At 41.7% G+C, this 127,680-nt stretch overlaps 1 protein-coding gene across 5 annotated transcripts; it reads right to left on the reverse strand.

Moving 5' to 3' along the window:
- Positions 1-15,028: 15,028 nt before the first annotated feature.
- whrnb (whirlin b) lies at positions 15,029-121,266 on the reverse strand. 5 transcript variants are annotated; one of them, XM_047381222.1, is made up of 12 exons: positions 119,948-121,266; positions 72,226-72,402; positions 69,594-69,719; positions 53,453-53,718; positions 48,386-48,422; positions 38,714-38,899; positions 38,378-38,599; positions 35,627-35,701; positions 30,265-30,973; positions 28,121-28,296; positions 25,841-25,969; positions 15,029-19,988 (listed from the first exon to the last, which is right to left on the reverse strand). In XM_047381222.1, exons 1-12 carry the CDS (start codon positions 120,635-120,637, stop codon positions 19,812-19,814), a joined length of 2,970 nt encoding a protein of 989 aa, XP_047237178.1. In that variant the 5' UTR covers positions 120,638-121,266; the 3' UTR covers positions 15,029-19,811. The 5 variants fall into 5 exon arrangements, with proteins under 5 accessions (XP_047237178.1, XP_047237181.1, XP_047237177.1 ...); XM_047381225.1 differs by having other exon boundaries at positions 25,841-25,972; positions 38,408-38,599; positions 119,948-121,265; XM_047381221.1 differs by having other exon boundaries at positions 25,841-25,972; positions 119,948-121,265.
- Between the last annotated feature and the right edge of the window lie 6,414 nt (positions 121,267-127,680).

Below are 127,680 nucleotides of genomic sequence, written 5' to 3' on the forward strand. Positions count from 1 at the left end.
TTTTGGGATTTCCCTGGTTGCAGAAACATAATCCTGCTATTAATTGGGTGGAGGGCAGAGTAGAGAGATGGAGTAATCTCTGTCTCTAAAACTGCTTAAGAACTGCTGTCGCTCACTCTATCAAACAACTCAAACCTTCTGAGCCTGTTGATCTGTCCAAAGTTCCACCTGAATACCACAATCTCGCACCTGTGTTTAGCAAACAAGGGGCTCTTTCTTTACCTCTGCATCGCCCCTATGACTGCTCTATTGATCTCCTCCCAGGCGCTCCGCTACCATCCAGCAGACTCTTTAAACTCTCCGGACCCGAGAGAAAGGTCATGAAAGAGTACATTGAGGATTCTTTAGCATCTGGGATCATTCGTCCGTCTACCTCCCCTGTTGGCGCCGGATTCTTCTTCGTGCGTAAGAAGGACGGCACATAAAGACCCTGTATTGATTATAGAGGATTGAATCAAATCACTATTAAAAATAAATACCCACTACCACTTATTGATTCCATACATGAACAATTACATTCTGCCAAGATCTTCACTAAACTCGACCTGCGCAATGCTTACCATTTGGTCCGGATCCGAGAGGGTGATAAGTGGAAAACAGCTTTCAAAACCCCCCTAGGACATTTTGAGTATTTGGTTATGCCTTTCGGGTTGACTAATGCACCCGCTGTTTTCCAGGCTCTTATTAATGATGTTCTACGTGACTTTCTCAACCTCTTTGTTTTCGTTTATCTGGATGACATTTAGATTTTTTCCCAGGACATAGAACAACATCGCCAGCATGTCAGAACAGTTCTCCAGAGGCTTTTTGAGAATCAACTCTTTGTCAAAGCCGAAAAGTGCGAATTCAGTGTCACATCTGTGTCTTTTTTGGGTTTTATTTTTGAGGCAGGTAGGTACAGAACTGATCCCGAGAAAACCAAGGCAGTGGCAGAGTGGCCTACTCCAACTGATTGCAGGCAACTTCAAAGGTTCTTGGGATTTGCAAATTTTTATAGGAGATTTATAAGGAACTACAGTCAGGTCACTGCACCTCTCACTCAACTCACCTCCTCCCTGAAAACGTTCCATTGGACTCCTGAGGCAGAAAGGGCATTTGGGGAATTAAAGACTTTATTTTCTTCAGCACCCATATTGACCCATCCTGATCCATGTGCACAATTTATTGTAGAGGTTGATGCTTCTGACATTGGAGTAGGGGCTATTCTTTCTCAACGGTCTCCTCTGGATGATTAGGTACATCCATGTGCCTATTTTTCTCGTCGCTTGTCTCCAGCAGAGCAAAATTATGATGTGGGCAACCGTGAACTTTTAGCCATCAAGTTGACACTTGAGGAATGGCGGCATTGGTTAGAGGGTACTGAAATCCCTTTTGTCATTTGGACTGATCATAAGAAACTCTCCTACATTCAAAATGCCAAGAGACTTAACCCCAGACAAGCCCGTTGGTCTCTGTTTTTTGCTCGTTTTAATTTTTCAATCTCCTACAGACCCGGTTCCAAGAACATTAAGCCTGACGCTCTCTCTCGCCAGTTCTCTCATTCTGACCAACTCAAGACTGAAGCTTCCATCCTACCGGATTCTTGTATTGTGGGCGCCCTCACCTGGGCCATTGGAAAGGACATCAGGGAGGCACAGAGGTCCGAACCTGACCCAGGTACTGGCCCAGTGGGCAAGCTGTTCGTTCCCAACTCTGTCGTCAATAAAGTTCTGGATTGGGTGCACAACAATAAATTGACTTGTCATCCTGGGGTGACTCGTATGATCACATTTACCAAAAGGTATTTCTGGTGGCCGACTATGAACCTCAACATTAAAGATTTTGTTGCAACTTGTCCCACATGTGCTCGAAACAAGAACACTAATCAACCACCTGCTGGTCTTCTTCAACCTCTGCCCACCCCTAGCCGCCCCTGGTCCCACATTTCCGTTGATTTCATCACTGGTCTCCCGCCATCAGACGGTAACAGTCATCCTTACTGTTGTTGACAGATTCTCTAAAACAGCCCATTTTGTTCCTTTACCCAAGGGTCCGTCTGCATTGGAGACTGCCCAACTCATGGTTCTCCACGTTTTCCGCATCCATGGCATACCTTTGGACATTGTTTCTGACCGAGGCCCGCAGTTCATCTCGCAAGTTTGGAAGGAGTTTTGCAAAGCACTTGGTGCCTCCGTAAGTCTTTCGTCTGGATACCACCCCCAATCTAATGGACAGACAGAAAGATGCAACCAGGAACTTGAAGTCGCCTTGAGGTGCGTGATAAATGACAACCCCTCTTCTTGGTGCAAACATCTCACATGGATCGAATATGCTCACAACCCACATACTTCCTCTGCTACTGGTTTGTCCCCCTTTGAGGCTTCACTGGGCTATCTACCCCCGCTGTTTCCCAGTGTTGAATCTGACATCTTGGTCCCCTCTGTTCAGCATTATGTTTCCAGGTGTCGTAGGATCTGGCAACAGACCAGGAGGACCCTCCTACGCACCCTGGAACAAAATAAGAGGTTCGCTAACCGTCACCGTTCTGCTGCACCTGTCTACCGCATCAATCAGAGAGTCTGGCTTTTCACCAGGAATATTAAATTAAAAGATACCTCTAGAAAGTTGGCCCACCGTTTCATTGGCCCTTTTCTCATCGAGAGGATCATCAACCCATCTGCGGTGAGACTCAAACTACCATCTTCCATGCACATTCACCCTACTTTCCATGTTTCCCAGATCAAGCCAGTCTCGGAAAGCCCCCTGAGTCCTCCCACCAAGCCCCCTCCTCCTGCTCGACTCATTGATGACCACCCTGCATATACGGTCAATCGTATCCTGGATGTTCGGCGTAGGGGGCGTGGTTTTCAATATCTTGTGGATTGGGCAGGATATGGACCTGAAGAGAGAACCTGGGTTCCCCGTTCTCACATTCTGGACCCTGCTCTCATCACGTCCTTTTACAAACGCCATCCTGAAAAGTGTTCTGGATTGCCTGGAGGCAATCGTTGAGGGGAGGGTACTGTAGGATCTCTGCTCCTCCCCTTCTGGTTGGTTCTGGCAGCTCATTGTCTGCAGCTGCAACGCATTCTCCTAATGAGCTCATGGGCTTCGTAAGGTAGCTGCTGATACAGACCTTTGCTGGAACATAACCTCAGTTATGTGGACTCCTGTCTGTCTGCCTATCCGTCTGCCTGCCTGTCTGCCTGTCGACCTGCCTATCTGCCTACCTGCCTGCCAACATCTGGTAATACTCCCTCCTAAGGACTGCACTGTAAATATTCTCATCACCAGTACTCTCTCTCTCTCCTTGGATTCCTGGGTTTACCTCCTCCTCCTCTGGCTTCTGGACAACTCCAACTCAAGATTCCTTAAACAAAGTCTACAGTAGAAATAAACCTCATTTACCGTCTTATCCTGTGTGCTGAGTCTGTTTCATCCTCTGGTTTTGTTCTACTTCGACTATCTAAGCAATTCATGATAAGAATAAAGCAATAATTAGTCATTAACAAAAATAACCCTATTAAATAATCCTATTTTAAATTTTTTTTTTGACAGATTAGATAAACAGAATCTATGGCATCAATTTTCAAATCTTGTCGTCAAACCTCACCTTTATCTGCCTCATACCAGCGACCTCAAGGATTAATATTATAATTTTCTTCTAGCACAGGATGAATTCCTTACTACAGAGGACTTAATGAGTTCATTACCTCTATTAGAAAGATTGGATTAGGACCAGCTCTTACCAACTCCCAAGGATTATTAATGTCATTTGATTTGTTTTTCTGTTTGATTTTCTTTATCATTGTAATGTTTTTCCTCATGTACAGCACTTTGAGTGCCTTGTTGCTGAAAAGCGCTTTATAAATAAACTTGATTTGACGTGACTTATCAAGTTTGCATCCAGAATTGTCCAACATTTAGCTCCATCCATCTTTTTGTAAACTTTGACCAGCCTCTCTGTGCCTGCTGGAAAATAGCATTATACTGACATCACCATGTTTAATCATGTGGATGTGTGTTAAGGGTGTTGGTTCAACACTACCTCAAATAGGATTTTGCAGAAAGGGCAAAAGTTAATTTCTTGTGTTTCTTCTATAAACTTCCATCCATCCATTGTTTTCCGCTTATCTGGGGTAGGGCTTCGGGGACAGCAGCATAAGCAGAGAGACCCAGACTTCCCTCTCCCCAGCCACTTGGGCCAGCTCGTTCGGGGAAATCACAAGGCATTCTCAGGCCAGCCGAGAAACATAGTCCCTCCAGCATGTCCTGGGTCTTCCTCTGGGCCTCCTCCCGGTGGGACGTGCCCGGAACACCTCACTAGGGAGGTATCCAGGAGGCATCCTAACCAGATGCCCAAGCCGCCTCAATTGGCTCCTCTCGACGTGGAGAAGCAGCGGCTCTACTCTGAGTCCCTCCTGGATGACCAAGCTTCTAACCCTATCTCTAAGAGAGAGCCCAGACACCCTGCCAAGAAAACTCATTTCGGCCGCTCGTATCCGGGATTTCGTTCTTTCGGTCATGGCCCAAAGCTCATGACCATAGATGAGGGTAGGAACGTAGATCGACCAGCAAATCGAGAGCTTCGCTTTTTGACTCAGCTCTCTCTTCACACGACAGACCAGTAGAGCACCCGCATCACTGCTGATGCAGCACCAATCTGTCTGTCAATCTCCCGCTCCATTTTTCCCTCATTCGTGAACAAGACCGCAAGATACTTAAACTCCTCCACTTGAGGCAGGACCTCCCTGAAGGCACTCTACCCTTTTGTGGCTCCGCTTCACACTCGGCTGCGAACTGCTCAAGTGAGAGCTGTACAGGTCCTTCTCAAAATATTAGCATATTGTGATAAAGTTCATTATTTTCCATAATGTAATGATGAAAATTTAACATTCATATATTTTAGATTCATTGCACACTAACTGAAATATTTCAGGTCTTTTATTGTCTGAATACGGATGATTGTGGCATACAGCTCATGAAAACCCAAAATTCCTATCTCACAAAATTAGCATATTTCATCCGACCAATAAAAGAAAAGTGTTTTTAATACAAAAAACGTCAACCTTCAAATAATCATGTACATTTATGCACTCAATACTTGGTCGGGAATCCTTTGGCAGAAATGACTGCTTCAATGCGGCGTGGCATGGAGGCAATCAGCCTGTGGCACTGCTGAGGTCTTATGGAGGCCCAGGATGCTTCGATAGTGGCCTTTAGCTCATCCAGAGTGTTGGGTCTTGAGTCTCTCAACGTTCTCTTCACAATATCCCACAGATTCTCTATGGGGTTCAGGTCAGGAGAGTTGGCAGGCCAATTGAGCACAGTGATACCATGGTCAGTAAACCATTTACCAGTGGTTTTGGCACTGTGAGCAGGTGCCAGGTCGTGCTGAAAAATTAAATCTTCATCTCCATAAAGCTTTTCAGCAGATGGAAGCATGAAGTGCTCCAAAATCTCCTGATAGCTAGCTGCATTGACCCTGCCCTTGATAAAACACAGTGGACCAACACCAGCAGCTGACATGGCACCCCAGACCATCACTGACTGTGGGTACTTGACACTGGACTTCTGGCATTTTGGCAGTTCCTTCTCTCCAGTCTTCCTCCAGACTCTGCCACCTTGATTTCCGAATGACATGCAGAATTTGCTTTCATCCGAAAAAAGTACTTTGGACCACAACAGTCCAGTGCTGCTTCTCTGTAGCCCAGGTCAGGCGCTTCTGCCGCTGTTTCTGACTCAAAAGTGGCTTGACCTGGGGAATGTGGCACCTGTAGCCCATTTCCTGCACACGCCTGTGCATGATGGCTCTGGATGTTTCTACTCCAGACTCGGTCCACTGCTTCCGCAGGTCCCCCAAGGTCTGGAATCGGCCCTTCTCCACAATCTTCCTCAGGGTTCGGTCACCTCTTCTCGTTGTGCAGCGTTTTCTGCCACACTTTTTCCTTCCCACAGACTTCCCACTGAGGTGCCTTGATACAGCACTCTGGGAACAGCCTATTCGTTCAGAAATTTCTTTCTGTGTCTTACCCTCTTGCTTGAGGGTGTCAATAGAGGCCTTCTGGACAGCTGTCAGGTCGGCAGTCTTCCCCATGATTGGGGTTTTGAGCAATGAACCAGGCTGGGAGTTTTAAAGGCCTCAGGAATCTTTTGCAGGTGTTTAGAGTTAACTCGTTGATTCAGATGATTAGGTTCATAGCTCGTTTAGAGACCCTTTTAATGATATGCTAATTTTGTGAGATAGGAATTTTGGGTTTTCATGAGCTGTATGCCAAAATCATCCGTATTAAGACAATAAAAGACCTGAAATATTTCAGTTAGTGTGCAATGAATCTAAAATATATGAATGCTAAATTTTCATCATGACATTATGGAAAATAATGAACTTTATCACAATATGCTAATATTTTGAGAAGGACCTGTAGATCACAAGCTGATGAAGCCAATAGGAGCAACCTTGGTGGAGTCCAACCTTCACCAGAAACGAGTCCTACTTACTGCCGGCAATGCGGACCAAGCTCTGACACTGGTCGTACAGGAACCTAACAGTCCGTAGGAAAGGGCCTGGTACCCCTTACCCACAAGATTCCCCGAGGGACACGGACGAATGCCTTCTCCAAGTCCACAAAGCACATGTAGACTGATTGGGCGAACTCCCATGAACCCTCCAGGACCCTGCTGAAGGTGTAGAGCAGGTCCTGTGTTCCACGGCCAGGACGAAAACCACACTGATCTACCTGAATCCGAGGTTCGACTGTGCGACGGGCCCTCATCTCCAGAACCCCCGAATACACCTTATCAGGGACGCTTAATAGTGTGACTCCTCCATAGTTGGAACACACTCCATGGTGCCCCTGTTTGAATAGGGAGACCACCACCCTGGTCTGCCAATCCAGTGGAACTGCCCCCGATACTGCAGAGTCGCATTAACCATCACAAACCTACAACATCCAGAGCCTTAAGACTCTGCCAGGCATTCCCAGCAGACCCTCAAGATTCGTTTGGGTCTGCCAGGTCTGACCGGCATCCTCCCCCATCATCAGAGCCAGCTCACCACCTGGTAGTGGTCAGTGGAAAGCTCCGCTCCCCTCTTCACCCAAGTGTCCAAGACATGTGGCCGCAGTCCAGATGACACGACAACAAAGTCGATCATCAAATTGCGGCCTAGGGTGTCCCGGTTGCCAAGAGCACATATGTGCACCTTTATGCTTGAACATGGTGTTAGTTATGGACAATCCATGACGAGCACAGAAGTCCAATAACAAAGCAACACTTGAGTTTAGAACAGGAGGGCCATTCCTCCCAACCACACCCCTCCAGGTCTCACAGTCACTGCCAACATGAGCGTGGAAGTCCCCCAGCAGAACAAGGGAGTTCCCCCGGAGGAGTGCTCTCCAACACCTCCTCCAAGGACTCCAAAAAGGGTGGGTAGTCTGAACTGCCATTTGGTGCATAAGCATAAACAAAAGTCAGAACCCGTCCCCCCACTCATAGGCGGAGGGAGGCTACCCTCTCGTTCACCGGGGTGAACCCCAATGTACAGGCGGCAAGATGGGGGGCAACAAGTATGCCCTCCCCAGCTCAGCGCCTCTCACCAAGGTGGACACTCTTGGTTGGACACTCTTCCACTCTGCAGAGTGGAAGAGTGTCCAACCCCTCTAAAAGAGACTGAGAGGGGACACTCTTGGTGGACACTCTTGGTTGGAGAGTGTCCAACCCCTCTCAAGGAGACTGGTTCCAGAGCCACAGCCGTGGGTCGAGGTGAGCCCGACTATTTCTAGCAGGAACCTCTCTACCCCGCACACCAAGTTAGGCTCCTTTCCCACCAGAGAGGAGACATTCCATGTCCCAAGAGCCAGTTTCTGAAGCCGAGGATCAGACCGCCAAGGTCTCCGCATTCGGCCGCCACCCACACCACATTGCACCGACCCCTTTGGCCCCTCCCACGGGTGATGATCGCATCGGAAGGGGGACCCACTTTTCCTCTTTGGGCTGTGCCCGGCCGGGATCCATGGGTGAAAGCCTGGCCACCAGCCGCTCGCCAGCATGTCCCACCTCCAGGCCTGTCCAGAGAGGGGCCCCGGTGACCCGCGTCCAGGCGTGGGAACACTGTTTTCATTTATTGTAATCGTCATAAGGGCTCTGTGGGCTTTGCTTTGTCTGATCCCTCACCTAGGACCTGTTTGCCTTGGGTGAGCCTACCAGGGGCATAAAGCCCCTGACAACATAGCTCCTAGGATCATTGGGTCACTCAAACCCCTCCACCATGGTAAGCTGGCAGCCCAGGGAAGGGGAGACTATAAATATAATATAATATAGTTTAGAAATTATTTTATTTTATTGAGTTGCCCCTGTGCCAAAGGCATCATGCATTGTCCATGATTAAAAAAAGTTTTATCCTTAGAGATCCTTATGGAGAAAAGAGATTAACTTGATTTAAATGTGAATTGTACAAACATGAAGGTGCAGTTGCCTATGAAACCAGAAGAGAGAGCTCTTGCCAAAGTTGTGAGATCTACTGTAAGCATCTGACAAACGAGGCTCTTTCATTCTGAGAGCTTTGAGGCATGTGAACTATGGCTTGATGAAAAGCCTATTTATAGACTTGTTTCCTTCTACAGCTGCATGGATGATTTAATCTGCATGATAAAAATGTGAAAAAAGGAAGTGAGAAGCTTTTTGAATGTCCCAATAGTAAACCCAGGAAATACTAGATTTCACTGATTGTTCTGTATTCCGTATGAACACAGTTCAGAATGACAAACAGAGTGACATCTTAAAACCTGAATGTGAATATCATGCTGGCATAATATTCCTCTGCTGTCAGTCTGGTTGAGCTGATTCATTATGAACGTGCTTAAGGGCAGAGGTATAGAGGGAGTATAAGATGTTGTGAGTCATTTCAATGCTATGGAAACCAGTAGTTTCTAGAGACTGATCCACCTCTGCTGTAGCAGCCCATGTACAACAAAACACAGGCTTATATAACCAGATCACTGTGTCAAGTTCATACAGAAAGATTTCCATAATGCCCATTTGTTGGTACATTTTATCTCCATGTCTTTACCTGGGTCTTTAATTTGTTACTGTGTTTAATAAATGAGTTGTGTTCAAACTGAAGGAACAGCATCACTGCAACAGTCCTGTTTGTCACAGCAGGCAGCACTATAAACATCCTTCCTAACAACTCTATTGGCTGAGTGTTGACCTCTTTTCAGAATATGCTCTTTTATTAGGTGTACCTTGCTAACAGCGGGATAAACCCAATTTTGCCTTCCAAACTGTCGTAATTCTTCACAGCATATATTCAACAAGGTGTAAGAGACATTCCTCAGAGACTTTAGTATGATAGCAGCAGTAAGGTGCTGCAGAGTTGTCAGGTGTGCATCTATGAAATAAATCTGTTGGATTGAGACCTTGTGACTGTGGAGGCCGTTGGAGTCCAGTGAATTTATTTTCATGGTTCAAAAACCAGTTTTAGATTATTTGAGCTGTGTGCATTGGTGCATTAACCTGGAAGTAGCCATCAGAAGACGGGTATACTGGGATCATACTGAAAGAACAAATGAATACTCTTAGCCCCCGAATGGGGTAACACAAAAAGGATACAAAACTCAGATAAATAACATAAAAAACCGCAATATCAAAAAGATCAAAGCAGCATTTGCAAACAAGACTAAACACAATAAAAACTACTAACAAGCCAGCCAGCTTGGGTGACCAAATATCAAAAAACCGAATCTGGGACAAGGATGCTTATGATGGACATTGTAGGACACATTACCAACACTATGATGTCATAAATTTGAATTTAAGAAATATTTCACATTACATTCATCAATCTCTGCTTTGCCTGTGCAAAACAATGATTTAGCACAAGTTTAAACTTTACAAGCTTTTAATGTTTAACATTGGTAATCTCAGCTGCTGTTACCTTCTCATCTCTGGATTTGAAGAAAAATGAGTCCATAGATCAGCAGGTGGCTTTTTCAGCTGTGCATTTGTTGTGCGACTCACTTTACTTTGTCACTTCATATCGTGTTCCCCTCCATGTGAAACTGAAAAATAACTTTGTGGCAAACTTCACAAAAATCCTTGAGAGATCACCTTTCACTGGCCTCACCAGTTACAACCTGTTTCCCAGTCTTTGTTGTAGCTGCATTTTCTTTTCCATGACATAGTTTCCATTATATTTTGTATAGTCTACATCAGTAAGCTATACCAGAAAATCCTTTTCTTGTTCTGTTTTATTTACTAGCATTGTGGCGCGCAGGTTGGTCACGTGGGACACTGCTGCGTATTTTGATTGACAGCTGATTTCTGCTTTCTTTACATTTCAGAAAAGTTCCAATCAAATAGTTTTTTGACTTATCAGAGTTTGACCCAGTCAAATGCGGGACATTGTTTCTGTTTAAAGGACACCGGAACAGGAGTGAAAAATGTGGCACAGTCCCGCACAAATTGGGACATCTGGTCACCCTACCTCCACCCCTAACCTCTCTTCACCTCACCTTCTTGTAGTTGCCTTGCAATACTTCCTGATACATAGTAACATGTATAGCACTTTATCAAGTATTATGACTCCAAAGCACTTTACACTACAGTCAGTCATCCACACATTCATACACACATTCACACACTGACAGTAGCTGCATCTATTACAAATGTGCGCAAAACGTATATTCCGCTTCTGTTAAAAACGATATTCTGCCTATGTGGAAAAAACACATTTTTGCATTTGAGGTGTTTCCATTAAATAAGAAATGCAATTAAAATCGGGGGACAATCAGAGACTGTCTCTGACAGTCAGAAATGACATTTTGGGCTACGGGCCTTGCGGTAGTGAGGAGTTCCTGGCCTTCTTGGCGTCCCTGTCCTGGTTGCTGCATAGTGCCCTTCCCAGGGACTCCGTTATTCTGCTGGGGGACCTCAAAACCCACGAGAGAAACAACAGTGACACCTGTAGCGGCGTGATTGGGAGGAATGGCCTCCCCGACCTAAATCCAAGTGATTTTTCATTATTGGACTTCTGTGCTAGTCACAGATTGTCCATAGTGAACACCGTGTTTAAGCATAAGGGTGTTCATCAGTGCACTTGGCCAGTGCACCAGGGCACCCTAGGCAGGATGTCATTGATCGACTGTTGTCATGTCTTCAGACCTTCAGCCGCATGTTTTGGGAACTCGACTGAAGAGATGGGCTAAGATGTCCACTGATCACCACCTGGTGGTGAGTTGGATCTGCTGGAAGAGGAGAAAGCTGGGCAGACTTGGCAGGCCCAAGCATATAGTCAGGGTCTGCTGGGAATGTCTGGTGGAGCCCTCGGCCAGGGATGTATTCAACTCCCACCTCCGGGAGAGCTTTGACCAGAATCCGCGGGAGGTTGGAGACATAGAGTCTGAGTGAATCACCGCATCGATTGTCAATGCTGCCGCCCATAGCTGTGGCTGTAAAGTCTCCGGTGCCTGTCGCACCGGCAATCCCCAAACCCGGTGGTGGACACCGGCACTAAGGGATGCTGTCAAGCTGAAGAAGGAGTCCTATTGGTTGTGGTTGGCTTGTGGGACTCCTGAGGCAGTACCATGAGGCCAAGCGGGCTGCAGCCCGGGCTGTGGCAGAGGCAACAACTTGATCCTGGGAGGAGTTCGGTGAGGCCATGAAGAAGGACTACCAGTTGGCCTTGAAGCGATTCTGGTAAAACGCCTTAGGAGGGGGAAGCAGTGCTTCACCAACACTGTTTACAGTGGGGGTGGGGAGCTGCTGACCTCGACTGGGGACATTATTGGGCGGTGGAAGTACTTCGAGGATCTCCTCAATCCTGCCGTCACACATTCCCTGGTGGAAGCAGAAGCTGGGGACTCGGGGTTGGACTCTTTCATGACCCAAGATGAAGTCACCAAGGTGGTTAAAAAGTTCCACAGTGGCAGGGCTTTGGGGTTGATGAGACCCGCCCTGAGTACCTCAAGTCTCTGGATGTTGTGGGGCAGTCATGGTTGACACACCTCTTCAACATCTGGACTGGCAGACTGGGGTGGTGGCCCCCCTTCATAAGAAGGGTGACTGGAGGGTGTGTTCCAACAATTCCATTCGACTGTGAATGGTGCCGTTTGGGAGTTCCAAACGCTCCAGGAGTACGGAGTTGGGGCCCTTTTTTAGGGGCTATCTGGTCTCTGTAGAAGTGGAGCAGGAGTTTGGTCCGCATTACCAGCACTAATCCGGACCTGTTCCCGGTGTATGTTGGACTCCGGCAGGGCTGCCCTTTGTCACCGGTCCTGTTCATAACTTTTATGGACAGGATTTCTAGGCACAGCCAAGGGCCGGAGGGGGTCTGGTTTGGGGAACAGTGGATTTCATCTTTTCTTTTAACAGATGATTTGGTCTTGCTGGCCGCCTCTAGCAGGTACTTATAGCATGCACTGGGTCAGTTTGCAGCTGAGTGTGAAGCTGCTGGGATGAAGATAAGCTCCTCCAAGTTCGAGGCCATGGTACTCGACCGGAAAAAAATGGCTTGTCCTCTTCCGGTTTAATGGGAGTTCCTGGATTAATTGGAGGAGTTCAGTACCTTGGGGTCTTGTTCACGAGTGAGGGGAGAATGGATCGGGAGATTGACAGACGGATCGGTGCGGCTGCTGCAGTAATGGGGACGCTGTGCCAGTCCGTTGTGGTGAAGAGAGAGCTGAGCCGAAAAGCAAAGCTCTCGATTTACCGGTTGGTCTACGTTCCTACCCTCACCTATGGCCATGAACTTTGGGTCATGCCCGAAAGAACAAGATCCGGATACAAGCGGCTGAAATGAGCTTCCTCCTTAGGGTGGACGGGCACTCCCTTAGAGATAGGGTGAGGAGCTCAGCCATCCGGGAGGAGCTCGGAGTAGAGCTGCTGCTCCTCCACATCGGGAGGAGCCAGTTGAGGTGGCTCGGGCATCTATACCGGACTATGTCTCTTGGCTGGATTGGGAACGCCTTGGGCTACCCCCGGAGGAGCTGGAGGAGGTGTCTGTAAAAGTATGAGTACGAGTACGGTTACGAGTATGAATTAAAATCACATGTGAATATGTTGTTCACATCATCCTCCTACTACTTCCTATCTTCTTTGTCTACTCTACAAGTAATTTCGATACAGCCAAAAAATTACCTCATTGAAAAATGGGAGATTTTTTTTCGAAATTGGCCTGTTTCCATTTAGGGAATTTATTTTTGTAACTACAATTTGCGCAATTTGATGGTAAGGCAGCTAGTAGTTAGCTACATCGTAGCCACAGCTGCTCTGGGGCAGACTGACAGAACTGGGGCTGCCACACAATTGGCACTATCTACCGGGCCCTCTGACCACCAAGGACCACCAGGCAAGGAGGGTGAAGTGTCTTGCCCAAGGACACAACAACTGAGACAGATGGAGTAGGGGTTCAAACCGGCAACCACTACCCAGAGGAACTCCTACCACCTGAGCCACTGTCACATTCTGATACATGTCATCAGACAATTTCTGCATGTAACATGAATCTGAGTTGTACTTAAAGTCAATGGTGTAGCAGGTGAAGAGGATGAGCGATAGCACTGTTCCCTTTGGAGTTTTGAGTTAAATTTAGGTTAAAAAAAAAGGTTACTAGGATGCTGTTTTATGAATTTCTTGAACCTCATTGCAACATTCAGATGTTTAGCTTGTTAGTTTAAAAGGTATAATACGAATGAACCTACACCAGAATTTTTTCAGATTGCAGGGAAAGGTCAGATTTTTGGAGAGAAACAATATGGAAGTAAATATGTAAGTTTTCAAACAGGAATAATGCAGGATGTCTTCCACAATGAGGGGACCATCAGGGATGGACATGTTCAGCAGCAATTCTCAGGTAGGCTGTGGCGTCTAAACAATCCTCAGCTGGAGCTAAGGGGCCCAAAGTGTGCCTGGAAAATATCTTCAACACCATTACACCACCACCACCCACCTGAACTGTTGACACAAGGCAAGAAGACCATTCTCAGTAAATCAGCAGTTTCTGAAATACTAATTTCAGCCCATCTGGCACCATCAAGCATGTCACATTTAAATCCTCTATCTGATGCTCACTTTGGACTTTAGGAAGTCAACTATACCACATCCACATGTCTAAATGCAGTTGTTGACATTGGATTGGCTGACTCTCTGTGCTAACAAGCAATTGAACAGGTAGACCTAATAAAGTGGTCAGTGAGTGTAGTTTGAAAGCAAGGCGTTCAAACTTTCTGTTACAATATTCACACAATCTGAATACAATCAAGAGCTTATCATGAATGGAATTAGATGAGAAGTGATATGATTTTTTTCTCACTGTGAACTATGGATCTTAATGAGTTCCCTGTGTGAATCCTGACAAGTCATTTTGTAAGCATAAAAAGAAGCTGATTTATGTTGGCACTTTAAAATTATCCCCTAAAGCCCTTTTAGATATGGCATAATCAATATCAATGGCCTTATCAGCCTCTTAAGCTTATTCATGTTCCATTAGGCCATGGACATAACAATAAAGGGACAAGCACACAATTCTAACCACACTCTTCAGCTAGTACAGTCCACCACAAGTGTCTGCCTGATAAGGTATCGTCTCTTTGGTTGAAGCAGCCCTCTATACATGAAGGCCATGCATAAACAGGCTTGAATGGTATAGAAATGAAAGATCTATTAGTGTGAAATCCCTGTTCAAACCATGGTCAGAAAGAAGACAGATGCTGTCCTTTAGGATGGACAACTTAAAACTAAAATCTCTGTTCTTAGCAATGAGGTGCCATTGTTATCATGTTTTTAAGTGAAAAGACAACTCTGTTGTAGTTATCACTGACCAGCAGAACAGAAGAGAACAGAAAACCAAAGCCAATTATGCAACATAGAACGATTGTGAGATTTTAGGATACCAGAAACTTTATTGTGTCCTGATAAACTCTTTTTGTGCACTTTTACGCAAGGTAATTCAGTAATAACAAGGATCAGTTATTTGACCTTTGATTTGCATCAAACCGCTGCAGTGTGATGTCAAAGAGAAACATGCAGGGACTGGCACAGAGATGGTAAGTAATGGTTCAACAACATTTTTATTATTTTTTGTAAATACACTTTTATAAACCTACGTGTAGCCTTTTCTGTACTGTATATATAGTATATATCACTGTATATATATATATATATATATTACACATCATTGAAAGGGCACGTCAACCAAAGCAACACTTCAGATGTGAATCTGAATCTTGCCTAACTTAAAAACAATTTTTAAATAAAATTCAAAACGTTTTTTAGTAATCATCTCTATGTGACTGTAGCTGGACTACATCAAAAATATAATCACAAAAACAGACAAATCCTAAAATATAATTTAATACTATTTATTCTGATTTATTGTCACCTGGCTGGGTTGCATTTTAACGGGTTATTGCCACAGGCAGCTTGTGATGCAAAGAAGCCGCCGCCTGTATTTAAAAGTTGAACTCTTAAATATGTTTAACTTTGAAATACATATAACATTTCTGTTCTGACTCCTATGTTTATTGTCTTACTGTAAATTCAATGTATTTTTGCCCTGTAAACCTTCACCACCCTCTTCCATAATGCAGCAATTCTGGTGATTCAAACAGCTCTGAGAATGATCCTACAACCCATACGTACACGTCATACAAAACTGTTTCATTTACCAGCAAACAATTCTGGGTTTGTAAAATATATCTGAAACAAAGTTAAGTTATATTCTCATAATTAAAAACAAAATTAAATCGGATCAAGTGTTGTAAAAGATAATAATAATATACATTTAATGCCAATTTCAGACACAGTTGACTGGGAACAACCAACATCTCACAGCCATCTGTATTGGTTGACCTTATTGAAGGTCATCTGTAATTTTTTTTTTCCCTTTGCAACACAGTAAAACAGATGTCTTAATATCCTCCAGATGTAAGGATTCAATATGTTTGCCAGGGGGTTGAATGTTACACAAGGTTCTTTCAGTCTAATGAAATTCATTAAAGACATGGAGGTTTCAGGCCATAACATAAAATCCTAAACCTAAAAAAACAATAATAAAGTATTTTTTTCTTGGTACTCATTAAAATAGCCGAACATGTTAATAAAATGCTCTAGGAGACAACTTGTGGTAAATGTGTTCCTACATTTAATTGCAAATGTGTGAACTCCTAGAAGCGAACAGACATGAATGCTTATTATTATGCTAAGTTTTGCTTTCTTGAGTTCTCATTTCTCCTCTGACCTAGAAATCATTCACCTCTTACTCAGTGGAGGATCCTTCACTTTCCTAAATGCACATAAGCTTGAAGCTGTGATGACATGTTTCATTTATGTTGATTGGAATTGTTCAGCTGTTTTGACTATAGTCTGTTTTTGCTCATACTCTGTGACATTATATATATATGAGTTTAAGAGTTTTATTTCTTTTGCAAACTTGTTTTTTGGTCATGTCGGTTCCTGAGTTTAATACGATGTTTTCTGTGTTTACTGTATTTTTAGCAGCTGTTCATTATTTCACATTTGTATCCTACATGAAGGGACATGGGGAATTTTTGTTTTCCTTTGCGTCCCTATGCAATACTTTTTGCGTTCCCACGCAATTGTCTTTGCGTTATCTCGCAATATTTTGTGGGATAGTTTCCAAACCAGACAACTGCAAAAACTGAACAAACACACGTTTTTGAGATTTATTGAGTTTTACTTTGAAATCAGCCTTAAATAAAATGCTATGAAGCCTGCGAGGGGACATGGGGGGATTTTTTTATTTTGCACTCGCAACACTTTTTGCATTACCACGCAATACCTTTGTGTTCCCTCGCAAAAGTTGTGCAACTCACTATAAAAACAAAACCACTAATGGCGTGCAATAAAAAAAGTACACATCGTGCAGCAGCATTAAGCTAATAAAGTGTCACAAATGTGGCTTATTATCCAGAGTTCAGTAGTCTGACAGCTTGTGGATTATAACTGTCTTTAAGTGTGATTTAATATCCTTTTATTTAAGGCTTATTTCAAAATAAAACTCAATAAATCTCAAAAACTGGTCTGTTCCATTTTTCCAGTTGTCTGGTTTGGAAACTATCCCACAAAGTATTGCGAGATAACGCAAAGACAATTGTGTAGGAAAGCAAAGACTATTGCGTGAGAATGCAAAAAGTATTGCGTGGACACACACAAAAAAAAAAAAAAATCCCGCCATTTCCCTTTGCGGGCTCCGTAGTATTCACTGTCACTCATCTCAGTATAATTGTGTTGAGTATTACTTGTTAGAATGCTCTGTGTCATTTACAGAGTCTGAGTTGTTCCTTCATCCACCTTAAGTTGTATTGGCCAAATAAATGTTGGGACACATATTTCTTAAAGTCTGTGACATTCCCCAACAGTAAACCAGTGCAATATTATTTTAAAACTAGTAATACAAATATAAATCTCTACTATTTAAATAAGAAAATTATCAGAAATGGACGCAAAAAGCAGATTAAACAGCAATGGGACAAAGAATATCTCTGTTAATGTCACAACTGTCATGGGAAGCTGTTGCTACTTCCAGAGAACTTTGAAAATAAACAGCCAAGTGCTGCTATTAAAATATTGCTGATTAACTTCAAGTATGACTGTCTCTATAACTGCAGATTTGCTGGGAGGAGAGACATCAACAATGTTTTTAGAGGAGCTGCTGTTGCTGCCCATGCATTTGATAAAGGTTATATGGCCATATTCAAACAATGAAGTAAATCATTCTACAGGCAGAAATATCATTCAGAAGTGGAAGAAACTAAGTTAGGAATATCCCCAGTGTCAAATCTAGTGTCAGAATGTTCAATGCAAGGAGAAATTACAAAAACCCAAGAAATACTTAGACTATATAGGCCTCAGTTAGCACGTTAAAAGTTAAAGTTCATGGCAGAACAATGGGTAAAACAGTAAAAAAGTCTGGCTTATTTAAAAAGGGGGCTGCATGGTGACACAGCTGGTAGCACTATTGCCCTGCAAGAAGATCGTGGGTTCAAATCCCTGCCTGGGTTCTTTCTGCATGGAGTTTGCATGTTCTCCCTGTGCATGCATGGGTTCTCTCTGGGTACTCTGGCTTCCTCCCACAGTCCAAAAACACAAGTGTTAGGTAAATCAGTCTCTCTAAATTGCTCTTATGTATGAGTGTGTAGGTGCATGGTTGTTTGTCCTGTGTCACTATTTTGTCTTGTGATGGGCGATTGACGTATAGCTTGTTTAAAAGGTTTGCCAGGAGAAGTCTCTTGTCTTTAAAAAAAATGTCAATGTGATTTAAGACTTAAATGAACTATGTCCTCTAAACCAGTGAGACCAAATTAGAGATGTTTGGCTATAATGAAAAGCACCATTTTCAGTTCATAACTAAAATCAACATATCAGGCCAAGGACCTCATACCAGATTTCAAGGACAGAGGTGGAGAAGGCTGATAATAAGGGCTTGTTTTACAGCCTCTTGACAAGGACGCTTTGCAGTCATTGACTCATCTGAATTAGACCATTCACAGGACAATGGTCCTAATGGTCTCCAAATACTTTTGGAGAAATATTCTTTGGATTGATGAGGCAAACGTGGAACTTTGGAAAGGTTTGTGTCATGTTACATCTGGAACAAAACTTACACAACATTAAAAAAAGACCATCATACATGGTGTTGAAAGTCTGATGGACTGGGGTTGCTTTGCTGCTTTTGAAACTGGATGGCTTGCTGTAATTCATAGAACTATAAGTTCTAGTCTCCAGTAGAATAAGAATGGCAGATCATTAGTTTGCTCACATTTAGATAGCTTACGTTTCTCTTAATAAATGAAATCATCATTTGAAAATGTTATTTACTCAGGACACATTTTTCTGATATTAAATTTGTTTGATGAGTCTGAAAAATTTAAGTGTGACAAAAACCAAGAACTGAAGAAATCTGTGATGAGGAAAAGACTTTTCCAGACTTTCCCTGGCAACATACAAGAGTATTATTAAACTTCAGTTGAATGCAATTTGAATAAATGTTTTAAAAAGTGTACTTATAGTCACTAGAGCAATAATGATTTGTATTTCCACTGAACCTTTCCCCTTCTTAATGTTTTCAATCTGATTGTTGTTTTTTCAGTTGGAGCCAAATCACACTCATTACATTTCTTTCTGACATTTAGAAAAAAAAAAAAAAGAAGTGAAACATATTTGGCTGTCAACTGACTGCCCTAAGCTGGGTCTTTAAACAGAGTCAACAAAAGCCTTGCATTTCCAGTAGTCACCTTTTATTTAAAGTTGACAAACCTTTCCTGAGAGACTAAAACTTATATCAAATTAATGATCTCTATATAACTTTCATCACCTAATAAAGAAGCTAATTTCTTTTTTTGCTTTTTCCTTTGTTCTCCTTTAAATTGTATTCGGCTTTGTGGTATTTTCCTTAACTTGATTGTTAAGAAAATCTAAAATAATAAAACAACTGGGTGTGCATGATGTGATTTTATTCTGCAAACTAACAAACATGGCCCTAAGTTATTTTTTTGACATATTGTTTTTCCCCAGACTGCCCTAATGTTGAACAAACCACTCAAAGAGTTAAAACATTTCTTGTTATAAAACTAAAGTAATAACATTAGACCAAGGTCTGACGCAAAGAAATATTAATCTAAGTTCCTTTTGTTTAATTAGCATGTGGAAATCTCTATAGAAAGCAGTTAAATTCAGAAATCCAACACATCTTTGTGATATCTATAACCCTGAAATGAAATAAGGACAATTATTAGAGGGCGTTCATTGACAGTTCTCAATGGTGCATAACATTGTCATTTCAAACTAAAGTGTACAGAGTGATTGTCTTTCTACTAGAACCCTGGCTCAGCCACCAAGAAGTCAATGTGGTCCTTCTCTCTGGTCTTGAAGGCTTCAGCAATTATTCGGGCAGCCTCTTTGTGCTCCCTTCCTCTCAGGGAAATTCCGTTGACTTCCAGGATGACCTGACCAACCTTCAGCTGGCCACAGTTATGAGCTGAGCCTCCTTTCTGTCAATGTGGACACAAACAGATTGGCTACTGTTACAGTGCAGCTTGTGTAGTAGCAAAGAACTTAATACAGTCAGAGTATATTTTCAATAGCCCCCTCAACTGATTATATTTTCAAGTTGCTCCATTTATGTGTTAGCATCTGGCTGTAGTCTGTAGCCATGTTTATGAGGCCATAGAAGACAGTGAAACCAGTTATTATGGGAGTTGATTTTCAAAGGTCTTTCAGTGCAGCAGTCACAGCACATACAGGTCCTTCTCAAAATATTAGCATATTGTGATAAAGTTAATTATTTTCCATAATGTCATGATGAAAATTTAACATTTATATATTTTAGATTTATTGCACACTAACTGAAATATTTCAGGTCTTTTATTGTCTTAATACAGATGATTTTGGCATACAGCTCATGAAAACCCAAAATTCCTACCTCACAACATTAGCATATTTCATCCGACCAATAAAAGAAAAGTGTTTTTAATACAAAAAACGTCAACCTTCAAATAATCATGTACAGTTATGCACTCAATACTTGGTCGGGAATCCTTTGGCAGAAATGACTGCTTCAATGCGGCGTGGCATGGAGGCAATCAGCCTGTGGCACTGCTGAGGTCTTATGGAGGCCCAGGATGCTTCGATAGCGGCCTTTAGCTCATCCAGAGTGTTGGGTCTTGAGTCTCTCAACGTTCTCTTCACAATATCCCACAGATTCTCTATGGGGTTCAGGTCAGGAGAGTTGGCAGGCCAATTGAGCACAGTGATACCATGGTCAGTAAACCATTTACCAGTGGTTTTGGCACTGTGAGCAGGTGCCAGGTCGTGCTGAAAAATGAAATATTCATCTCCATAAAGCTTTTCAGCAGATGGAAGCATGAAGGGCTCCAAAATCTCCTGATAGCTAGCTGCATTGACCCTGCCCTTGATAAAACACAGTGGACCAACACCAGCAGCTGACATGGCACCCCAGACCATCACTGACTGTGGGTACTTGACACTGGACTTCTGGCATTTTGGCATTTCCTTCTCCCCAGTCTTCGTCCAGACTCTGGCACCTTGATTTCCGAATGACATGCAGAATTTGCTTTCATCCAAAAAAAGTACTTTGGACCACTGAGCAACAGTCCAGTGCTGCTTCTCTGTAGCCCAGGTCAGGTGCTTCTGCCGCTGTTTCTGGTTCAAAAGTGGCTTGACCTGGGGAATGCGGCACCTGTAGCCCATTTCCTGCACACGCCTGTGCACGGTGGCTCTGGATGTTTCTACTCCAGACTCAGTCCACTGCTTCCGCAGGACCCCCAAGGTCTGGAATCGGCCCTTCTCCACAATCTTCCTCAGTGTCCGGTCAACTCTTCTCGTTGTGCAGCGTTTTCTGCCACACTTTTTCCTTCCCACAGACTTCCCACTGAGGTGCCTTGATACAGCACTCTGTGAACAGCCTATTCGTTCAGAAATGTCTTTCTGTGTCTTACCCTCTTGCTTGAGGGTGTCAATAGTGGCCTTCTGGACAGCAGTCAGGTCGGCAGTCTTACCCATGATTGGGGTTTTGAGTGATGAACCAGGCTGGGAGTTTTAAAGGCCTCAGGAATCTTTTGCAGGTGTTTAGAGTTAACTTGTTGATTCAGATGATTAGGTTCATAGCTCGTTTAGAGACCCTTTTAATGATATGCTAATTTTGTGAGATAGGAATTTTGGGTTTTCATGAGCTGTATGCCAAAATCATCCGTATTAAGACAATAAAAGACCTGAAATATTTCAGTTAGTGTGGAATGAATCTAAAATATATGAATGTTAAATTTTCATCATGACATTATGGAAAATAATGAACTTTATCATAATATGTTAATATTTTGAGAAGGACCTGTAAATGCCTGAAGAGTATGGATTTAAATACTAAGTTGAATCACTGCATTTTTTTTTTGCCAGCATTCATCATTTCTTATATATTTTTGAAGTATTTCTGCTAAAAACCAGTTCTTTACAGCGTTCTAACCTTAGGAACGAATGGCAAAAAATTACTGCAAGTTATTCTTTGACCTTTTTGTAAAGCATCACCTGTTTTATTTACCATTCACAGAGCCTGAAAAGGAAAGCGTGAGGTACAATGTTAATTTAAGCAAGAGCCCCCCTGTACATTTACCAATGATTTTAAACTCTTAGGTTGAATCCCTTGTATCTTGTACTTGATTTGCTCTGAAACAAACCTCTTAAACATTCTTTCACCAGATCATTCTTTTTAATATATGCTTAGAATTCCCAAGAGAGTGTAACATGAGCAAGTAATAAACCAATCAGTCTCATAATCAGTTTCATACTTTATAAAAATCAGTCTGAAAGACAAATATGTTTCTTGCTACAAAGTGATCTCTATCAGAAAGTTCAAGAAATATCAGGAGATGTTTGTTTAGATGTCCGCCGGGCTTTTTAACCATACGAGCAGACAGAGATTTAAGGAGGAGCGGCAAATGTAAAGGAGGTGGACTGGCAGTACTTGTGAACAACAGATGGTGTAATCCAGGACATGTAACTGTGAAGTGTCATCTCTGCAGTCCAGATATTGAACTGTTAGCAGTAAGTTTTCGTCCATATTATTTACCCAGAGAGTTCAACAGTGTTATTTTGGCAACAGTTTACGTTCCACCTTCCGCTGTTGCCAGAACTGCATGTGATGCCATCAGCTCAGTTGTTGCTAAGCTACAGACACAAAACCACAATGCTTTTGTGGCAATTTCTGATGATTTTAACCATGTTTCACCCTCTGCTACACTTCCAACATTTCAACAATTTGTCAGCTGCTCTACCAGAGAAAACAAAACATTGGATTTCTTTTATGCAAATGTCAAGGACTCATACATCTCTACAGCAAGACCTCCTCTAGGCAAATCAGATCACAATCTTGTTTTTCTCTGCTTGAAATATAAGCCCCTTGTTCAGAGGCAACCTGTAATAAAGAGGACTGTGAGAAAATGGTCACATAATATTCTTCTTAAAATGAAGAATATTATGGAGAACCCTGAGCATCCTCTTCATGAGACTGTCCTACAACAACAGAGTGTCTTCAGTCAGAGGCTTCTTCAGATCTGCTGTAAGACGGAGCGCTACAAGGAGATCCTTCCTGCCCACAGCCATCAGCATCTACAACGACTCTTTGAGGAAACCTTCATAATATGAGCTATAACAACATTTAATTTCCCTTTGGGATTAATAAAGTATGTTTGAATTGAATTGAATTGAATTGTATATTTCTCAGGATTAAAATTTATTTAGGTTCACCCAAGGATAATTAAACTTAATTTAAAGATTTTAGGAAAAAAATATTTATAATATAACCACACAAAGGCTTCTCATTTGATATTATTAACTAAATAGCAAAAAGAAAAACAAATCTAGCTGAGAAAAACAATGCTAATCTGACAACAAACTGCTACTGGAATGTGTTGCAAGCATAAAATTCAAAGAGTGCTACACTGTTAGAAGTCTTACTGAGGATTGCTATGCTGATTCTTATAATCTCCTACTTATAGTGAGGCCACAACATCTTGAAAAAGTCTTACTATTGTATTTATAATGTCCAAAGTAGAGCAATTGCTGCTCTGTCATGGTTACAAACTATGGCCACTGTATTTTTGCTGATTTCTGCAAAGGCAATACTTTTTGAGAGCAAGGTAACTGAAGATGGCTCTAACTGTAATTTTGTTTTAATAATAACTACACAAATACTACGGTATACTACTACCACACTATTCAAAGTAGCCAGTAACAGTCATAGTTTGTGATTGAGCAGGACCATAATGCAGGCAGGAGGACGGGAGCCGCATGGTGAGTCGACATGATTTTAATAATAGTTGACAAAACTTACATACATAGGCAGGGTGACAGGCAAAATACTGAGAATTAGAACTAGGGAGGTAGCAGCTACGGCAACACATGCACAGGCAACCAATGCAGAGGATCTGGCGGAGAATAAAGAAAAGCAGAGAACTTAAATACTGAGGGAAGTGGAGTGTGAACCAATGAACTGGGAGAGGAGCTAATCAGGAAGAATAGAAAACAGCTGTAACCAGGAATGCAGGGAAACAGAGGGAGAGTGACCAATTAACACAAATGGGCAAGGAGAGCAGGGAGCCAACCAGAACACAAGAAAACAATGACCAGACTAAACACAAACAAGAGGAAACTAGATTTATCAGGATATATAACTAAACACATCTAACACCGGAACCCAGGAAGGAACAAAACTAAACACAAGTAACTGAAACTAAACAGAAGGAATCTAAACATGAATGAACAGAAAAAGAAATGGCTTAGCAGAGAAAGTAAACAAACACAAAAACCTAAAAGAGACAGATCCTGATAGTAACCATTTATTCCCTTAACCAATAAGTAGTTTATGAAGCCGTGAAAATGGAGGGAAACAAAACTGATGTGTCTAAGCAGGAGCATATAACTGCAATCTATAGAATGTTCCGCAAAGAGAATTATCACAATCTCTCTGCTTTGGCTCATCAGCACGTTTTAATCATTCATGATTTATCGTCATTGTCAGGATCTGTCTGTGTGCTTTTTCTGCTTTGGTTTTTTTCAGCAGATTCAGTTGGAGGGTGGAGCTGCGCTGCTGCCGTCACACACCTGTGAGTTATCAGGCTCGTTAACTTTTAGCTTTTATGGAGCAGGTTGCTGATCATTCGATGCCTAAGTGTCGTCCTGTGTGGTACCTCAAGCCCTCGCATCTCGATCCTGACTAAAAAACCTTTGTGTTAAACCTTTGTAACCTCAAGTTCTGATCCTTCCTCTAAGGTGCCTCCTGAGGCTAACTCCCTGAGACCTCCCCGGTGCAGCCTGGTCCAGCTTATCTCTGGAGCTCCACGTTTTCAAATTGCAGGCTGACTACGACCTACCTCAAGCACTCCACCTATCTAAACCTGTCCACCCTCCAACGAACTGCTTATCTCCTCCAAACTCAGAGCTGCCTGTTCGATCCTCACCTCCTCTCCCGGACTCCACGTCCGCTTGCAACCGTAAGCAATTCTCACTCTGACCATTTGTCCCCATTCTGAATCCAAGCTCACCTTTCTGCTTTCCCTCCTTAGAAGACGAACCGCTAGAGCTGCCGAAAGTTCCCGACACTTATTGTGGTCCTTCTTAATAAATGTCTTAAACCTTCCTAGTCTCCTGAGAGTTTTTCCATGTGGGTCAAAAAGCTCGGTAGAACAATGAGTCATATTGCTCACCCCCAACATTGCATCAGGCAGAAATATTAATTTGTGCTTCCTCTGGACTAGTAAGTGCTGATATGGACTGTTGTCATAAAGAAGTAGCCAAACTAAAGGGAAAGCTCTGAAGTTACCAGATTGTGGATACAAGGTAGAATGAGCTTCCTCTGTAGGGTGGCTGGACTCATACTTTAGGGAGAGGGTGAGGAGCTCCTTCATCTAGGGGCTGGTTTGACGAGAGCTGTTGCTCCTCATTAAAAATAGCAAAGGTGATTCAAGCATCTGATTCGACTTCTTGGCTCTACTTGATAGAATAACTTTGTGACATTTTGAGAGGCTGATAAGGAGTCATGTTGTTCACACAGCCACAGGAAAAAAAACACGTCTGGGGGCCTGTGACAGCTAGGAGGGTAGGGTAAGATTATATTATGGTGCCAAACTGATCTATGATTCTAAACTGCTTGGAATTTATGTTTGAAAAAAAAATATCAGCCTATAATAGAAATGTTTCCTAAAGAAGAGAGATAGGGAGTATTTTGTACTGCTAAATTATCCTAACTTTGTCTTTCTTATTAAACCAGAACATGCTGTTCAAAATGATGGCTTGAACTCCTAACTAGTACCAATTATTTTTGCTGTCTTACCTGAATAGTCACAATCCGTGGCAAAGGTTGTCGTGTATTCACTCCTCCCTCTATAGCAATGCCCAAGGTGTTGGCATTTTTCACCACTCGTACCAGGACAGTGTTGAGTGCTGAAATGGGTGAGCTTGTCTGCTGCGACACAAGGTGAAGAGAAGTCAGCAGGAGATATTCTGAGGTTATGGATCATGTGTTTACCATTGTTTATTAACAGCATTAAAAATCTGGTTGCATACTCCAGCAAATGAGAGCAGTGGATGCAATTCATTCTACTTTGATTATTTCAGGTTTTGGACTTCTCCTAACAGAGGTATTTCATCATTATGAAAGATCATTGTTATCAATTGTATAATTCATTAAAGCATTTTATCTGCTTGGTTTTGTTTGTGAAGGCTGAACATTTATAAATGTGTTTGCTGCTGAGTAGGGTTGGGCATCATTTGAATTTGAACAATTTGAGTTCCAAATCCTTTTTTGGATTCTGGTTCCTAGCGATTTGTGATTCCGATTCATTAAAGAAGCAGGGTCAAAAAGGTTTACATGATTTAAGCGGGCTGGTTAACCAGAGATTTTTTCTGGATGAAATCTTCTGAACGTCTCTATGAACCTTTTACTTTTTATGAATTTTACTATAGATTTCTCACAGGGCTATTTCAACCAGTATATATATGTCAAACCTATGGAATTGGAATATAAATGTTAGGAATATTCTTTTCACAGGGGTACTCTTTCAAAACAGAGCTTTATTTCTGAAAACTTCATGAAAACACATTTACACATATCCAGTGTCTGATGCTGCAGATACTTACATATGTTCCGGGTCATTTGTCTATAAAAACATACATAGTATAATGTCAGGTGGGTATTTGTGCTTGAGTTGACCCACCGTTATAAGTCGAGTATGACTCGTTAGTTGCCTCAATGTTGGTATTAGAGGCATTTTATTGTTTTATTACCTGATTCTGACTGCAGTGTGGTGGTAGGCTGAGTGTCGGAGCTGGAGAAAGAGGCAACGAAGGAAGGCCAGCGCAACGCATCAAAGACAGGGCTCTATGTTATTTCTACACCATGAATCCGGAGGTGTTTAACCATGTTGGTCATACAACCTCCTTTGCATGGTATAATCTAACTGCAAGTGTTGCACTGAACTGACTGGTCATTTCTTTTATTAAAATTAAGCCAAATGGGTTTCCCAGTTCTTGACCGGAAAAAATGGCTTGTCCTCTTCAAGTAGGAGGGGAGTTCCTGCCTCAAGTGGAGGAGTTTAAGTATCTCGGGGTCTTGTTCACGAGTGAGGGAAGAATGGAGCAGGAGATCGACAGACGGATCAGCGCGGCTGCTGCAGTAATGGGGGCGCTGTGCCGGTCCGTTGTGGTGAAGAGAGAGCTGAGCCGAAAAGCGAAGCTCTCGATTTACTGGTCGGTCTACGTTCCTACCCTCACCTATGGCCATGAACTTTGGGTCATGACCGAAAGAACGAGATCACGGATACAAGCGGCTGAAATAAGCTTCCTCCGTAGGGTGGCTGGGCACTCCCTTAGAGATAGGGTGAGGAGCTCGGCCATCCAGGAGGGGCTCGGAGTAGAGCCGCTGCTCCTCCACATCGGGAGGAGCCAGTTGAGGTGGCTCGGGCATCTATACCGGATGCCTCCTGGACGCCTTCCTCGGGAGGTGTTCCAGGCACGTCCCACCGGGAGGAGGCCCAGGGGACGGCCCAGGACACGCTGGAGGGACTATGTCTCTCGGCTGGCCTGGGAACAACTTGGGCTCCCCCTGGAGGAGCTGGAGGAGGGCGTCTCTGCTGAGTCTGCTGCCCCCGCGACCCGGTCCCGGATAAGCAGAAGACAACGAGTATGACAGGGTCAAAGTGCGCAAGCGACCCATGTTCCGAGGCCACAGTCCTGGACGCAGCCATATTGGTTCATATTGGTTCTTTGCTGCATGTGTTTTCTCTCTCCACCCACTTTCCCATCAGAAAAACTTAAAAAAAAAATAAAAATAAAGCCACACTTTCCATTGCCGCCACAGTGTGTGCATGGTTGCGCACACACTTCCTTCATTGGCGTTAGGCAGCTTCTTCTTCCGGTCAGGGGACTGGGTATTGAAACTAGGAATCGAAAATTAAAAGTTTCAACAAGTCCCCAAGAATCGGAATGCTCCAATCAAGTTTTGAGATTTGATGCCCAACCTTTCTGCTGAGTAAATAGAAAGAGCATTGAACCTGGGGACATGACAGCAAAAACGTCTGTAGGATCGGGAACATGCTTTGTAAGTCGGCCTTACTTGTCTTGTGGCCCCTGTAGGAGGCACGTGGGCCCCTTGCTGTTTCAGATGTCCCTGTTTATTCTTGCTTGGTCTTGGGCTGCCATCCTTACTAAGGCCTCCTGCATCTGCTATATCGACACCACTGTCCTCACTCAGAGTCTGACCACTGTCTGACAGCTGAGACAGGGTGGCACCTAGAGAAGGGACAATCAGGAGAGTAAAACACATGTTATGAGACTATATTATCAACAAATGTCAACATCTACAGATGTGCTGGGGAGTCCAAATAAGGTAGCTAAACATAGTTGCAGTGAGCATGTTCAATTCAATTCAATTCAGTTTATTTATATAGCGCCAATTCACAACACATGTTGTCTCAAGGCACTTCACAACAGTCAGGTTCATACATTCCTATTAATCCTAACAATTGAACAGTGCAGTCATGTTGAGGCCATTTGTTTTTTTCTGTCTACTCTGTCAAATAAATAACAGAAAATTTACATTTCTAATTTAGATATGAAATCAAAACTCCTTTTTGGAAACCTTCAGCTCTGCATTTTTAATATAAAAGTCATGCAGCTTTTTAATGTGGTTTTACAAGGCTTATATGTTGGATGTGGACTGGATTGATCTTTCATGTCATGCAACACTATTTTTCTGTCTCTATTCTACTACCTAAATCATAAAGATTAAAATGGCAAATCACTCGATGGTGTTCCCAGTTTATTTTTGTTTGTTTTTCAAGTCTATACCTACATAAAGGTAGCTGATGAAAACTGCATACTTACTGAAATAATGCAGTGTACCTAGCTACTGATATGGTCTATATGTTAAAGCAGATTACACAATTAATTATTTATGGAGTACCAGAAGGTCTGTGCTTGGGCCAATTCTCTTTATTACATACACTATGATACTGAACGTATTGGGACACCCACCTAATCACTAAATTCAAGTGTTCCAATCACTTTCATGGCGACAGGTGAATAATATTACAGCACTCAGCATATAGACATGCAGGGTGCTGCAACAAACATTTGGGAAAGAATTGGCCAATCTCAGTTGCTACATAAATTCCAGCGTGGCACCATGATAGAATGCCAACTGTGCAATAAGTTCAGTCAAGAACTTTCCTTGCTGCTAAATATTTCACAGTCAACTGTTAAATAAAATAAAATGGAAGTGATTGGGAATGCTACAAAGTTGTATTGCAAAGGCAATAGCTGCAGATTTCAAAACCTCATGTGGCTATAGATTGACTGAAGAAAAATACACAGAGAGATTCGTGGAATAGGTTCCATGGTCAAGCAGCAACATCCAAGCCCTTACATTACATTACATTAAGTGTTGGACATGAACAAGCTCTTATTGTCCAATATCAATAACTGACATCACAAATGTTTTCTGGAAGAATGGTCAAATATTCCTATACACACACACCAAAACCTTGTATATAGTCTTCTCAGATGAGTTGAAGTAGCATAAGGTGGGCCAAAGTCTTTGTATCAGAAATGGGACGTTATTAAAATTAAAGGTAAGTAACCCAGTACTTTTGCAAATACACATATTTCCAATTGGTGAAACTATTTGATTGCAAATTTGGTTAAATCCATGCCTTAAGCAATAACTTTCATCCCATAGGATGAACTACTTATATGATTCTCTCATCAGTGAAGCCACAAACTGAGCCACTGCTGCCACCAGCTCTGTATACTTTAAGTTTAACATGAAAAGTGCTCCTGGATTAGTGTGTTTTTTTCATGTGTGTCTGCTCTGTCATCTCAAACCCCCAGTCGGTCGTGGCAGATGGCCGCTCCCACTGAGCCTGGTTCTACTGGAGGTTTCTTTCTGTTAAAAAGGATCTGTTCTTTCTACCGTTGCCACATGCTCACTCAAAATGATTCATGGCTACAAAGTTAACAATTTTATACAATCAGCTGAGGTAGATAGATAGATAACCTTTTACCAGATTGAATTCTGAATGCAGAATTTGACTTTATCATGTTATGAATATTATAGAACTGGAATGTTTATAATTGAATATAATTCTGTCTACATAAATTGCTTGATGTGATTATTGCTTTGTAAAGGGCCTTGAGATGACATTTGTTATTACAATTTGGATTCAAAAAACTTTACTCACACTAGCACTAGTGATATACCTCTTTGCTGTTGCCTGGAGTCAGCAGATAGGCGGTTCATGTCTGTTATGATGATTTTATGGGTGAGGGCAGGTGAGCAGGGCCGGTCTGGACTACAGGATAGAGCAGTAGGTATCATGTGAGAGGGACATGGGGAGGGACACGGGGAAGGATGTGGTGATGGATGAGGTGATGGCACTGGAGATGCAGCTTTAGAAGAGGAGGCAGACTTCAAGAGAACAGCTGATTTTTCATAGGAGCTTGACCTAGAAGAGAGTTTGACCGCTGCCTCTGGTTTAACAGATATCGAGGAATCCCGATGGTGCAGGAAGCCTGGACAGGTGTGGTGTCCTGAACTGGGTCGGCTGTAATGGCCAGCATGCTGGTAAACATGCTGCGTAAAATGTGGATGGATGTCTTGCTCTGAGTCAGAGAGGTGAGGGGTGCTATGGCAGGTATGATGGAGAGCATTGTGAGTGGTGTGATGTTTTGTAGCAGCACAGGCATGTTGGGCAGATGTTAAGGAGGGCTGTTGGCAGATGGGGAGGGATTTAAATGACTTCTGGAGACATTCTTGAAGCAGGCGAGTGGGCCCAGGGAGGGGCACGCTGGAACTGGGCTGCAGCAGCTGGGCTGAAGGCTGCTGGCTGAGCTCTTTTTCCCTGGTTAGAATGTTTTGGGCCGGGATAGATGTAGCTCTGAAGGGTGGAGGAGAAGACTTCATTTCATCCTGTCATTGAAAAAGGTAATTATATTAAAAAACTTTAATAAAGAGTTCCCCAATTTGACAATCCATTTGTTGGACTCTTCTGATCCAGTGGGGCTTCGTGAGTTATCAAAATATTAGCTTCATCTAAACCTTCAACTTGCACATTAGACCAAATCCCAACCCAATTATTTAAGGAAGTGTTCCTTCTGATTACCAGCCCCATTCTAGATTTGATTAATCTATCTTTAGTAAATGGATATGTACCACAGGGTTTAAGGTAGCTGTAATTAAACCTTTATTTAAGAAACCTTCGCTTGATCCAGATGATTTAATAAATTACAGACCTATATCCAATCTTCCATTTTTATCTAAAATTCTTGAGAAAATAGTTGCTAATCAAGTGTGTGAGCATTTACACAGCAATGACCTGTTTGAAGAGTTTCAGTCAGGTTTCAGAGCTCATCATAGCACTGAAACAGCTCTGCTGAAAGTCACTAATGATATTCTTATGGCCTCAGATAAATAGACTTGTTTCTGTACTCGTTGTTTTAGATCTCAGTGCTGCATTTGATCCAGATAAATCATCTTCAAACTCCAGGGTTAACTGTGGTTAAATGTTCATATTTAATTTAGGTAAGCGTAGGGTATAGGTCTTCTCTAATATAGAAGTTTGTTTATTACTTGTGGAGTACCACAGGGTTCAGTACTTGGGCCAATTATCTTTACTATATATATGTCTCTACATGCTCGTCCAGGAGGAGTGAATGCTGCAAGTCACTGACTGGATATAATCTGCCGGGTTTCCTTAGATAGAAAACCTTTTAATCAATTTGAATAATAATCTAAATCTGACTGCACTGTTCAATGGTTAGGATTAATTGGAATGTATGTACTTGACTTGAAATCTGTATGTTTCGATTGAATTGGCTTTGCAAAGTACCGTGAGATAACGTATGTTGTGAATTGGCGCTATATAAATAAAACTGAATTGAATTGAATTTTTTGTGCTTTCAAGGTAGAAATGCTTGTGTGAGAAGGATTTCAGTGATTTTGGGTAAAATGACAAGATTGATAAAAATGAAAATGTTAACTTATTTTTGCATGACATTGAAGTGACATTTTGTAATGTTGGTGGACTGCAGCACTTTCTACTTTCTTATCAATATATTTGAAACATCTTCTAGTCACTGAAACTGTAATAGGAGAATATATTAGGACAGCTATTAACGCATCTTTTTTTTTTAAAGATGTGGTAATAACTGTCTAATTACAATTTAAAACTGCTTTTCAAAAAACTCAGTCACCTCACAAAAAAATCCTCTCAAACCAAGTGATGACCTAGAAGACCTCTTATAGAGGGCAGGAGGATGTGTTAATGTACAAGAGATTAGAAAGACATGATATAATTGACGGGCTTAAAAGTAAAAAGCAGAACTTTATAGTCAATGTAAAATGTAACCACCATAAAATGTGACTGTTTCTGAGTTGATGTTTATGAATCATTTTGTTTGGGAAACCAAAGAGTAGTCCAGATATGACGCAACCAGGACATGAACCAGAACAGCAGTGTTGTTTGGTGAGACAATTAATGTTATAGAGAAGAAAATTTGCTGAATGTATTGTGTTAGTGACGTGTTCGGTAAATGATAAAGTGCTGTCGAGGGACACTAAGACTCTTAACATGAGACAACAAAGAAATGTTGAGTTTTTAAGGTTAATTAACGCTGTCATGTTTAGTTAAGCTGCTTTTTGTGCCAATGAGAAGGACTGCTCTTTTGTTCCCTGTTAATTCAGGGAAACTGGCGAAAAAACACTACTTAATTTCTTGCAAGCAATTATAATGGGAGTCTGAGGTAAGGGTAGAGACACATATAGATGAAAAATACAGCTGGGTGTTATCCACAAAGATATAAAAATTAACACTATTTATAGAAGATGTAACCAAGGGGAAGGAGCTACATAATAAACAATAACGGCAACAAATAGGACAGAGGACAGAACCCTGGGGGGCTCCGTATGTGACTGGAAAGGGCTTGGAATCCAAGGATTTGATTTGGATAAACTGTTGTCAAAAGCTGCCCTCAAATCAAAGAGAATGAAAATCATCGGAAGCCTAGTATCCGGTGCAATAAGAAGATCATTATTAATTTTAACGATTACAGTGTCTGTACTAAGCAACCTAAATAAGATTTTTGATAAAATTGTTCTTTGGTCAAGCAATGAATATTCTGTGTCTAATACTAATACCTCTCTTTATGCTCTATATGTTTCTGAGGTGTAAAAGTTTATAAAGCAATTTAAAAATGGGCTTTAATTTGTAACACAGACAGAATTGATCATTCTTATCAGACTGCTTTGGTATCTGTTCACATGGATATTAGTTACCTTCTCTGTTGGGGTGCAGGTTATATGAATTGATGTGCGATCAGCTTTTTATGGGTTTAGCAGCTGAATGGCTTGTGGACTGTTTCCTCTATGAATAGGCCATGGACAACTGATGAGTTCTCCTTGGCCGAGTATTTACAGTTCCAAAATACATTATTAATTATTTTAAACATTTTTCTAAATGTCAATTTTCTCCAGATCAGACATATTATTTTTTATATTTTGTGCCCATTAAATACCAAACAAATTAAAAGACTATATATATTTAGCTATTAAATCCAATGGGTCAGTTCTGTAAAATATAAAACACTACAGATCATCTTTTCAGCTTGTTAAGTTGCAGTTCATTTGTATTTATTTATACATTTTGTAAAAATCATTTATATATAAATGTCCATAATTTGGAATGGTTTGGTTGTTCTAAAGGGTTTTGCCATATCTATTTACGTTTTGTGCTTATATTTCTTACGTGTTTTTCATGCTTTTTTGCATTTAGCTTTCTAGTTTATTCATGTGTTCTTTATGTTTTAAGTTATTCTTGTTAAAGTATTCCCAGTTGCTTTCATTCTCTGCTGCTGCCTCTGTAATCAGCATAAGTTATCTGACCTGCTCCATGCCAATCAGTCTCACTGTTTTCCCCTGTGCCATGCTCTTTTTAATCTTCTGTTTTGTTTACTCTGGAGAATACTGTTTGCCATGCCAAAGCTGTCCATGTCCTCGACTGGTTTGCCCATGCTGTATCTGTCCATGTCCTTGCATGCTTCATACCTTATTGTAAGTTTTTGCTTTTTATTTATTAAACCTTTGTTTTTTAACTCACTGTGCTGCTCCTGCCTTCCTGTCTGCATTTTGGGTCCAACTCCATGAAATCCCTGACAGTTGTTAGGATAAAATAACTTTGAATGATATAGTAAAGAACCTTGCATTTTGCCACCTATTTAAAAAGATATTCTCAGGAAATTATCAAACCATATTTATATTGCTGGTGAGGCAAACATTTGCCCTAAATGTCATTTGGTAAGAACATCTCTTTATTTGTAGTACTGTTTGGACTAGGTATGATTCATAATCTATGTAGATGGCCGATATTTCAAAATGAGAAAACATCAGCTTACTGAAGAACAATGCAAAAATAGGCAAGTGGCTAAAAAGCGTAACATCTGAAAGTCTCTAACTTCAATGTTCAAGTTTTGCAACCGATTCTAAGCCAGATTTAGTTGAGGACCTGGACACTTGTGCACTATTCTAACACATGAATCTCATTTATTGCATTGTAGCTCTGACTGCATGTTTAGGATTGTTATACTGCTGGAAGATGAAACTCAACCCAGGTCTCAAGTCTTTTGCAGCCTCTAACAGGTTTTCCTCATTAATTGCCCTAAATTTAGCTACATCCATCTTCTTTTCAACTCTGACTAGCTTCTGTTGCTGCTTAAGCATCAGCACCCAGCCACCGCCGTGTCCAGTGTTGAGATGATGTGGGTGATGTGTAGTGAAAGTTTCCATCACACACAGCATTTTGCTTGTAGGTCAAAAAGGTTTCGTTGACCAGGAAATTTTCTTCTACATGTTTGCTGTGTCTCCTACGTGGCTTGTTGTAAACTGCAAACAGAACATCTTATGGCATTCTTTCAGTTATGGCCTCTTTTATATTATGGCCAGGTTTTTGGACTGCAAGACTTAAAATCTTGTGAATAGATTCTCCAACCTAAGCTGTGGATCTCTGCAGCTCCTCCAGAGTTACCATAAGCGCTTAGTTACTTCTCTGATCAACGCTGTGGGCAATGTCTTGCAGTTGTACCATGCTCTTTATTTTTTCCTTGACCTGTCTGCTGTGCTCCTTGGTCTTCATGATGCTCTTTTTTCACTAATGTTCTCTAGCTGAAAATAAATAAATGGGACACATGGCAGATTTCTATGTGTAAGTTGTTTTAAAAACTATGTATTGTTTTCCTTCCATTTCACAGCCATGCACTACTTTGTTTTGATATTTCACAAAAGTCTGAATAAAATATTGCATTACATAATTGGAACTTATAGTTGTAATGGGACAAAAGGTGAAAAAGTGTACACACTTTTCTAAGACACTGTAAATACATTTCTAGCCCTCATCAACTGTTAACTTTGTACTGGTCACAAAATCAGCGATGCTGTAAGTAGATGGCTTTGACATATAAACATATACAATCCATATTGGACTACTGCTCCAATATAGAGAAACATGAACACATATTCAAAATTATGCTTGGTTCTTATAGCATCATGTAGATAAAGAAAAAAGTTTAATACCAGTGAAATGTTTCGGAAGGCATTTATGTTCTTCTCTTGTTCTTTGTCTACCCTGCCAGCAGTGGAAGCCTTAGCCTGAAAGAGAGAACCACAGTTGTACCGCATGTGTGTATGTGAAGGAAAGGCATATTGTCTAGATTAAACTGCTCAAGGCTGACGCCAGATGGATGAGCCTCGGACCACAGGACAACATAATGAGTCCTTGAACAAACTGTTAAATAATTTAAGGTTTTAGGTCTTTTTGATTCATTGCACCACAGCAGCAGTTTTCAAAGTGGACTTTAGGGGCTGAACATTCCTTCATACACGGGGTGTCCAGATGGCGTTTTAGGAACATGAAGTATACACACATTTTCTTGTATTTGTCATGATTCTGGGCTGTTTGTCTGCACCGAATCCATCTCTGCACTACCATGATTGCTTTCACTTACTCCTTCCCAGCAAGCCCCTTAGTTGTCTTGCCGCTCCACCTGTTCACCTGGCTTTATAAGCAGTAAGCTGACAGACAAACAGTGCCAGATTATTGAAAGCCACCGTGTGAGTAAATGTCCAGCGGTCCTTGCCTGCCCACCCGCCCGACCTTCATCTCGATCTCGTTTTTGCCCCTCAGATTTCTCTGCTCTGCCTTGCCCACATCGGATACATCCGTGGCTTCTGGATTCTGGACACGGACCTTGCTTCTGCCTCCTGACTACTGCTCTCTGCCTCTCCCTTGGGTCCTGTCACCTGCTACTGCTTCCCCGGCTCTGACCCAGTTTTCGCCCACTGACCAACGCACTCTCTCTGTTCACTGGGGTTACAAACCTGAAAGCCTGTGTAACGTTATCCTGCTGTCACCTAACCACCGCACTGAGGAGCAGAAATTCACCTTCTGTATTCTCCCACCTATTCTAAAAAGGTTAGTGGTTTTACGTTTATGTTTGTTATTGTTCTCAGTCTTGTGCTCAGCCACTAACATATCTGTCTGCCCTGAGAGGTTCCTGAGCCTGCCACTGGTGGTGGTTTCCTGCCGAACGTCAACCCAGAGCTTTAAATCTTTTGAATTTGATTTGTTGTGTCAGGCTGAAATTTCGAGTCCTCAGAACCTCCCATTACATTTTAGTCACTGGAAAACCAGAATCTGTTCTATAACTACCTTTATTCTGTTTTTCTTTTGTAGCATGGTTGTTTACAGAATTAATTAACAATAACAGTTTTAAATACAAAGGTTACCTGAAAATAAGAATGGCCTAAGTTAGGAGTTGTTTTATATGAATCAAGCGACAAGTCTAAAATTCTCCAATGGGGTTACTGTGAGAGAGTTCAACAGGCCCTGAGTCTAAAGGAAGTCCATCATAACCAGACTGGTTATGATGGAGCAGAATGAGGTCACTGTGGATTGATGTTGACTAAAAGTGATCATCAGTACTACATACTGCAGTCTCTGAAATGACCCAGAAAATTGTACTTTGTCAAAGGCTAATGCCAGGAAGCTAACACTGAAAAAAAAACAGATGAATCAAATTGGTATTGCTTTATTACGGCGACCGACATGGAAATGTCTGGGAACAGCCTAACCTCACAATAAACTGAGTTTTATTTCAGTCTCTACTGCCATTTGTGGCCAAATTTGTTTTACATGTTAAAAGTTATACTTCCTTTTTTGAAGATGAATGTTAATTTATCTTGCGCCCCATGTGCACTTTCAGTCCTGTAGTTTTTACATAAAATGAAATAATGAACAATTACCTTCTCAGATCAATATCAGGTGATATAATTAAGCAATATTGTTCAGATTGTTGAGGTTTGAAGACATTTCTTTCTGCTCACCTATTAAGGTCACACCCAGGGTTTGGGTCAGGATGAGGCCCAGACTTTGAAAAGGCCATTTCAGCACATTGGTTATGTTCCTTTTGAGTGATTTTGTTGTAGATTTGATGCTGTTTGTGGGATCATCATCCTGTTGTATGACACACGTTGGTTAGATGACCTCCTATTTGATCTGAGAAAGTCCCTAGAATCCCACCAGCCCAACAGACAGTTTGTAAATGACCTTATTACCCTTCCCAGATTGATGGTTGCTTCTCTAAGGTCACTGTAGATGTCTTTCTTTCCTTACATTGTGTTCTAAATTATCCAAAGCAATCTGCCAAAACATCTGCCTGCATAGTGGTGCTAGTAATACTAATGACCAGTTGATAATGCATCCATAAGCAGCACCTCATGGCCACTTACAGTCTTAATTGCCATATGTTTGCTATATAAGTACTTATATATAAGTAGTACAGTTATAACACATTTTAAGCACTAGGTTTGTAGTTTGAATTGCTTTGTTCTTTAATGATGTCCCAGTTTAATACATAGTGTATCATTAGTGACTGCAATGTAAATGTAAATGTCACTGACTTTGAATCTGCCAGTATGATTGGATTAAATGAACTATATATGAGATGGTATTTGGTGTGAATTGGTGTTTTATAAAAACCTGAATTGGATTCAGTTGTTTTTGATCACATCTACATTTGTATTTATCTTATTTTAAGAAGAGATGGACTATTAATATATCCTCAGAACTGCAAGGTACTGTTTCTTTTTACCATGAAAACATCCCATAAGATCTTGGTGCAAAACGATGGTTGGAAGTGCTGAAAAAATGTATTTATTTCAGAGCTTTTCTTACTCAACCAACTAATGCAGACCTCATCCAGACTGCTAACATGGATGCTATCAAAAACACAAGGATCACATCAAAATACTAAAAGTTGATTTTACATTGCCAGGTGTTATGAAGAGGGAAGTTACCACTGAACAGATGGGCTGTCCTGCATCATGTATCACAGGAGCTGCAAGGTTACAATGGCCTGATGGATGTAGAACTTTAAGACCTCCTTGCCAGGCCTGATGAGCCTCCCTTCGATGGTGCAACACCAGCCTGTCATATACCTCCAGATCCTGAGGAGCCACTAAACTCCTGACCTCAGACAACATAGACAACTGTGGATGGGGTAGGACGTGCAAGAAGAAAATAGATTTAGAGCATATTGAGAGAAAGCACTGTGAACAACTTCTGTCTTCTGTCAGGTCAGGAGTTGCTGCAAACTCATGTACCTTTGCGTGGGTGTTGAAAAGCTCAAAGAGAGCCATGGTCAATGGTTCCACATCAATGTGTCCTTGCTGATACTCCTGCAGGTAGTATGCCATGGTCTGCCTCTCCTGTTCTGTCAGCAGCATGTAGGCCTGTTGCTCTAGAGACACCTGAGCACCAGGTGGGCTAAGCCCTCTGTACCCTGCTGACTGGGAGAAAAAAATTATCATTAATTAGAGGTTTAAAATCAAGGACCAAAGGAGCCAAAATTGATATGTTGCCTGTCTGGAAAATAGCTTTTTCATACTGTATCAACCCTGCATTGTGCTTACCAGTAAAGATAGATGAAATATTAAAAAGTGTCATACAAGTGGAGAAGATATTTTAGCTGCGAGTGTGTGGTGAAGTAGAACCTACCCTTGAAGAGACTTTCCTTTCAGTGAAATCAGATGTCACAAAGCCAGGATTCATGTGTGGTTGGCTAATTAAAGACCACTTTAGCTCCCTGGTTAATTAAAATGACCCCACATTGCCCAAAGGTCTGCTTTTGATCAGCACCATGGAGACAAAACTAACCCCACTGTGATACTGATGAAGGAAGAGAAAAAGCTTTTGTTAAACTAACAAGCTGGTAACAATTAATTCAACAATGGGAATGACCAACATGAGGACAACATGATAGTTGTCTAATATTGAACTCCATGCTGTATTTGTTTTTTTTTTTTTTAGTAAAGCTCTGTAAGACACCAGTCTTTAAGAATTAAAAAACCCACTCTAAATCAAAAGTTAAAGACCTTCAGACATCCTTGCCTGGCTTGGTGCAAAAGAAAGTGTTGGGGTCATCCATTTTGGTCGGATAGACCGACTGGGCTGCGCAGTTCGACATGCCCAGCTCAGTATTCGCCACAGCAATGGACATTAGGACAACAAAGCTGACGTCATTGCAGCTATAAAAATCTGAGGAAACAAAGTTTTCGCCGCCATTTCCAGCGTGTCTCACGGGACGACGCAATGGAGGCGCATATCTGGAGACTTAAGCTCGCAGGCGAGTTAACTTTCCTCCACACGGCCATTCCTGGAAAAGCTTAAAAGCTGGAATTCTATCTGAAACAAGAAGGTCAGAAGAGTCATAAGACCCCACAAAGACACTCCGGCGCAGGTGAAAACCCACAGAGGTGTTGCCAAGGAGATGAGTCTTCCTCCTTGTTGATTCAGTCAACTGCAACGGTTCCTCCTATTTTCCCTGTTCTGGACGGAGAAGCTGATTTTAAATGATCACGGACGCGTGACACTCCAACAGCCCCACCCACCGTTTTTCTTTAGACCTACGACCAGGGGTGAAAGTGAGCCGGTACGGTCCGGTACTGCGTACCACTAAAGGATTCTGCAATACCGAGAAGAGGAAAGAACGGCTGTCTGCTATGAAGCCGTCATCCAGCACCAGTTACGGATGCAAAAACTCATGAGCACACAAAGAAGATCAGATCCACTACCAATAGGCAGTCTAAAACACAACTTAATCTGTTTATAAATATAGCTTTTTTCCCCTCATTCCAAATAGTTTCTGAACTGTTCTGCTATGCTGGAGCCTCATTGCTCTTGCTTTGCTTCTCTTCCCTCGGAGCTCGAGGCTTTTGTGAACGGCCAGCGTTTAAAATCAGCACCGCTACGTTTAATGTCTGTCTGCTCGCTGCTAAATACCCCAGTTAAAAGCAAAGATGGAGTAACTAGTTGTGTTTCATGTTATTTTGCTGAATGAAAGCATAGTACGGCTCGAAAACACCGTGTATGACCAGAGATTTCACATACACTACACGAGAGCGCATGCGCGTTTACCCCCAAAACGGAGCGGTTGCCAAGGAGATCGGTGCGTTCTATTTAATGGACTGGGAGATTTTACACAGGTGGTGCACACACATAAAGAACAGCCGCTTGCATTAGGACAGGACGAACAATAAATCACCATCTACAGACATTTAAATAAAAACCGTGAAAACAACCAAACTGTCAAATCTTTAATTTAAATGAAATCAAAACTTGACCACAATGCAGAGAACAATAACTTCTTTGTTCAAAAGAAAAGATGGAAACTGAAGATGAAAAGTTATGCATCAGAAAATGGTTTATCATTGTTTTATACATGGCAGTTCTTTAACAATTGAAATATATTTATATATATATTATACATTGTCAAGTGTCAATTCTAATTTCTGCCTTTTACAGAAAGCCTACATTAAAGTAAAACATTAATACGTTTTAATTAGTTGTAGTTTGGACTTTGCTGAGAGACAGAGAGAGATCTCAAGGGGGCCACAGATGAGAGTAAAAACACACACACACACACACACACACACACACACACACACACACACACATTGTCCTCATTATGAGCTACAACAACATTTAATTTCCCTTTGGGATTAATACAGTATTTTTGAATTGAATATATATATATATATACACTGCTCCAAAAAATAAAGGGAACACTTAAACAACATAATATAACTCCAAGTAAATCAAACTTCTGTGAAATCAAACTGTCCACTTAGGAAGCAACACTGATTGACAATCAGTTTTACATGTTGTACAAATGGAAAAGACAACAGGAGGAAATCTTTGGTGATTAGCAAGACACACTCAATAAATGAGTGGTTCTGAAGGTGGGGACCACGGACCACTTCTCAGTACCTAAACTTTTGAATGTTGGTGGTGCTTTCACACTCGTGGTGGCATGAGACGGACTCTACAACCCACACAAGTGGCTCAGGTAGTTCAGCTCATCCAGGATGGCACATCAATGTGAGCTGTGGCAAGAAGGTTTGCTGTGTCTGTCAGCGTAGTGTCCAGAGCCCGGAGAGGCTACCAAAAGACAGGCCAGTACACCAGGAGACGTGGAGGAGGCCGTAGGAGGGCAACAACTCTGCAGCAGGACCGCTACCTCTGCCTTTGTGCAAGGAGGAACAGGAGGAGCACTGCCAGAGCCCTGCAAGATGACCTCCAGCAGGTCACAAATGTGCATGTGTCTGCACAAACGGTTAGAAACCGACTCCATGAGGATGGTATGAGGACCCGACGTCCACAAATGGAGGTTGTGCTCACAGCCCAACACCGTGCAGGATGCTTGGCATTTGCCAGAGAACACCAGGATTGACAAATTTGCCCGTGGCACCCTGTGGTCTTCACAGATGAAAGCAGGTTCACACTGAACACATGTGACAGACGTGACAGAGTCTGGAGACACCATGGAGAACGATCTGCTGCCTGCAACATCCTTCAGCATGACTGGTTTGGCAGTGGGTCAGTAATGGTGTGGGGTGGCATTTCTTTGGAGGGCAGCATGTGCTCACCAGAGGTAGCCTGACTGCCATTAGGTACCGAGATGAGATCCTCAGACCCCTTGTGAGACCATATGCTGGTGCGGTTGGTCCTGGGTTCCTCTTAATGCAGGACAATGCTAGACCTCATGTGGCTGGAGTGTGTCAGCAGTTCCTGCAAGATGAAGACATTGAAGCTATGGACTGGCCCGCCCGTTCCCCAGACCTGAATCTGATTGAGCACATCTGGAACATCATGTCTCGCTCCATCCACCAACGTCACGTTGCACCACAGACTTTCCAGGAGTTGGCAGATGCTTTAGTCCAGGTCTGGGAGGAGTTCCCTCAGGAGTCTCATCAGGAGCATGCCCAGGTGTTGTAGGGAGGTCATACAGACACGTGGAGGTCACACACAATACTGAGCCTCATTTTGACTTGTTTTAAGGACATTACATCAAAGTTGGATCAGCCTGTAATGTGTTTTTCCACTTTAATTTTGTGTGTGACTCCAAATCCAGGCCTCCATTGGTTAATAAATTTGATTTCCATTAATGATTTTTGTGTGATTTTGTTGTCAGCACATTCAACTTTGTACAGAACAAAGTATTTAATGAGAATATTTCATTCATTCAGATCTAGGATGTGTTATTTGAGTGTTCCCTTAATTTTTTTGAGCAGTGTATGAGTTTGAGCCAGTTTTATATATATATATATATATATATATATATATATATATATATATATATATATATATATATATATGCATGCATATATGCCCCGAGTGCCTTCCCAACCCCCTCTCTAGCTCCATGCCTAAGTACCAGCAAGAATTTAAAACTACTTTCACTCCTGCCTATGACCCATCCTCAAGCTGGTGAAGAGAAGAAATCAACGTCAAAGTAATTTTGTTCATTTAATGTCAAATTGGACAGGTGTGTTTAGAGGTCTGGGCAGGGTGAGGCATAGTTTAAGGTGAATTAGAATTAGCAGTAGTTACTCCAACGTATTAACCTGTTGCATGCAATATTGATTGAAGTGTTTTATGCTGAGCTGTTTTGATTTGCTGTTCAAGTGCTGTGGAATCCCGATGAGCGAATGCGATCAGCAAGGGTTCATGTTTTTGTCCGGCTGATTCCAAATCAGCCAGGAGTTAGAAGTTGGACTTTTAAAAGTTTTTCATCCAAAGCAGCTGCGGTCTGGGCCTTGTGGTCAGTTTTATTACTGGAGTTTTTTTTCCACCAGAGTTTTATGACCCTTTGTTCAGATTTGGGGCAATCAGCTGTTAGTGGCTAAGGGGTGACGCCCTACCGTTCTACCAGCAGATCACTGCTATAGACGCATCAGTACACCAAGAAGGTTTCCCTGTACAGTGGTTTTGCTCCACTTTCCAAGTAAACCCAAATTGCACATTTTGTCTATAAAACCGCTGGTTTGATCTTCATAGACACTCAATGTGCATATGTTTTGTTTTATTATTAGTTAGATAATCATTTTACTCTTTTTGTAGAATAGTGCATGTTAGCTTGGTGAAGGTTTTTAGATCCGAATAGTAATTCTATCAGGGCTATATATTTTCAGTACATGTTCACATTAAGAGAAGTGTGATTCATCTGTCAACGTAAGGTCAAAGTTCCCCACCTTTCGGCGAAGCAGCTGATTAAACAGTGACATTTAGCATGGTTTTGGTTATTAATTATCAATTATTAATGATAATTAAATAATTCTAATTATTAAGCGCTTATGAGCCCATAATGACAACACCAGACTGCATTTATTTATTTTTTACTGCGTCCTGTCCGGCAGAGTAGCGCTCAGAGCACAGGAACCCCAGGAGAACCACCGCTGGGCCTACCGCAACCCCCCAGAGGAGAGCAGGGGAGAGTCCCAGGGGAACCACCCAGCAGCCACAGTGCAGAAACCCCAGGGAGCTGCAGCGACGAGCCCACAGGCCCCGCTGGCAGCCGTCTACGCCTGAACAGATCCAGCCATGGACCTAGAGACCCGAGACCCCGGGACATATCCCTCCCTAAGCACAGGCCTGACAGAGCCCAGGGGTGCAGGCCCCGTCAAGCAGGCACCAGGAGTGAGCCAGCACATACCAAAGCAACCAGCCCCGGACACAGAGAACCACAAGTACGCCAGCGGGCAGAGACACAAGCCACTGGCAGGTAGTATGGTGGGGTGGAAATAGGCCCCACATTTGATGGGGACTGCCAAAGCACCTGAATCCAGGTGATTAGCCTGGGCTGGTGCCTGAACTTTAATGACCACGCCCCGGAACCCAACCACCTGCCCCGACCCCAGTCCCAAACGACCCCCATCCTCTTCCAGAGAGGGGGCCATGCACAAAAGAGGGGTCTACATGGTCGAAACTAGTCCGCCAACCAGAGCCGGCACAGGATGAAATAGTCCCAGTCCCCCAATAAATTCCGATCCTAATCCCTCACCCCCAATGAACCCCAACATGAATTTCCCCACAGGGCCACCCATAACCAGGACACAAATAGCGAACACATGCCCCCGAACACAAACGCCTTGAATCCCTTCCCCACAGCACAGGGGCACACCACCACAGGTGAGCTTCATCCCCGAAAAGTCGACGAAGCCACACCCACACCGTGCAAGTTCCACACACAGGCCCGCTCCAAGCACCCCAGCTGCATTCTGCCCCCACCACACAGCGCGCCACGACGGCAAGGCAAGGCCAACGCTACCTCAGCCCTCGCCCACAGGGCAGACACCGTTGAGCACCGCGGCCACATCGGAACCCCTGACCACACAAACACACCACATCACTGTCACTGCAATGATAGCCCAAGGAGAAACATTATCCAGCTCAGCTCTACCACTGCCGCTCAGCCAGATCCAAATGCTAGTGAGCCCACATCCAAGAAGAGGATTTTGTCTGAGCCAAAGACACAACAGGTAGGGGGCCAAATATGGAGTGGGTGCTCTCCTGTGAACTCAGGACGCACTTTCTTCGAGTCCCGATTCCCTGGCGGTCTTTAGGCAGAGTTTTAGACAGTTAGAGTTTTACAGTCTTTTATGATTTGATAGATAGATGTTGTCCTTTGTAAAATGACCACTGTAACATGGTGGACAGCATTAACCGGGAAGAGGGCTGGCTAAAAGCAATTCAAAGATCTAGATAATGACTGATCACATTATTAGGTGAACTTTGCCAGGAATAGACAGAGGCACCTTCATGGAGCAAGACCTGAAGGGGGAACTTGTGAGCAAGTGCTTCGTTGTCAAGGTTGGAGATCAGCTAAGAGTTTAGCTTAGGTGCAGTGTGAGCCTTGTGATGGGTGAGGGTAGCAACCTATAGATGCTGACTCTGGATGTCACAATTTAACTCAAGAGGTATGGCATGTCACTTCACTGTGGGACAAGATCCAGAGTTTTTTTAATTTGAGCCTTCCACACATTGCTTGGGCTCTGGAACCCAGGTCCTGGAGAGGGACACTCTCCAACTGGTTGTTCTGACTGTTGTTTGTGTTGTAGTAGGACTTGTTGCTATGCCGTGATCTCCATACTAAACACCATGTTTGAGCACGGGGATAAGCCAAGGATGGATGGATGGATGGATGGATTCAATTTAATTCAATTCAGTTAAATTCAACTCAATTATTTTCAATTCAATTCAATACAATTCAGTTTTATTTATATAGCACCAATTTACAACACATGTCGTCTCAAGGCACTTTACAAAGTCAATTCAATCGAATCATACAGATTTTAAGTCAGGTGTATTCATTCCAATGAATCCTAACTATTAAACAATGCAGTCAAATTCAGTTTATTATTCAAATTGGTTCAAAGTTTTTCTATCTAAGGAAACCCAGTACAGTTTTATCTACCTGGGCCTCCTTCCACCGGGAGGCCTACAGCATGTGCTGGGGCGGTTCGCAGCCGGGTGTGAAGCGGCTGGGGCATCTATACCAGATGCCTCCTGGATGCCTTCCTCGGGAGGTGTTCCAGGTACGCCCCACCGAGAGGAGGCCCAGGACACGGCCCAGGACACGTTGGAGGGACTATGTCTCTCGGCTGGCCTGGGAACATCTTGGGCTCCCCCCGGAGCAGCTGGAGGACGTGTCTAGGGAGAGGGACGTCTGAGTGTCTGTGCTGAGTCTGCTGCCCCTGCGATCCGGTCCCGGATAAAGCGGAAGACGACGAGTACGAGTATGAGTACGAAACCCAGTAGATTGCATCGAGTCAGTGACTTGCAGCATGTAGAGACAGTGGACATTTGCTTGCATTGACTTTGCAGCAATCACTCTGAGCATGCATGTTACATATGGAACAATTAGATCTCTGATGTATGATGGAGCTAGATCATTAATGGGTTTTATAAGTGGGTAAGGAGAATATTAAATTCTATTCTGTATTTAACAGGGACCTAATGAAGGGAAGCTAAAATAGGAGAAATATGATCTCTCTTCTTAATTTTCATCAGAACTCTTGCTGCAGCATTTTGAATCAGCTGAAGGCTTTTAACTGCATTTTGTGGACATCCTGATAGTAACGAATTACAATAGTCCAGCCTTGAAGTAACAAATGCATGGACTAGTTTTTCAGCGTCACTCCTGGACAGGATATTTTCAATTTTGGGAATGTTCCGGAGGTGGAAGAAGGAAATCCTAGAAACCTGTTTAATATAGGATTTAAATGACATGTCCTGGTCAAAAATAACACCAAGGTTTTTTACTTTATTACCAGAGGTCAATTTAATGCCATCCAGGTTAAGTGATTGACTAAGCATTTTCTTTTTTAAAGACTCTGGTCCAAAGACGACAACTTCTGTCTTGTCTGAATTTAGAACCACAAAATTTAAAGTCATCCAAGTTTTTATATCTTCAAGACATGCTTGTAGTCTATCTAACTGGTTGGGTTTATCAGGATTTATGGATAAGTAAAACTGAGTGTCATCAGCATAACAGTGAAAATGTATCCTATGCTGCCTGATAATTTTACCTATTAGAAGCATATGTATATAGTAAAGAGAATTGGCCCAAGTACTGAACCCTGTGGTACTCTACAATTAACCCTGGAGTTTAAAGATGATTTATCATTTACATGAACAAACTGGAATCTGTCAGACAAATAAGATTTAAACCAGCCTAGCGCTGTTCCCCTGATACCTACAGCATATTCCAGCCTTTCTAAGAGAATATTGTGATCGACTGTATCAAATGCAGCACTGAGATCTAACAGAACCAGTACAGAAACAAGTCCATTATCTGAGGCCATAAGAAAATCATTAGTGACTTTCAGCGGAGCTGTTTCTGTGCTATGATGAGCTCTGAAACCTGACTGAAACTCTTCAAACAGGTCATTACTAAGTAAATGCTCACACATTTGATTAGCAACTATTTTCTCAAAAATGTTAGATAAAAATGGAGGATTGGATATAGGTTTGTAAGTTAGTAAATCATCTTGATCAAGCGAAGGTTTCCAAAGTAAAGGTTAAATTACAGCTACCTTATAAGCATGTGCTACATATCCATTTACTAAGTATAGATTAATCATATCTAGGATGGACCGACGGACGGACGGAGGGACGAACGGACGGACGGATGGATGGCTGTATGGATGCATGGATGATAGTTAAAAGCCTTTGCATAACAAGCTTTAGTGCAGAGATGTTCTTTTGCTAAAGTAAAACCTGACATTATAAATGACATTATAAAAGGCCATTAAAGAGAAAGCCTTTTGGTATGCTCAAGGTTAATGTTTGCATAACAGAACACAGAGATGTTGAGTGCGAAAAAGGATGGAGAGCAATCAGAGGGATTAAAAGCAACTTATCTATGACTTTCCTTGCTTGGAAAAAAAACCTATATTTTTATACGAGTTTAGAAATATAATTTTTCAATCAGTCTGCCAATGTCAGGTTACAAGACTGACTTCATGTGTACTGACATGATAGTAGAGAAAATGGGTTGTTTTGAAGCTGTTTAATCTATTTGCTTTAACCTCACACTTAAAACAAGTGAATTATTTGATAACTCCCACAAACATAACTGTGAACTGCAGAGAAATCCAACGTGCATGACCCTCATAACATAAAAGAAATAATTAAAAATAAAAAAATATACAGCAGCTCTCTTCCGCAGGGGAGTGTGCTGTTAGGGTAGAGAGCAGCTGATGCTGATTCCCGAGTGTATTGTGAGACTGTCGACGCTTTCACTTTTTGCTCAGGATCATCAAACTACATCTGTGTCCTGACCAAAGTCAGCAGATGTTTTTTTTTCCCAATTTTTGATTGTTTTTTGTTGGCAGATGAGCATTCAGATTGCATGATTGAGAACAACATCTCACTGAGAATTCAGTTAGAATGACTTTTGTAAAATAATGAACTAAAGCATGTTGCATTCTCACCTTTCCAAATACAGGCGTAGCTCTGGCAGAAGATGGTCTGCAAGTGGAAGAAATATCACATCTCATTACAGACATAGTTCATATAGAGAAACAATGTCAATAACTGTACAGCCAAACCTGGTGCAAAAATGAGTATAATCAGGCGTGAAGCTAAACATGACTTCCATTTTTCGCGAATTGAAGTAACATAAGAAATGTATACCAGCCAAGATGTTCTAATTTGGGCAGGGAAAAGAGGTGTAAAGCAGTTTGGAGGATGGAGGTGAATTAGAGGGGGGGTGGGTGGCTGTCTCATGATATTTCAACAGAGCTTTCAAAATCAAAAACAATAGTCCTCTAAATGTATTGCAGTGATTAAGTTGTGTCGTGGTGTGGTCCATTGAATATGTGAATAGTAGTAATTATTTTGTTGGCTTTAACAGAATGGAACAGAATAATTTATTTGTCCCACAACTGGGTGATTTAGAGTGTCAGCAGCAAAGTTACAGGCAATGGAAAACACGCAGATACATCTCAAAATTGTTAATTGACATAAAAATAAAGACTGTACAATAAATATTCAATAACAACACATGAAGCTGGACCTACCCACCACCAAGCTCGCGCCACCTATAAAAGACACCTGTTGGCATCCATTCTCCAAATATCCAACACACACACAGCGCCCCTGGCCCTGACAGGTTCAGTAGCAGGGTGCTGAAGAACTGTTGCAGTCAGCTAAGTAGACCTCTCACCAGACTGTTTCAGCAGCTTTTGGATTCTGTTCTGTCCCCTACTAATGGAAGAAGTTTTTCCTATCCCAAAAAAGACCCATCCAAAAGACCAACAGGATTACAGACCAGTGCCGCTGACTTTAGTTCAATGTAAACGCATAGAGAGATCTGTGTGTGACCAGCTAAAAAGGATGGTGTTGGATAAACTGACCCTGATCCAGATTGCCTATAAAGCAAGGCGTGGGATGGAAGATGAGAGCCAAATGATTTTACACATCATCACCAAACACCTGGACTTTCCACAGTCACACACAATTGATTTTATTTATGGACTTCTCTTCTGCTTTTAACACTGTAATTATCAAGATTTTACTAGCGCACCTTTTAGATCTTTAAGTTCATCAATCACTGATTTTATAGACTCAAGGCTTTTACGCACCAGACCACAACAAGTTATTTTACTCATACTTGTCTTCCACTTCATCTGGGACCGGGTCGCGGGGGCAGCAGACTCAGTAGAGACACCCAGACTTCAGTCCAACATGCACCGGGAACATGTCCGACCTAGTGCCGGCAATGCAGGCCGACTCTGTACTCCTGGAGCTCCCCCCCACAGGGCACCACGAGGGACACAGTTGAATGCCCTCTCCAGGTCCACAAAACACATGTGGACTGGTTGGGCAAAGTCCCATGAACCCTCGAGTACCCTGTAGAGGGTGTAGAGCTGGTCCAGTGTTTCACGGCCGGGGCGAAACCACACTGCTCCTCTGTGCCTGGAGGTGAGCCCGACTATTTCTTGTCGATATCTCTCGACATCCCGCACAAGCTCTTTCCCCCTAAGGGGTTGACGTTCAACATCCTTAAAGCTAGTCTAAGCATCTGGAGATCGGGTCACCGAGGTCTCCACCTTCGTCCGCTGCCCGATCCTCTTTGCACCGGTCCCTCATAGTTTCCCCTGCAGGTGGTGAGCCCACTGGGGGATGGCCTCGTGTCTCCTGTTCGGGCTTGGCCCGGCCGGATCCTGCGAGAAGCAAACCAGCTACCAGGCGCTTCGGACCAGTCTCGAGTATTTTTGCAAGAGTTCTCCTTTATCCCATCACCTGCACTGGGTTGAAGGGCAATCCAAAGACAGTGCTGGCCTTTCTGACGAGTTTATCCAATTGTTTCCTCTCAGTTGTAGATAAGCTGCTGCTCCAACATACTACACCATAGAAGATGGCTGATGCCACCACAGAGTCTAAATAGGTCTTCAAGAGCGCCCTCTGCACTCCAAAAGACCTTAGTCTCTCCAGCAGATAGAGTCTACTCTTATCCTTTCTGTAAAGTACAACATTGTTAAGCCCACTTTAATGACTGGGTTAATACCCAGGTACTTAGAAGTTTCTACGATTTTCAAATTGGATAAATATTCTGACCCAAACTGTCATATTTAAATGCAAGGAGATTGGTTAGGATGGAAAAAAACAAAATAAAAAATAACTTCAATCTTAGATAGGAGCAGATAAGGGATGGAATTGGAATGACTAAAGCATGGCATTGAGTTTCAAGTCTTGATTTGGCCTCCAGATCTCACTTCAGTGGAGCATCTCTGGGATGATATGGATACAGACATCTCACCACTTAATTTAATTAACGAATTCAATGAGCGACCTGATACTCAAGATCTGTTGATAAAACAACCTTCAAAGGTCAATAAGTTACTGTATATGCCTTAACCAGTTCTCAGCCAACGACTCTGCGTCTGTCTGGAAAGGGCTCAAGCAAATCACCAACTACAAGCCGAAAGCCCCCCACTCCATCAACGACCGACGCCTCACCAACGACCTGAACGAGTTCTACTGCCGCTTTGAAAGACAAAGGGACAGTCCTGCAACCATCTCCCACGACGCCCCCCAACAGCTGCAGCCACAATCCACCACCCCCACCTCCCCAACCTCAAGAGGGGCCTTGGCACCTCCAACCCCCACCCTGAAGTTCCCCCCCACCAGCCCCCTACCCACGCCGAGGACGGCTCTTTCCATCCAGGAGAGGGACGTCAACAAACTCTTCAGGAGACAGAACCCCCGGAAAGCTGCTGGTCCGGATTCTGTCTCACCAGCCAGCCTGAAGCACTGCGCTGATCAGCTGTCTCCAGTCTTCACAGACATTTTTAACACCTCACTGGAGACATGTCATGTGCCAGCCTGCTTCAAGTCCTCCACCATCGTTCGTCCCTGTTCCCAAGAAGCCAAGGACCACAGGGCTTAATGACTTCAGACCCGTCGCCCTGACCTCTGTGGTGATGAAGTCCTTTGAGCGCCTTGTGCTCTCACACCTAAAAGACATCACCGACCCCCTCCTTGACCCCCTGCAGTTTGCCTACAGAGCCAACAGGTCTGTAGATGATGCAGTCAACCTAGCCCTTCACTTCATCCTCCGGCACCTGGACTCCACAGGAACCTATGCCAGGATCCTGTTTGTGGATTTCAGCTCTGCCTTCAACACCATCGTCCCAGTTCTGCTACAGGAGAAGCTCTCCCAGCTGAGTGTACCCGACTCCACCTGCAGGTGGATCACTGACTTCCTGTCTGACAGGAAGCAGCGCGTGAGGCTGGGGAAGCACGTCTCTGACTCCCTGACCATCAGCACCGGTTCCCCCCAAGGCTGTGTTCTCTCTCCTCTGCTCTTCTCCCTGTACACCAACAGCTGCACCTCCAGTCACCAGTCTGTCAAGCTTCTGAAGTTTGCGGACGACACCACCCTGATCGGACTCATCTCTGATGGTGACGAGTCCGCATACAGATGGGAGGTGGACCATCTGTTGGACTGGTGCAGCCAGAACAGCCTTGAGCTCAACGCTCTAAAGACAGTGGAGATGGTTGTGAACTTCAGGCAGAACCCAGCCCCACCTGCCCCCATCACCCTCTGTGACTCCACAATTGACACTGTGGAATCTTTCCGCTTCCTGGGAACCATCATCTCCCAGGATCTCAAGTGGGAGCCAAACATCAGCTCCCTCATCAAGAAAGCCCAGCAGAGGATGTTCTTCCTGCGGCAGCTGAAGAAATTCAACCTGCCAAAGACTATGATGGTGCACTTCTACACAGCCATCATTGAGTCCATCCTCACCTCCTCCATCACCATCTGGTACGCCGCTGCTACAGCCAAGGATAAGGGCAGGCTGCAGCGTGTCATTCGGTCTGCTGAGAAGGTGATTGGCTGCAGTCTACTGTCGCTCCAGGAACTGTACACCTCCAGGACCCTGAAGCGGGCAGGGAAGATTCTGGCTGATCCCTCCCACCCCGGTCACAGACTCTTTGAGACTCTCCCCTCTGGCAGGAGGCTGCGGTCCATCCGGACCAAAACCTCACGCCACAAGAACAGTTTTTTCCCATCTGCCACCAGCCTGGTTAACAAAGCCCAGAAACCACCCTGACACTCTCCCTTTCACCCACACCCCCCCTTTTTTTGCTGACAGGACACCTGTAACCTGTAACTCTATGCGTTACATTAACGCTCAGCTTGGACTCCTGCTTACTTGCACTGCTTTACTTGCACAATGATCATCTGCACTGTTGTATTGCTCTTGCATCTTATACTGCTCTATATTTACTCTCACTCACTTAAAACTGTGCACTTATATTTATATTATATTGTAGATATGTTTGTACTGTTTAATTTGTACTGTATTGCACCGACTACACCAAAACAAATTCCTTGTATGTCCAAAAACGTACTTGGCAATAAAGCTTTTCTGATTCTGATTCTGATTCTGATTAAAGGGCCAGCGTTGTTTTTTATCAAAATGGACAAGGTCACAGTTAAGTGGATAATGATATTCTTATGGATAATTTGATGATTATTAAACCCAGAGAAACAATCTTTATCACTTTTAAAGTGATCCTTCACAATTAGTTATGGTTTTACACTATAGTAGGATACACTTTGTCATTTGTAAAACAAAAACAAAACCTACAGCATTTGACTCTGTTTGTAATGCAGAAACCAGTGAGCACATTTGAGGAATAAGGTTGATCCTTTTTCCACACATATTGATAATATTGAAAGCACATTGCTGTCATCTAATTGTTAATTATTCTAAAATATGCCTAATTTCAGAAATTAGCATTCTAAATACTTACATTTATATATATTGTATGCGCTATATTTAAATCAACAATCTCTACTTAATTTAGCATATGCCTGACAACAAGAGCACAAATACATTTTTAAATATAACTGTAAATACATTCAGGCAGTAAATTAGTAAACTATCTTGTTTGTCAAAATCCACTTAAGGTTTGAGAATCAGATTCTTTGTGTTATTGTGCTTTTGATTCAAGATTAGATTTCCTTCATAATTTAGTGCGCTTACCTTGTATTGTTGCCACTGGCTGTGATGCTTCCAGCACCGACACTGGGATTTGAGACAGAATTTATGGCAGCTGTTGCATTGGTCTCAGCTATGACCTGACCGCAGATCCATTTGGTCTCGTCCACAATTGTCCGTGCATGAGGCAGACGACCTACATCCCTCACTCTCATCAGTAGGTGGTGCCCTGACTTGAGAATGTTAACTGCCTCATCATGGGAGATGGTGACAAAGCTCTGACCATTCACCTCCAGGATTTGGTCACCCACCTGCAACAGACGCAATATAACTTTTATGTTCATTTTCATCGTGCAAATTATGCATGCAGTCACAGAAATTAGGATCACATACAATAAAATATACAATTTTCAATGATAAAAAATTATCATTGAAGAAATTCTGCTCCCTTATGTTGGAGACATCCATTGTGGTCATCCAGTTTGACATGCGCAGCTCAACAGACATCGATTATATGCCGAAAATAAAGATTTCGTTGCCATTTCCAGCGTGTCTCACGGGACGACGCAACGGAGGCGCATATCTGGAGAGACAAAAGCTCGCAGGCGAACCTTTGCTCCACAAGGCCTTTCCTGGAAGAGCTTGAAATCTGTCTGATACAAGAAGGTCAGAAGATTCATATACCGATCGAAGACCACGCCGACACCCGGCGCAGGTGAAAACCCACAGTGGTTTTATTTCCAAGGAGATGAGTTTTCTCCTTATTGATTCAGTCGACTAAACGGTTCTTCATATTTTCCCCTCATGGATGGATGAGAAGTTTACCGTTTTTTTTTCTTGATTTGATCAAGGACGCGTGATCCCCCCCCATTTTCTTCAGACTTGTCCCATCCTCAACTGGTGGAGAGAAGAAATCAACGTCAGCGTAATTTCGTTCTTTTTATATTAAATTGGATAGGTACATTTAGAAGTCTGGGCAAGATGAGGCATAGTTAAGGTGATGTAGAATCATCAGTATTTAATCCAAGGTATCAACTTGTTGCATGCAGTATTGATTGAAGTGTTTTATACTGAGCTGTGTTTTGATTTGCTGTGCAAGCTCTGCTGAATCGTTTGTTCATGTTTTGTCCGGCTGATCCGAAATCAGCCAGGAGTTAGAAGTTGGACTTTTAAAGTTTTTCATTCAAAGCAACTGGGCCTCACCTGACCACTCCTTTGTTCCAGTTTTATTACTGGAGTTTTTCCACTGGATTCCCACCTCAGAGTTTTATAACTCTTTGTTTGAGATTTGGGGCAATCAGTTGCTAGTGGCTAAAGGGGCGTGGACCCACCGTTTTACCAGCTGATCGCTGCAATCGAGACATCAGGACACCAGGAGGATTTCTCTTTCCATTTTACCCAAATTGCACATTTTGTCCATAAAACTGCTGGTTTGATCTTCATAGACACTCGATACGCATATATTTTTCTTTTATAATAATTTTTAGGTAGTCATTTTTATCACCTTTGTGTAGAATAGTGCTTGTTAGATAGGTGAAGGTTTTGGACCAGAATAATGGTATATCAGAATTATTTGGCTTTAATAAATCTTTATATATATAATTAAGAGAAGCGTTTGTGTTTATTTCGTGCAAGAGTGATTTATCAAAATAAGGTCGAAGTTCCCCCACCTTCGGTGAAGCGGTTGAATAAACAGTGACACTTTGTGGTTTTGGTTAATAATTTATCAATTATCAATGATGAATAGCTAATTGTAATTATTAAAGAGCTATGAGCCCATAATCACAACACCAGAGGACATCTCTGATTTCTATTCGTAAGTAATGATTTTTGGTTAAGAAATAAAAAACAAATTCAAATTATGATTTTAAATTATAATTCTTGATGAATATTAATTAATCAATAATCATAATTCTTACACTTATAAGCCTTTTTTTTAACATTATTCAGAGTGTAAACTTTAAGATATAGTTCAGACCTTTTTACCATATCAAAAAAACTGCTTGGGTTTGAATGGGTTTGCTTAATTCATGCGATGCTCTGTGGTGCCAGAGTAGAAGTAGAAGTAAGCATGCTTGTTAGTTGGGAGGATAAAACAATACTTACATCAGGCTGCAAACTTAATATAGTAGAAGCTTTTAGACACCCTGGCATTAGTCTAAATATGTACATTTGTCACAGTTTAAGCCAAGAGCTTCTAGAAAATGCCTCTTACAGAGCAGCTTTCATGCTCTGCACTGTAGGAACCACTCTGGTGTTCAGCAATGTCTAAAGGCTGGTAAATATTAAGGAAATGTATAAGTTCCCAGGGCACCACCTGCAAACCGGGAAATAACTAATAATAATTGAATCAGTCCTTAAATGTATGTTGGCCAGTTTGTGTCAATCTGTAATGATATGACACTTACAGTGCAGACAACTGAAGGTAAACATTCAAAAGCTTTTCAACCATCAACAACTTCAGAGTGTATATGAAATGATGACAAACCACTTTAAAAAAGTAGTATAGAATTTATTATAGAAAGGAACAGCGAAAACAACTGGTACTAAACTTAATAAACACTTTGTTACTAATAACATTTTGCAACACAATTGTAAATGACCACAACAAGTTATTTACAGAAGTTACATCTGGCTATGTGGTCTGTTTAACTGTGACACTGTTATGTTGTTTGGGCAAATATTTCTATTATTTTTGTATATTTTTCAGATTGTTTTTGTAGTTAAATCTTTTCCTTTGTCTTTTTTTTATATTTTTGGGTTTGGTTTTCTTAACCATATTTTTTGTAGTTCAGTTATGTATTTTTTAGGGCTATATATATATTCTTTTTGCTGGAACGCAGGCCTCTGTCAGCCTATAAATAGGCTGGGCTTTGGACGCACATTTTCTCTCACTGCTTGCTCTCGCCACCTAGCTGTGCCTCACTAGTGTGCTCTCCCAGCCGGTTGTTAGTACTGTTGACCCAGCAGCATGCCTTAGTCTGTTCTACGTTTTAGCTTTTGCTGCCTTAGCTTTTTGCTCTGGCTGTCCTGTTTTCTTTCATTTGGGTTTAGGTTCCCTTTTGATTTTCTTATTCCGGCGTTGGTAGTGGCTTTGACGGCCCTGTATAGGGTTGCCCTGCTGCTGCACCTGTTTTTTCTATTTATCCGGCTCACCAGGTCCACCTTTTGGTTATACTTTGGGTTATTGTTGGGGTTCTTGTTTTTTACGTTCACAGAAAGTATAAAAAAACATCTAAAGAAACAAAACTTAATTAATTAAAAGAGTAATTAATAAACCTAAATGTTTGAACCCAGGTCTTGTATCTATGTCTCTAAATATGTTGTGACCTTCTGGGCTGTACCAGACACCTTCCTGGAGGACGTAATCAGGTGAGCTATTGCTGTTAATAATTTCATGTTCTGTCTCTATAGATAATACTGTTGACCCTGACTTTATTTTTAACACAGTCTCTCTCCTAGAGAAAGCAACTTATGGAGCTAATGCTAAAACAAGCTACTCTGTACTCTGTTTTTCATTCCATTAATTTTACTATTAGCTCAGATCTTATCTGTTTAGCTGATTTTTTCTCTTAGATGAAGCCAATAAAAGACCAACTGCTGCCAATAATTCATGACGTTTTCTTTAACATAAAATTACTTCTTGATCAATGATTCTGTATTTTTTTGTGTGTATGCTCTTTCTTCTCAAACCCCAAGTTGATTGTGGCAGATGGCTCCTCACAGTAAGCCAGGTTATGCTGACCTCTGAGATAATGAAATCCAAACTTGTGGTGCTGATGAAAAGGAAACAGAGAGATCTGATGCTAATGGAAATGAACACATGCTATATCTTCTTGGAAAGCAAGAATGGACCTCACCCATGGATGGAGGTCTTTGTCCAAGGATCAAAAAAGTCGGTGAAGGGTCTGTCAGGTCCCCCCAACAAGTTGCTGATGTCCTGCTCCAGAGGTAGAAGAGAAGAAGGAGAACACTTTCCCAGTGAAAGCAGGTGAGAAGGACTAGGTAACAAACAGCTTCTTATATTGATCAAGGGAGTTGGAGGTCAGACTACTTAAGAAGGAAGTGCTTCACAATTAAAGTCAAATTTTCTTAGTAAGAGTTCCGATAAACTGAAACTAATGTTTCTCAGGCTTAAATGCACAATATTTTTGACAGGAATTGTCAGCAAGTGTACCGAATTTTGGCTAAACATACAACTTTCTGTGTAAAATAAGGAAAACACAAACCATTTAGCCCATATTTTGCAGTCCAATGGGTGAAATGTTCTGTGCAATTGCTTAGCAGAGATAGGCAAAGCTTTTTAGAAAATAAATATTTATTTATTTATTTAAGATTTGATTTCAGGGACGTGGAATGTCACCTCACTGTGGGGGGGAGGAGCCTGAGCTTGTGCGTAAGGTCGAGAGATATCGACTAGAAATTGTCGGGCTCACCTCCACGCACACCGTGGACTCTGGAACTCATCTCCTCTAGAGGGGCTGGATTCTCTTCTACTCTGGAGTGGCCCATGGGGAGAGGCGGCGGGCTGGGGTGGGTTTGCTTGTTGCCCCCAGCTCAGCTGTCTCGTGTTGGGGTTTACCCCAGTGGATGAGAGGGTTGCATCCCTGCGCCTTCGAGTTGGGGACAGGTCTCTGACTGTTGTTTCGGCCTATGGGCTGGATGGTAGTGCGGAGTACCCGGCCATATGACGTCCTATCGGCTGTGGTTGGCTTGTGGGACTCCTAGGTGGCTGACGGGTACCGTGAGGCCAAGCGTGCCGCGGCCCGGGCTGTGGCAGACGCAAAAACTCGGGCCTGGGAGGAGTTCGGTGAGGCCACGGAGAAGGGCTACTGGTTAGCCTCGAAGCGATTGTGGGAAACCATCCGGCGCCTCAGGAGGGGGAAGCAGTGCTCCACGGTGGCAGGGCTTCGGGGGTGGATGAGATCCACCTTGAGTACCTCAAGTCTCTGGATGTTGTTGGGCTGTCATGGTTGACACGTATCTTCAACATCGGGGACAGTGCCTCTGGACTTCATAAGAAGGGTGACCAGAGAGTGTGTTCCAACTAGAGGGGAATCACACTCCTCAGCCTCCCTGGTAAGGCCTATGCCAGGGTATTGGAGAGGAGAGTCCGGCCGATAATCGAACTGCGGCTTCAGGAGGAGCAGTGTGGTTTTTGTCCCGGTCGTGGAACACTGGACCAGCTCTATACCCTCTACAGGGTACTCGAGGGTTCATGGGAGTTTGCCCAACCGGTCCACATGTGTTTTGTGGACCTGGAGAAAACATTCGACTGTGTCCCCCATGGTCCCTTGTGGGGGGTGCTCCAGGAGTATGGAATCAGGGGCCCTTTATTAGGAGCCATCCGGTCTCTGTACAAGCGGATCAGGAGTTTGGGCCGCATTACCAGCACTAAGTCGGACCTGTACCCGGTGCATGTTGGACTCCGGCAGGGCTGCCCTTTGTCACCGGTCCTCTTCATAACTTTTATGGACAGGATTTCTAGACGCAGCCAAGGGCCAGAGGGGGTCTGGTTTGGGGACCAGTGGATTTTGTCTCTTCTCTTTGCAGATGACGTGGTCCTGCTGGCCCCCTCTAGCCAAGACCTACAGCATGCGCTGGGGCGGTTCGCAACCGAGTTTGAAGCGGCTAGGATGAAGATCAGCTCCTCCAAGTCCAAGACCGTGGTTCTTGACCGGAAAAAGGTGGCTTGTCCTCTTCAGGTTTGAGGGGAGTTCCTGGCTTAATTGGAGGAGTTCAAGTACCTTGGGCTCTTGTTCATGAGTGAGGGGAGAATGGATCGGGAGATCGACAGACAGATCAGTGTGGGTGCCGCAGTAATGGGGGCACTGTGCCAGTCTGTTGTGGTGAAGAGAGAGCTGAGCTGAAAAGTGAAGCTCTCGATTTAACAGTCGGTCTATGTACCAACCCTCATGGCCATGAATTTTGGGTCATGACCGAAAGAACTACATCCCGGATACAAACAGCTGAAATGAGCTTCCTGCGTAGGGTTGCCAGGCACTCTGAGATAGGGTGAGGAGCTCGGCCATCTGGGAGGGGCTCGGTGTAGAGCCGCTTCTCCTCCACATCGAGAGGAGCCAGTTGAGGTGGCTCGGGCATCTATATCAGATGCCTCCTGGACGCCTTCCTCGGGAGGTGTTCCAGGCACATCCCACCGAGAGGAGGCCCAGGGGACGGCCCAGGACACGCTGGAGGGACTATGTTTCTCGGCTGGCCTGGGAACACCTTGGGCTCCCCCCGGAGGAGCTGGAGGAGGTGTCTGGGGAGAAGGACGTGTGGGCGTCTCGGCTGAGACTGCTGCCCTCACGACCCGGTCCCGGATAAAGCGGAAGACGAAGAGTACGACGAGATTTGATTTCACTAGACATCAATTATCCATTTTTTCTGAGTAAAGAACCCTAGCTATTCATTGTCTTGAAAACCGAATGTTCATACCATTACACTAGGTATGTGATGTTGAGTTTGAAGTTACATCTGCATGTTAAGGGGATAATGTTGAAAGCCATTTCTATTTCAGTCAAGGATTATAGTGACATTTCATACAGCTGTGTTTCTGCAGGGCTAGTACTCATAAACCCAACGCTCATGGGAATTCTCACAGTCCAGATGGAAAACACACTCATACACTCAGACACACACACACATGGATTTCACCACTTGGAGATCCTGACAGTTTATAATTGTAATTGGGAAATTCAGGTTTACCTGCACCTGCAAATCAACAATAGTGGTCTAAACTTGGACTACTAAGGGCTGTTGTGTGTAGTTAAAGCTTTAAAATACTGGCTGCTTGGATGTCACCTTTTTAAATGAGCTTGCTATAATATAGCTTCAGGCTCCCAATCTGTGGAGCAGACAACTTTTTTATCATTTTAAATCGATTTGTACTTCACTTTTTATTCTAGTTGAGCAGGACATCTTGATATATATGTATTATATTTACATATGGTAGATGGTAAGTGGCCTGTACTTGTATAGCGGTTTATCAAGTCCCCATAGACCCCAAAGAGCTTCACACTAAATTCAGTCATCCACCCATTCATTCACACACATTCACACACTGACAGTCGTAAGCAAATAAGATAACACCAATATATACATTCACCGGCCACATTATTAGGAACACCTTGCTAGTACCGGGTTCGACTTCCTTTCGCCTTCAGAACTGCCTTAATCCTTCGTGGCATAGATTCAACAAGGTACTGGAAACATTTCTGCTGGAAGTAACTATCAGAAGATGGGTACACTGTGGTCATACAGGTCCTTCTCAAAATATTAGCATATTGTGATAACGTTCATTATTTTCCATAATGTCATGATGAAAATTTAACATTCATATATTTTAGATTCATTGCACACTAACTGAAATATTTCAGGTCTTTTATTGTCTTAATACGGATGATTTTGGCATACAGCTCATGAAAACCCAAAATTCCTATCTCACAAAATTAGCATATTTCATCCGACCAATAAAAGAAAAGTGTTTTTAATACAAAAAACGTCAACCTTCAAATAATCATGTACAGTTATGCACTCAATACTTGGTCGGGAATCCTTTTGCAGAAATGACTGCTTCAATGCGGCGTGGCATGGAGGCAATCAGCCTGTGGCACTGCTGAGGTCTTATGGAGGCCCAGGATGCTTTGATAGCGGCCTTTAGCTCATCCAGAGTGTTGGGTCTTGAGTCTCTCAACGTTCTCTTTACAATATCCCACAGATTCTCTATGGGGTTCAGGTCAGGAGAGTTGGCAGGCCAATTGAGCACAGTGATACCATGGTCGGTAAACCATTTACCAGTGGTTTTGGCACTGTGAGCAGGTGCCAGGTCGTGCTGAAAAATGAAATCTTCATCTCCATAAAGCTTTTCAGCAGATGGAAGCATGAAGTGCTCCAAAATCTCCTGATAGCTAGCTGCATTGACCCTGCCCTTGATTAAAACACAGTGGACCAACACCAGCAGCTGACACGGCACCCCAGACCATCACTGACTGTGGGTACTTGACACTGGACTTCTGGCATTTTGGCATTTCCTTCTCCCCAGTCTTCCTCCAGACTCTGGTACCTTGATTTCCGAATGACATGCAGAATTTGCTTTCATCTGAAAAAAGTACTTTGGACCACTGAGCAACAGTCCAGTGCTGCTTATCTGTAGCCCAGATCAGGCGCTTCTGCCGCTGTTTCTGGTTCAAAAGTGGCTTGACCTGGGGAATGCGGCACCTGTAGCCCATTTCCTGCACACGCCTGTGCACAGTGGCTCTGGATGTTTCTACTCCAGACTCAGTCCACTGCTTCCGCAGGTCCCCCAAGGTCTGGAATCGGCCCTTCTCCACAATCGTCCTCAGGGTCCGGTCACCTCTTCTCGTTGTGCAGCGTTTTCTGCCACACTTTTTCCTTCCCACAGACTTCCCACTGAGGTGCCTTGATACAGCACTCTGGGAACAGCCTATTCATTCAGAAATTTCTTTCTGTGTCTTACCCTCTTGCTTGAGGGTGTCAATAGTGGCCTTCTGGACAGCAGTCAGGTCGGCAGTCTTACCCATGATTGGGGTTTTGAGTGATGAACCAGGCTGGGAGTTTTAAAGGCCTCAGGAATCTTTTGCAGGTGTTTAGAGTTAACTCGTTGATTCAGATGATTAGGTTCATAGCTCGTTTAGAGACCCTGTTAATGATATGCTAATTTTGTGAGATAGGAATTTTGGGTTTTCATGAGCTGTATGCCAAAATCATCCGTATTAAGACAATAAAAGACCTGAAATATTTCAGTTAGTGTGCAATGAATCTAAAATATATGAATGTTAAATTTTCATTATTACATTATGGAAAATAATGAACTTTATCACAATATGCTAATATTTTGAGAAGGACCTGTAAAGGGATGGACATGGTCAGCAACAATACTCAGGTAGGCTGTGGCGTTGACACTATGCTCAATTGGTAGTAAGGGTCCTAAAGTGTGCCAAGAAAATATCCCCCACACCATTACACCACCACCAGCCTGAACCGTTGATACAAGGCAGGATGGATCCATGCTTTCATGTTGTTGATGCCAAATTCTGACCCTACCATCCGAATTTCGCAGCAGAAATCGAGACTCATCAGACCAGGCAACGTTTTTCCAATCATCTATTGCCCAATTTTGGTGAGCCTGAGCGAATGGTGGCCTCAGTTTGGGTTGGACAATGAAACTGAAACACCTGTCATTTTAGTGTGGGAGGTTTCATGGCTAAATTGGACCAGCCTGGTAGCCAGTCTTCATTGATTGCACATTGCACCAGTAAGAGCAGAGTGTGAATGTTCAATTAGCAGGGTAAGAGCATAAGAGCAGAGTTTTGCTCAAAATATTGAAATGCACACAACATTATGGGTGACATACCAAAGTTCAAAAGAGGACAAATTGTTGGTGCACGTCTTGCTGGCGCATCTGTGACCAAGACAGCAAGTCTTTGTGATGTATCAAGAGCCACGGTATCCAGGGTAATGTCAGCATACCACCAAGAAGGATGAACCACATCCAACAGGATTAACTGTGGACACAAGAGGAAGCTGTCTGAAAGGGATGTTCAGGTGCTAACCCGGATTGTATCCAAAAAAAATAAAACCACAGCTGCCCAAATCACAGCAGAATTAAATGTGCACCTCAACTCTCCTATTTCCACCAGAACTGTCCGTCAGGAGCTCCACAGGGTCAATATACACGGCCGGGCTGCTATAGCCAAACCTTTGGTCACTCATGCCAATGCCAAACGTCGGTTTCTATGGTGCAAGGAGCGCAAATCTTGGGCTGTGGACAATGTGAAACATGTATTGTTCTCTGATGAGTCCACCTTTACTGTTTTCCCCACATCCGGGAGAGTTACGGTGTGGAGAAGCCCCAAAGAAGCGTACCACCCAGACTGTTGCATGCCCAGAGTGAAGCATGGGGGTGGATCAGTGATGGTTTGGGCTGCCATATCATGGCATTCCCTTGGCCCAACACTTGTGCTAGATGGGCGCGTCACTGCCAAGGATTACCGAACTACTCTTGAGGACCATGTGCATCCAATGGTTCAAACATTGTATCCTGAAGGTGGTGCCGTGTATCAGGATGACAATGCACCAATACACACAGCAAGACTGGTGAAAGATTGGTTTGATGAACATGAAAGTGAAGTTGAACATCTCCCATGGCCTGCACAGTCACCAGATCTAAATATTATTGAGCCCCTTTGGGGTGTTTTGGAGGAGCGAGTCAGGAAACGTTTTCTTCCACCAGTATCACGTAGTGACCTGGCCACTATCCTGCAAGAAGAATGGCTTAAAATCCCTCTGACCACTGTGCAGGACTTGTGTATGTCATTCCCAAGATGAATTGACGCTGTATTGGCCGCAAAAGGAGTATGGTGTACCATACTAATAAATTACTGTGGTCTAAAACCAGGTGTTTCATTTTCATTGTCCAACCCCTGTATATTGCCTTTACCTCCAACTTTCGAACAGTGTCTTTAAATTTACAAGACTCCCCTCCATCGACTTGTTTCTTTCTTGCTGTTGGTTTACTCTGTCTGTGTGGTGAAAACCTGCCTACCTGGTGCCTTCTCAGCCAATCGGTGTCATGTATACCGCTATTTGTCCATGCCCCCTTCTGGCCTTCCCCTCCTCCCCACCTCCTGCTTTTTGCCTGAAGAGCTTTAAAAAACAATCACTGCAGCTGTGGGAGGCAGCAGCTGTCGTGGTGCGACATTTTGGTCTTTGCTTTTGGTTTTGTGTTTTTGTTTACCTTTTTAGCTAGATGTTTCTTATTTGTGTTTTGTCTTCATGTTTGTTGTGGTTTTCTGCTTTGGTTATCTTCTGCCCCCCAGTGTGCTCTCCTAGTTCCCTTGGCGTCGCTTTCCTGTTTTCTTAGAAGGGTTTCCTTATTATGATTATTATTATTTATCAGAGTTCTCTGGCACTCTCTTATTTATTAGTTTCTTTTTTTTTTTACTCCTCTCGTCATTTGTTTTCCCCTTTTAGTAATTACTTGGTTTAAGTTCCCTTTATTCTCCTGTTCTTCTTAGCTTTGTTCCCCTAGTTCATTCTTGTTCTCCAGCCTCTCCTCTATAGGTTAGCTTTAGTTATTGTTTACTTTTATTCTAGTCCTCGTTTCCTCTGCTTCATTCTTAGTTTAATTCTATCAGTGTTGGTTTGAGTTTGTTTACTTTTGTAGTAAGGGTTTCCTTATGGTTTCTGTTTTACTAAGTTCTTAGGTTCTTGTGTTCCCTCCAGTTTCTCAGTTTCCTTCAGTTCATGTTTATTCTTGATTCTTACGCTTTATTTTTATCTTGGTTTATAGTTTCATTTAGGTCTGCCTACTGTCTTGTCTTTAGTCCCTTTCCTCATGCTTTGGTTTTATTAGGTTCACCTGCTCCCTCTGCCTCCTTGTCTCACCTGTTCTTAGTTCCTTTGATTACCTGCCTTTGTTCTCCCTCTGCATATTAGTTGGTTTTGTTTCATTGCCCTTGGCTGGTTCCTCTCATCTCTCACCTTTGTTCGTTGCCCTTGTCCATGCTTTGAGTTCCGCATGTTCCTGCAGAAACTTTGTAAGTTTAGATTTCTGACTCTGGTTTACATCTGCATTGTATTTGTTTCCTTTTTTGATATTTTGAACAAACTAAAGACTGCTTGAAATGCTGCGCCCGAGCTCTTGACTGCACTTCGATCCACCCCAAAACTCCACTGTGACAGCAGGAGACTGTTCTCTCATTAAACCCTGCTTATTGAGTAGTAGTGACGCGTTGCGTTACATTGTAAACATCGTAACAGTGTTACAGAAATGAGAAAAGTAATTAGTTAGACTACTCCGGTAATGCAGTCACTAACGTCGTTATTTTGCAACGCTGCTACTCCCAACACTGGTATTAGGCCAAATTACAAAAATCCAAACCCAAATGAGCAATGCCTGTGTTATTACACCACTGAGGTTATTACCTCGGTAATAGAAGTCTGTAGGGTTTACTCACATTGTTTTAGAGAAATTCAGCATTTTTGTCCTGAGAGATACTTTTTTTTATTTAGGATTGCAGAAATGTCTATGCACAGCTTTCTTAAGCTTCTGTCCAGGTATTTTAATCAGGTGAGATTTTACTTTGCTATTGCAACACCTTGATTCTTTTCCTTGTCCAGTCATGCTGTTTTAATGCCAATGACCCCACTTCCTAAAACTAAGTGAGGCTTTAGCTTTCAGACAGATGGCCTCACATCTGACTGCAGAATATTTTAAAGTGCATGGGAGTCATGGGGTCAACATAATGTCTGCTAGGTGCTCAGGTTCAGTTCCTTGCAAAATGAGCAAAAATCATCAAGCCTCCACCACTGTGCTTGACAGATGTGTTTCTGCTCATAAGCTGTAATTCGTTTTCTCCAACAATCTTTCACACTGTAGCATCAGGGGCTTCAAATTGTTCAGAAAAATGTTTAAGCATTTACTAGATCAATGGGGAGCAACAGCTGTTTCTCTGAGATGTTTGATGCTGTCAAATCTTATTAACAAATCTTACAAAACTGTACACCCTGTAAACAAACTGGAAAAACCTTCTGCTTTTGGAGATCTGTTCAGTCCTCCTAATGATCAGTTAATCAATGAGTTTGATCAGTAGCAACTGGCTGGCACAATATTTGTTGCAAGAAATCATGTTTTCTCCAAAACAGTTTTAACCTGAACTCAGTTGCAGAAATCCACACACTAATGTTTCCATCATCTCTTAAAAAAATAAAGTTTGTGAAAAATTGGATGCACCTCAAAATACATATGTACAAAATATGTAAAATGCAAAAAAATTAAACCCTTCTAATATAAATTTTACGATGACTGTGGTGGGGTTGACACAAATAGTTGATACAACAAGGATGTGGTCCATGAGAAACTTCGTATTGTGTAAAGAAGGATATAGTCACACTGACAAGACAAAAATGGGTTAATTGATTTTGATGCAAATATTTCTTACTGGTGCGTATTTCAAAATATTAATTATTTCCATATTCTTAGACTGTACTTACTTTCTGAATTCCTGCAGACAGTGTTGTACATGAACGCATCAGTATATCACCAGTGTGTTTTGCATTCTCCAGTATTTACTGTTTTATTTCACAAATCTGTGCTCAACCATGTTGGGACCACAGCCATGGATTTCAACATTAAAACTCTGGTACAAACTTTTCTGCAACTTTCAAAATAAATTGCATTTAACCGACTTCCAGCACCACTTCAGAAGGGGAAAGGGGGGTAGCAGCGGACTTCCCATGATGCCACTGGCCGTATAAAACCCCCACCTTTCCAATGTTCCTTTCTCTACCATCCGGACTCCATGCGAGGCTGGCCGGTGAGACAGCGGGCTAATGTCTCTTTGCTGGCAAAAAGACATAAACTCTTCAAACTGGATCCAAGGGTGTCATAAGATCACGCGATCATATGCAAAGTTAAGTACGAGTGAACTACTGTTTGTGTACCCGGTGATTTCATTCATAAAGAGGGGAAATTAAGGTATAAGCATGGCTTTACTTTGTCTCTGAGACCTGCAGAAGCAAACTGTTCCAGAGAATCCCCTGCAGAGACGCTGTTTCTACAAGCCGAGTCTGAAAGGACGACAACAGGATCCGCATCACCATGGTCACGGTAATGTGCAGTTGGTTGGCGGACACAACGAGCCGTCTTTCATCCACAGCTACGGAGGTTAGCTGGAAGCTAATCCTTTGTTCACAGAGCGGCCTCACCTTCAACACCTTAAAGGTGTGTGTTTGATTCTGGTGCTAAGCTATCAGCTTCCTTTGTTAGCTTTCACTGCTAACAAGCTAAGAACAAGTGCTTGTCTGCTAGGGAATATTTAACAGAAAGGTTGTTAGTTTTCAAGCTAGTAAATAATAGTCCCTAAACATTATTTTACTAAATCTGATAAGTAAGTAAACACCATTAAGACCCATTTCTCCAGAAAGATTTGGCTCTTTTCCAAAATATTCCCTTAATAATATTTCTTTAAATATTATTTTAATAAACAAAGGCAGCTAATGAGACCCCGTTGAGAATTAGTCATCCAGAAGGTTGGTTTTATTCAGCAGATCATTCTTAAGATATTATTTTATTAAAATAATATTTAATCTGATCTTGCATTGTGAAAGGTTGTCTAAGTTAGTTCCAAGACTAACTTAACTTCATTTCCAGATTCTTCAAGATAATCCTTGGTTCTCAAACATAAACATTGCATGGTAATGTTGCATCACTCTTTTGGTCATAATTTCTAATCAACTTGTTTATATTGTACATAGTCCATTAGTCTTCGTTATTCTTTAATTCTGCTTGGTAGTTTAGTTGGATTGTTTTAGCAAAGTAAAGAGTTTGTTGATTGAAATATGTTTGACTTTGAGTTGACTTATTTTTGTTAATAAATTCTTGTATTTTAAGAAATTGTATGAATTCATTCCATGTATGTACAGAGTTTATGCTGTTCAATAATGTTAGAGCTCGTCTCACACCTTTCTATTTTGTCCTAAAACCATCGCCTTACTGGGCTGGTATTCACAGGACAACCCTTAACAGACCGAAATATTATTTTATAAAATATTCATATTAAATAATATTCTCAGATTCATAATCACAACAACCACAAACCATGAACAAAGGCTCAATACAACCTAACTTGGACCATGGTATTATAGAAAAAAAGGCCACATCCACATTGTCGGATTTTCAGAGGCAAATTGTTTGAACATGAATAAAATAAAACCTTTTTCTCTGAAAGTGTTTTCAACAATGCAGTAACTGATTATGTTTTCCATCCTTGTAATTACAATCTGTCATCAGAGTTAGTATTTTCTAAGGTCAGAAAACAGCATCTAATTGAATGGATTTGGAGATTTACATCCCTTTCTAGTGGAGATGGCTGAGTGTTTCACTTTTTAAAGTAATGAATGAGCAACCCCAGCTTCCATTATGTTACACGAGTATAAATGAGAAATTGAACTTTCAGCTTGGCCGATGTACATAGAGCTGTGATGATGGATCTGCTAATTTTCCAGCACTGCTGAGTCCAGGAATATTTACTAACATATTATCGAAGTGTGTTCAAGGTCACAGTGCTTCTATTATCAGTTCCACAAATGATCAACCAAACCTCTATTGTTCTTTTTTTTTTGCCACCAAAATACACAGAAAGGTCACCAAATAGTTTTTCCCAGACTTTTGATTTTATAGTTTTTTTCATGTGTCCCAATTAGTTTGAACTTTCTAGCTAGCTTACTGTTTATGTCTTCTCTCCATTATAGGACACAGTGTAATATCATGATGAAAGAAATATTGTTTACAGGTATGAAGGCTGGCTTCTGTTTTTTTTTTTTTTTTGCCCTAGGCTGGGCAGAAAGTAGCACAGAGTAAGAGTGGCTTGCTTGTTGAGGCAGATGGTGACCTGAAAGCACACAGCTAATTTTTAGCCTGGGTTAGCAAGGGTGTCATGGCAGTGAAGTCATCTGTCTCACTAAGATTGGAAGACAGTCTTCAGATGTTAAAAGCACCATCAGGTTAAGCAGTTTAATAGTAAGCAAGTGGTGAAAATCTCTATGGGTTTATCAGAATAAAGTACTGTAACAGATATTATTGGTGACAACAGGCAGAGGCAGAAATCTTCTCTCATTAAGTCCAAAACACCAGCTGCTGCCATAGAGCAAGGAGATCCTGGGTTCAAATCCCAGGCAAGTTGGACCCTTGGGGTTTGTATGTATTCCCATGCCTGCATACTCCAGCTTCACACACATTAGGTTATTAGACATTCTAAACTGCCCTTGGGTAAATTTGTGTGTTTGTGTGTCTCTGTGTTGGCCCTGTGCTGGACTGCATAACTGACCTTTTTCCATCTTTCACCCACTAACAGATGGAGGTAGACCATGAATGGTCTGTGTTGTAATTATTATGATTATACTATTTCATATTTAATTAAGTAATAATTTGGTCTTTCAAGTCTTGTCCTGTGAATACCAGCCCAATAAGGCGGTGATATTAGGACAACAGGCTGAGCAAATACAGTCAATACAGTAAGAGAGAAGTTAAGCAGAATGATATAGCCCCAACACTGGTTTAGATATTTGCAATCTTTTGCAACCACCCCAAATAATTGTTTTGCTTAAATTTACACCTTTAGATATTAAGCAGATATTGGGATATAAAATGAATGAGATGTACCTTTAGTTCACCAGCATGTGCAGCAGATCCAGGGTCCACTCCTGTGATGTAGATTCCCAGTCCGTACTCAGCCCCACCCCTTATCATTAGACCCAGAGAGCGACCATTGTCCATATTAAGGTTGACCTGTGGTAAAGACATCATATTTAGACTTTTCAGTATTGTCAATACTTTAACAGTTGAACTAACAATCACTGTGTAAGGTGTTTTGTGATGCAGATCTGTTTAAAGGTCTTGTCAAATAAACGGGTACTTCTCTGTGCTTCTTCTATTTTTAACACTTGTTTTCAGATCTAAGGTTTTTTATAGCATTACACAGAAAAATAATCATCTGCTTCTTTCTCAGTTCTTAAAATGAAATTGTTTTAAACTCAGTTGAACAGCACCACCTAATATATCATGTGATTATTAATTTAACAAAAACTGAACCAGAATTCAAGCACATTGCATAAAAGTAAAATTAAAAATTTACCTATGAGGTTTGAAATTAAACAAAGTATGAATATGTGTACATAACTGTTGAAGGATATGTGATGCTGTGGGCCTGTTTCTCTTCTAAAAGTCAACTGGGAACCCAGTTGAAGTGCAAGGCAACAAGAACTCTTGGAAATGACAGGGGATTTTTAAATATGAATCTGATGGTGCCTACCAGTGAGTTTAAAATGGATCATAATTGGGTCTTTCAGTAAGATAATGACCCAAAACAACACATACAATGTTCCCTAACCACAGAATCAACCAACATCCATGCCCATCTCAGTCCCTAGAATTAATACCTTTCGAAAACCTTTGGGGTGAACTGAAGACAAGGGAACATCAGACAGAACACAGAATTAGATGATCTAGTGAGATTGTGCAACCTGAAATGGTGGGACAGCCCTCTCCATGTGTGACCCAACCATGTGAACTGTTACAGTAGAGACTAAGAGACATCCTGTTGGCAAAAGCAGGGATGCACAAAAAATTGTGCAACCAGTCATTTTGTAAAACACAAAATACAACTTATCTAAAGGGGTCTGAATGAGTTTATCTTAGCACAGTAAAACATCCCTTATTTTAAGCCTTTTTATGCATCCATTCAAATATCTATAATCAGGAGATTGCACCAATATAAGTTATAATATAAACAGCAGCTTTATTATCACTGTATCAAAAAAATGGGTTCAGAAAGTCAGAGAGCCTTAATGATGTGTTTAGTTGACTGTGAGTGGAGGACAAAACCACCATGATTCAACATAATGAATAGTTTAAACTAGAGTGTAATTTTTGTTTTCTGGGTCAAAGCTACCATTGCTATTATACAGGGGTTGGACAATGAAACTGAAACACCTGGTTTTAGACCACAATAATTTATTAGTATGGTGTAGGGCCTCCTTTTGCGGCCAATACAGCGTCAATTCATCTTGGGAATGACATATACAAGTCCTGCACAGTTGTCAGAGGGATTTTAAGCCATTCTTCTTGCAGGATAGTGGCCAGGTCACTACGTGATACTGGTGGAGGAAAACGTTTCCTGACTCGCTCCTCCAAAACAACCCAAAGTGGCTCAATAATATTTAGATCTGGTGACTGTGCAGGCCATGGGAGATGTTCAACTTCACTTTCATGTTCATCAAACCAATCTTTCACCAGTCTTGCTGTGTGTATTGGTGCATTGTCATCCTGATACACGGCACCGCCTTCAGGATACAATGTTTGAACCATTGGATGCACATGGTCCTCAAGAATGGTTCGGTAGTCCTTGGCAGTGACGCGTCCATCTAGCACAAGTATTGGGCCAAGGGAATGCCATGATATGGCAGCCCAAACCATCACTGATCCACCCCCATGCTTCACTCTGGGCATACAACAGTCTGGGTGGTACGCTTCTTTGGGGCTTCTCCACACCGTAACTCTCTCGGATGTGGGGAAACAGTAAAGGTGGACTCATCAGAGAACAATACATGTTTCACATTGTCCACAGCCCAAGATTTGCGCTCCTTGCACCATTGAAACCGACGTTTGGCATTGGCATGAGTGACCAAAGGTTTGGCTATAGCAGCCCGGCCGATTATATTGACCCTGTGGAGCTCCTGACGGACAGTTCTGGTGGAAACAGGAGAGTTGAGGTGCACATTTAATTCTGCCGTGATTTGGGCAGCCGTGGTTTTATGTTTTTTGGATACAATCCAGGTTAGCACCCGAACATCCCTTTCAGACAGCTTCCTCTTGCGTCCACAGTTAATCCTGTTGGATGTGGTTCGTCCTTCTTGGTGGTATGCTGACATTACCCTGGATACCGTGGCTCTTGATACATCACAAAGACTTGCTGTCTTGGTCACAGATGCGTCAGCAAGACGTGCACCAACAATTTGTCCTCTTTTGAACTCTGGTATGTCACCCATAATGTTGTGTGCATTTCAATATTTTGAACAAAACTGTGCTCTTACCCTGCTAATTGAACCTTCACACTCTGCTCTTAATGGTGCAATGTGCAATCAATGAAGACTGGCTACCAGGCTGGTCCAATTTAGCCATGAAACCTCCCACACTAAAATGACAGGTGTTTCAGTTTCATTGTCCAACCCCTGTACATAACCCCATGATCTGCTGGAGCTTTAACTCATAAACAAACCACAAACATTGGTCTTACCGTCTTCTCCTCCATGCTGTGTCCTTGCCTCGGGTTGACCTCCTGGGTGTCAGGTGGTGGAGACACACTCCGGCCCTGAGGGTCCACCCAGCTGTACACTTGGTTGGTCATATACCCTCCTGGGATGCGACCCATTGAACACACTGACATGGTCAGTTTCTTGCATCCCTTTAGCACCTGCATCAGAAGACATCAGTGAGTTTTTAGATTCTCCAACAGTGTCAATATAGAAGGTAGCATTTATGCATTCAATATATTCTTCAAATAAACAGCCACTAAACACCAAGTGTTAGCTGACAGGTGAGTATTCACACAGAGACACACTGTCAAGGTTGCTTCTGAAATCCTGGATTAGAGTAGAGCAAGGACAAATCTGAAGTATCAGTAATTTTCTTCTGCATAAGCACAGTACTGAAGTAATTAGATCTGATTTTCATTTTGACAAAGCAGATTTGTTTGTCATTATGACCGACATTCATGAAGGATTTGATGTACAATAAAAGATCTCCCTAAATGTCATTTCTGTTCACCACCAGTGTTGATGGTTCTCTCCTTGCTACAGTGGTAAACCAAAAGATGAATTTACACTCTGGAATTTTGTCCCCTTATAGATATATTTTTTATGTTACACCTAAATATTTCAAATCATTAACCTAAGTCAAATATTAATTTCAGACAAATATAGCCTGGGGGAATATAAAAAAAACAGTGTATGACTGATGATTTTGTTTATTAAAAGAAAGAAAGCTATCCAAACCTAGTACTTTCCATCTAAACCCCAAAATCGATTTAGCCACTCTGGGGAGCAAAAATGCCATCAACCATTTGAAATAACCGATAATGAGTCTTTTACATTGCTGTGGGGGATATTATTTCAGCTCTTCTTTGCAATATTTTTTTAATTCAGCCACATTAGAGAGTTATGAGTATGAAAGGCCTGTGTAAGGGAACACCACAGCAGCACTAAATTTAGCAATTTGCTATAAGTCACTTTAGACAGCCACCACACAGAAAAGATGGCATATGTATACCGCTAATGCCAAACCCACCAATGAATATTTTGGAGACAGTTTGCCGCCATCTAATAGTCAAAATAATGCCAAATATGCCTAATTAGCTCATGAGCTCTAAATACCTACATTTATATCTGTTATATGTGCTATAAAAAAAAACTAGCTCAACCTCATTAAGAATCCATTTGACAGCAAACACAAAAATATTGTCAAATTCAAAAAATTTGATTACGCGTTCTGATGAGGCTTGTTTGTTAGATTAAACGTCTCTTTTGAAAATGCCAACCTTTAAGCAGGTATTAAACATACTTTCATTAAGCTCACATTTCTGTATTAAAAATGTTTTTTATGGGTCTAATGTAATATTCTAATCTTAAATGTCATGTTTTCATTAGTTGTAAGCAGAAAATCATCATAATTAACAGAGAGGCTTGAAAACATCAGTCAGTGTATAATTAATGTATATAATGTGATTCACTTTGTGAATTGGGTTACTGAAATGAGATGTGGTATTGTTTGTGTATTCTAGATCATTGCACAGCTACAATACCTTACTGTGCTTGATATAAAGGTCTCAAAATGATAGCTGGATATTCTTTTTAAACATTTTCTGCTACAGAGCAGAATTAATCAGGAAATCAGCCCCACCACCATGTTTGACTGTTGCTATGATTGTCTCTTTTTGAAATGTCTTAAGTTTTATACCAGTTTATAATGGGACTAACACAGATGTTTTTCTGGGTTCCTTTTCTGACATCCTGAATGTGTCGTTTATGCGCTCTTGAAATACTTTTGATTGGCCAGACACTGCTGGGAAGGTTCACAACTGTTCCATGTTTTGGAGAATACTGGTTCTCCCGGAGATTTACTGGAGTCTCCAAGCTTTAGAATGGCTTTGTAGCCCTTTCCGGACTGATACATTTCAGTCTCTTTGTTTCTCATCCTGTGTTTCCCTTTAGAGATCTCTTAGTCTGCTTCATGTTATCAGGCTGGTTCTTTGTAAGTGATTCACTCAAACAAGGCCAGGTTGGTTTTAAGAAATTAAATTATCATTCAAAATTCTAGAATCGTGCTGCTCAAGGTGGCAGCAGGTTGGAGTAGCTCGGTTACTTTTCATTCTGATTGATTCTTTTTTGAGAGCTCTTCCTCTTGTGGTGGATACAGTTGATTTTTTTTTTTGGAAGACTCTTCTCCGGTGTCGGATGCTGTGCAGCTGGGAGGATTCTTCCTAATACTTTCTATTTTTGGACATTTGTTATGATGCATTGCCATGACAACGGGGTTGTTTCTTACAACTGGGAGCAGCTGATTAATATCTCAAAAGCTCAAATATTACTTCAACTACAACTCCAAAATCCCTGATGAGTTGAAAAGGAGACACCGTGGATGCAGAGCAGGAGCAAAGAGAAGAGAGAGAAAGAGGAAGTTCAAACCATCTCTTCTGTCGATTATGATGGGCAATGTGAGATCATTGGGAAACAAGTTGGATGAACTCCAAGCCCTACAAAGGACCCAGCCAGAGTACCGGGCATGCAGTATTATGTGTTTTACTGAGACATGGCTGCAGGATCATATCCCCGACTCCAGCGTCTCTCTGCCGGGCTTTTTAACCATACGAGCAGACAGAGATTTAAAGAGGAGTGGCAAATGTAAAGGAGGTGGACTGGCAGTACTTGTGAACAACAGATGGTGTAATCCAGGACATGTTACTGTGAAGTGTCATCTCTGCAGTCCAGATATTGAACTGTTAGCCGTAAGTTTTCGTCCATATTATTTACCCAGAGTTCACCAGTGTTATTTTGGAAACAGCTTACGTTCCACCTTCCGCTGTTGCCAAAACTGCATGTGATGCCATCAGTTCAGTTGTTGCTAAGCTACAGACACAACACCTCAAAGCGTTTGTGGCAATTTCTGGTGATTTTAACCATGCTTCAGTCTCTGCTACACTTCCAACGTTTCAGCAGTTTTTTCTGCTGCTCTACTAGAGAAAACAAAACGTTGGATTTGTTTTATGCAAATGTCAAGGACTCATACATCTCTAAAGCAAGACCTCCTCTAGGCAAATCAGATCACAATCTTATTTTTCTCTGCTCGAAATATAAGCCCCTTGTTCAGAGGCAACCTGTAATAAAGAGGACTGTGAGAAAATGGTCACAGTAAGCTGAAGAAGCTCTACAAGGTTGCTTTGAGGCTACAGACTGGGATGCACTGTGCCAGCCATATGGAGAGGACATCAATGCCATGACTGAGTGTGTAACTGACTATATAAACTTCTGTGTGGATAACATCATCCCCACCAAAACCATGAGATGCTTCCCCAATAACAAACCTTGGATCACCAGTGACCTGAAGGACCTGCTTAACAAGAAAAAAAGAGCCTTCAGAGAGGGAGACAGAGAATTATTGAGGATTATACAGAAGCAACTTAAAGTCAAGATAAGAGACAGCAAGGAGGTGTACAAGAGGAAGCTGGAGAGCAAGCTCCAGCAAAACAATATCAGAGATGTGTGGACAGGAATGAAGAAGATCACAGGCTTCAAGCAGAAGGAAGATCAGACCGATGGAGGTCTGGACAGAGCCAATGAACTGAACTGAACCTTCAATAGGTTCAATTCAGAAACCAGCTTCGCATCCTACTCTCCTGCTCACAGCCAAACAGACATTCCACCCTCTTTTGACCCACAGGAACCACAGCTGTCCAGTAACACCTCAAATTTTTTATCTTCCACCTCAGCCTTAGACCCTTCTGCTTCTACATGTTCTTCAAGCAGAAGGAAGATCAGACTGATGGAGGTCTGGACAGAAACAAGCTCAGAATCCTCCTCTCCTGCTCACAGCCAAACAGACATCCCACCCTCCTCGGACCCACAGCTTTTCTGTCACACCTCAAATGTTTTATCTTCCACCTCTGCAATGGACCCTTCTGCTTCTACATGTTTGCCTTCAACCATACCAGAAGATGCTGATGCTCCCTTTGCCTCCTCCTTCCACCTGTGTGTCTCAAGAAGTCAGGTGAAGATGCAACTGGAGAAATTGAATCGGAATAAGGCTGCAGGTCCAGATTGTGTCAGCCCTAGAGTCCTGAAGGCCTGTGCAGAGCAGCTCTCTGGGATTCTGCAGCACCTCTTCAACCTTAGCCTGGCCCAGAAGAAGGTTCCGGTGTTGTGGAAGACCGAAGGGTTGTGAGTCTAACCAGGTAGTCAGCAGCACAGGAGCACCACAGGGGACTGTACTCTCACCATTCCTTTTCACTCTGTACACCTCAGACTTCCAGTACAAGACAGACTCCTGTCATCTGCAGAAATACTCGGATGATTCTGCAGTCGTGGGGTGGATCAGAGATGGTCAAGAAGCTGAGTACAGGAAGGTGGTGGACCGCTTTGTGGCATGGTGTGTGTTGGGATTATGATTATTGATTAATTAATATTTATCAATAATTATAACTGAAAATCATAATTTGACTAAAGTAATTTCTTAACCAAAAATCCTTATTTATAAATCGAAATCAGAGATGTCCTCTGGTGTTGTAATTGTGGCTCAAAGCCCTTGATAATTACAATTATTAAATAAAATGCTGCATGCACATACAATTTAGAACAAATTGGACTATAAGTGACGATTCTAAATCGCCTAAATTCCTACTCTATCCTGCCCCAGCTGTTTCTAATAATGAAACAAAATTTTAAAAAGAACAAAATTACTTGGTGGTGTCTCCTCTGGATCAGAAGAGAGGAGAGAGAAGGGGGGGAAGAGTTTCCACGCGTCCGTGGATAACTCAGAGTAGAACGGTCCATTTTACTTCTGGCTTCCTTGGCAGAAGAGCAGTATCACGGACCGTCAACAGTCCACTGGAACAAAAACAAGGGTGGCAATTCCGTCTCCTTGAAACCTCCGCGGGTTTTTTGGTTACATGCTAAATCCACGTCTTCAATCGGCAAAGTGAAATTTGTGGTCTTCTTATCCCAGAAACTTCTTTCATGAATTTCTTCTCGTTGGCCAACTGGGAGAATGAATGAAAGCCCACGTGTGAGTTTCTTCTCGAGAATGACGCTCCAGTTGCAAGGTAACCGCGTCTCGGTTCCAAACTGAAAAGCAATGGGGGTGATCTCAGAGTATGTTATATAGTCGACCGTAACATCAGAGCTGCGGCGCCACAGTCCTATCAGCCGCAGTGCCTGCTGGGATTTGAAGTAGCGGACTATCTTGGGGTACAAAATGGCCGATGACGCTGGAAGGCCTACAGGCGTCCAGCAACTTACAAAATGGTCCAATATTAAGCCAGACATGGAAACAATCATCTCATCTTGTACGTGACTAAAACAAAGGAGATAATTGTAGATTTTAAGAGAAACAGGAATGAGTCAAAAACTATTTCCATCATGGGACAAGATTTGGAGGTGGTGGAGGAGTATAAATACCTTGATGTCCACCTGGACAACAGACTGGAGTGGAGATACAACTGTGAAGCCATCTACAAGAAGGGACAGAAAAGACTGTACTTCTTGAGGAAGCTTAGGTCATTTGGTGTTTGCAGCAAGATGCTGCATATCTTTCATTGTACAACCCCCTATACGTAATTATTATTTTATTGTACAACCACACTAAATTAGGCAGCATAGTGACAGCTGTAGTTTATGACAAGAGAATAGAGTAAGAAAATGGTCAGAACAGATTTGTCTCATATTATTTTTATCAGTGTTAGGGAAACCAAAAATATTTTTACATACTGAATCAGCAACTACAAAAACACATTTCCACACGTTTTCCCAAATGTTCCAGTACATCAAATGGGCAAGTTCTTCATGCAGCACAAACGTAGAAATTAGAGGGACATAATGATCAAGTATTGCTCCATTAAAGTATTGTACAAAACGCTAAAGAACCTAAAAATCCCTATAACTTATTTAACATATTATGCAACAACAACAAATCAACAAGAGAGATTTAAACCAAAAAAAAAACATAATCAAATAAAACTCACATAAACAACATAAATCCATAAAACCTAAAGTTCTAAGTCAAACCAGAAACAACCAATGAGAACTAACTTGTCAGAAATACATTTTTGTTATTAATCCATCAACTTCATACCAGCGACATTGAGCACATTAACATATTTTTGGCAAGGGCACACACACCACGTTACACTGAAGGACAGCACGCAGAGTTATGTGTTGGATGTGTTGCAGTTCATCCAACAGAATGTGTCTGATGGACCATCTCAACATGTTTATGGGGTCACACAGTTCTTCAGTCCATCCACGATTACTGGCAGTAGTAAAGTAATCTTGAATATGCTAATTTATGGGCACAGCACTAGAGGAATGATGCTTTACTGTCTCACTGTTGAGAAACACTGAGCATATGAGTGGAGAGGGTGGAATGACCTGCCTGTAGTCCTGACCAACACAACTACAATAACTTCCAACAGATGATGACTGAAGAGTGGGATGCCATCCCACAGCAGTGTGTGACCAAGCTGATGACCATGAAAAGGACAAGGTGCCAGGCTGTTGTGGCTGTGCATGTCTCTCTCATGCACTACTGAGCCCCCTGCTTGTTCGGGTTAATAAATAGTTTAATTGCCAATACCTCATCCAATCCAATAAACAATCCAAAACATGAGTCTGCTGTTGTAGGAGAATTAGCTGTTTGACATTAGCAGAAAAAATTCAGCAAGTTCTTCATGGATGCAGTGCATATCTTGAAATATGGTGTTCAACCCCCAAATGCATTTTTATTAAACATGCTAGACAATATAAAAGGAAATGAACATGCTTCCCAACTTAAATATTGTGTTGGAAAGTGTTTTTGCCTTAAATACAAGGTGGCAAGATATGGTGACCATCCAAAAATCCAAGGTAGCTATCTAATTGTAAAAATGAAGAATTAGTATCAGGGACAATGCAGCTAAATATCATGCACAAAAAGTACTTCTGATTTTCAGCTCAAATAGTACATTGCAATTTCTTCCTTTGGATCTCCAGTTCCTGGCTTGGCTTTTAAAAGATACAGAGAATAAACAATTACATTATAAGCAAATGCAAAGACAACATAAAAGATGACTAACCTTATAAAAAACCCTAAAATGTTAAAATTGGGTGCAGTCCGGTTTCCTTGGTGGCTGAAAAGTTCAATTTTAGTCTCATCTGACCAGAGGACCCTTCTTCATACATTTGGGGAGTCGCCCATGTGCCTTTTGGCAAACTCAAAATATGCTTTCTTATTTTTAACACTAAGTAATGGCTTTTTTCTGGCTACTCTCCATTAAAGCCCAGCTCTATGGGGTGTACAGCTTATTGTCGTCCTATGGACAGATATTCCAGTCTCTTTTGTGAAACTCAGCAGCTCCTCCAGGGTTACCTTTGGTCTCTGTGCTGCCTCTCTAATTAATGCCCTCCTTGCCTGGTCTGTGAGTTCTGGTGGGCAACCCTCTTTTGGCAGGTTTGTTGTGCTACCATGTGCTTTCCATTTAAATAAAATGGATTTGATGGACCTCTGGAGGAACATCAAATATTTTAATATTTTTTTTAACCCCACCCTTACTATACTTCTGAATAACTTTGTCACTGACTTATTTGGAGAGCTCCTTGGTTTCCATGGTGTTATGCCTCCTACATAGTGGTGTTGCAGACTCTGGGGCCTTACAGAAAAGGTGTGTTTTATAATGATAGATCATGTGACACTTAGATGGCACACAGGCAGACTTCATTTCACTAATTATGTGACTTTTGAAGATTATTGGTTGCACCAGAACTTTTTAAGGGCTTCAAAGCAAAGTGGTGGATACATATGCACATGCAAATTGTCAGTTTTTCCTCTTTTTGAATTCTTTTTTATATATATTTTTCTTCATTTCACTTGACCAACTTAGACTATTTTGCCCAGATCCATCAGATAAATAAGATTAAAGATCATTTAAATTACAGGTTGGAATGTAACAAAATAGGTAAAAACCTAGGGATGAATACTTTTGCAAGGCAGTGTACTTCCAGTATGATAGCAGCAGCTAAAGCGATAATTATCATAAGTAGTGAGCTGTATTTTTAAAGCAGCTGGATTGCAATTTATCTGCAATGATAAAAATACTCCTACTTGTGGATTTTTTAAAAGTTTTTGGATTGCCAAATTTTTCTTTCCAAAGACATGACCGGTTCTTAAAAGGAAAATCAGCACTGCTGAAAGTGAACGCAACTAGAAGAAAAGATGACCAGCTAAATTTAGGCAGGTTTCAAAGTTTATGAACTGCCATACACTCACCGGCCACTTTATTAAGTGCACCTGTCCAACACAAATTTCTAATCAGCTAATCACATGGCAGCAACTCAATGCATTTAGGCATGTAGACATGAGAAAATATCCAGTGAGTGGCAGTTCTGTGGGCGCAAATGCCTTGCTGATACCAGAGGTCAGAGGAGAATGATCAGACTGGTTCGAGCTGATAGAAAGGCAACATTAACTCAAATAACCACTCGTTACAACCAAGGCATGCAGAAGAGCATCTCTGAACGCACAACATGTTGAACCTTGAGGCGGATGGGCTACAGCAGCAGATGACCACACCGGGTGCCACTCCTGTTAGCTATGAACAGGAAACTGAGGCTACAATTCACACAGGCTTACCAAAATTGGATAATAGAAGATTGGAAAAACGTTGCCTGGTCTGATGAGTCTCGATTTCTGCTGAGAGATTCAGAATTTGGCATCAACAACATGAAAGCATGGATCCATCCTGGCTTGTATCAATGGTTCAGGCTGGTGGTGGTGTGGGGGATATTTTCTTGGCACACTTTGGGCCCCTTAGTACCAATTGAGCATTGTGTCAATGCCACAGCCTACCTGAGTATTGTTGCTGACCATGTCCATCCCTTTATGACCACAGTGCACCCATCTTCTGATGGTTACTTCCAGCAGGATAACGCGCCATGTCATAAAGCACGAATCATCTCAGACTGGTTTCTTGAACATGACAACGAGTTCACTGTACTCATAGAGCACCTTTGGGATGTGGTGGAACGAGAGATTCACATCATGGATGTGCAGCCGACAAATCTACAGCATCTGTGTGATGCTATCATGTCAATATGGACCAAACTCTCTGAGGAATGTTTCCAGCACCTTGTTGAATCTATGCCGCAAATGATTGAAGCAGTTCTGAAGACAAAAGGGGGTCCAACCCGGCACTAGCATGGTGTACCTAATAAAGTGGCTGGTGAATGTATGTTCATAAGGATGGAGAATGATTTGAGATCCTGATCAGCAATTTCTTTTTTAAGTATGCACAGAGTAATGTTTAATCAGGTGATCAATTTCAATAGTATTTGCAAGTCAGTTTTTCCTTTTTCAGTCCTGTGTATCTCTTCGATAGGATTAGGTCATCAAATTAAATGTTTTGCATCAGCTTTCATACTGAATGTTGGAGATGGAATTCCTCTAAATGAGGTCAGTCTCTGGTCATCTATCTCCCTCATCCCTTATGTCCATGCTGGCGCACTGGCGCCTGTGTGAGTCACAGGCACAGTCAGCACTGTGGCCTCCAAGCCTATGGTAATTATTTTCTGCTCTAATGATACAACAAAATATCATGACAATAGATGCAAAAGGCAAAAAAGCAGCAGCAGTCTAAATAGCAAAGCCAAAAGGAACATGAGATCATTTGAGAAGAGAGGATGAAAACACGGAGTGATTCATTCTCAAACGTTTTATATAAAGTGAATTCACGAACGATGAGGACAACGTTCCTTGGAGTTGTTTGGTGTAAAAGTCTTACATAAAACAGAAAATAATCTGCCCAAGAATATTTGCATGGGTGAAATTATTGTCATTTGAATTGTCTTACAAAAGGTGTTTCAAGTTGAGAAATAACTGGTAATGAATGTAATTAATTGAATCTAGAGATGCACCACTTTATATATCTAATGCATACATAAGTTTGACATCATAAAGCACAGCCACTGTAGGAAACCAGGTCAAGTAACATTTTGATCTCTGTAGACTTATAGAAATACAATCCTATTTTGTTTTTTATCTTACCTCTGTCTTTGATACTGCTCGGCCACAGGAATTAATTACCAAGCTGTAAAATCTGCTGGAGATCTGGCTGACATCAGGAGATGATTGTGTCAGATTCTATTAGTCTTTCAGGTGCTGTCCCTGAGGATTCTGGTTTAAGAAAATTCTATTCCTACGATACATATTAATTTCTGATGATCTCTTACCAGATTTATGACATGTACCTATGAAGACCCAAAATTACTTTAAATGATCTAACATACAGAATTCAGTATTATCATTTAGAAATGTCAGTCAGTCATTTTCTATACTGCTTCTTCCATAGTGGGTCGTGGGGAAGCTGGTGCCTATCTCCAGCAGTCTATGGGCGAGAGGCGGGGTACACCCTGGACAGGTTGCCAGTCCATCGCAGGGCAACACACGCTCATTGAGACACCTAAGGGCAATTTAGAAAGACCAAATAACCTAACGGGCATGTCTTTGGACTGTGGGAAGAAGCCAGAGTACCCAATGTGAACCCACGCATGCACAGGGAGAACATGCAAACTCCATGCAGAAAGACCCCCCCCCCCCCGATGGGAATCAAACCCAGGACCTTCTTGCTGTAAGGCAACAGTGCTACCAACTGCACCACCGTGCAGCCCCATGTAGATATGTCTAAGTGATAATTATCTGAAAAGACATGATGTTTGATCATTTCCCGTGGCAGATTGATTTAAGACATTAGATAACAAAATTACTGTTTAGCTGCCCAGTCTAGTCTGAAGAACTTAGATGTTAGATCAGTCCTTAAGTATTGACTTTAAACAACTGGTCTAAAACAGTTTATTTCACTTAAGTAAGACATTTCCAGTGATGTTACAGTCAACTGCCACATGAGTCTGCTGCTGTTAAATTTCAAGCTGTGCCAAAGAGGATATACTTAAAGTGCCTTAGTTTCCTTAACCTGCACTCCGAGGTTTTTATCAGCTATAGCATCCCTTCAGTTCAAACAGAGCTCTGCAAAAAGGCATATATGGTTCCATCTGCCTGGAATATTTTACAGTAGGATCTGAAGGTGTCCACAGTTTCATTAAGTTACTTTAGATATTATGTAAGCGATGTTGGAATATAAAAAAAATATATATCGTTATAAAATTATTTTTCACTTTGTTCTGTGTGAAATTAAACATAAAAATGGAAACACAGAGGAAACATGCAGATTGTTTCAGGTATTTTAACCACGACTGTGCTGTGTGGTATAAACTGCCTTAATCTGATTATTTTCAGTTCATTTTTGTTTTCAACTTTAAATTGCTTTCTGCAACCATCCAAGGGGGCACAGCTCTTAGATGTGCAATATGCTGCAGAAGTGTGTTTTTTTGTTTCAACAGAAAACCACACTCCCTCTGCCTGATATGTTAAACTTAAAAGGATGTTTTATTTGTCATTACTGCTTTTTAGTCTCAAAAACATAAGTCTCAAACACTGAAAGTCTGGCCAAAAACGTAACAGAGGTGTGTTCATGTTTCTGGTCAATTTATTTTTTTCTTATTTTGTGGTGCATTAAAATGAGACAAAAAGGACATAAAATTAGTAAATTCCAAGTAAATACCATTTTAATCTTTCATTAAAATTACTCTGGCTCAGTGGGGAGAGTAGTTGTCTTACAATCTGAAAGTTGTGGGTTTGAAGCTAGCTTCCTCCTGTCAAATTCAAATTCAATTCAATTCAAAGATACTTTAATGATCCCCCGAGAGGAAATGTCAATGTCCCCCTGTGCAAGGCACTTAACATCAAGTTGCCTGCTGATCGGTGTATGAATGAATGCGATTCGTGTAGCGTAAAATGCTTTGAGTGGTCTGTAAGGCTGAAAAAGCGCTATACAAGTTCAGTCCATTTACCATTTATATATAATTATTACTTTACTGTTCAAATTTACTTTAACTTTACCTGAAATCAAAGTATAAATTCCTGTAAAATCTGTCCACTTGCTAGAAGTTTTCCACACTGATCAACCTGAAACGTTTCCTTCCTGTGTCCCAGTAAAAAACATGTAGCATGCACATTGTGTGTTGTCACACCGAGTAAAACATTGAACACCACTAAAGGACCTTTAAATATATGAACAAATTCTGTAATATGGTTGAAACTCATGAAAAACACCACCAACCTTTAAACTACATCTAATATTTGAGAGAACCTACCGTCATTACCATGGCAGTCATTATAGTTGCAGCCTGGTAAGGAATTGCTCCAAATCAGACTGGCTGACTTTTATGACTGTGGCTCCTCTCAGTCTGTGTGGCTCCAAATGTCATGACTCAGCTGCAGTCCTTGCAGTGACGCCTCAACCTTCCATATTAAGGGACAAACACTGCAGTCCCAGGAGATGGGTATAGTGCTTTAAGTGAACTATTGGCTCACTTAGCATGTACTGACACATAACACTAGAGCTGTTTTAGACCAATTGGATACAGAGAGCAACAGACTGCAAATGATAGTTTTTCTGTAAAACACATTTTTATAGAAACCATGAATGTCGTTAATGCCAAAGCATGGGACTGATAAACTGGAAGGTGTGTCTGACCTTACAGAAATACTTCCCTACATTTAACAATTGTAAACTCATCCAGAAAGGTAAAAAGAAGAAACAGTATCATCTGAATGGAAGCTTTTAGCAGCTTAACAGAAAGTCTTATTTTTTTCTTCAGTCTTTTCTATAAATATGTCAATGAAGGGAAAAACCTGTACTTCAGGGTAGCCATTCAGGTGTCTGTCAGTCAGGTAGATACACCCAGGCAAATTTGTTGTTAGCCCCAATAAATGTGAGGAAATTGGTCTAAATAAACTCAAATTGCTCCTCGCGGGACCTGGCCAAGCCCGAACGAGAGACGCAAGGCCATCCCCCAGTGGTCCCCCACCTGCAGGGGGAACCATGAGGGGCAAGTGCAAAGAGGATCAGGCACCGGATGAAGGTGGAGACCTCAGTGGTCCGGTGCTTAGGCTGGCTCTGGGGACGTGAAATGTCACCTCGCTGGTGGGGAAGGAGCCTGAGCTTGTGTGGGAGGTCGAGAGATATTGACTAAAAATAGTCAGGTCCCCTCCACACACAGCGTGGGCTCTGGAACCCATCTCCTCGAGAGAGGCTGGACTCTCTTCTACTCTGGAGTGGCCCACGGGGAGAGGTGGCGGGCTGGGGTGGGTTTGCTTGTTGCCCCCCAGCTCAGTCGTCTTGTGTTGGGGTTTACCCCAGTGGATGAGAGAGTCGCATCCCTGCGCCTTCGGGTTGGGGACAGGTCTGTGAGTGTCGTTTCGGCCTACGGGCCGAGCGGTAGTGCAGAGTACCCGGCCTTCTTGGCGTCCCTGATGGGGTGCTGCATAGTGCCCCTCCCGGGGACTCCATTATTCTGCTGGGGGACTTCAACACCCACGTGGGAAATGACAGTGACACCTGGAGAGGCGTTATCGGGAGGAATGGCCTCCCCGATCTGAATCCGAGTGGTGTTTCGTTATTGGACTTCTGTACTAATCACAGATTGTCCATAATGAACACCATGTTCAAGTAAAAGGGTGTTCATCAGTGCACCTGGCACCAGGACACCCTAGTCAGGAGGTCAATGATCGACTTTGTTGTCATGTCTTCAGATCTTCAGCTTCATGTTTTGGACACTCGGGTGAAGAGAGTGGCTGAGCTGTCCACTGATCACCACCTGGTGGTGAGTTGGATCCGCTGGAGGAGGAGAATGCCAGACAGACTTGGCAGACCAGGACACATAGTAAGGGTCAGCTGTAAATGTTTGGCGGAGCCCTCGGCCAGGGATGTATTCAACTCCCACCTCCGGCACAGCATTGACCTGATTCTGGGGGAGGTTGGAGACATAGAGTCCGAGTGGACCATGTTCTCCGCATCCATCGTCGATGCTTCTGCCTGTAGTTGTGGCCTTAAGGTCTGCGGTGCCTGTCGCGGTGGCAATCCCCCACCGGGTGGTGGACACCAACACTAAAAGATGCTGTCAAGCTGAAGAAGGAGCCCTATTAGTTGTGGTTGGCTTGTAGGACTCCTGAGGCGGCTGACGGGTATTGTGAGGCCAAGCGTGCCATGGCCTGGACTGTAGCATAGGCAAAAACTCAGGCCTGGGAGGAGTTCGGTGAGGCTATGGAGAAGAACTACCGGTTGGCCGCGAAGCGATTCTGGCAAACCATCCGGCACCTCAGGAGGGGGTAGCCGTGCTTTGCCAACACTGTTTACAATGGGTGCGGGGACCTGCTGACCTCAACTGGGTACATTATCGGGCAGTGGAAGGTAGTATTTCGAGGTTCTTCTCCATTCTGCCGTCACGCATTCCCTGGTGGAAGCAGAGGCTGGGGACTCGGGGTTGGACTCTTTCATCACCCAGGCTGAAGAGGTGGTTAAAATAGTCAATGGTGGCAGGGCTTCGGGGGTGGATGAGATCCGCCCTGAGTACCTCAAGTCTCTGGATGTTGTGGGGCTGTTATGGTTGACACACCTCTTCTTATCCAGGGCCGGGTCTGCTGCCCCAGCAACCCGGCCCTGGATGGAGCGGAAGATGACGATATGACAACTAACATGATCACATAAAAAATTTGAAAAATTCATGTACATTTACCTTGTATTAGTACATACACAGAGATGCTGTAATGGGCCCATGTTAACAATTAATTGTAATTCACAAAATCATTGGTTTATGTATGTATTTATCAATTTTACTTTACTTTACTTTACTTTATCAATACTTTACTTTTACAAACCACTGGCGACCAGACTGGACGAGGATCTGCATTTATCTTCCCACTAAGCACAATGAGCAGGATGTTAGGGGAATGCTGTCCTCCAAATCAAACGAACTACATTGAAGGATCAGTGAGCTTCATAATCAGCACTGATTTGATCTTAAAGTGGAGATTTATCTGTGTCTTGTTCTGTGCCCTACACCCACCTGCATCTAACATAAATCAAAGGCTCAGTCAGCTTCATGAAATTAATAAGTTCCCTCCTTTTCCTCTTTCTACTCAGGAAACCCCGAATCCTCGCGAGACTCACCTTCGACTGATTCCAATTTTCTGTGAAGAGTCATTTCATATTCCTAGACTTTTACGGGAAACAGTGATGTTTTCTGCTAAAGTATACTAGTGTTTAATCAGTTTCCTCGATCCTTCCCTTAAGACACTTCCAAAATATCCTCACTTGGGCAACAGTTAAATTTAATGTTGGTCAGTGTTCTATTGAGATATTTATCTCTTGATAAATGTCTCAATAGTACTCGTAATCGTCGTCTTCCGCTTATCCGGGACTGGGTCGCGGGGGCTGCAGACTCAGCAGAGACGCCCAGACGTCCCTCTCTCCAGACACCTCCTCCAGTTCCTCCAGGGGAGCCCAAGGCGTTCCCAGGCCAGCCGAGAGACATAGTCCCTCCAGCGTGTCCTGGGCCGTCCCCTGGGCCTCCTCCCGGTGGGATGTGCCTGGAACACCTCCCGAGGAAGGCATCCAGGAGGCATCCGGTATAGATGCCCGAGCCACCTCAACTGGCTCCTCTCGATGTGGAGGAGCAGCGGCTCTACTCCGAGCCCCTCCCAGATGGCCGAGCTCCTCACCCTATCTCTAAGGGAGTGCCCGGCCACCCTACGGAGGAAGCTCATTTCAGCCGCTTGTATCCGGGATCTCGTTCTTTCGGTCATGACCCAAAGTTCATGGCCATAGGTGAGGGTAGGAACGTAGACCGACCAGTAAATTGAGAGCTTTGCAATTCGGCTCAGCTCTCTCTTCACCACAATGGACCGGCACAGTGCCCCCATTACTGTGGCAGCCGCACCGATCCGACTGTCGATCTCCCGCTCCATTCTTCCCTCACTCGTGAACAAGACCCCGAGATACTTAAACTCCTCCACTTGAGGCAGGAACTCCCCTCCAACCTGAAGAGGACAAGCCACCCTTTTCCGGTCGAGTACCATGGCCTCGGACTTGGAGGAGCTGATCCTCATCCCAGCCGCTTCACACTCGGCTGCGAACCGCCCCAGCGCATGCTGTAGGTCTTGGCTAGAAGGGGCCAGCAGGACCACGTCATCCGCAAAAAGAAGAGACGAAATCCACTGGTCCCCAAACCAGACCCCCTCCGGCCCTTGGCTGCGTCTAGAAATCCTGTCCATAAAGGTTATGAACAGGACCGGGGACAAAGGGCAGCCCTGCCGGAGTCCAACATGCACTGGGAACAGGTCCGACTTAGTGCCGGCAATGCGGACCAAACTCCTGCTCCGCTCGTACAGGGACCGGATGGCCCCTAATAAAGGGCCCCCGATTCCATACTCATGGAGCACCCCCCACAGGGCATCCCGAGGGACACAGTCGAATGCCTTCTCCAGGTCCACAAAACACATGTGAACCGGTTGGGCAAACTCCCATGAACCCTCGAGCACACTGTAGAGGGTATAGAGCTCTCCTCTCCAATACCCTGGCGTAGGCCTTACCAGGGAGGCTGAGGAGTGTGATCCCCCTGTAGTTGGAACACACCCTCCGGTCCCCCTTCTAATAAAGGGGGACCACCACCCCAGTCTGCCAGTCCAGAGGCACTGTCCCCGACCGCCACGCAATGTTGAAGAGGCGTGTCAACCATGACAGCCCTACAACATCCAGAAACTTGAGGTACTCAGGGCGGATCTCATCCACCCCCGAAGCCTTGCCACCGCGGAGCTTTTTAACCACCTCGGTGACTTCAGCCTGGATGATGAAAGAGTCCAACCCCGAGTCCCCAGCCTCTGTTTCCACCACGGAATGCGTAATGGCAGGATTGAGGAGATCCTCGAAGTACTCCTTCCACCGCCCGATAATGTCCTCAGTCGAGGTCAGCAGTCTCCTGCCCCCACTATAAACAGTGTTGGCAAAGCACTGCTTCCCCCTCCCGAGGAGCCGGACGGTTTGCCAGAATCGCTTCGAGGCCAACCGGTAGTCCTTCTCCATGGCCTCACCGAACTCCTCCCAGGCCCGAGTTTTTGCCTCTGCCACAGCCCGGGCCGCAGCACACTTGGCCTCACGGTACCCGTCAGCCGCCTCAGGAGTCCCACAAGCCAACCACAGCCGATAGGACTCCTTCTTCAGCTTAACAGCATCCCTTACTGCTGGTGTCCACCACCGGGTTCTGGGATTGCCGCCACGACAGGCACCGCAGAGCTTACGGCCGCAGCTATGGGCAGCAGCATCGACAATAGATGCGGAGAACATGGTCCACTCGGACTCTATGTCTCCAACATCCCCCGGGATCTGGTCGAATCTCTCCCGGAGGTGGGAGTTGAATGCATCCCTGGCCGAGGGCTCCGCCAGGCGTTCCCAGCAGACCCTCACTATGCGCTTGGGCCTGCCAAGTCTGTCTGGCTTTCTCCTCTTCCAGCGGATCCAACTCACCACCAGGTGATGATCAGGGGACAGTTCAGCCCCTCTCTTCACCCGAGTGTCCAAAACATGCGGCCGAAGGTCTGATGATACGACAACAAAGTCGATCATCGACCTCCTGCCTAGGGTGTCCTGGTGCCAAGTGCACTGATGGACACCCTTATGTTTGAACATGGTGTTTGTTATGGACAATCTGTGACTAGCACAGAAGTCCAATAACAAAACACCACTCGGATTCAGATCGGGGAGGCCATTCCTCCCGATCACGCCTCTCCAGGTGTCACTGTCGTTCCCCATGTGGGCGTTGAAGTCCCCCAGCAGAATAATGGAGTCCCCGGGAGGGGCACTATCCAGCACCCCCGACAGGGACGCCAAGAAGGCCGGGTACTCTGCACTACCGCTCGGCCCGTAGGCTGAATAGTCTCAATAGTAGTAGTAGTAATAGTACTAATAGGGCACTTGAGTATCCAGGACAAGAAGCCAAAATTGCAAAGAAGTTCAATTCAGTTTTATTTATTTAGCGCCAATTCACAACACATACCATCTGAAGGCACTTAACAAAGTCAATTCAATCAAATCATACAGATTTTAAGTCAGGTTCATACATTCCAATTAATCCTAACTACCAAACAGTACAGTAGGATTCAGTTTATTACTCAAATTGGTTAAACGTTTTTCTATCTAAGGAAACCCAGCAGATTGCATCAAGTCAGTGACTTGCAGCAGTCACTCCTCCTGGATGAGCATGTAGAGACAGTGGAAATATAAATGCCTTATCATTAGTAGCTAAAGCTAAGATATATTTGGGATTTGCTGCTTATAGATTGATTATCATTAGGAGTTTTTAGTTATGCTTTTGAGAGTTAGAAAAATCCTTAAACAGTAGCTTCTAATGTGGTCACACAATGAGTGTTTATTATTCAAGGTTAAAACTTGCAGGTGTTTTCTGTCTGTATCGTGAGAAGCTGGCAGTATATTAGGGAGGCATGGTACTCCTCTCCCTGAAGATTCTTGAAGATGTGTGAGAAACAATTCTTTAATTAAATGATGAAATGTATCTCTGTTTCTTTGATACTGTGGCTGGGGAGACATCCACAGACAGAATGATTGTATATGTGTACTGCATAGCAGCGTGGGGTATAAAATGTAATGAGGCGCAGCTCCAGTGAGACAACACACAGATGTTTCCAGGTACCAGTGTAAGTGTGATGTCCCCTCTGAATTCAGATTGGTTTTAATAAACTTGTGGAAACGTACAACTGATCTCTGACTGAGGATTGTCCTTTGGGGTGTCAAATTAAAAGAGTCGGGGAGAGGTGAGGAGTAATGTACGGCCAGTAAAGTTTTCCTACCTCAACAAGACAGTGGACAGTCACTGGCATTGACTTTGCAGCAATCCCTCATGCTGAGCATGCATGTAGCAACAGTGGAGAGGGAAACTCCCTTTTAACATGAAATCACCTCCAGCAGAACCAGGCTCAGTGTGAGCGGCCATCTGCCATGACTGACTGGGGGTTTGAGAGAACAGAGCAGAGACAGTTGTGGAGAATAAAACAAGGCTCTCACTCTGAGACCTCCCCTAGACTAAAACACAGATTTTCCATAGCACCTGTTTTAGTCCATACTGAACCTTCACTTCAGCTCCTGGTTTAGGTGGATGCCTCTGGCTCTAGAGTACAACAGTTCTAATCCAAAAAGTTGTGTCCTAGATAATTTTCTCCCTACAAAATCCCCAGCTTCATTTGTCAAGTCTCCTAGCTTCACCTGTATATACTCCTCTGTTCTGCTCATTGGTTGCTGAATCATTATACTGTCATCACATCTGCTCTCCACTACTGTTTTTGCCAAGCTAAGCCAGATTCCTGCCCAAGCCTTTTTTATGTCCCTACTCTATGTTGATGTCCACCTCCTGCCTGCCTGTACATTTTTGTTCATTTACTAAACCTTTTAGTTTCACCGATCTGCTCCTGCCTGTCTGCATTTGGGTCCTACTCCTGAAACCACTCCGACAACTCTGTGTATTTTTGAGGGTTTTGGCCTAGAGGAGTGTTACTGAGCTCCTTGTTTTATTAACTTTTGATCCTGTACTCATATTTGACTTTAAGGAGGTTAGGGGCAGGCTGGATACTGTTGTGTCCCTGGGGTTTTTGTTGCCTATTATTATTTTCTGTTTGTCCCAGAGGGCTGAACTACACCTTAACCATTTCTCTTAGTCAAGCTGACTACATTTAAGCATCAGTGTCTTTCTGTGCCCTAGACTCTCCTGCCTGGATAAGGCCTCTGATGCAATTCGGACAGGAAAAAAGTTTTATCAGATCCCCGCTATAATATTCTAGTAGAAAATGTCTCGCTGATCCAAATTCACTATTCAAGCCCTCCATCTCTTTTCCAGCAAATGGTTGCTCTGCTGATTGAACTCAACAGGACAATAAATCTCTCTGTCCCCAGCTCTGTTTTCTACCTCAAGACTTGACAAATTCTGTCCATGCTGCTGGCCTACCTAGACATCAATAAGACCAGATCACTTTCTTCACATTAATCATCATTTATGTTAGAACCTAAACAAATCTATGGATCATTCTGTGGACAATTGCTGAACTACTTTTTTTCTGACAATTATTGTATTTGTAAATAAATTAGTTAACATTTGCAAAAACTTTGTGTTTGGGTCTCAAAACCAAAATTGCAAAACATGACAGCCAGATAATACAAATAATCAAAAAATATAGCTAATTAACACAGAAATGGGTCACCGGGTTCACAGTGAACCTTCTTCTATGGTCATCACTTCCTCATAACAAATCTTACAGAAACCTGTGGTGTGAACTAAAACGGGAGAGCATAAGAGAAGACCCAGAACACAGGACCATGGTCCTAGAGGGCTGCTGTTCTGCAACTTTTAGATGTGTCTCTGGTCCAATACACCTGAATTAAATGGCTGAATTACTTGAATTATTAGAATTCATTCTAATTTTTAGAATTGTCTCTTTTGAGATACAAGGTAGTTTTTCTTTTCTTTTATCTCATACTTTATACTGCAGTGATCAAAACGAACGGCAAACTATTTGTTTTTAAATTCCACCCTGTTCTATCCCTGCTACAAGTATTATGCTACTTACCGGGCAATAAAAATGACCCAGAAAAACTATAGGGAGCAATGGTAGTCTGCAACTAGAGCTTGTCTAACAAATGACAGAAAGTGCTGCACAACAAAGGAAGTCTCCGCAGGGGAGTCCATTCACTTTGTTCAGTTCTGGTTTCCAACAATAGATTGTAGGAGCTGCTTTTCTATTTTGGGCCCAATGTTTTTGCAGGCCCATCATCCACAGCCTGAGAGAGGCAAAGATCAGTGCTGGAACTGCCAGAGGCAAAGGACATTCAAGTGTGATTTAGGCTATTTATGCTTCCACATAGTGCTTGAGCTGGGTTAGAGTGGGCGGAAGAAGAGCTCTCTGTGGGTCTTGCGTAGGGCAGGATGGGTAGGTGGAAAGAGAGGAGAAGGGAGGGAATTGTTTCTATCATAAAAGTGGATGGGCATATTTTTATGCTGGAGGTGAGCTAACATGCGGGACAAAAGGCCAGTGTAGACGTCAGTGCTGGTCAGACTTTATAGAGGGCCCTCTAGAAGTGAGGATATGAATGTGACTGATGCTCTAAACTAGGGATTGCTCTGTTAATGTCATTTTTGACTGTTCTCTAATAGGAAAAAAAAACAACAGTACAAAAAAATTTCCAAATCATATACAAGTGCAGTGGGTAGATTAGTTTACCATCAGCCTTTGGATTTTTATAGCTAAGAGCTTATTCCCTTATCAAAAACCTGTGTAGCCCACAGGTTCCACATTTGAGTCATGAAACCTCAGTGTATTTTGGCCAGTCCCAGTGTATGAGCAAATGGGTGTGGTTAATAGTTTCAGTCGCCCACAGAATTTAGGACGTGAAAACGGAAAAACTGTGGGACTTACAGGTCCTTCTCAAAATATTAGCATATTGTGATAAAGTTCATTATTTTCCATAATGTCATGATGAAAATTTAACATTCATATATTTTAGATTCATTGCACACTAACTGAAATATTTCAGGTCTTTTATTGTCTTAATACGGATGATTTTGGCATACAGCTCATGAAAACCCAAAATTCCTATCTCACAAAATTAGCATATCATTAAAAGGGTCTCTAAACGAGCTATGAACCTAATCATCTGAATCAACGAGTTAACTCTAAACACCTGCAAAAGATTCCTGAGGCCTTTAAAACTCCCAGCCTGGTTCATCACTGAAAACCCCAATCATGGGTAAGACTGCCGACCTGACTGCTGTCCAGAGGTCCACTATTGACACCCTCAAGCAAGAGGGTAAGACACAGAAAGACATTTCTGAACGAATAGGCTGTTCCCAGAGTGCTGTATCAAGGCACCTCAGTGGGAAGTCTGTGGGAAGGAAAAAGTGTGGCAGAAAACGCTGCACAACGAGAAGAGGTGACCGGACCCTGAGGAAGATTGTGGAGAAGGGCCTGATTCCAGACCTTGGGGGACCTGCGGAAGCAGTGGACTGAGTCTGGAGTAGAAACATCCAGAGCCACCGTGCACAGGCGTGTGCAGGAAATGGGCTACAGGTGCCACATTCCCCAGGTCAAGCCACTTTTGAACCAGAAACAGCGGCAGAAGCGCCTGATCTGGGCTACAGAGAAGCAGCACTGGACTGTTGCTCAGTGGTCCAAAGTACTTTTTTTGGATGAAAGCAAATTCTGCATGTCATTCAGGAAATCAAGGTGCCAGAGTCTGGAGGAAGACTGGGGAGAAGGAAATGCCAAAATGCCAGAAGTCCAGTGTCAAGTACCCACAGTCAGTGATGGTCTGGGGTGCCGTGTCAGCTGCTGGTGTTGGTCCACTGTGTTTTATCAAGGGCAGGGTCAATGCAGCTAGCTATCAGGAGATTTTGGAGCACTTCATGCTTCCATCTGCTGAAAAGCTTTATAGAGATGAAGATTTCATTTTTCAGCACAACCTGGCACCTGCTCACAGTGCCAAAACCACTGGTAAATGGTTTACTGACCATGGTATCACTGTGTTCAATTGGCCTGCCAACTCTCCTGACCTGAACCCCATAGAGAATCTGTGGGATATTGTGAAGAGAACGTTGAGAGACTCAAGACCCAACACTCTGGATGAGCTAAAGGCCGCTATCGAAGCATCCTGGGCCTCCATAAGACCTCAGCAGTGCCACAGGCTGATTGCCTCCATGCCACGCCGCTTTGAAGCAGTCATTTCTGCAAAAGGATTCCCGACCAAGTATTGAGTGCATAACTGTACATGATTATTTGAAGGTTGACGTTTTTTGTATTAAAATCACTTTTCTTTTATTGGTCAAATGAAATATGCTAATTTTGTGAGATAGGAATTTTGGGTTTTCATGAGCTGTATGCCAAAATCATCCGTATTAAGACAATAAAAGACCTGAAATATTTCAGTTAGTGTGCAATGAATCTAAAATATATGAATATTAAATTTTCATCATTACATTATGGAAAATAATGAACGTTATCACAATATGCTAATATTTTGAGAAGGACCTGTATTTCCAATATTAAATGGACACTGCCACAACAGAGGTTGGTTGGTATTCTAAAAGACACAAAGACTGAAATAAAGTTCCTCATAAATTTCTGGATATATTGTGTATCTTAATAGAATATTTGCAAAAAACACGGATTAAAATGATGTCACAGTTTTGGGGCATTCCTCCAGCTCATCCATGGGAGCCCTGTCTCTACTCTAGTGACCCAATGCTGTTATAGTGTCTCAGGGTGGCCTGTGTCTCAATACACCCTTCTCAGATCAGAATGAAGACTTGCTTTATCAGAGGACAACTGAACAATGACAATGATCCAAAGCATACTAGTAAATCCAGCAAGAACTGTCTGGTTAAAAAAAAAAAATTCCAGACCTACTCAAACCCCAGATCCTGATCTTATTGTGATGCATAGGGTGAACCTAAACGAGTGTTCCATTTATCATCATTCATATAGGCTGTATACATACACTCTTACTGATATCTGGTTAAATATCAGTAAGGGTGTATGGGTCCCTGAAAAGGTTGCACCTTTACTGAATGCTTTTTGTAGCCACCAAAAACCTTCTGGCATCATTGTGACTGGATGTTTGAGAAGTCCTCTGAGCATTCATTTAAAGTGGTTGGGTTTGTACCACAGAACCAGCTTCAAATTAGACAATGGAATTTAGCAAAAAAAATTGTTAAGAGGTTAATTATGAACATAAATCTTTTAGTCAGTTTCAATCTACATGAATCGAACAGTAGCTGTATTGGCAGTAGCAGTAGCTGTATTGGAATGCATATGGAATGCATATGCTCAACAATGGTATGTCTATCTATGCATTTGTGCAGCAACATCTGCTGTAACAAAATGGATCCCTAAATCCCCTGTATCCCCTGTAGAAGTGGAAAATTCAGCTTTTAAACATTAAAGCATAACAGGCATGTAAAAGGACTGTAAAACAAAAGGCGAGTTCTAATATACCGATGTATGATGATTAGTGATTTCACAGTTGCAGTCAGACATCTGTTTGCCTTTCACAAATTACTGTTTTGTCTTTTGCAATTCCTGATAATAAGTTGCTATAAACATAAAAAGGCAACAAAGAATTTGTTTTATACTGATCTGTTGCTTTTAGCCATCTTGTAATTCTATACCACAGAATGTTCACCTAATAGCACAGCTGCTTGGTTCAAAATAACGAAGGATTAGAATTTTTTTGGTACATTTTATGAATACTTCAGTGGTTTACATAATTATTAGCAAGTTGCATATTTGGAGGGGAAACATTTTTTTTCTTTGGTATAATTAACAGACACACTTACACACCTGAAAGAAATTGTGTCATGTTTTAGCTGGATAGCTGGATGAGAAGTAAAATGTGTCCTGAGATGGATCAGTCCCCTTGATATTTCTTACCTATAATCCAAATTAAATAGGTATAACCATTCCATGTTTTCTATTTTCCAAGTAAAAAAAGAAATAAATAGAACACTATATTAAATTGATTTCAGTTTATGCAGTATAACATTCAATATCCCACTTACAATTCAAACTAAATGTTAAAATGTTTGCATCAATTCTGTTTTTGGATAAAATAGGTATTAGTTTTAGGCCATATCACCTTCCTAAGAAGTGTACAGTTGTGTGTGCGCGCATGTGTGTGTGTCTGTGTGTGTGTGTGCACGTGTTTGTTTAGGATTTTATTGAATTAAATTGACCATCAGCTCAAAACTACCTGCTGCTTTCTTTTCCTTGATTATTTATCACAGTTACTCAGGAAGGGCCTTCTACTTCTTAGTTGTCACTTTCTGTTTTTATCTAAGAGAGAAAACCTAAATGCATGATCTGCACGCTCTCGATGGGCATGCAGAAATTTCAGTATTTGTTTTTGCTAAAATGTTAAAGCTTAAATTAAGAAAATCAGGATGAAATTTGAGGCTTTTTGACTTTGCACTTCTAATCCATTATAAGTTACAAAATAATAAAACTATAATAAATTCATTTTATTCTGCTGACTGCAGCAGTTCAGAGCTGACGTCAGCCAGTGTTCATAGTGTGTTCAGCTGATGGTGAGGGGGCAGCACTGTGGACAAAGTTGTTTAAAAACTAAAAAGGGATAAAGATGGAAAATTTGTCATTATATCAATGCAAAGGACTACAATTTTATGAAATATTTGTAATGATAGACATTTCACAATCAGTGTCAGAGACAACCAGAGAACAGAATGATGTCAAGATTTAAGAAAAAGGGTGTTATTTTTATCTTTTATTATACATTAATGCTGATTTTTTTTTTGTCATTTAAAATCACTTGAATCCAGTCCAATTTAAACCAGGTCGAATTTAAACCAGGTCAGAAATGTCACCAGCAGAACACACAGTGGAAGCTTGCTGAGTAGACAGAATGTAGATCTCCTCCAGTCTAAACATAGATTACTGCGTACTGTTTCCTAGAGTTAAACAGTGGCATAGTAACCAACAGTAATATGGTTTCCATCCTCAAGTACCTTTCAGAATGGAGAAGTGGACTTTAAACTGTATGCTATTAACATGTAGTGAGTCCTTGCAGGGGCATCAGAATTAAAGGGACACATGAAACAAAAATCCATTCTATGAACACAAGTGCATAGGTATATATCTTTACATGTAAACACACCCACAGACCATGTAGCATGGCTACAGAACCCATCAGGCTGCTCGTCCACATCAGGGAGCTGATACCCATCGGCCTCTCCCACACACTGATGCTTGTTATCTGAAATATGTGCTTTACAAAATGGAGGACTGTGCTCAAGGACACTTGACAACAGCAGCATCCAGCAGCGGAGCTTTGACCGGGACTGCAGCCAAGGCAGGCAGGCGGTCAACAGGGTTTGTTCATAATACCAAGCAAGTTCTATCAGAGCTGACTTATCAAAATGACAGCAAAGGATAACTTCTCCCACCGTAATATTTAATGATATAATACCCTCCTACATCCGTCGTGGAATAATCTGCTGGAAAGTTGTTTTGGACTCGCTGAGGGCTTGATGTAAGAGAGGTGTCATTTGGCTTTGATTATACAATCTTTTTTCTCTACAAACTCATGCACACACACACACTCAAGTAAAAATGTCATAGTTTAAAAATAACTGTTGCCATAGTTAGACTAGCTGCTCAGAAATGTTCAAAAATAAGCAGTTCTACTGATTAAAGTCAAAATGCAGAATTTCATCAGCCACACCCTGGTTTCTCTAGAATGGGTAGAATTGAGAAATCGTAACCTAAACCTTGTCTGAGAACATGAAGAAGGCTAAAGGAGCTCAAAAAGCAACACATCAAGATATACAAGACTAGATTAGAACAAAGTAATTTCTATGGTTTGACAACCACAGTAAAAACCATTATCCACAAGTTGAGAATGGTCATATGTCTCTTGTTTTAGCTTCTCTTCAATTGCTTCCTGTTAAATCCAAAATAGTATTTAAAATTTCAATTCTTGTATGCCAATAATTATCAAGCTCCATCATACCTAAGATATCTGGTTGTTCCACTTTGTTCTCAGACTGCAGGTTTACTGGTGGTTCCTAGAGTCTCTAGAAGTAGAATGGGAGGCAGATCCTTTAGTTATCAGGCTCCTCTCCTGTGGAACCAGCTCCCAGTTTTAGTCCGTGAGGCAGACACCCTGTCTACTTTTAAGGCTAGGCTTAAAACTTTCCTTTTGATAAAGCTCATAGTTAGAGCGTAGTAGGCTATACGCTGCTATAGTCCTAACCTGATGGAGGACATGTCGTCCATTTTTGCTCATTTTGCTGGTTTCTTCTACTGTGGTTAAATATGTTTTCTGCTTTTTCTCCCATGGATTTTACTACAGGCTCAGAGCCTATCTGCTCCTCTCCTAGATTGAGCAACTAAAGGAGCTACTACTGCCACTAATTTTTTACTTGTCGTCATTATAGAAAGTACTACTTAATCAGTGCTTCTGTGTTCTTTTGTGCGTATGCTCTATTCTCTAATTCACTAATTCTAACTCTGGTGTGGCCTAAACAAACTCTGGTCCACCTGAAAATGTGTATCTTGATTCATTTAGAAGTGAACCCTGCAGTTCACTTACAATAAGAGATCAAACAGACTAACTAGGGAACCAAAGAGTGAAAGCTATGCAAAGGAAGGAAGTGATGTGTGATATACAGACATATACTGTGTGTGACCTGAAAATGTTCAAATACCTGCAACACCTCGCTCAGCATCTGTGTAACCATAGGAGCACAATGTCGTCTCTCCCTATTCACCATTTTTCCTGCACTGCCATATTTGTTTCTTGTACACAGAACATGTTGGATAGCTCGCTGCTACGCCTGCTGCTCATACGGGGCAGCTCCTTGTGAGCGCACTTTAAATAGGCCACTGCTGTAACGGTGTGACATCCAGGAGGTTCTGAGTTCTAGGTTCTAGGTCTAGTTTTAAAAGCGCAGTGTAAAATTTAAAAGAACAATTAGCGCCTGAGTTTAGATAAAGTAAAATAAAGTCCTCTAAAAATGATCTTTCTCGTTATTCTGGCATTTAGAAAATCTAAATAATTTGGTTAATTAAGCTGAAAAATAAATTTTAAACTTAATTTCAGACAGTGAGAATATAAATGTTGTGCATTTTTATACACCATATATCTAGTTTCAGCTATACTTGTTAATGGATCCTGAATCTGGGTTTGGAATTTCTACACCTTGTCACAATTACAGATTAATTTCTTGCTGCCCATGCAATTTTCTATGTGAGAAGAAACATCCTAATTCATGTAAGTAATAAGGTAAGTCATTTAAAGCATTTATCCCCCTTTTTCTCTTCCCATCTTCAGGTCTTACAAAACACTCCCATGCCTCCCATCTCAAAGAGAGCATCCTGCCCACTTATCAAACCTGCAGGGATTAGGTTAATGAGGATGAAATCCTAGAACCATCAACATAACTGCTACTTTGCAAGGGAACCCAGGATTAGTGTGACATGACAAAAATCATTAAGCATGGCTGTCAAGCTGCTCAGAGCAGTGCTGGCTGACAAGCTTTCATTCTCAATCAACAGCTTGCAAGTGTTTTTAAGGTGGAGAGAAGCAATCAGCAGAGCTCTAGAAGAAGGATTTCCCAAGCACTGCACAGTAAAAACACTGTGATGCAAAAAAGGACAAAATACATTAAACCAGGTTACTATAATACACCATTCATTGTTTGTACTGTATGGTGACAAATTACTACTGTCTGTTTACACTTGTCAGCCTAGAACATGCACAAAATAACAGAACCTTCTTGCAAATTTTCAGACAGTTCTGTGTCAGTTTTGTGGAGTTTTGCAGAGAAGAGTGTTTCAACAGAGAAAATGCTAATTTGTTTGCTGTAGTAACTGGTAGAATGTTTGGCCTATTACATCCAGTCTTATGGTATAGTAATAACTGCCTGATTGTCTAACAATAAGCACATCTTTTCAATATGTCACTCTAAGATGTGTTAGCTAAACTTGATCAGAATGTATCGGTCTTGGAAACAACCAATAAAATATTTGTGGCAGCAGTTTTTTGCAGTAAAAGAGAATCCAAATAAACAGTAAACTGAATAAGGAGCAAATTCTAAAATGAAGGAATAATAAAAATGAATCAAATCAAAAGAATATCAGTTTAAAAAAATAGATGAACGAATTAATAGAAATAGCAATGATTGAAAATAAAAATTACAATGAAAAACTATCAAAATAAATGTATTTTAAGGTTTGTGAAATTTGAATGCGCTAAAGTATGAAATAAGATTGGGGATGCGATAACGGATTCAAAAGCTTTTGTAATCTGCACATAGATTTGTATTGAATGAATTGCATTTAGATACAGAATTTTTAGCAAGCCTTAAAACTAATTCCCCAGTTTGTTACAACTAAAACCAGTGGTGCCGTCGTTTGGTTGCTGAAACACACTTCAATGTTCATTAACCATGGACAACTTATAAAGACTCTTTAAGAGCATGAAATCATTTTTCTATGTATTGCATGTTCTTTAAACTATATTTTAAATCACCATCCAGTAACATCTTAACATCTTTCTACAGACACTGTGCCCTCAGTGACTTAGTGTCCTTGTAATGTGTACAAGGTGAGATGGGCTGAAAGTCTTATTTCACTTACACCTGTCAGAGGGTTGCTTATATCAGAAACTCTTTATTGAGAAACTGTTATTGAGGCTGAGGTGGTGGAAGAAAGAACAAAGAAGGCGGATGTAATATTTGGACTTTTACAATGACAAGTCAAAAAGGTTAAGAAAGTGATCAGAGGAGACTACATGATAATAAAGATAATAAAGAAGAAAGGCTGGGTGTTGAAGGGTTTGAAGTGTCCTTCATTCTGTGCAAAAACAGCTTCTAACTCTGCTTTTCTACATTTCTATATACATCTAAATGTATTTTTATATGTTACTCAGTGGTACTCAGCTTCAACAAGGGATACCACATTTACAAATTTTCTGCTCTCCACATTTCTGTCTTTACCAGAAATAAAATTTGTGCTAATCGATGCCCTCTCCACAGAGCAAACATGGCTGAATATCCATTTCGTCTTTAACTTGATGTGGCAAGATGGATTCTGTTGACACGCATTCCTCTGTGGAAGGTCTCCTTGCTTAGTATTCTATCCAGGTCTCTGAGAAGTCTACACACCGCTCTCACCAGGGAAATAGGGAAGGCTGGAGAGGAGAGGTGAAGAAAAGACAACAGGAGCAAGATGTGGAGAGGATTGAGTCTGAGGAACATTGAACTGATGGCAAGTCAAGTAAAGGTGACAGCTCTGACAACAAGAAACAGGGCATTTACCAAATTTAGCTCCCGAATGGGGTTTGACACAGCTTAATATTTATTGAAAGATATGCAATTCCTTCTAAAAAAAAAAAAAAGATTTGACAAACGCAAAAAACTCAACAGCCTTTCCTTTTGCTGTTTTTTTTTTTCTTTTAGCTGTGATGTGGATCATCTTTCTCAATCTCCAAACATCCTCCACTGTCACACCAGCCCTCTGCATTCCTTCCTTTGCTACCTCCATAACCCCTCTCAGTTTTCTTCCTCGTTAACTTCTCCCTGGGAGCTCCATCTTAAACATCCTTTGTTCAATATATCCACTATCCCCCTCTGCACATGTCCAAACCATCTCAGCCTCAAACATCTAACTTTGTCTTCAAACTGCTCAACATGAGCTGTGCTTTGGAGAGGCTCATTTGCAACCTTGTCAGTTTTAGTCCCTCCTTTTAACTTTAACTGTACACGGATAGTTTTAAAATGCTTAATTTATTTTCTATATACTTTAACTTGTATTTGAGGCCAATTCTCAGAAATATTCTAAATTTCTCAAGAACTTGCTTTGAAGTTCAATAAGGGAAATTCCTGATTTTAGGCTTTGAAAGCTTTTGTACTTTATGAGAAAATGTAGATAGAAACAGGTTATTTCTTATTATGTTATGACACATAAAACATCACAGTGAGCAAATAAAATTGCAATATAAAATAGTTGAAATAAAATTAAGAAAAAAATATATATACAATATTTTGCAAAGGTTCTCAGGGCTAACTTCTGGATGTTATACTTCTAAGCAGCAAGATATTTTAGAGATCATTAAACATAGTCTTGATCAGCAGTGTCTCAAAGTTTTATTTTTATTTTATTAGTATCTGCAGCAGGTGAACAGTATCAGAAATCTGTGTCTTCAAGACCTGACACAGGACCTGAGAGATCCATTATTCTCTAATTGATCATTTTCTGTATACTGTTTACAACAAATAGGTCTTTGCAGCTAAAATACCAGTTTTTGTTTGTCAAACTGTTGTCTTTCTCAAGAAGAGTCAGACAATGAACTGAGGAAGAGTAATAAGCTGCCCAAGTACCAAAAGGAGGCATTGAAAAACCTTCAGAAATCAAAAGAACTGTTGATAAGACCACTCTAAAAGAAAGTCTGAGCTTATGGAGTGGTCTAAAACCTTTGCAGAGTACCTACGTTTAGACTATGATTTGTACAGAGCTGATCAGATATTAGAAGCTCTGAAATAATCAGCCCAATCAAATCTTTCAAGGGACATTTACTAAGTGACATAATGAGGAGCAGGGTAAGGACGTGCAGGACCTACTGGTGAAAACACACACACACACACATCAAAGTCCAATTTAAACATGCTCACACAAAAATAATGTATTTGTTCAAATCTCAAAAAGCTACAATATACCATAGAACATTTGTGAAAATATGTGAAATTAAAGAGCACAAATCAGTTCTGACCTCATGTCGGTGTCAATATAAAGACACTTTGACCAAATGGCCGCCTGACAGCACATCTCCCTGTGCACATCAGGGCTCCTTGGATAGCTTAGTTTCTTGTTAGGTGATGGACACAGAGCATTTTACAATCTGATGACCACAGCAGATACAGTGAGCTCCAAAGACAACCCAGTCAAACAACATCCTACAGAGAGACTGACTCATAAATCATCATGGTTGTCACCGTAATTATTGTTATTCCAACAAAACACCACTTTCATCAGTCAACTTATCAAGTTATTTTTGCTTAAAACTCGATTTTTTTAAACAGTCCAACAAAGCAGTGTTTATGTTTTATTATTTGGCAGCTGAGTCTGATTGTAACAAAGTTGATTATACTGCATATCTGTTTAAACTGGGTGGACATTTAGGTAATATCTCTGCTGCTTGTGAGGTGTCAAATCATGCCAGCATTTATTGCTGCCCAGCTGTTTGGGCTTAGGCTATTAAATTACATAAAAGTGCCTCAGTCCACCTCAGTCTTTTTCTTGGAGTGTTCAGAACCTAAATTTAGAACAACCAGTCAGAACACACAGGATGGATGTTAGTTCTAGATGTGAACCAATAGATCATCTGCTGTGTTTTTGATCTGATTGTTTTTCCTTCTGTCCTGCATGTAAACCTGCAGTTCTCCGGTTTTCTCTTGTTTAGAATCCAGTCACTCATTTTGAACTGGTTTTCATATCCCAACCAACCTCAAACCTTTTGGAAGCATCCCCCTGGATCATATTTACGATTTTTCCAATCAGCAGAAGCAAAGAGACAGAGACTTAAATAAGATATTTTGCACAGCCAGCTGTGAAGTAGATCATAAACAGTTAAACTTTAGACTAGGATTTTCCTAAATGCAAGTATTGCACATTTGATAACAGAACTATTTATTATTTCTGGCAATATCTAGATTTTATCCAACATATTTCATTTTTTTTTTTGGAATACCATACCAATGGGTTTAACTTGGTAAGGGAGATCTTCATAATCCCCATGGTGGTGCACAATTTGGCAGAACCTCACATATATGCAGGACCATGAACCAACCCTACTACAATGGCCATATTCAGTCATCTGTATTATTTATTTGCCACTCTGATTTAAATTTTGTTTTTCAAGATTTTTTTTACTGGATTTTAAATCTACATTATACAAGAGCGGCATGTTCAGCATGCTGAACCCAGTAAGCTACAGAATCAATATATGTGCAGTCTTTTGCTGCACAACAATAAGAAGCTCTGTGATTGGATTTTTCTTGGAGAAGCAATGCCATAGATTGCTGATGTTTTTATTTCCACAGACATCTATCGCATCCCATGAAACCACATTTCCAGTTTTACCAGCAACTTAATGACTGATTTTTAGCTTTTATTGTCCCGCTTTATTTAAGTGTTGAATCGTTAATTACATTTTTTAAATAAATAAAAACATATACACTGGAATTTAGAACAATCTATCCATTACTTGAGTGAGGAGGAAAATCCCACTAACATTTTTTACAACATCTGTAGTGCTCACCTGATAGCATGCTTAACAATTCCTAAATAAAAAATTTGACCTAAAGCATGTTAACTTCTTATTTCTCGGGGACAACAATACGACAGTAGCTGGAAGACATACTGATGTAAACTTGCACAGATCTACAGTGAGAACAGAAACTGAACTGAAACAAAGCTGAACATGGACCCATTACCCACACAGACAGCACAATGGTCAGAGGAGTGGGAAAATATCTAAACGTCCTTAACTATGTTTCCCTAGCAACTGTTATACACTATCTACATGCCAACCAGTTGTTTGGGACGGATGCCAAGTGAAAAAATAAAAACGTTTTAGTCAGATGTGGCTGATGAACTTGTGAAAAACTACATCATGGCCACTCTTAGGTATAACAGAGGCTCTGTGATGCTGTGGGTATGATTCCTTAACCTGGGGATGAAGAAAAATTAGAACGTTTTTGCCAAGGTAATGCAGTGGAAAGTTAGTAAAACTCAAGAGCAACTAATAACCACAATGGTTGGAGCAGGTCAAACCGTAATATAATTTTACTATTTACAAACCATAAACCATGCCTGAAAGCTGAAAGAAAAGAAAAATGGCACATCAGCTTTCTAAATTACTTAGGTGAAATCAGCTGATCACACATAAAACCAGCTGTGCGCAAACATTTCCCTCTCAACACACAAAACAATACCCCCATGAAACAGCTCGTGCAACAGTGCACACAGAAAAAATAAAGTGTCTGAAATAAATCCTCCTGTGATCTTACAATCTGAGATCTCTCATGAGAAAAGTCTGTGGTTTTGCACTTTAAATCAGAATCTGAATCAGCTTTATTGCCAAGTTTGTAAAGACAAACAAGGAATTTTGTCGGGGTCTGGAATTATCTGTTTTTCTGTTTCTTGCCTGCTATTTACTCTGCTTAGTCTATAGGTGGCGGGGGAGCTCATGGGCACACAGGTGACAGGTGTGGCTCATCTTGATGATTGCTGCTTGGAGCATTTAAGCAGGAGGCTCCCAGCACTTCAATGCCTGAGTGTTAGACAACAGTGGTAACAGACTCTAGATTTAAGCTTAAGCTTTCGTGTTTTCTTAGAGCTTCGACTAACCTTTTGTGTCCCCCTTCTCGAGTTGCTTTCAAGCCCGCTCTGTTTCCAGTTTGTTTCCTGACTCCTGCATCCAAGATTCACGCCTCCAGTTCCTTCTCTAGACAAACTCCAAGCTGGCAACTTCCTGGCCTTGCGATCAACCGGCCACAAACATAAGCGAACCGTGTTCACCCTCCAACGAGCTCCTGTGCAAGCCTCACCACCCAGCGCACCACGCCACCTTCTTCGGACCACGGACTAAGCTCAACTGGATATCCTGGAAACTTCCTGCAAGCATCCATAGACTAACCTACCTTGGATATTACCCTCTTCAGTTTCCTCTGGTCTCATGCTCCCAGACTCCACATCTCTCTTTCCCCCTGGCGGTTCAATCATATCCTCCAGTAAGCGTTTCATATTACTTTAACTAGCATAGTCATTCCATCACTCAGTACTTACCTGTTCGCCCCTTCTCTGTGCAGTTGGTGATCTACTGATCCTGGTTCTCTCGCCACTACTCATTATTGATAAAATCTCTTAAACATCTGTAATATTCTTCTGAGTGTATTTCTGCATGTGGGTCAGATCGGTTCTAGAATCATGACAAATGTGATTCCGGTACGCTTTGCTCTCAATAATAAAGACTATCTTTTTAAATGTACATATACACTCACCGGCCACTTTATACTCGTTAACGCAAATTTCTAATCAGCCAATCACATGGCAGCAACTCAATGCATTTAGGCATGTAGACATGGCCAAGACAATCTGCTGCAGTTCACAACGAGCATCAGAATGGGGAAGAAAGGTGATTTAAGTGACTTTGGATGTGGCATGGTTGTTGGTGCCAGATGGGCAAGTTTGAGTATTTCAGAAAGTGCTGATCTACTTGAATTTTCATACCATCTCTAGGGTTTACAGAGAATGGTCCGAAAGAGAGAAAATATCCAGTGATCGGCAGTTCTGTGGCCGCAAATGCCTTGTTCATGCCAGAGGTCAGAGGAGAATGTGGACTCAAATAACCACTTGTTACAACCAAGGCATGCAGAAGAGCATCTCTGACTGCACAACACATCAAACCTTGAGGTGGATGGGCTACAGCAGCAGATGGCCACACCGGGTGCCACTCCTACCAGCTAAAAACAGAAAACTGAGGCTACAATTCGCACAGGCTCACCAAAAGTGGACAATAGAAGATTGGAAAAACGTTGCCTGGTCTGATGAGTCTTGATTTCTGCTGCGACATTCGGATGGTAGGGTCAGAATTTGGCGTCAACAACATGAAAGCATGGATCCATCCTGGCTTGTATCAATGGTTCAGGCTGATGGTGGTGTAATGGTGTGGAGGATATTTTCTTGGCACACTTTAGGGCCCTTAGTACCAATTGAGCATCGTGTCAACGCCACAGCCTACCTGAGTATTGTTGCTGACCATGTCCATCCCTTTATGACCGCAGTGTACCCATCTTCTGATGGTTACTTCCAGCAGGATAACGTGCCATGTCATAAAGCACGAATCATCTCAGACTGGTTTCTTGAACATGACAATGAGTTCACTGGACTCAAATGACCTCCACAGTCACCAGATCTCAATCCAATAGAGCACCTTTGGGATGTGGTGGAACGGGAGTTTCGCATCATGGATGTGTAGCTGACAAATCTACAGCATCTGTGTGATGCTATCATGTCAATATGGACCAAACTCTCTGAGGAATGTTTCCAGTACCTTGTTGAATCTATGCCATGAAGGATTAAGGCAGTTCTGAAGGCAAAAGGGGGTCCAACCCGGTACTAGCAAGGTGTACCTAATAAAGTGGCTGGTGAGTGTATAAACAATTGACTTTACAATAGAATATAACGTGAGATCAGTTCAAGTATGCATGGTGTTGTTCTGGACTGTCAAGTGTTCATCAGAGAAACAGCCTGGGGGAAGAAACTGTCTATGTGGGCTGGTTTTAGCAGACAGTGCTCTGTAGCGCCACCTGAAGGTAAAATCCGCTCACAAGCGCTCAAATCTAATGCATGAAAAATAACTCAGTCTTGGTATATACAAAAAAAGAGAAAGGGAAACGTCTGAATGGTTGGCATTTCGATTTGCTGGGAGGTTTCCTACTCCAGGCCTTGGGCATATACTTTAATGCAGATGATCCTGTCAGCGAGTCTGGTTGTTGCTCCATGTGCCAATGAATTATGAAAAGAAGCCCTTGTTCTCGTTATTGCCATGGCTGAGACAAAAACTTTCTCCTAAAGCCCAAAATTGCATCTTCTTCAGGCAATCTTTGGAGTATCATCATCCAGACTGCAGCATCTCTCCTCTCTGCTTCTCCTGCCACAGCCCCCTCACATCAGAACCCCTGAGCCTTATTTCATAAGCTCTGTCTGGGCTGTGGTCCAGATAATTATCCCAGTGTATCATTTGATACATGAAAAGAAACATACAAGAAATTCTTGCATATCAAATTGTTAGGGTTAATTAATGATTATATATGTTTTAACTTTAATAGAAGTGAAGCTTGCTGTTCAGAGTGATTATATCTTATATGTACAAGAGCTGCAAGATAGAGACAGGATGTTCTAGAACATTCTGTCAGTGCAGCTGTTTCTAATCAATATGAGTGTGCATCTCTCCCTGTTTTGTGCTTGGAACATTTTGTAACCAGGGCCTCTTCTCTTATGAATAAAAGGCAGAGAGAGCAGGGGCTGTCTCAGAGTGTTGGTGGAGGATTGTAACTGAGCAGCCTCTGAAACACTCTCACCTGCAGGTTAAAATGAACTAACTTCTCTGTGTCTTTCTTTGTGCAGAATTGTGAAAGTGTTTGGTGTTTAAACCTAACATAAATGGTCCTTCGAGCCGGATGCCAAGATGCTTGATGATCCCAGTGGGTGAGTGAGATTCCAGACAAATCTGTGGCCACAGTACTAATACCCTTTCCGGGACTGGTCCCTCCCTGACAGGCTGGGGTCTGACGGCTGACGGTACTCCCAAGGACACAGAGAACCAGTGAGTAGGTCTTTCATTTAAAAGGAATGAGTGATGAAATGCAAATGACCTAAAATAGTACAGTATAGAGAAACCCTGACAATTCTAGACACTATCAGGTGAACTAAAATAGACAGTTAAATTCCGCAGGAGGGTAGACTCCCTTAGTTGAAATAGACTAATTAAACTCTACACAGGACGGCGGAGTCCTCTGTTGAACTAAAATAGACAGTTAAATTCCGCAGGAGGGTAGACTCCCTTAGTTGAAATAGACTAATTAAACTCTACACAGGACGGCGGAGTCCTCTGTTATGTTTTTGTGAAAGTAATTACAGTAAGAGTAAAACGCGTAAAAAAGTGTGACTGAAAAACGTGTGGAAGAGTGAATGGAATCGTAATGACCATTAGGTCCTTACTTTTCATATAAACTGAAAACAGATAGTAAATGGTGAGCCTTTGTGGATGCTTGTAGGCAAGAAAATCCCACCTGAACAGGGTTGAAGTGGATTTTACCACAACTGACTTCTTGATCACCATCCTGTTTTCAAATACATAAATCCAGTATTTAGAATACACCAGGTATTAAAAAACATACTGGATCTAAATCTAGTTCAAAATGGGAAAGGGGCAAAGTAAAGAGAAACAAAGTAAACTAATTGACTTAGAAGGGGAGGTAAAGTTTATGGAGAACTATGTAAAAGGAGCAGGTATGATCTGTCATAGATGGAATAAAAAATAAAAAACATGGGTTTTTGGGCAAATTAGATACAAAGGATGTCTTAAAATTACAAGGGGATCTAAAATTAGCAATAATGAAAACTAAAAAGAGAAAAATAACAAAGAACAATGGGGGAAGAACAGAGAAAAAGCTCTGATTTAACAGAAATATGTACACGATGGCATAAAAATACGGATTTTCAGGTAACTTAATTATCACTGAAATCCTAAAACTACACGGGGATCTTAAACTGGAGATTATGCATTTAAAAGATTCAAGAGACAATAAAAAACCTTGCCAGATTATAATTTCAAAGGGGACTTTTCAGTCCCTGAGTGCTCACAGTTGATAAACAGATTAAAACAAAAAGATGAATTAAAAAAAAACAACAATAAGAGCAGCTTTTAACTGACAGCCATAATACTGAGGCCTTAAGAAAAGCACAGAAAAAAACTTTCAGCTTAACTGAAAACAAATAAAGGGGGGGGCGGACTGCCACCCATCCCAGTTTAGAATACCAAGGTAGCCCCAAATTATAAAGACTAAGAGGTGGTTTTAGAGGACGTGGTAAAAGAAGTTAAAAGAGGAGGTGACAATGTGGACAACATGGAAACTGTCCAACTGGACAACCCAGTGAACAATGACTAGAGTTGTTAAAGAAGTAATCTGAGAGTAAAAGATTTTGTAGGCAAGCATTAGTGAGAAACAGGTGCTTTAAAAATCATTCTATGGTGTTATACTACCAACAATATCATGATAAAATGCAAAAGATTCATTTTACAGGGAAATAATTCCATATTTGGCTCAGATTGTTTGCATTCTTGATTTTTCCTCTTTGAGAGAAGTTAAATTTCAGCTCTGTGAAACGACCTTGACAAAGAGATGCAGCTGCCTGAAAACAAAGATAAAACTTCTGCAAACAGCAGAAGCCTGTCTCTGCTGAAAGGTCTGAAAAAATTGTAACTCTACCCTGCATGTGTCAAACTCAAGGTCCGCGGGCCAAAACCGGACCCCAGAAGTTTAGTGATTCTCTAGAAGTAGAGCCTTTTAATATGGTGATTGTGTGCTTGAATGTTATTTTGTCAATCAATAAGCAGTTTTGTTTACATTCTGCCACAATCTGCCTTTTGAAAATGTTTTGAATCTTGCTCTTTATGTATAAAAAAAAAAAGAAAGAAAAGAAAAATTGGCTAAAGTCTGCAGACATAAAATGAACCTGGATTGAAGCTCTAACTAAGTTTATTTAATCTGAGATCTTCTCCAAATGCAACAGTATATGTCAGTCTACATGAGATACTAACAACTTCACCTACTGGTATAATATAAAGATGTGATTGAATATGTGAAACAAACAATGATGAAAGTTTTTCAACAGGTGATGCTCATCCAGGAGGAAGACAGTGTTCCTAGGAAATGCAGCTCATTCATTAACAATCATTTTTTCTCCTATAGGTGGACGTTTTGCTGATTAATCATAGGCTGGATCTATGAAACATTATGTGCACAGAACAAATGACCAAGGTTCTGACTGACTTATGAACCTCACTGACCTGACAATGATAACATGACACCCAACAGATAACACCTTTAAGGTGGATCCACTAAGACCACCTTATTGATTCTTGGTGAATAAAAAAAAAAGAATTGAAGCGTTCAAAACAGACCTTGTGGAAACAAAAGGGGTTATGAGGAAACAATGTGCATTTTAAGAATAATAGAAGTCAAATTATGTTCAAATCTTTGCAAATAAAAATTACTCTGACAGAGAAATAAGTAAGTAGTGTGTGAATGTGTGTGAATGGGAATGACTGATTTCATTGTAATGCATCTTTGAGGGACATTAAAAGCGCTAATAAAGGTCTGATGTTCTGATGATCATTGCCAAATTTATATCTTAATAAGGTTTCCAGAATCTTTTCCGAAAAATCATATAAAGATAGCAAAGGTTCTACCTGTATTAAAAATACTGATAACTATAGGAAAGTTCATAGATCTGTCTTCAATTTTTCCTAATTCTTTTACAAACAGGTTATTTAAACTTTCATGTGGCCAAATGTCTGTGTTTGACTTTCTGTTTTTGTGAAATAAATGTCTGTTTCATGTTATGTAAAAATTAGAGTCCTCAACATTACCATAATAATATTAGGTCAGTTCTCTATGGTAAAACAAAAAGATTTTAACAGATGTTTAGACTTTTTCCAGTCAGGTTCAAAATGATTGAATTAGACTCAAACTTAACATAAGATTAAATGAACCTTAACAGAATTACTGGACTGGACTGAAATAGAGAAAACTTGAGTTAATTGAAACAAACTTTAGTTACTTGAACTAAATACAAAGCTGACTGAAACTGTATGTTGTATCTATAAAACTGGGTAAAACAAACTAAGATTATAAGATATAATATGCCCTTCATTTTTTGTGTTCATCAGTGAGTGAGTTTTTATTTTTTATTTTTAATAAGAACTAAACCAAACATTATCTGAAGAAATAGCAAAAAGCAGAAAAGACTTAAAAGATACTCCTTTGACAGAAGGAGAAATATTATTTGTAGACGGGTCTTCCAAAAAGGATGAGAAAGGTAAAACAAAAACCGGATATGCTGTAGTGACTCTTAATAAAGTACTAAAAGCAGAAGCACTCCCTTCACACTACTCAGCGCAAGCTGCTGAGTTAGTAGCCTTAACTGAAGCATGCAAATTAATGACAGGAAAAAGTGCAACAATATACACTGATAGCCAGTATGCATATGCAACAACGCATACTTTTGCACAACATTGGAAAAATAGGGGTATGATTACCTCCACTGGAAAACCTGTAACACATGCAGCACTATTAACAGAGTTATTGCAAGCAGTCCAACTGCCAAAAAAGCTTGCAATATGCAAATGTGCGGCACACACCACAGGAACAGACACTGTGACTAAAGGCAACGCCTTTGCTGATAAAACTGCTAAAGCAGCTGCAGAACAACAACCAAGTAGTCTTCTCCTAGTAACAATAGAACTAAAAGATGAAACATTACTGGAAATGCAACAACAATCACCCCAAAATGAAATACAAACCTGGCTAAAAAAGGGAGCTCAACTTAAAGAAGGAATATACACCTGACCAGAAAATAAACCTATCCTACCAAAAAACCTATACAAATGGGCAGCAATATCGAGTCATGGAGTTTCTCATGTCTCGAGAGGAGGAATGGTAGGATTAGTGAACAAAATATACACAACATATGGATTTAACTCTTATTCAAAAAATTTTTTGTAGAACATGTTTGATCTGTGCTAAACACAATGCACAAGGGAACTTCAGACTAAGTGGGAAGGTCCCTATCAGGTGTTGTTGACCACTGGAACTGCAATTAAGATTGCAGAAAGAAACTCATGGATCCATCTGACACATTGTAAAAGAATAATAGAACATGACTAAAATAAGTTTCTTAATAGCAGTGTATATTCTAACCATCATAATTTGTGTTGTGGTCATAGCATTGTGGTATCTGCTGTAGCATTGTGACTTTTCAACAAACCTACAGAGAAAAGTCCGGCTACAAAGGGAATTGTAATTATAGTTTACAATTGTCTCAAACCGGTGAAGATCTCCACAACTCTGTTTAAAGGTGCTTAGGAAAGGTTCCAATCTATAAGTAAGATGTACACCCCCACACACAAGAAAATAGTGCTAGTAGCTGGAATAATCTCAGTGGTAATTGTAGGAGCTATTTTACTATGGGAACGTTTTTACGAAGAAAGAAAAGATTTGAGTAAAAGACAAATAAATGTTAATTCCTGCCCAAATGATGTAGGCATCAGAACCACAAAACTATGTGTACCAGTACAGAAAACCACTACAGTAAAAATACCCTGGGGAACGCTTGGAACAGCACGTGATGGCACAAATGAACAAGCCTCAATGTATAAGAAATGGGATTGGTATTTGACCTATGGAGATGTGCAATGGTGGAGTTGGAAATACTTAGTAGCAGAAACAGGACAGGACTGGTCTGATTGGTCCACAGGTCCAGCAATTAAATGGAGAAGACAATTGACCCTGATAAAAGATGGAGGAGGTCTAACCTTGACTGTGATCTCCCCCAACAACACGGGATGTACAGACTTTGTGGCGGCACCATATGTAGATTCTAGCCAAGGCCAATATTACTGGCAGATTCAAATATGCGTTAAAAACATTACTGAGCCACTTGCGGTAATACGGCATGATGCAGCCACACCTGAAAACAAAACAAACAAATGGCATATGGGGCTAAAACTATTAGTGGAGTTCAAGACAGAACCAGTAACCCCAGATGACTGGTTCAAAATATCTACAGGAATATCTAAAATAGATAACAACTGGCTTTTAATGGCAGAACAGGCTGCCCAGGCAGTAAAAACAGATTGTGTAGTATGTATGGGAGCCAGACCACTGTTACAGGTGGTCCCCTCAACGTTGACAGAAAAATGCTTAGTAGAAGTAATGAACAGCACAAGACTCTCAACAAACTGTACTATGTGGGATAAGATTTATCCCTTGACTACAGCTGAAAAACAAAAACCGATGTTTTCAAATAAGGTTGCTCCAGGAAATTTTTCCTGTATAAACCGAACAGGTGTGGGATCAAACATAAGCAGACTCAATAAAGATCAATGTCACTCCATCATAGCAGTAGGTGTCAGCTTTAAACCTAAAGCACGCAGCGACATCTGGTGGTGGTGTGGAGACGATAAACTGTATGACAGGTTGCCATACAACACAACTGGATTGTGTGCATCAGTGTCATTAATATTTCCCGTGTCTGTCATTCCACTCTCAGTGGCAGAGTTGTTGGGAACAGTAGCCAGTATATTTCCACATACCTGGAAAAGTAGAGTAAAAAGATCAGGATGGAGTAAAGACGACCCTACTTATATAGATAGCATAGGAATACCAAGAGGAGTTCCTGATGAATATAAGTTAGCAGATCAAGTAGCAGCAGGTTTTGAATCCACCATATGCTGGTGGTGCACAATAAATAAAAACGTTGATAGAATCAATTACATCCATTACAATGTGCAACGACTAGGAAATAAAACTGAAGAAGGATTCTCAGCCATCCATGAACAATTGTCAGCTACCTCTCTAATGGCTTTCCAAAATAGAATTGCTGTCGATATGCTCTTAGCTGAAAAAGGTGGAGTATGTTCAATATTTGGGCATCAATGTTGTACATTTATTCCAAATAACACCGCAGCTGATGGGAGCCTCACCAAGGCCCTGGAGGGCCTTAGGTCACTTAACAGCAAAATGAAAGATCATTCTGGAGTTGACACCACAATGTGGGATGGGTTTGGAGAAATGTTTGGTAAATATAAACAATTAGTGTTGTCTATCCTTATGTCAATAGCAGTCTTTGCAGCTATTCTCACATTGTGTGGATGTTGCTGTATTCCGTGTATAAGAGCTTTGTGCACTCGCATAATAACCTCTGCTATTCAGCCAGTCAAAACAGAAATGTCAGAGATGTATGCCCTCCTGAGACCTGAGGAGACAGAAGGAGCCAGTGATGATGATGATGATGACCAGGAAGAAGAAGAGACTTCTCTGCATTTCCCTGATCTGTATCCTGACCCTGACGACAATTAGTTGTATACAGTAAACTTAAAGACCTCCTGCTACTTTTTTAATGACATGTACAGATAAAACACACCATGATGTCTTAACTGAAAATCTGAGAAGAAAAGGTTAATGATTGATGTATCAAGTGTTTAAAACATTTATAAAGAGGAGGAAAATGTTAGGGTTAATTAATGATTATATATGTTTTAACTTTAATAGAAGTGAAGCTTGCTGTTCAGAGTGATTATATCTTATATGTACAAGAGCTGCAAGATAGAGACAGGATGTTCTAGAACATTCTGTCAGTGCAGCTGTTTCTAATCAATATGAGTGTGCATCTCTCCCTGTTTTGTGCTTGGAACATTTTGTAACCAGGGCCTCTTCTCTTATGAATAAAAGGCAGAGAGAGCAGGGGCTGTCTCAGAGTGTTGGTGGAGGATTGTAACTGAGCAGCCTCTGAAACACTCTCACCTGCAGGTTAAAATGAACTAACTTCTCTGTGTCTTTCTTTGTGCAGAATTGTGAAAGTGTTTGGTGTTTAAACCTAACACAAATAATACAAACATTACTTGTATTTCGTTTGTTTTTATTTTCTAATTGATTATATATATATATATATATATATATATATATATATATATATATATATATATATATATATATATATATATATATATATATATATATATATTTAATAATTTATAGCTTTTTACACAGATTACTTTAATGTGACAGTGTCGCACAGTAACCTCAATAGCAGCAAAGCCCTACACTGACAGGTGGAGGCGGAGCTTCCAGCAGTCAGTGGGTCCGTGGAAACACAACAGGTTCAGTGTCGAATGGAGCGAGACCGAGTGGAGTGGAGCTGTGTTGGAACCTTCAATGGAAAAGAGGCATTAGAGTGCTTCATGAACAATTTGGACTACCACTATACTTCGAATAAACATCTAGGGACCTGTATCAGTAAACTGAAGCTGGGTGGTCATTGGATCATTCACATAGAAAATCAGAATCATCTTTATTGTCACTGTAACGTAGGATGAAATTAAATTGTCATCCAATCAGTGCATTAAAAGAAAGCAAAAGTAAAAAACAACAAATGGCTAAATTAACACAGAAGTGATTTATCAGACACAAAGTCCACTTTCTTCCATAGTCATCTGTCTCCAGACCTAAACCCTACAGAAACCCTATGGGCTGAGCTGATAAATCCGGGAGGATTCAGGACACTGGAAGGTCTACAGATAGTATACCCAGAGGTCTAAGATCCCTCAATGCAATCATGTTGCTAAAATGTGACTGTGCAAAGTAGAAACAGTGCTGTTTTTAATTTTGGAAATAAATAGTTTGAAATGGTTTCTTTGTCCGCTAAAATTGGATTCGAATCAAATCACATTTTTCTAAATTATTCAGAGTGAGATTATGTGTCTACTATAAAAACAGAATTTATTTAATGTATTTTTAGATGGCAGGGTGTGCTGTATACAAGTACACACCGCACTTTTCAGATTTTTATTTGCAAGCAATTTTTAAAATCCTCTGTCCTACATCCACCTTACTGTTTAAGTACTCTATTGTGTTGATCTATCACAAGCAAATACGTTGCCGTTTGTGGTTGTAACATCACAAATAGTTGATAAGTTCAAAGGATAGGAACACTTTTACAAGCCAGTCTAATGCTAGTGTTACTGAGGTAGCTAGATTTCTATGACTCTCTGCTGATAGCGAACTAAGATCACTATCTGCCTCCACTATATGGAGAATGTCCTCTTTACCCAGTGGGGTGAAGAAAATAAGCTGCAACACATCTTCTGTCCTGTCAGAGAAAAGAAGCCACTCAGACTGTTTCCCATCTGGCTGAGTTGATTGTAAAGGAAGGTTAAAAAAAAGCTCTTATTTGCTCTTAAATAAGATGCCGCCCAAGGCCCAAACCATTCAGCCTGCAGAAAAAAGTGTCTGTGCAGAGATTTCTATTGGCAGATTGTGTTAAACTCTGATTAAGTGAAAAAAGCTTGCAAGGTCGCAGAAAGATTTCCATAGACAAGTCTTCAAAGATGCACAGAAAAACACATGACATGTGGGACAACAGAGCAGGGCTTCATCAGGGCTATTTTTAACCACCCAGACAGCAGCTAAGGAACATATTTATTTTGTTGTTTGAGACCTTTGGCTCTGTCTTTGTTTGAGGTTTGTTTCTTCCCACAGGATTGGTTCTCCAACACACTAAATCACCCAGATGTGAATATTTATCCTGACTGGCTTTTTTAAATTAGATATTTTTCCTTCATCTTTACTTCATGATCTCAGTACACCAACAGACAGATCAAGATGTTCTCACAGCCTTAAACTGGGCATTTGTACATTATAGTTTACACTCAAACTAATAATTAGGAATTTATATGTTTTTGTGACATATTTCTTCTGTTAAAATGGAACACAAAATCTGCTTGCTGCCACCCACATAAGTTACATTACAGACGAGCTCGTTGCCCTCCTACAAACATGAACTTTCAGGGTCAGAGGGATGGAACTTAAGCATTCGTATCACTGTATAATTCAATTCAGTTCAGTTCAATTTAATTCAAAAATACTTCTAATTGTCCAGGTACTTTGTAACACAGGAAACAGCAACTGAAAGCACAGGATGCAAAGACGGAAGGTCCTGAACAGACGTTTCTTAAAAATTCTAGTGGTTTAATTAGTCTTAAATGGTGGAACTTATCCCCTCTCTAACTCTAACACCCAACCTCTCAGACTGCCAGTGGAGTGAGGGCTATTAAATTTAATGCAACATGTTTTTTAGTATATCATATTTCACTTTCTGTAGGATATTTTACAAAATGTGACCAGGCCAAACTGTAAGCTACTGTGTCTTAATCAGATATAAGGGTTAATATACACTACCGGACAAACTTTCTCATTTAATGGTTTTCTTTATGTTTATAACTATTTATATTGTACACCAATTTATTATAATTCCATATGTGTTCATTCACAGTTCTGATGCCTGCAGTGAGAATCTTCAATGTAAATAGTCATTAAAATAAAGTAAACCATTAAATGAGAAAGTAGGTCTAAAAGATTTGACTAGTAATGTAAATGAATAAATCTTTCCAAATGCAGGAAATAAACCATAATAAACATGAAAAGGAAGACACACGTGTTCAGTTCTTGTTAAAAGTTCTTGATGAAAAGCATTAGCAATCCAGACTAAGTTTTAAACTAACGGGCCAGACTTTCCTTTGAAACCAATTACAAATTAATATCTAGCTTTCATGTAGAGGACCAGGACAAACTGGAAGGGACAGATTAGATTTTCAAGTAGGTTACCAATATCTGGGAAGCATGATCCAAGGAACGTTTTTAATGACAACATAAAGAGGGAAAAGTGTTGTAGCAAGGGACCCATGGAACCTTTAGAACATAGCACCCAGTTCTGTTAATTAAAGGCTGGTGCCTATCTCCAGCGGTCATTGGCCATGAGGAAAGGTACACCCTGGACAGGTCAACAGTCCATCACAGAGCAACTAAAAGACACACAGGACAAACAACCATGCACGCACACACCCCAAGTTTAGAAAGACCAGTTAACCTAACTGTCATGATTTTGGACTGTGGGAGGAGTACCTGGAGAGAATTCAGACATGCAAAGGGAGAACATGCAATCTCCATCCAGAAAGACCCCACACTAGGGATCGAACCAGGACCTTCTTGTTGCAAGGCAACAACAGATGCATCAACAGATTGGATTTTAGAGAAATCTGTCAACAATGAAACACAGATTTTCTTCTGCAGGCCCATCATAATATGGCACCCCTTATACCCACCCTTCGAAGCTGATATGATATTGGAAAGTTTTACTGTTAGTGGCCGCACAGGGTGAATGGAAGCGGGAACAGACGAAGCACATGTGCTATACCCAACATAAATAACCACATGGAGAGGGAGGCTAGATGTCAGTCAAAAGGCCGATACACTCATAAAAAAATTAGCCTAAATTAGCCCAGATTTCATAATGAAAGACTTTTAATAATTAGATTGATGTAAGATATACGATGTGTGCAATGGAAACCGAAGTCAAAGCCCTAACCCTAACTTTTGTTTGTACTTACAAACTTGGCCATTAAAGTTGATTATGATTCTGATGATTATTTCTATCAGAACCTACGGTGGCTGTGTGCAGGTTATGTGTGCTGTGCTGTTTTTTTGCTTCTCCATTCAGGGGGTGACGGGCAGGTGCTTCCGCACAGGTGTTCCTAATCTGAGTGCAATCAGCTGGGCTTCTTAAGGGAGTGCTTGTAGTTACAGAGCATGAAGACGGTCTAGTAGTGCGGAAGACATTATAAACAGCGAGACGGCAGCTTCCTTCTGGGCTCACTGGCTACAATGAAGGCAGCGCTGTCCCATTCTCCTGCTGTTTTTAGTCCAGGATTAAATACTTCAGAGCCTCTGCCCCATCCTGCGCAGCACAGCGCTTCTGTCTTCAGAATACCCAGCCATCCACTCAAATTACCGGATTAATCCTTCAGCGTAAATCAAGCACACTTACACATGCATGAAACCCTGCCTTACCTTCACCGCTTCTGTGTGAGTTACAGCTTCAAACACAGAGTCGTTCGCTGCTACTATCTGGTCCCCAACTCTCAGTCCTTCTCTCTCGGCCGATGAGCCCGGCTCCACCAGAGACACGTAGATCCCCACGCCGTGCTCTGATCCCCCGCGGATGCTGAAGCCCAGACCTTCGTGACTCCTGGAGCGCGTCAGGGTAACTTGGCGCACCTCTCCAAAGAGGCCCTCAGTGAACAGAGGGGCCATGGAAGTTGTGGGTTCCGGGCAGCCCGTCGTGAGAGGCTGCTCGCAGATTGAGCTGACATACGTATGCAGTGTCGAATCGCCCTCGTCTCCTAAGCTTTCCGCGCTGCCGTTGCTGGGAAGCAGGTCTGTCTTCAGGTAGAGCCCCTCGGAAGTGTACTGGTCAAAGAGGAGCTGGTCGGATCTTGGGATGACCAGGCGCAGCTTGGGCAGCAGCTGTCGCTTCCCGGGCGTGTTGAGAATCACTTTGAGAGTTTGGACAAGGTCGAAGACGTTGCGTTTGGCGTGGTAAACATTTAGACAATGGATAAACTGCTCTCTCTCCAGGTCATTTAGCAGCAGGTTGAGGGTGTTATGGAGCCTGCGGACATTTGTCGAGAGCGCACGGCCCCCTAAGACGGCCGAGTTCACCGAAGTGTTGGGCGAAGCGCGCTCCAGATCAGCGCTCATCCTACCGCATAACGGAAAATCAGTGCGCCCTGTAGTGCTGTGGACGGATCGGGCATTTGTTCCAGCGCCGTTCACTTCACGTTTGGCATTAACAAAGTTGAGAAGCTCCCGGAGCACCAGGCATCAACAGGTGACCGACGATCAATATGCGTAATAGCGTTGATGTTTGTCACGAACACATTTCCCATCTAACGCTTACGTTTCTTTGGCTCCGAAAAACAGAGGGGATATTGCTGTCCCGTCCTGTCCTGTTCAACACGAGCTGCACCGGGGTTCTGAACGGGACGCACCTCTGCGACTCAGATTATCCGGTATGAAGGGTTATCTAAAACCAAGTCAAACTCCACAAAAAGCTGTTTTAATTTAGGTGAATTTTAAATAGGTCCTATTGGTAAAACACATCAACCCTTTGTAATTATGAATGTTTCCACGAAAACAGATGCTACAGCAGAATGTGCTCCTTTCTGCAACGAAGCTCTTTGTGAGCGCAGCTGGAAGAGAGCGCAGAATGGGACGCGCTCAGGAGTCTTTGTCTGTAGGATATGACGCATGTTTGGGTGACCGTGGCAGTCTGTGTTGCTTGGAAACTGCCAAACATCACTCTTTAAATGTAGACTGAAGCTAATGTCACACAGAGTTGACTGAAAGTACAGCAACAACATGAGCCTGGAAGAAATTATTATTATTATTATTGATGTTGTTTTTATTATTATAATTGAAATTATTTTTGTTATTAAAACAAAATCTATTTCCAGGCACTTTAAACACATGTCCAAATCAAATCCAGTTTAATAGAATCAAATTTGGTCTAAAATGTGATGAAGATCAAACAATTTTGTTTTAATCTAATACAATATCCACATATACCATGTATTCATATTAAATTCTATAGTATATTTCCCTAATACTTATAAAGTACAATCAAAGTCAGTTGATCATATTGTCTGATGTCAATTGGTTAAATGCTATATATCCAAGAAAGGCTAGCCAAGTGTTGGGATTATAAATCTGAGAATATTATTTAATATTAATATTTTAATATTTTATCAAATAATATTTCGGTCTGTTAAGGGTTGTCCTGTGAATACCGGCCCAGTAAGGCGATGGTATTAGGACAAAATAGAAAGGTGTGAGACGAGCTCTGACATTATTGAACAGCATAAACTCTGCACATATATGGAATTAATTCACACAATTTCTTAAAATACAAGAATTTATTAACAAATATAAGTCAACTCAAAGTCAAACATATTTTAATCAACAAACTCTTTACTTTGCTAAAACAATCCAACTAAACTACCAAGCAGAATAAAAGAATAGGGAAGATTAATGGGCTATGTACAATATAAACAAGTTGATTAAAGATGATTAGAAATTATGACCAAAAGAGTGATGCAACATTACCATGCAATGTTTATGTTTGAGAACCAAGGATTATCTTGAAGAATCTGGAAATGAAGTTAAGTTAGTCTTGGAACTAACTTGGGCAATGATCAGTATACCTTTAGACAACCTTTCACAATGCAAGATCAGGTAAAATATTATTTTAATAAAATAATGTTTTAAGAATGATCTGCTGAATAAAACCAACCTTTTGGATGACTAATTCTCAACGGGGTCTCATTAGCTGCCTTTATTTATTGAAATAATATTTGAAGAAATATTATTAAGGGAATATTTTGGAAAGAGCCCAATCTTTCTGGGGAAATGGGGCTTAATGGTGTTTACTTAGTTATCCAATTTAGTAAAATGATGTTAGGGACACATTATTTACTGTATTGAAAACTAACAACCTTTCTGGGTAAATATTATTTGGCAGCAAGCATGTGTCCTTAGCAGTTAGCAGTTAAACTAACACAGGAGGCTGATAGCTTAGCACCAGAATCAAACACACACCTTTAAAAATACCATCAATAAAAGGGTTAAAATGCATAAGCGTTATGATCAATCTTCTGTGTTTAAAATCACCCCTTAAATAAAGTTTGTCTTAACTTTAAAAACATACAAAGAACACAAACTGAACACGTGTGCTGCAGATAGCCTGCTAGCACCAAGATCGCTGAGTTCAACACAAACAAAACCAAACTTCATAAAATGAAAAACGTTTAGATCATTTCAATCTAAATCTTTCTATTATTGTTCTGCCCTAACCCTAACCTCATGAACCGTGCTGAGGAGTTGCCCGGGCGACACCGAAGTTTGAAGAAAGCATCCACAGTGAACAATGGTTAGCTACAGCTAACCTCCTTAGCTGTGGGGAGTGGCTGCCGTTCTGTCGGCCGGCCTAAACTGCACGTTACCGTAACCACGGTGATGCAGCTCCTGGTTGTCCTCTCAGGCAGGGAAAACCGCTCCGCTCAGCTTTGTAGAGATCGCGTCTCTGTAGGGAACTTCTCTGGGACAGTTTGCTTCTGCAGGCCTCGTAGAGAAAGTAAGCAATGCTTACACCTTAATGCCCCCATTCATGAATGAAAATACCGGATACACATACAGTATTTCATTCATACTTAACTTTGCATATGATCGCTTGATCTTAGGACATCCTTGGATCCAGTTTGAAGAGTTTATGTCTTTTTGCCAGCAAAGAGACATTAGCCCGCTGCCTCCTCTTATCCCGATGATCACCGGCGTGGATGAAGTCGGACCAGTGTTACCAGGTGAGAAATGTAGGATTATCGTACTAGAGACATAAAATTATCGTATTTTGAGGGAAATTATCGTACACTCGTCATAACCAAAATAAGTCTGTTGATGTGTTGAATAGTGTGTAACAGGCACTCGCAGCTTTGTGGCGTCAGTACGGAATGGATTTATCAACATCTGTAGCCCCACAGGGCCGGGCTCTGCTTCTTCTTCTTTTCTTTTTTTTTCTTTCCGCGATCATGGGTGGGCGCAGTGGACTATTCAGCCAATCATGGCCGTTGTTCTGAGGCCAACGCATCACGTCACACATAGGTCACATTTAGAAAAGCACGATTGACTGGAATTTCCAGCATTTGTTTCCGAATCCGGACGCAGATGCCTTCAGGGTTCACAAAAAAACTCAGACTTTGGCGATAGGCTGATGACGACTGATTACAACCACACATTCACGGAATGGTCAAATTATCGTACATTTGGCCTTTTTTAGGAATATTGATCATACATCGTACAGAGAGCAAAATTATCGTACACCTGGCAACACTGGGTCGGACCATTGGAAAGGGGGTGCTGTAATGCAGCCAGTGGCATCATGGGAATTCCGCTGCAACAGTTTGCTTGGCTGTGCCGGAAGTAGGTTAATGCAATTTATTTTGAAAGTTCCAGAAAAGTTTGTACTGGAGTTTAATGTTGAAATCCATGGCTGTGGTCCCAACAAGTGTATCCAGTGAGTGACTTTGCAGTAGTTCCTCCTGAACAAGCATATCAATTCAAAGATACTTTATTGAATTGAATTTGAATCTCCAGTTGTATTGGTGCTCCTGGATCTCACAGTAGCAGTTTATACAGTGGACCACTCAGTACTTATTTCTCGCTTGGAAAATTTGGTTAGTATTCATGGCACAGAAGATTCCATTCTCAGTTCTATCTTGTTTCCTTTGTATTTTCTTCCTTCAGGGTCATTCATAGTGAAACACAGTGTCTTCACTGTTATGCTGATGATGTACAAATCTTTTTACCAGTTAAACCCAGTGTGACATCTAGCTCTCTGCTTAGCTGCATAAAGGAGATAAGGCTATGGTTGTCTGAACATCTTTTGCACATGAATAATTAGAAAATTTAATGTATTTTATTTTCTAACCCTTGCCTGCCCCATGTAGCATTGTCAAATTGTGGTTCTTTGGGCTCAACGTTCATCAGAAAGTGAAAAATCTGGGAGTAACTTTTGAGAGCTGCTTAAAATTTGACAACCAGATGGATTCTGCTGTCGGAGCCAGTTTTTTCCAGCCTTGTCCTCTGGCCCCAAATTAAACCTTTTCTTTGTTGCTGCAACCTGGAAAAAGTTATTCATGCTTTTATCAACTCCAAGAACATTCACATCAACCCAGTGCTTTTATCTTTTCATTGGATTCCAGTTAATTTATTAATTCAGATCAAGATTTTAATGTTGCACAACCTCATCTCCCCAAAATTCTCTCTATCTACAAACACGATGTCATATTGGTTTTAACGGATTTGACCCACATGCAGAAAGCAATTCAGGAGACAAAGTTTTTCGGTTTCAGTTCTTGAGTGGTAATCCAAGGAGCGAAGAATTCAGGAGGCTGCCAACCGGTGAGGTCCAATGAAGTAACGAGTGGTTAGAGTCTTTACTCATGGAGCTGGACAGCTTCTTTCCAGAAGTTGTTAATCCAGGCAGAGTTCCACATGACAAGGCAAGATCAGGTTCTGGTAATCCTGCAAGGAAACAAAATTCAAATTATAATACTAAAAATTCAAGGCAAGAACAAGACAAGGTAATGTGGCTTGAGCTGTACCACTAAGGGACAACACTCTGGCAGTGAGTTGCAGGCAGCCTCCTCCTAATATACTCCTCAGTAGGTAATCAAGGGAATGAAGAACACCTGTCACCTCTCCTCCAGGTTCCACGCCATCCAGGGGCTAATTCATTCATAATATGTAGATCTGGTGACTGTGCAGGCCATGGGAGATGTTCAACTTCACTTTCATGTTCATCAAACCAATCTTTCACCAGTCTTGCTGTGTGTATTGGTGCATTGTCATCTTGATACACGGCACTGCCTTCAGGATACAATGTTTGAACCATTGGATGCACATGGTCCTCAAGAATGGTTCGGTAGTCCTTGGCAGTGAAGCGCCCATCTAGCACAAGTATTGGGCCAAGGGAATGCTATGATATGGCAGCCCAAACCATCACTGATCCACCCCCATGCTTCACTCTGGGCATGCAACAGTCTGGGTGGTACGCTTCTTTGGGGCTTCTCCACACCATAACTCTCCCGGATGTGGGGACAACAGTAAAGGTGGACTCATCAGAGAACAATACATGTTTCACATTGTCCACAGCCCGAGATTTGCGCTCCTTGCACCATTGAAATTGACGTTTGGCATTGGCATGAGTGACCAAAGGTTTGGCTATAACATCCCGGCCGTGTATATTGACCCTGTGGAGCTCCCGACGGACATTTCTTGTGGAAACAGGAGAGTTGAGGTGCACATTTAATTCTGCCGTGATTTGGGCAGCCGTGGTTTTATGTTTTTTGGATACAATCCGGGTTAGCACCCGAACATCCCTTTCAGACAGCTTCCTCTTGCGTCTACAGTTAATCCTGTTGGATGTGGTTCGTCCTTCTTGGTGGTATTCTGACATTACCCTGGATACCGTGGCTCTTGATACATCACAAAGACTTGCTGTCTTGGTCACAGATGTACCAGCAAGACGTGCACCAACAATTTGTCCTCTTTTGAACTCTGGTATGTCACCCATAATGTTGTGTGCATTTCAATATTTTGAGCAAAACTGTGCTCTTACCCTGCTAATTGAACCTTCACACTCTGCTCTTACTGGTGCAATGTGCAATCAATGAAGACTGGCTACCAGGCTGGTCCAGTTTAGCCATGAAACCTCCCACACTAAAATGACAGGTGTTTCAGTTTCATTGTCCAACCCCTGTATCTTCTAAAATAAATGTCCTCCTCAGATGGATTTTTACACTGATCATCACTCTCCACCCTACGCTCCATCTTTATGGCATGTCTCATCAATTTCATTCCCCTGTATTTACTACAACTCTTCACATCACCCCATGAAATGAATGTGGACTACGCAACCTCATCTGACTGGGACATTGTTACGGCTACTCCATCTGGATTCAGGTGAAAGTGGGTGTCTGTCTGTCAGCCTTTAAGCTGATCAAGCTGCATTATAGCAGTTATCACCTCCCTGTCAAAACCTGAGCCTAAAGCTATTTTGAAGCAGCTATTATTAGAATGCCAGAGTTTGTCTTCCTCCTCTTGACAGTTAAGAGCTTCCTCTGTCCCATTCAAATAAGGCTGCCAGGAGAGGTTCTTGCCACTTAAGGGTGCTGCCACGGAGTCTGACTACTGACTAAATCAGCACAGCTGGGCCTTTTTAGCTTCCCGTCTGCAATTTTGAAAACAAAAATGACAAATTATGGCATTTCAAATATTCTCAACAGTTACTTTGTTGCTTCTACATATTTAGTTTACTAGATGTTCCTGTTGCATTTTGTTTTATTCCATTATGTGTTACTTCTTAAACCTACAATTTGAACTAAACTTAAAATTCAACATGTATCATTCATCAAGATTCACTCATCCATGTGGAGTGGTCAAGCCTGAATAAGTGTTTGGAAAATAATAGGTACACACTGGCATGTATTCCAGAACAAAGTTAATACATGGGCATTTAAATATGGTAAGTTAGAGAGAAATTGTAATCATTTTCTATACAGCAATTGTGTAATTTAAACATTGTTGAAATTAATGTATGAGATGGGATAAACGGGATAAGAATATGTGCAAAGTAGAGATAGACATGGTACAGTCAATAAAATAAATGGTGCAGGGAAAGGAACATACAGCTAAACATAATGAAGAAAACTAAATACGAGGAGGGGACCAAGCATGACAACACATTTGCTGACTAGGAGTGTATAATTAAGTCCAAAACTATTCATACCCATGGGAGATTTAGATCTAAAGTAATCCAGAGGTCTGCCTTAAATTTGATGGACAATCTGTTGAGGGAGGTAAAGCTTAGTAGGATGGCAAGGAGGCCTTTCCAACCTCAAAGAGTTGATATCAACAAAAAGTCATAAATTTTTGATCACCATGGTCCTATTATTTTACTCTCTATTTTTATTTTCTATTTTAACTGTAGTTATTTTATTTTTATAAGGTGACCCTCTGTGCCCTGAAGGGCAGCTTTCACATAAAATGTATTATTTTCGTAGAAATATTTAGCACATTTATATGGATTTAATTGTTGTAATATCAATCAAGATATTTCCATTGGTTGGAGAGAATTGTATAATAAATGTTTTAATGTCAGTTAAAAAAAAGTTAATCAAAAACAGATA

The sequence above is a fragment of the Girardinichthys multiradiatus genome, chromosome 12 (assembly GCF_021462225.1).
Source record: "Girardinichthys multiradiatus isolate DD_20200921_A chromosome 12, DD_fGirMul_XY1, whole genome shotgun sequence".
NCBI lineage: Eukaryota > Metazoa > Chordata > Actinopteri > Cyprinodontiformes > Goodeidae > Girardinichthys > Girardinichthys multiradiatus.

Bases quoted from the DNA above. Each gene is read 5' to 3' on its own strand.
- whrnb (XM_047381221.1), bottom strand. From the start codon at position 120,637: ATGAGCGCTGATCTGGAGCGCGCTTCGCCCAACACTTCGGTGAACTCG. The intron at 35,702-38,377 runs GTAAAATCAACT...TCTCTCTTTCAG, and splicing joins TCTTCATAACACCTGGCAAT to GCTAAGGCTTCCACTGCTGG. The intron at 19,989-25,840 runs GTAAGACAGCAA...CCACATTGACAG, and splicing joins CACGGATTGTGACTATTCAG to AAAGGAGGCTCAGCTCATAA.